The following is a 137,468-nucleotide window of genomic DNA, read 5'->3' on the forward strand; positions in this document are numbered from 1 at the left end:
CCAGTCAATTGAGTTTTATGTTTGCGGAAAACCTTAGTTTTTATTCCTTTTACGATTTCAAAAAGAACAACATATAGTTTTCTGAGTGAATTTTTGTAAAGCGCTTTTTTATTATTATAACATACTTAAATTACATGTATTACCATCGTAACGAAAATTGTATTGTGTACCTTAAGTTAAATTGGATTAAGGCTGAAGTAACTGTAGATTCAGAAATGTTTTGTATGTACAATCTTGTGGAAATGCTTAGTTTTAAGTTTAGGAGCGTTATCTTCAATAGTCATAAGGAATAGATGATGATCAAGGATCTTAGAAAGGATGGAGTAGAAGCTGTGTGTGATTCAAAAATTAACATCAATATGTAATTGCATGTGATCTACAATAAATTCAAAGGGTAAAAACGATAACAGGAATGGAAGACTCTAAAAATAGTCAAACCTTCTTATGACCAAAGTGACATATAAGTGATCATCCCAAATTATAATACTGGTGATTTATCCATCACTATTAATAGGTTTTTAGGAAAATAAAGATGACACTAAATCTGAATTAGAAAATTGAAAATTCTAGTTTCTCATTACCATTTTGTCAAACAAATTTTCAAGAATTATCATGGAAACTACTAGAGAACAAGATATATGTGATTTCTAAATATTCTTTCTGCATAGGCTAAGAATGAAGAAGAACTTTTCCTAGTAATGCCCAGATGTAAAAACTGATAACTGTGATTTAATTGTAAAAAAGTTTACCTACAGCACTTCTTTTTGTAAAAGTTTTAACTTTTTAAGGAGTTTTTTCTTGTCTGGTGCGGTTTGACTACAATGCTGTTGATTTGTCGAAATGGAATATGCAAACAAATTAGACATAATTAACATCTGCTAAGCCAAGTTTCAATTCTTGTGTTATGATTGTGTCTAACCAGTAAAACTGAGTTATTTTCATGATAAAGAAGAATCCATTTTTGGTGACAATATTCAAAAGTCATTCAACTGATAATTTACGGATTCATTTACTTCACAGATCGCAGATCTTTTGTGATGTTTGATTTGTGATGGTCTTCTAATTTAATCTTCTTTCTTCTTCACCATTTTCCTCCACTCCACTCCACACCAACCACCTTTGTTCTCTTACTTTGTTGTTGTGGTATTTGTTATTTTGTTGTCTTCAGCTTGTGCCAAAGAAATGTGTTGGATCGATTTATAAACCCAGGTTAGTCCTAAATCAAGTAGCGTGTAAATCTCTACATATAGCATAGTATTATACAGAGTTAAACTTAATGGTTTTTGGAACATCCAGATAGAGAGGAAAAGTATAAAAGCTTGAAGTATTTTTGTCTGCAATTTCCACTAGGTAATGTACTTTTCTAATATATAGTGGATTATTAAGATTGTCCGCAGACTAGTCGAGTTGCTGGTGGACGCAGTTTGTTAAAACGAAGCAAGGGGAATAAAGATAAAGAAACGAAATATCTCGGACGTGAGAAATAGCCAAAGAGACCAAACAAAACCTGAAAAATGCCACCGATTTTCTGCTAAATAAACTGAGCTGTGAAAACCGGCTTCAATTTATTTAGAAATATAAATGAAAGCAAATTTATTACGTTTACCTCAAACGAACTTCTCGGCAAAGCTGTAGTTGTGCCGCACATAAATAGTGAGCCTTCCTACTTTGAAAGTTGGTCGGTTTAAATCTCACCTATACCGTTTCCGTTACCCTCACAGTCTTATTCCTATCATTTTCTGTGGAATTCGTTCTCTCGCCAACTGTTTTACACCGTTTTAACGATATCGAACCCATTAGAATAACGCCTTTCCATTGAGTATAAATTCACTTCCGTTTAAGTATAATGCCCTCCAGGTGGCTAAACGATTTTCACTTCTTTATTTTAATGAAAATGTCCGAAAAACATTTTCTCTCCTTCATGAAACCCTAAAATCCATCAGTTCCATAGCTCAGCTAATTAAAGATTGCTCCCACATTATTGATTTTGCAATATGACCTGTAGTAAAATAAGTTCCAAAAGTCCAATGTTACTTCTAACGCATTGGATATCCCGCTCTGAATTTTTACCAATGAGAGTTAAAAGCTATTAAAATTGGAAGACTTTTTCCCTGAATAAGTAAGCAGGCTTAATTGTCTACGTCTCAGCTTTCAAAACTTTCTTTCAGTCGAAGCTGATGCAGAAGCAGTTACGCAATTTTTTCTTTATTGGTTTTTTACCTTAGAACAGTTTGCGGTTCTGCAAGATTTGGTTAATTGCATTATTTTTTGCTGCGGTAAATATATTATTTACTTAAGAAAGTCATTAAGTGTTTCCATGAGATCGTTTTTACACACCAATCATGTTTAATACATTACGAAAATGGCTTCACAATTGACAGGAGGAAAGAAAACTGGGAAATATAAGTTGTACTTATTGACTGCTTTCCAATATAACGATACATTTACGATGTTGTCGAGTGTGTTTTCTGCTTTATGACATTATCATTATATTTATTTACTCTATGGTTTCCAATTCATGTATTTGAAAGAAAACTAGATTACATGTAAATGATTATACCCAACTAAAGAAATCAGGACAATTAAAAAAAACTAAAAGAGACTTTTGCTATAAACAACAAAACGCAGGAGCAGAGAACTAGCAGCTTTGTTTATCTTCCTTTGACCACACGATTCTTATTATCTTTTTTTCATTCGAGACTTTCATTTAAAATAAATTGCCTCTTTCTGTTTCAGTTGTCTGCAAATTGACTCGAAAGATCAGAGCGTTCGTTAAAGAACATTATGTATTTATACAACCTGGAAAATTACTTCCCTTGCTATAGAATTTTCACTTAAAAACATAGATTTGGAAGTGATGGGCGTAAATTTACCGTGACCGGTTATTTACCGGTCAGGTAAAGTAAAATTCAGTGTGACCAAGTCATTTTTGGTCAGTCAGTTTTGATTTGTTATTTATTGTTTAGAGATTTTGGTTTGTCAATAATAAAATAAATACTAAGTAAAACTTGTCTGACAAAGTAATTCTGGTAACTTTTTTATTAACAAGTAGCCTTTTTTAAAAAATAGCATTATCAGCTTTTTGTCACTTTTCTTCACTATCTCATGTTTAAATTATGACAAGTAATATGTTTTTGAGACGAGAAAAATGACGCAAATCTGAATATATTATCATTTAAACAATTGGTCATTTCCTGACAACCGTCAAAATAGCTGTCATAAATCTAAAAAACCCGTATTGTTTCGAACACTGTGTTAAACTGTAATTCTTGCAAATTCTAGGCAAATTTTGTCAGTTTTGACATTAGTCACAGATATTACGTAGTTTATGGAGGATAATTTTGCTAAACAGTCACGTGATCACTGTCATAAATCTCAGAAACACGTTTTGTATCGAATACTACAAGAAAACCTTTCTAAACCTTGATTTTTGCAACTTTTGAGCACAGTTTGACAGTCAGGAACCAAATTGCTTATCAAACCCACTTGAAGTGAGAAAATGACTGTTTTAAGCACATTTTTAGAATCCTCATTAAATTTCCTATTCAATAACCTAAAAAAAAAAAATACAAAATTTGGTAATTTACCAGAAATTTACTTACAATTGTCAAAATAGCTGTCATAAATCTCAGAAACACGTATTGTTTCGAAAACTGTGTTAAACTGTAATTCTTGCAAATTATAGGCAAATTTTGTCAGTTTTGACATTAGTCACAGACATCACGTAGTTTATGGAGGATAATTTAGCTAAGCAGTCACGTGATCACTGTCAAAAATCTCAAAAACACGTGTTGTATCGAATACTACAAGAAAACTTTTGAGCACAGTTTGACATTCAGGAACAAAATTGTCAAACCCACTTGAAGTGAGAAAATGACTGTTTTAAGCACATTTTTGGAATCCTCATTAAATTTCCTATCCAGTAACCTGAAAAAACACTACAAAATTTGGTACAGTCAGAAAGAAAAGCGGTGTCAAATATTGAAATAGCAGAAACACAGTACATATTTGTAACTTACCAGTAATTTACTGGTCAAATTTTTCTTACCAGTAATTTACCTATTGGTCTGTTTCAGCTTCTATAGAAACGTTGTGATTGTTAAAATAAGTTTGTTTCTGCAGAGATTGGGGATTTGTAGCAAAAAAGATATGTATAATATATTCTTGTATTATGGATAACAAAGAATATTCTGAATTAAAACCTTGTGTGAAAAGGAATATGCTGGGTATATGTACAGGATATTTGCGTGGTAAGTAATACTTGCTCTTTAACTGCTTCCAACACCACCAATTCCACTAAACCAAAATTCCTCATACAGTGTAATTAATGTTCTCAATCTGATTTCCAAGACATCTGCAAATCTAGTATCTTAAGTCAACTCCCTGAACAAGTTGGTTTTACAGACGATATAATGAAACACACTTTGGGATCAAAGAAGGAGCAATGAAATTAGGGAAGAATGCTAGACAGAGGACGTAGTTAGACACGCGCTCTTGGAATGAGCACATTTCCAGAATAGAGAACCATAGATTGGCAAAAAACGCCAGAAATTGAAAACCAGCATCTGACTGACCTTCTGGACTACCTTTGGCAAAGAAGAAGATATAATGAAAGAATGCTGGGATTCAAATCAGATAGAAGTCTTCCAAATTGAGAATTGAATTGCTTTATCAAATATTTTCTCAGTTATCTTGTTTTGAGGTGGTGGTGGTTGATTGTTTATCAATTTTCTGATATTCCTCAGGAATTCTTCCCTTCTAGTTTCTCAATAATCAAGGTGTAAAATTCAAGCTTTCTCTTTGACACTTTGACACTGAAAGTTTGTGGCGCTTTACTCTACTCTAAATGCTCTTGATTCTCGTTTCATTCTGGATGATCACTGGTTTAACTAGGTTAGTCTATTTTGTAGGAATGTTTCAACTTGGGACAAAATTTCTTAGGATCCCCTGTAACATACAGCTGTTCCGGTTTGACGGATAATCATTCAATACATTTCATAGCTGAATCAGAAACAAACTATGATTGGAAGAGGAAATAGTTTCTTAAGAAGTCGGTTCTGAGCAATGATACTGATTCTGAGTCAAGGATCAAGGATTCTTTAGAGAAGAACTGGAAGTTTGCAACCAACACTTAAATAAAGCTGGAATGGATAAGAACGAATAGTGCTTGCGCACGGTACTGTCCATAGTTGTCTTGCACCTATATGCAATAAAGGTACCTGTCCACAAATTCTCACTGATTCTGATATTTAGCCACTGACTAAACCAATCAAGAACGGTGTTGCTATTAAGCGAGATACGTCAGCTTGGCATAATCGAGCTTAGTTACAACATACGGAGAGTACCGAAGTAACCTTCGCGTGGGTACTCGGTACTACAATTAGCGAATGCAGACCAGACAATCTCATTCCTCATTCCCACAGTTACGTGATGTACACTGTTGTTTCTGTATCCAAAGTGGCTAACGCGTAAGTCATGCGCCGAGTTAATAACACTACGAATGTTTTAGTGCTTGACTTAAATTAAATCAGGTAAGTTCGATTTTTTCAGTCGGGTTAAAACTTTCACTTAATGTGAGGTTATATTCGTTTATTGTTTGTTTTTCGTTTGGTGCGCGCGCTTTTATCACAGGGAAATTCGAAATTTCTACACCCAGGGTATTCGATGGTAGTACCTCTTCTAAAGTGTACAAAGTACATTCAAAATAATGTTTTAACCAAACCCTAACCAATTATAGTCATAAAAGACTTCCTGCAGTTTTTTAAAGTTAATACGTTTTATGCACGTAGGTGCAGAATGAGTCAGAGTGAATGCTTTTAACAGAGTAAATTAAGTTTAGAATATGAAATTTGAATGAAAGTACCAAACTTTTTAATGCATACCTACTCTAGTATAAGAGATGAGCAAATTTAAGTGAAATCCTTTTTGTTGTTCAAACATTCTAATGTCACGGATGAATTCACGTTAGCATGTACTTCCCATTGTTTATTCAAAAGTCATGAATCGCTAAACAGCACATGACCAAGTAAATTTGTCTTTTAAGCCTTTTTCAAAAATTTTTAAACTTGTTTTTAACATACTGGGTGGTGTTTGTTAGTTTTACCAAAAAAACATTACGAAAGCAACATGACCATACTTGAGTAACAGTTTGGAGTGGTTATTAGCACTTAATAGCCAATATACTTGTGCAGGTTTTTTGCACTTTGAAATTAGTTACGTAAATAAACGGCCATTTTAACAGCAAGAAAATGAAAGCTTTTAAAGCAGAGTCATGCTGTTATTTGTTCACTTGACTTGCAAAAGATCAGAAGTTGTTCAAGATTTTCTTGGTGGAAATGAGTCAGAACACTTAGATACTTATTACCACTATGTATGTAATATTAAATAATTGCTTTAAACAAGGTCTAGTTTAAAAGCTTGACGATGTTGTCTTTTAGCAACAATTAAGATTTTTACTGGACTAACTTTTTAAAGTAAAATTCGACGTGTTATTTAGCAGCAGTCGTTGACTTTCCGCTGCAATGCTAAAATATTCGTGGTCGATAAATAATGTAATGCTTTGACTTGGATAATACATCAAAGTCGGGAAAAAGCCCATTTTCCACTGTTTTTTGCCTCTAAAATGTTTTGTTTTTGATGATGCAGGATGCGATATCAAAAACGCACGCCTTTTGAAACGGAAAGGATTTTACGACGTTTTACTCAAACCGAAATGGATCTCAAAGAAGAAAATTAAAGATTTTTTTTTATAGTAAATAACTAGGAAATTTAGTCTGAACATTTGTAATTAAGTTGTTGCTAATCAAACCTACGTGCATTTAATATAAAATTCCTTGAAGATGTTATTATTACTACACAAGAAATTGTAATAATAATTCCTACAATGCCAACTGAAATGTATGTCGGTGAAGGTAAACAATACTGGTAATTGGTATATTTAATATTATAGAGGGAAAGTTATTTTTGTTACAACTTCAGGGCTAAAATTTGTTTGTTTTTAGAAACAAAGAATTGTTTTATTCATTTTGCATGCATTGGTTTGCTGGCATTTAATAAATCTAATATGCCAGCAAACCAATGCATAGAAAAGCACACTACGTCAAACCTATTAACTATAAAATGAGTTGGGACCCACAATACAAAATAAATGAATGAAGATTTCCTTTATTTATGTTATGCAACACAAAATTACCCTTTTATTGTTAACGTTTTACAATTTAAATTATAAAGAATTTTAAGTAAATAAAAGAAATAAGAAATCCAGAACATCCTGTTTATTAAAAAGTTGATAAATTTTAAATAGTCTGCTTATGTATTACAGAAAACCACGTCTTGTTTCTGAAACTGTGTTAAACTGTAATTCTTGTAAAAATAATTCTAGGCAAATTTTGACAGTTTTGAGGTTAGTGACAAATATCACGTGGTTTTTGGAGGATAATTTAGCTAGGCAGTCACATGCCCACTCTTAAAATAACTACCATAAATCATAATCTACCTACCGGCACATAATCGCCTGTAAAACCCACTTGGAGTGACAAAATGACTGTTTTAGGCACATTTTTGAAATCCCCATTAAAGTTTCTATCCAATAGCATGAAGAAACACTACAGGATTTAGTGCAGTTAGGGAGAAAAGCGGTGTCAAAGTTTGAACTGTCAGAAACACAGTTTCAAAGGACAGTCAGAGACAAAATTGCCAGTAAAACCCACTTGGTTTGAGAAAATGACTGTTTTTAGCACATTTTTGAAATCCCCATTAAATTTCCTATCCAATAACATGAAAAAACACTACAGGATTTAGTGCAGTCAGGGAGAAAATCGGAGTCAAAGTTTGAACTGCCAGAAACACAGTTTCAAAGGACAGTCAGGGACATAATCGCCTGTAAAAACCACTTGGAGTGAGAAAATTACTGTTTTTAGCACATTTTTGCATTCCCCATTAAATTTCCTATCCAATAACGTGGAAAAACACTACAGGATTTAGTGCAGTTGGGAGAGAAAAGTGGTGTCAAAATTTGAACTGCCAGAAACACAGTTTCAAAGGACAGTCAGGGACAAAATTGCCAGTAAAACCCACTTGGAGTGAGAAAATTACTGTTTTAAGCACATTTTCGGAATCCTCATTAAATTTCCTATCCAATAACGTGGAAAAACACTACAGGATTTAGTGCAGTTGAGAGAGAAAAGTGGTGTCAAAATTTGACCTGCCAGAAACACAGTTTCAAAGGACAGTAAGGGACATAATCGCCTGTAAAACCCACTTGGAGTGAGAAAATGATTGTTTTAAGCACATTTTTGAAATCCTTATTAAATTTCCTATCCAATAACATGAAAAAGCACTACAGGATTTAGTGCAGTCAGGGAGAAAGGCGGTGTCAAAGTTTGAACTGCCAGAAACACAGTTTCAAAGGACAGTAAGAGACAAAATTGCAAGTAAAACCCACTTGGAGTGAGAAAATGACTGTTTTAAGCACATTTTTGAAATCCCCATTAAAGTTTCTATCCAATAGCAGGAAGAAACACTACAGGGTTTAGTGCAGTTAGGGAGAAAAGCGGTGTCAAAGTTTGAACTGTCAGAAACACAGTTTCAAAGGACAGTCAGGGACAAAATTGCCAGTAAAACCCACTTGGAGTGAGAAAATTATTGTTTTAAACACATTTTCGGAATCCTCATTAAATCTCCTATCAAATAACGTAAAAAAGCACTACAAGATTACGTTACTTGCTTTTCTTGCTTAGTGTAACATAAAAATCAGCAATAAAAAACAATCAGCATAATTATTGTCTTGTGTGCTTGTATAACAAAGTAACAACATTTAATATACAAAAATGTGCTGAGCTAAGATATTCTAAAGCAGTAAAGAGTAAAATAATTATACGCTAGGTTCAAGAGAGGCATGAAAATATTCGGATCTCCTATAGTGCTCTTGAGTTAGTTTCATAATTGGACTAGAGATAATTATATCCATCTTGTTATACAAATGAACTAAGATCTGAGTTGCTGAAGCTTGAATGAAACTAAAACAATAATTATTTTTTAATACTAAAAATAAGCAAAATTCATTAGTGGTTGTTAAGGAAATAAACCAGCAGGAAGGTTACTATACCTGATAATATCAATTTTATACCATCTACGTATAAGCAGTACAATAGCTGTTTTCTTGGGTAGTTTTATATAAAATATTTAAATCATATGCACACTTGCCGCACAAAATATGAGTTATACGATATAGTTTCAAAGAAAATGAGTTAAACCAACTAAAAGTAAAACTACTTTTACGTTCTCGGTAAAGTTTTCGAAAACCTCCCAAGCAATACTTTCCAGGTTAAAATCAATAATATCAATCTCAACTATGGTGTGTTAAAACTTTTCTAAACTACATACAGAGTGTTTATCAAAACATATTCACTTTTTATTTTTCTCACTCAAATAAAACATAATTTTATTCGAGTTGAGTGGTGAAACCGAAAATAATGCAGCTGAGTACAAAATCAATTTAAATTTGTTGGCAAATTTTGGGTATCAAATTTTAACCGAATTTTCGCAATGTTAATAATACCAGACATTTTTGGTCAATTAAAATTTTAATTTAGCTTTCTACTAATTAAAAAGCTGCCCAGTTTGAATGAGCTGCGGCTTTTGATTGATGATTAAGACCAATGTTTTGAATTGGAAGTCGCTGTTTAATGCTAAATCTTTCTCTTTCATGGATTTGGAAAATTATTCGTTGAGGGTGTAGTATAATTAATTCAACCCTTTAAAATTGCCGGTTAGAAATGAGGGTGGTTATGTTATATTGCTCTCAAAATTATATATGAATACATTTGTTGCACTGAAATTTATATGCATATTGAGAGTAACGCATTCCTATAATAATTCAATTGGATAATGGGATTTCCGTGTACTTCTAATTATTTCAGCTCAACTGACAATAGATCTATTATAAAGTTACCGTATGTAGTAGGAAAATCTAAACATTTTTCCAGTTTTTTTGCTTTTAAAGCTGGTTAGAGTGGTCTGCAAATTAAAACGCATTTCAATTGTTTGTGAGTCGATTGTAAATGCAAAGTTTTGTAATTACTACCAGATATCGGTAATCAGAACGAGAGAAATTCAATTAAAAAGTTCCGCTAGGATCTTATTTTGGACATTTCTGTCCTTAGCGCCCCTGGAATTTCAAATATCCGATTCACCAAATTTCAGGTTGTGCGTCAGTGTCAGCGTTTAATAAAAATTTTCGTTCCAATTCCAGGTCAAATGGAAACTTATTTAATTACGACTTTCCTTGTTTAGCGATTCAAACATATTTTTAATAACGCAGCTGTTCTCGATAAGGAAATTCAATCTGGCTTATCGGCCTTAACAAGATGTTTCCAGGGTCTACGATTTCCAAGCAGAAAATTTTACGCATCCAGAGACTAATTAGTAATTTCGAAGAATTACTCTGGAGATCATTAACGCTATTGCGCTTTATTAGGGCCGAAATTGTAAAATCGATCTTATAATTGGCAATTTAAGTTAAACGCCTTCAGAGCACCATGTTTGGGCTTAATAAAGGTCCTTCTAGCCACACAACTTTATTACTATAGCCTTATTTAATTGTGCAATTTCTAAGGTGAATTCATCAAATCTATAACAAGAATATCTAATACTAAACAAAAAAAACCAGGTAAACTGTGTCAAAACTTTTTAATCAGCCTTTTCCAGAGGAAAAAGTAATTTTCGCAAAACTGTTTAAAAAGTTTGTGACCACGTTTAATCTTCCGGCCTTAAAACTTTAAAACTATTTATCTTTTTCGTTAATATTTAGTAAAGTTCATTGTAACTTGATGTTCCAGGATGTTTCTGTTGAAATATCATTGAGCTGTTTTAATATCTACAATAAATTGAATCAAAAAGTTTGCCAAACTTAACGTTTAAACTTAGTTTGAAAACAACTATTGCAGCTGTCTGACATATGAAATAAATTTGTTACAAATGTGTCAACTGTCATCCATAGAGCTATTAAATAAAAACAATCACTTGAAAAAGCCTTCATTTGGACATATTTAAATCTGTCACAATGGTGGTAACTGTCAAATACCAATCCATAAAGCTAAAAAACTACAAAACATGCTTAAAAGCACTGTTATAGTTAATACAGTTGTGAATCATATTAAATGTTTGTTTATAGGTTTATTAGTAGAAATAAACAGTCATGACGTGTAACTGTTATTTTCATCACTGTCATATACTTGGAACCAGTCAAATACCACTCCATGAAGCTATAACTGTCTATTCTGGATATATTTTGATCTATCAGAATGCTGGTGCGTCAAATACGACTCTCTTGAAGCTGTCAAACTATAAAACATTACCTAAAGGCAGTACAATCAGTACAACTAATATTTAATGCTGGTTTATAGGGTATGAATAAAATTTTGACAGTTCTGACATACGAATATATGTTTCAGACTGAATTTAATCTGTTTCAAATGTGTCAACTGTATCCACAGAGCTATTAAAGTAAAACAATCACTTGAGAAACGTGAAAATTAGTGTTAAACTACGTTATACGTACTTTCTAGCTTCAAAAGTTAAATTTTGACAGTCTATCACAATGGTAACTGTCACCTTTAAAGCTATAAAACTACAAAACCTTCTTAAAAGCACTGTTATAGTTAATACAGTTGTAAATCATATTATTATGCATTTTATAGTTTTATGAGTAATTTTTGGGCAGTTGTGATGTGTAACTGTCTATTCTGGATATATTTCGATCTGTCAGAATGGTGGTAACTGTCAAATACTACTCCTTGAAGTTATCAAAATATGAAACATTGTCTAAAGGCAGTGCAATCAGTACAAATCATATTTAATGCTTATTTATGGGTCTATGAATACAATTTTGACAGTTGTGACGCGGAACTGTCTATTGTGGATATATTTAGATCTGTCACAATGGTGGTAACTCTGAAATACAACTCCATGAAGCTATCACATTATAAAACATTGCTTGTGGTAACTGTCAAATACCAATCCATAAAGCTAAAAAACTACAAAACATGCTTAAAAGCACTTTTATAGTTAATACAGTTGTAAATCATATTATTATGCATTTTATAGTTTCATGAGTAATTTTTTGGCAGTTGTGATGTGTAACTGTATATTCTGGATATATTTAGATCTGTCACAATGGTGGTAACTGTCAAATACTACTCCATAAAGCTATCACATTATAAAACATTGCTTAAAAGCAGTGCTAGGAGCAGCAATGTAGGAAATGTTAGATTTTCTTGTCTGATATCAGAGAAAATTGGATTTTTTTTCTTTAGCACAAAAATTTGAGAGACAATTTAAGCAGCTCTTAAAAAATATTTTAAATTTCGTTAAAAATAGTGTGAAAGTTACACATTTCTAATCCGTAAACCTCACAAAAACTAGAATGATAATAATGCAATATTCAAGAGAGGCAAAGGGAGTTTTTTACTATATAATTTAAGTTATAAAGCTTAAATAATGAATGCCTTACCTGATTATTTTGTAAGTAGTTAGCCAGTTTGATCTGGTCTTAATAACGTGATTATTATTTAACAGGCTTCTATAATCTGATACGGCCTTAGCAGGCCATTGGTAGGTTATAAACTTGTTAAGCTGTCCCTGTCGAAAACAGGATCGGTGTTAATTTATAGTCACATGATGTCCTACATTGTTATTGCAAATAAGCATAATCGTGAGATTGAACTGCCAATGATGTGGTTCAACTAATAAAAACAGGACTAAAGTGAATAAACTGCGTTTTGTCGGACTAAGTTACAAAGTGCTTTCAAATGCCGAAGTGGTTAGGTTAAGTCAGGTTTAGCAGGTCGTGTGAGTGTTTCTGCAGTTTTTATGTAGCCAAAGTGAAGTGATATGTGCTCCTCCTGACTGAAACGTAAAAAAGGTGACAAACATCGTTTCAGTTTCAGAAAAATCGGCGTTTTAAAACCGGGCATTACGCTCTCAATCTTGTGAAACTTTAAAAGTACCGACCTATATTTCCAACCCTAGTGCCTTCAGTTTTTGCAAGTCATAAAGCAGGGAAAATGACCCTAACCATAGCAATTTCAAATCAATATAAAGTGCTTGTGCCATTTGTCTTTGTTTAAGGGGCCAACACTTCTGACAGTCTGGTTTTTTACGGTCTCTCTTTTATTAGGAAATTTCTGCAGGATGAGTAAAATATGAGTCAGGCTTTGTGACACGTAGTTTGTTTATGATTTTCCAGCTACCAACGTTTTTTTAAAAAATTAACACCATTTTGCGGTTCAGAGTCAATAATGAAAACCACTTGACTAAAACATGTTAACACAACTTTTTTACACTTACACCGTGAAATAATTACTTTTTAAAGTCAAGTCCTTAGAATTAGGTCACAAAAATTACTTTTCCAACTAAAAGCATTAAAAATAGTGCAAGCTGTTTTTCTTACTTCGTTTTTAATTACAGTTTTTCGCAATGAGCCAGTAAAATGGCTCCGAAACAGCGAAAAGCAATCACGACTACAGATCAGTTTCAACATAGGGAAAACGTCACCCTCCTAAAATAACGATTTATATTTCACGGATGAACTTTAAAGGAAATATCGAATTTGACTTTCACTGCTATACGGAATGATTAATGCAGTCCTTGGCGTTTACAATTATTTTAATGCTTTCATTTTGGTTCAGGTACCGAAATCAATCAACTCAATGCAATGCAACGATCATTTTCACGGTAACATTTTCACGAAACATTTTAATTACATACTTGAGTGCAATGTGAAATATTTTTCTATTGTACCTAATTAACTTGACACACTAGATATACGAATTCTCACCTCTTTATAGTGGTTTAAACAGCATAGCTATGTCACATAGATTTAATTCTGCGGTCACATTCATAGGAAACCGTTAAACCTTTAATGCCCTCAGAACCCCAAACGGACACTAATATAGGGTGTAATCCCACTGATATTTAAATGGTAATTTACCAGTTTAATTAATATTCCAATTTCTTGCACACTGGAACAAGTCAATCAACTTGAGAAATTTGAATGGTTTTTATAGACGCGGAAATAAATTGAACAAATAACTAAGCGAAACAAGCACGTATAGAGATCGAAACCAACTGAACTAATAAATGTTGAATTCGATGAAGTAACTCCGAAGAAAATCAATTGAGAAAATTAAAAAGCCGTACACGAAATGGAGAACACGAAATTGATGTTTTCACGAAGTATATGGGTCCTTAAATAAAATGTCTTGTGTTTCCGGGACTTATAAATGCAGTTGCGCTTCTTTTAAACTCCATTTTTATTTTTCCTTAGATATAAAATGAGAAGAAAATGGGGACAATTTAAAAAGCGAAAAACATTTCTCGATATGTGTTCATAATGTGTCGCAACCAAATATAGACTGTAAAAGGCTGGGCTTAATTGTTGTCCGCAAGGAAGTTAATTAGAAAAATAAAAACCCCCTGAGCAAAATAAGCCACAAGAGCGACAAAAACAATTAAACAAAAGGTCTAACGGTTATCTCGACATAGAAATAACCTAAATGTACACTTAAGTCCCTTAAAAGACATTATTTCTGGATAGAAGGCTATTGTATTTTATATTTTGCAACCATTTCAGGGTAAAATGCTTCCAACTCGGACTAATGCGACAACAGAACCCTTATAATGAAACTTATTTTACAGGCCCTTATACAGGTGTCACGACCCGTAGGAAATTATATTTTATTAAAGGCTGATACTGTTGTCGTAAGGACCTGTTTGGTATTTGAACAAAAACAGATGTTGGTCTAATTAGTAAACTTTACATCCTAATGGAAAATTTTGTCAGTAGCATTTGTTTAGTGTATGTGATGTGTTGGGAAAAAACCATTTATTTATTTGAAAAAGTTAGTCATTAATATTTCAGATGAGTATTATAAGCAAAAGCAATAGCAGTCTATGCTCTTTTATTTACTGATGGGCTCAGAAGGCTCACTGCTAAATGTAGATAACACTTTAAATTCTGCTTTAGTTTCTCTATATGTTTATTGTACTAATATTGTACACTCAATTCTATTTCTAACTAAGTTAAGGTTCAGGAACTATTACAATAAATCTTCAACTAGGTTGCATAAAATATTCAAAGCAACATATTTTATTCTGAACTTAGACTCATTAGACTAAAGCACAGTTTTCACAACCTTTTGTTGGGTGCATTTGCAATATTGAATTGATTTTTTGGTTCTTGACCACATTCAACAACATGTTTTATGTACGGCTAAATTACACATTTCCCTTATTTTAAAAAAAAGTTTTAGTAGTACTTTCAAGCTTCGGACATGTTTTTAAGAGACTTTAGAGACTCTGATATTGTCAGATAGAAAATAAAGGGCTTTGCCAACTTCAAAATGTTCTTAGAAAGTTTAGGACATCTTGTAAAGGCTTTTGGTAATGTTTGGGAGACGTTCTGTAGTGTTTGAAGGCTTCTGTCATTTCCAGAAAGACTTGGACGGCTTACCTAGATTTTTTAAGGTTTTTAGTAATATTTATAGATTTTTAAAACAATTTTAGAGCAAATTAAAAAAAATATCTTGTTAGTCTTAGGATACTGAGGTAGAGGCCTCAGACCTGTTTGGAGAACTCTTATAAACCTTCGAACACGTGTAGAGGCTTCTAATAGTTTGTAGGAGATTTCCAAATTTATTTAAAAATCTCTAGCATTTCTAAAATAATTCTAGAGGCCTCTAGCAAATTAAAAAATCAACTTGTTAGTCTTATAGGATACTGGTGAAGGCCTCATTCATGTTTGGAGAACTCTTGTAAAACTTGAAACACGTGTAGAGACTTCAAGTAATTTGTAGGAGCTTTTCAAAATAATTTAAAGACTTCTGGCATTTTCAGAATAATTCTAGAAGCCACTGACAGTTATAAAAAACTCTTGTAAAGCTTAAGACACTTGTAGAGGCCTGTGGAATTTTCAAATTGATCTAAAAGTCATTTTCTAAACCTCGAGGGAGACTTAAAACGAGTGTAGATATCTCTGAACAAATTTTGGAGCTTTGCCAGATTTAAGAAAGCTTTGAATTAATTTAAGATACTTATGGCAATAAAAAGACTTCTTTCAAGACTTACAACACTTGTTTTGGCATTTGTTATCAGCTTTCCAGTAGTATTCAGAGAGCTTTGACATTTTCAACATATTTTTAAAAGTCTCTGGCAATTTGAAAAAATGTTGTAAGACTTGTAAAGGTTTTCAATAGTATTTAGGTATCTCTGGCATTTCCATAATGATTCTAAAGACCTTTGACAGTTTTTTTCTTTTGGAATTTTTTCGGGGCACTCATAAATATTTGGTGGCCTTAGACATTTCCAGAATAATTCTAGTATTTAGGGATATCTGGCATTTCCATAACGATTCTAAAGGCCTCTGACAGTTTTTTTCTTGTAATTGTTGTAATTTTTAGGAGCTTTACAGTACCATTGAGAAGCTTCTTAATTTCAGGTGATCTTAAAGTCCTTTAGTAAATTTATTGGGAGGTTTAAAACACGTGTAGATGAAATTTATCTGGGCTCTCAAAAATATTATTTGACCAGCAATTTTAAAAAATAATCTTAGAAATCTTAGGCCACTTGTAGAAGCCTCTGGCAATTTTTAGGAAGGTTATAGTACTATTTAAAGGCATTTGGAATTTCGTGAAAGGCTTAGAACATGTGTTTTTATCACAAATGTTTTCCGGAGCTTTTCAGAATTATTCGATGCCTCAGACATAGAAACTTATGTCATTTAAAAATATCTTTGAAGACTTAGGATACTTGTGGAGACATTTGGCAATTTTTAGGAGTTTTCCTGTGATATTAAAATACCTCTAGAATTGCTAATATATTTCTACAGGTGTTTGGCAATTAAAAAAAAAAAAATAATGCTGAGGACACTTGTGAACTCTTTTAGCATTGTTTGAAAGATTTTGTAAATATCCTGAATAGTATTCAGGATATTTACAAAATCTTGAATGCTTGAATTCTTGTTTGCTATATTGAGTAGTACTTAAAAATGCTTTGATTTATATTATGGCAATATTTGCATTAAGTTTAGTTTGGCTAACACATTCTGCTTTCTTCTTAGTTAAACAATATAAAATAAACAATACAATTTTACGGTAAAACGTCCCTTGTTTACTTGTTTTATCGGTAATTTGAATACACTTTTTTATAAATATGAGGGAACAATATGATGGTTTTAATTTTTAATTCTCAATTTCCTCTTTTTAACTTAAAATTGGCGTTCGATACAAATTACCGACAGACCTCCGCAATAACTTTTATTGCCCTCGCAAAACCTAATAATAAACGAGAAAAAAACTAAGAGTAATAACGTCCTTTGTTTCAGAAAAATGGATCTTCGTTTGTACATCCTGTCGTTATCGTTATTGGAACTCTTTTCACGATGTCATTCGTTCAATGGTGAACTGGCTGAACAAGAGTGTCCGGACGAATGCGATTGTCATTATTTCCGTATCAACTGGGTTACAGACTGTTCAAACAGCAACTTAACTCAAATACCTTACGAAGAACTTAGCATGAACGTCTACGTTTTGGATTTGAACGACAATTTGATATCGGATGTTCAGCCTTTCCCTGCTGATATCAAAATGAGACGGTTACAGATGGCGGACAATCTCATGACCGAGCTAAAGAGGGAATCTTTTAAAGGTTGGCTGATATTTGATTGCTATTTTATGATCCTGGGTTACAAAAGTTGTTATGTGTTTTAGGTTTACACTATTTAATTGACGCTGACTTTTCTGGTAATAGGATTAGAAGGATCGATCCTGATCTCTTATTGTAAGTATTATTTAGTATATTGACAATCTCATTTTTCTAGTGTAGTACTTTAGTATAGTAATTTTTATCTTAAAACTGTTAAGGAATGTCAAAAAGTAAACTAACAAAATGAATACTTTTATTTTTTATGTGAAGGAAAGAAGAGAGTGTTGAGGAAGTGTCACGTATCAAATCATAAGGTTTTAATTTAGAGAAACGGTAGTAAAAATGAAGCGTACCTCATCGAGTCTCTTGACAATAAAATAGTATAAGTCCATTAATAATATAGCTGCGAAAATGTCATGATAAAATATTATTTTCAGTGACTCTGCGGGTTTTATAACTCTGGAGCTGCAGAACAATCCTCTGAATCCCGTTGAAGGACCCTTCTTAGCTATAAGCACTCTATTATACTTGGATATAAGTAATTGTAGTTTAGAGTTCCTGAATGACCACTTCTTTGAAAATATTTCGGCATTAACCACGTTGGATTTATCTGAAAATCCTCTAAATATTTTGGATACCCGGGCGTTTGAGAAATTAACTAGCCTGGAAACTTTGAAGATGAATCATTGCAATTTATCCGCTATAGGAGAGGATACGTTTGTTGCGCAGCTTAATTTGAAAATTCTAGAACTCGAGGGTAATAAGTTTGTGCCCGAGATGAACTGGGAAGGTGTGCTGGCAAAGCTGCCGTTGTTGGAAAACTTTGATTTGAGAAACTCGCACGTGAATCAATTATCCGAGACGATGCTCTCTAATAATCACTATTTGAGAGTGCTAGTGCTGGCTGAAAATAATTTGACCGGAGTGGATGTGGGTCTTCCCCTTAGGACTTTATCCAATTTGGAAAGTCTTGATTTGTCTTACTGCAATTTGACTGTACCATTATCAGAAGACACTTTCTCGAACGTGACCAAAATCCGAAGCCTTTATCTTTCAGGAAACACGTTGTTTGCTTCTGATTTACTGGTTGCCTTATCACCGTTAACAAATTTGCAAAAACTGTCTTTAAGCAATTGCGGTTTACGGCGCTTGCCTGATACGTTCCATAAATTTAAAAGTTTGCAGGAATTGGACATATCTCACAATCCGCTAAACGACGCGTTTGTTAAGTTATTATCGCCTCTCGAAACTTTGGAATATCTAAACATGGGATATAGCAATCTATCTCACATCGCTCCGCATTCGTTTTCTAAAATGACATCGATGCGCCGTCTGATTTTGTCGGGTAACGATCTTAACAATTTGGAAGCCGGTCTGTTTGGAAATTTGACCCGTTTGGAAAGTTTGGAACTAAACTTCTGCGGCTTGCGCCGTCCGCTTAATGCCACATTGTTTTTCAACAATTTCACCTATACGGACTTGACGGAACTTCAACTGGCCGGAAACCCGCTTCGTGTGTCAAAAACAGGTCCGCTCTTCCCCAAGCAACTTTCACGCTTGCAAACTTTAGACCTCAGTAATTGTAATTTGACTTTCTTGCCACCGGACGCCTTCTTTTGGACGAGGAATATAACAACTTTAATTCTGTCAGGAAACCATTTCAGTTCCCCGAACGATTTCCACTTTTTAGAACTTTTGCCTAAACTTGAAGTCCTCGACCTAACCTACAATAACTTGTCGACCTTTTCACCTCGAGAAATCGAATTCAATCCACAAGTTACAAAATTAAAATTGATCGGTAATCCATGGAGATGCGATTGTTCGGTGGCTAATTTATGGGACTGGGCCCACATGGAAAAAGGGGATTTAAGTATTTTAGAAGGGTCTACTATAGGCGCTGCAGATGTCACTGTAGGAAAATACAAACGCAAACGTTTACTTGTTTGCAACTACGATGACAAAGTTGGACTACCTTTAGTTATGAACAAAACAGCCACTGGCAGAAAACCTTTCAGATCTCAAAGAACCATTCTAGCTTCTAATAGAACTTGGGCTAAATATGTACGAGAATCTGGATGCGAACCAGCTCCTAATTTCCTTCTATCCAGATCAGCTAGATCATTAGATTCGTTAGGATATGTTAATGACGAGGGTGTTAGAATGCGGTTAGCTGAGCACAGTCCCAACACTTGGGCCACAGCCGTGATCAGCGCATGTGCTGTTTACGGTGCTGTAATGATCATTATAGGAACGCTATTCTATATTAACAAAACAAAACTACAGGTAAACCCTGTCGATAAATCTAATTAACTTTACACTTGAGGTTGTATGTTCTTCGATTTAGTTGTATAGAATAGCTGTATATAGACATGTGTTTAAGAGAACTGACGAACCTATTAACGGATCTATGATGTTTAATTATTTTTAGAGTACGTATACTTACTCATTATAGTTTTCTACTTATGGATTCCATGTTTGCTACTTCTTAAAAAAAGACCAGCTAAAGACTGTTTACATTACAAATATATTTAAAAGGCTGTAATTTGAGCGTATTATAAAATAAATTTGTTCACTTTGTTCATTGTTGTCTAAATGTTTCAATAACCCAGGTGGAGAGTGGTAATTGGCCCAGATTGGTAATAAACTCATTAAGTAGATATATAGTGTGAATTTATTATGATGTAAGCTGAAATTTGCTGTTTCAATTTTTGGAGATTTCATTTCGGGACAAAATTTTTGACAGATTTTCAAATTTGTAAAGGGTGTTCAATTACTGCAACTAAAACTATAAGTACTTGTTGTCTGACAGTTATAGCAAAAAAACATTATTGACACTTAAAACTGGACGATCCTGTATATGTTTTGACTATATTGAAAAGAACCTCAGACCATCAAAATTTTGAAAACTGAAACGAAATCTTATATATCGTAACCTTAGGTGCTTCTGCTTCTCTACTATACTGTCACAGAATCCTTTTGTGTGTGGTTTGGTTTAAATTGTTTCTATTGTAGTTGAATAATGCCATTAGGACTGGCCCTGTGAGAAATATCGTGTTTATGTAATAAACAGAAAGATAATTAATAAATCAGGCATTGACTAATGCGGGTAAATTATTGATGACAGTTGTAATTAGAGTTGCTTAAAATTATCAACTGGAATGTTTTAATGTAGTGTGGTAAAGGTTGAATGTTGTTGACATTTGTGTGCCAGCGTAATATAGAATTTAATTTCATATAAAACGGGATTTAAATGCCAAACCGCCCGACTTAAAATCCCAGAGATAGGGGTGTGTTATTGAATCAAAATTCATTGTTAAGTTCGAAATCCCTTTCGTAAACCCATGTGTGTATAGTGCGTGTGGATTTGTCAGAAACTTTGATAAACTCTGGGGTTAATTCTTGTTATAAACACCTCACCCTAGGGGTTCTGATGATATGTCAAAATAGAGGTTTTCTTTAAAGAAAATATATTAATCGGGTGTTATCTTTTTCATCCATTCGTCAATTTTTATTCAGCTACTTGGCGAGTGAACAGCGAAGCAAAGATATGAGTTATGATTTCCACTCGTACACGTACTTTATTTCCACAGATGAAAAATCGCGTCGATTTTTCATTTCTAACCATTTATACGTTCTTTTGCTATTCATTTCATTCTTAATATCTTTCATTGGTTTTCTAAGCGTACGTATATCTGGGAATCATTTATTTTATACGACTGGCGTACAGATAAGTACCTTTACATCTAACTGCGATCCATTAAAGTCTTCCTTTCATCCCAAAATCGAAAGTGCAGTTTCTTTAATAATTGCCTTACCAGTTACTTAAATCGTCGATCGTCGACTACATTATTGTCGTAATTGCCTGAAACTGAGTTTAAACTCGGAACCTCGAGCGATTTGGCTAAAGCAAATTCAAACTTTCTCGAATGTTAGTTGCCCTGGTTCATCTAAATATCGCCCTACTCAGCAAATTACGTGCAAAACCAACCAACGTGTTACTTCTATCTAACTTCCCTATTTGTGACAACCGCTTAAATCCTGTTTTATTCCTCTAACTTACACGTATGAAACACCTACAGCCATATTATATGTTTAATTTAGTTTAGGACGCATTGTCACTCTCACGTGTTTAACTTTCAGTTTTCGGAACTAGGTGGAACCTAACTTGCGTTAGAGTTCGCTTGGGAGCTTAATTACACTTCATATAGTTGCTGTTATCGTTGGCATGCTGTTTCATGTGAATCATATTATATAAATGTCTCCTAGGAAGCTTTTTATCTGAGTAATATTGTATGTATTAATTTCAGTATCAAGTTCAAAAAAAAAATCAAATTCCATATCCATACATAATTAAAAAGTGTTTTTTGCACATCATTTAGGTATTAAAAAATAATATTTCCTTCGAGACAGTAAAACTAAAATATCACTCTACTTTATATGAAAATGCTTTAAAGGTTACCTTATTCAGAATTCTGCCAGGTTTATTTAGTAACCTGCCTTGAAATAAAGTTTTAAAAGATGAAAGTTTCCAACAAAATTAAAAATTTATTTAGATTTTAAAGTTAATGGAAATCAAGTGCAGTATGTAGCAAAATAGAGCTCTTCTTAAGTTTAAATCATTGGAAGAGTTGGTTAAACGCCCATAGTTCTAAAAAAGTGTACATGAGCTGTTCGGGACACATCTGGCAAAAGCGCTTTCAGTACTCTTGAGGGTTAGATAGAGGACTGGAAGAGTTTTGATTTTAGCTAATTGGTTTTTGCAACTTTTTGGATAAATTTGGCAACTGCGTTTTGAGTATTTGGCATGGACTGCATAGAAGACTCAAAAAGCTTCCCACAGGGCTGTAGCAGCATACTGGGTGACCAAAAATAACCGAGATATAATGATTTTCCTTTCTACACCAAAGGAATCTGTAGACTCTCTTTTTTGGCACTTTCCAGAAACACGTGGCAACTGCGCTTCAATTATTTCATATGCACTGTATAGAGGACTCAGAGAGTTTTTCCTGCATACTGGGTGTCCAAAAATAACCAAGTTAACGTTATTGAGCTGTTATAACACTTTGTAAGTCCAATGTGGAATACAACTCGCAAATATAGAATTTAACTTTCATTTAAATTAACAACAATATAAATATACACATACTTTAACGAATTGAAACAACATTCAAATCCATTATTATTTAATAATATTATATTATTATTAATAATAACTATTATTAAGAAAATAGGTATTAGTCTTGACAAAAAAAGGCTGTTACAATATTTACGATTTATTTCTCAATATTTATTTAAAACATTTGTTTAACATATACGTAAAACCAAAATAGAGGTAAAATACAGAGAGAGAGAGAGTACGTATCTTAGCAGTATTTATTATAGATACAGAGTAGCATGGACATGATAATAAAGGTTAATCGTAGACAAATTATACACTAGACCATCAATAAGTGTTCAATTATTAACAGTACCATCACTTTCCTGAAATAACATTTTTAAATTGTATTGTGAGTTTTTAATTATTCATGACTATTGATTATAATAAAAAACAATGGTTTGCTATCAGGATGAAATGTTTTTTTGATGATCAAAAGGTATAATACTTATATATACATGCTTCATAGACTGGGATTAGGAGAAATTCCAACAAATATTGCTTGTTACAGTCCACAATTGCAGGACAAAACCATATAATACAAACTTTAACACAACAAAAACAGTAAACCTAATTGCTCATCTTTCTTGTAGGCCGATTTTTGCCTATCCCTAAAAAAAATGCGGAAATACATGCAAAAGCAATATAGAAAAACCTTTCAAAACTGTGTTACCCAATACTGTGTTTCATAAAAATTTAAACAACTTCGGTATACATTTTTTTTAATCGTATTTGGATTTACAAATTGGGAACCAATATACATTTAGTAAAGGGTTTTAAAATGTTAGGAGCGAAGCAAACAAAAGCTAGAGAGTGTATCTCTTCCACTAAAAAGTAAGTGAAAAGTTTAGAAACTAAAAATCGAATCAAATCGAAGATATAGAAACATCTTCACAAAAGTGAAAACATATCCGGGTGCAGGCATACAGTTAGACCACAATACACTTGTCAGACAAAACTTAAGAGCAACACAGTAAAGAACCAAATAAAGAAGTACCTTCACAACAAATGCAGACTGATAACACAGAAGAACCAATAATGATACTTTGTAGATTTGTAGCTGTCGGGGTGACAATTCACTGCGGCTTTGAGGCCTATTGTACCCCCCGTTACTAGGATCTGGGTTGATGCTAGTCTCATCTAATCTTCCTACAGCTTTAAAGCCTTAATAAAGGCCAGCAGCTGAGTCGGTTTTAGAGAAGAAATCTCCCCATCATTGATGATGCTGCTACCAAACATGTTGGTCCTTATGTAGGTGTTCAGGAGTTTCTTCCTCATCCCCACAGAGTCTGCAGTCTCCGTGATTTCCTAGGCCTCTCAAGCGACAGTGTCCTGAGAGGAAACGTAGGTTTCTCTTGCTCAATTTTACCAATTCATTACTCCTTTCCCGGTTGTAACATCCAAGAAGTTTTTTACAGTGCACCAGTCCAGTGAGTTGTTTTTAGAGCTTGGCTCTTTCGTGTTCTTCCTTCAATTTGAGTTCGTGTTTACAGGTGACATCACCCAAGCCATAGAAGGGTTCTGGTCCCGTAAAAAGACTCTCCGCCCCTTTTTTAGCCAGAATGTTGGCTTTCTCATTTTCCTCAATTCCTCTGTGTAAAGAATTGGATGAGAAATGCCAGGGAATAGAAGTTTTGCAAAGCTGATTCTATGAGGTCAATGCACATAGGAAAATGAGAGACAGAAAAGTTGAATAAGAAAAATGTATTGATAGCTGATTGTGGATGGAGACAATATTAGAGAAACTTAGAAGAAGTATATAGAACAGCTGTTTTTTTGATAAGAGAGGAAACCCACTCAGCTTTCAGGCTGGCTCCGGACCTAATATCATGACAGAGGTAGTAAAATCTGCTATTAGTTATCTAAGGGAAGGAAAGGCTTCAGGGCCGGATGGAGTAATATCGGAATTTCTCAGGCTTCTTGACGATGAGCCAATCACATTCCTGACTGGCATTTTTAATAACATGTACAATACTGGAAACATTCCAAATGAATGGCTTATCTCTGATTTTATAATGTTACCAAAAAAACCGTGTGGTGACTACAGAACAATAAATCTTATGAGTCACACCATTATAGGATTTTCGGATCTCTTCTATGACTTCCAGAAGGCGCTCAATAGAATAAAACACGAAAAGATGATAGATAGATGTCTTGATGAATACGGGAATATACAAGGATCATCCAAAAGCCTACTATTAAAATTAATATGGAAGAACTAACCAACACAGTAAACATTCTTCGAGAACTCTGGTCGGTGGAAATCTTTAAAGAGGTCTTTGAAAATACTGACAGGAATTTTGCTGAACGGATGAACCACATCCGGTACGCAGATGACACAGTGGTTTTCACTGACAAAATGAACGACTAACAAGAACTAATGAACAAATTCAGCAGTAAATATGACATTAACATTAGTAAAACCAAATACATGGTAATCAGTAGAGAAACTGGTGGATGATACGGCTTAATGATCAACAACACACCAATAGACAGAGTAGCACAGTTTACCTATCTGAGAACCACGATCAATGATAATTGGGTTCGCTCATAGGTGACCAGGTGTAGAATAAAGAAATCAAGGACCGCCTTCAACCAAATGGCTAAACTGTTTATCATAACCTCAACACGACATCAAAACCAGATTCTTCTATGGGATGGAATCATGGATATTAACCGAGCCAACACAAAGAAAAAGCTTTCGAAATGTGGATCTACAGGAGGATGATGAGAATATCATGGGTGGATATAGGGACCAACAGGGCAGTGATGGAGAGAATGAAGAACGACTTGGAAGTAATGAACATCATCAAGAGACAAAGCTTGAATACCTCGGACATATTATGAGGAACGAAAGCAAATATTACAGAAGTTTGTTCTTTAAGGGAAAGACTTTGTTCTTTAAGGGGAAACTGATTATTTCCTCATCTCAACATTGCCAGAAGTGCAAGTTGACAAGTAATGAGAATATAAACAACAAATTAAACTCCAACTGTACACAAAACCAGGATACCTTGAAAAATTTTTGGTTTTTCTACTAAAATAGCCTTTGTTTGCATGCTCCTGATTTACATGAATAATTAAAAAAATATATTTTTGCCATCTGTGGTATTACCACTAACGTACACAGGAAGAATACGAACAAGTACCTAAATATATATTTAAAAGTTACAATATTCTTGTTTAAGGAGGGCGTCTATTAATTATGTTTTTTTTGGACACTTATAGAATGGGCACATCTAAAATGTTCTTGTAGACTAAACCAACCCTTGTCAGGCTTAACGACATTTCCACCCCCTTTCACTCAGTGCTTGCGTTTTCTTCGGATTGAAATCCGGTTGGGAACATTTAGTGTCAGCCCATTTATATTTTTTAACATTAGTAATATCTTACAGTACTGGTATAAGTAAATATAAAAATACTTAAACGTAAACAATATGGGGCCTGTCACGGTTGTCATTGAGTTGTTCGTAAATGTTACTATTACCGGTACAATGTTGAGAATAAGGATCCCATACCGGCATGGCTCTATTTTGTAACACGATAGGGGGCATTATATAGCGATCTACATGGTTGTTATCGTAATTGGGTAAAGATTTTCTGGGTGGAGGGAGTGGAGGAGCATTATAGTTGGTTTTTATGATTTTGGGCAAATCTTTTTGTATCTCATTATTACGCTTTTTCCTCGGAAGGAAAAAGAACACACCTATTAAAATACCTACAATAAAAACAACCGTTATGGAAACTGACATAATTGCCAGCCAGCTCATTGAACAATCCATCTGTCTTTGACTTGCACTTACTAACTTTTTGTCTTTCAGTTCTTCGGGAGTTTCACAAATAACATCATTAACATCCAGTTTCAGTTCGGTACTTCTTTTGGCAGACAACCCAGAAGAATCAACATTCGTTTTGTTAGTATCCAAACGAACAGCTACGTTATCCTGAAGGATTTTCCACAACCATCCCATGGAGCAGTTGCACTCTAAAGGGTTGCCACCAACCCGAAGTTCTTCAAGTTGGTCCAAAGGAAAGTGAGTTGCCACAAGGAATTTGATAGCGTTGTATTTCATGGAGATGTACCTTAGTTTGTGGTTTCCATAAAATAACCGTGTGGGAAGAATACTGATTTTATAGTTATAATCCATGCTGATTTTTTCCAGGTTGATGTTGTCTACAAATGCTCGAGAGTCAATTGATTCTAAATGCTCCAAACGAGCTAGTGTTAAGTACTTTAAATGGAAAAGACCTCTTAGAGCTACAGGAGGGATGTGCTTGAAATTATTGCCACTCAGTTTGAGGTTAACTAACTTGGAAAGTTTCGAAAGTTGAGCTGTAGGTAAAGTGGATAAATTGTTGTTACTTAAGTCCAAATGGTCCAATTTAGCTAGGTTGGCAAATCCCTTAGGTTCAATTTCAGTTATCATATTTTCAACTAACACTAAGGTTTGGAGCTCACTCAGATTTGGCACTTTATCATTTTCAATGATTTCAATCAAGTTTTTTGCCAGAGACAAAACCTTCAGCTGCGTCAACACTGATAACTCTCTTGGAATATCAATAAAAGAGTTGTAATCCAGATATAACGCTTGCAGATTGGGTGTTGCTTTGAATGTTTCATCTTCAAAGTAATCCAGTTGGTTACCATTCATTTTGAGAATTGTCAAATTACTCAGGTCTCGAAAAGCCAACGGTCCTATAGACTCCAACTGGTTGTTGCTCAAATCCAGTTCAGTTAAATACGTCAACCCTTGAAACGCGTCCTTCCCAAGAACATCGATAAAGTTGTTGCTTAAATTCAGAAATTTCAAAACTTTTTGGGTCTTAAAATTTCCACTGCCAAGATTTTTAACTCGATTCCTGGACACATCCAACAGATAAAGTTTCTCATAAAATGTGAATGTGTAATGCAGCTGAGTGATCTTGTTACCAGACAGATCCATAACGTGGAGTTCTGGATTTAGCTGTATCGGCACTACTTCAATTCCTGCCCCCGAACAGTTCGCTCTCAGTATCTCATTTTCACATTTGCAGCCATTAGGACATAGCACACCATCCGCGAAACTAATTAGTGACAGAAAACATATTGTCGATAAGAAGGTTATCCACATTGGTTGGGCCTTTTCATCGTCCATTGCAAGGGGACAGCATGGTCACTTAGACCTGAAACAATAAAACACATAATTAGATTTTAATCAAAACAGAAGTGGTTTATCTGTAAAATAATTGCAAAGTTACTATCAAGTTTCTAAGACTAGTACAAAGGTTAACCAATATGAACTATACTCTAAAATTTAAAATTTTTTGAAGACTAAATTCTAGGTGTTGCTCTAAATTTCTCATCTTCTTCTTCTTCAATTGCCTTATCCCTATTGGACGTTTTTATTAGTATCTTGCCTAAACAACTGGATAGATGACGGGCCAAACCACTTTCTTAGATCTCACGGACATTAATAATATAAAATCCGCTTTGACATCTTTTAAAAAATAAACTATGACCTTCCTTCAAATTGTGACATGACTTCAGTTTGAGCAAAAATATTTTATGGAGATAACTTCACATGCAATATTTACATGAGAATTTCGGTCTAAGAGTCGCGTGACGTCACGAGGCACGTTTCAGTTCAACTGGGTTTAGGGATTGTGATGTTGTCTGTTTTAGTGTGATTATTAATCCATGGTTTGTCTATACTAAATGGTGTCAGAGTGCACAAGTTCTTCAAGTCCACACCAAATTTTAAGAAGAAATGTTTTAGGAAACATTAGTCTTTGTTTTGTTACCACAGATAGCCGTGACGTGTGTGGACAGTGATGTGGTTTTTGTTGATTTTTTTCAAAATTTTCTCTCTTACAATCGCGCAGATATTGTCACAAAATTAATGATTTTAATTTAGTGACATTTGTAGTCGTTTAGGATATTTGTAGTGGTTTCTGGCCATTTTAAAACCATTTTTTAAGGTTTTAAGACCATTGAAGAGGTCTCTAACACGTGTATAGTATTTAGAGGCCTCTGAAGATTATAAACTGGCTTTCTAAGGTTTAAGACCCTTGTATACCCCTCTGACAATTTTTGGGAAGTTTCTGATAGTATTTAAAATTCTGGCCATTTTACAATAAGAAGAAGAGCTACATGCCGGTGAAAAAGTTAGTTTAAGTTTAGTTTAAAAATTAATAAATATGTAATAAGTTAAGGATCACCAAGAACCAAAAACAAATTTTTCTGCAGAATTGTAAAAGTAGTCATTACAGTAACAATTTCATCATTTAAAAAACCAAAATATAAGATAATCATTATATGTACTAATCCAATACCTGTTTAGAGCTGATAATAAATTGTACATTGCGGTAGGGATTAAAACAAATGTTTATATATGTGTCTCATGTTTAAACAAAGTGCCGTTCCAATTTAGTGAAATAGAACCGATATTGATTTTAATAGTAATAAATTGCGTCCGAAGAGCATAGATTAATATTAAATATTGGCAGTTAAAATTTTGGCTTTCACTAAATTCCCTTATACCAATAGTTTATTGTATAATCTTAAATGTAAACTCTCACAAAATCGGTATAAAAGCTAGTTTCCACGTAGAGAAAAAGTAAACACAAAAGTTAATCCGACACGTCAGAGAGTTTAATTAAAAATCTTTAAAGCTAATTCAGCAATAAAGGTAAAACGTACTTAAATTACTGAAAGGAAGCAGCATCAAAGATGTGTACGGTTTCACAGATATTAAAAAAACTTCTATTGTTTCAGCAACTTTATAATAACACAATGTTAACAGGATTCTTATTTGTTAATAAACTGGTGCACGTTTTACGTTTCCTTTCACTCAGCGAATATTTAAACGTGAACATAAAGGGTTCGGAATAAAACGTTCGAGTATTTTTCCACTGTGAAAAGCAATCAGACATCCAAAGTAATTCTGAATATCTCTAAAAAGCCTCGAGCAGATTTCAAGTATACGAGACAATTCCAAAGAACGTCTGAGAAGCGTTATTAAACCGAAAGCTTTATTTTCAGCAGGAAGTCTGCTTTGGACATTGTCAAACAACGTTTTTGTGTAGCATTGAGTAGGTACTGTATTATGCATGAAGTTGATAACAGCAACTTTATAGTTAAAAACTCATCAACACTATCAATGTTGAAACTATGAGGATTGTCTGCTTAACCTATATTAACTAGCAAGTATATTTTCAGCATCATTCATAATTTCAGCTTGTTTTCAGGAGTTCGAAACTTTTCAGTTTTTTTGCTGCTAAGAAACTTCAGCAAATCTTCTAATCAGTGTTTCGGATAATTCGCGTTAACCATGGCGACGGCTAATAAATATCACTTATTTTCCTTTGTATCAGAAGGTTTAATTAACAAACTTATTTTAATTGAAATGGACAATCCAATAATATTAAATTGCAAGAGCAAAAGTTTGAGTGCATTTCAGCTAATCAATATTTAAACAGTATTAGAGCAAGCATTTGATTGGCGAGCTGAATGTGACATACGTGACAGGACACCCGGTATATTAACTAATTTAAACTTCAGTCAATTCCAAAACCGCTAAATTGGAATTGAAGCCGGAGATGTAAAAGCAGTTTCTGTGATGGATAAATGCCACTCTGCAGAAAAGCTAAGTCGACTAAAGCTCCAGATAAATCGCTGTTTTATAGCGAAGCTTCAACTAATTCCATTTGAGGGATGCGGCCCATAAATCGAGATAATTTTGGGAAAAAAGCATTGTTAATTTTGGAGCTGGCGCTCCCAAACATCTGTTGGTAAATGAGAATTGCTTCGGTTTACCTTTTATCCACCTTAGAGGTGTTTTTTAAAGTAAATTCAACCGGATTTAGTATAAAAACTAAATAATTTTATGAAAGGTTAGAACTAATAAAGAACCAATTTAAATCGAAGAAGTTTTGACAAAGGCGTTTACCTATAGAGAATTTCATTTCGAATTCTAATAATTTAGTCGCTCGAAAACTGGGAAAATTTGATCTATGCAAGCTCCAAAGTGGAAATGTATTTAAATTTTTCATCATAATATTTACCGTTGAGTGCAACGAAAATGAAAAGAGATAAGGCATAAACGCAAAGCAGGCGTAAATGAAAAAAATAGCCGCACTTTTTAAAGCATGTCTATGTTGTAGATTGCTGACACGTATATAGCAGATAAAATTTTGATGGGAGGTATCATTTATTAAATGTTTTACGAAGTTTGATATATCACGTTGGAAACATCAGTTAACCTATTAACGTGCGTGTATTTGTGGCAGGACTATTTTAGGATAACTCATTGTGTAGGTATGAAGATTAATAACTCCCAACAATGATGCACTATCCTGGACACATCTGCGTTTTTCATTTCCAAAATATCCTGCCGCATCTTTTTAACCTCAAATGTATATTTACTATTCTACTTGAGTGTATTTGAAAAACCTTTTATGCTTGCTAAATTACTTGATTTTGCTTTATGACAGTGGGCAAACCCTGTTTTGAAATTGATTCTATTGAAGTCATCGTTGGGAACGTTCTGAAAGGTCTTCGTTTATTAAATATTATAGGTTTTTCCTCACCTAACAAAACCACATTTACCAAAAATAAATGAAATAATTTTTTGCCGAATTGATTTCCTATTAAATGCTTTCCCTGGACAATAATGATTTTCGCTAGTTCTCTTTTACTTTCAAGATTTATAGAAGGAAACTGTCAACTGAACTGTACAAGCAAAATTCGTAAAATACAGAATTACAAACAAACCATACAGCAGAAAGCAATTTAAATCCTTAATCGCTTTTGTAGCAAAATACTGCTTTCACTTTTTCCACTTTAATATATCCTGAGAATAGCAAAGGTAAAGTATTTTCTCACTTCTACTCCAAAGCTCAATTTTATATAACATTGAGATAAATTATTTCGAAGCAGCTTTTGCTTTAGCTAACCTGAAAATAATCCCTTCCAAAGCAGAACTCCCTCTAAATACGAGTAAATCCTTTTATTAGATACTTTTTTTATTGTTAATACCTTGAAAACATTTTGCCCGTTCTGTAGCTTCTTTGAAAACCCATATTGAATTTATGTGTTCGATATATAGTCTGTTCAGTCCAAAAATGTATGTCGTTGATTAAATGTAATAATCACTGGTTGTCAAAATGTTTACAGTTTTAGGTTATAACTTAAGGCAGGGGCTACAATAAATTATATAGTATATATGACCAAGTCAATGATTATATATCAACCATTATTAAACAATTCTTACAAGGTTTAGAACACTTGTGAAGGAGTTTCACAGTTTTTAGGTTTTTAGTAGCATTTAGAGGTCCATGGAACTTTCAAAATGGTTCTAGAGGCCTCTGGCAAATTAAAGCAATTCTGGGAAGGTTTCAGACACTTGTAGAAAACTCTGGCACTGTTAAGAAGGTTTTCAGTAGCATTTAAAGGTCTATGGAAATTTCAATATGGTTCTAGAAGCCTCTGGAAAATTAAAGCAATTCTGGAAATGCTTAAGACACTTGTAGAGAACTCTGGCACTCTTAAGAAGCTTTTCAGTAGCATTTAAAGGTCCATGGAAATTTCAAATTGATCGTAGAGAGCTCTGGCAAATTAAAACAATTCTGGGAAGGTTCAGGACACTGGTAGAGGACTCTGGCACTTTTCAAAAGGTTCTCAGTAACATTTAAAGGTCTATGGAACTTTCAATATGGTTCTAGAAGCCTCTGGAAAATTAAAGCAATTCTGGAAATGCTTAAGACACTTGTAGAGAACTCTGGCACTCTTAAGAAGGTTTTCAGTAGCATTTAAAGGTCCATGGAAATTTCAAATTGATCGTAAAGAGCTGTGGCAAATTAAAACAATTCTGGGAAGGTTCAGGACACTTGTATAGGACTCTGGCACTTTTCAAAAGATTCTCAGTAACATTTAAAGGTCTATGGAACTTTCAATATGGTTCTAGAAGTCTCTAGCAAATTAAAGCAATTCTGGAAATGCTTAAGACACTTGTAGAGAACCTTGGCACTCTTAAGAAGCTTTTCAGTAGCATTTAAAGGTCCATGGAAATTTCAAATTGATTGTAGAGAGCTGTGGAAAATTAAAACAATTCTGGGAAGGTTCAGGACAGTTGTAGAAGACTCTGGCACTTTTCAGAAGGTTCTCAGTGACATTTAAAGGTCTATGGAACTTTCAATATGGTTCTAGAAGCCTCTGGCAAATTAAAGCAATTCTGTAAATGCTTAAGACACTTGTAGAAAACTCTGGCACTTTGAAGAAGCTTTTCAGTAGCATTTAAAGGTCCATGAAAATTTCAAATTGATCGTAGAGAGCTGTGGCAAATTAAAACAATTCTAGGAAGGTTCAGGACACTTGTAGAGGACTCTGGCACTTTTCGAAAGGTTCTCAGTAACATTTAGAGGTCAATGGAACTTTCAATATGGTTCTAGAAGCCTCTGGCAAATTAAAGCAATTCCGTAAATGCTTAAGACACTTGTAGAGAACTCTGGCACTCTTAAGAAGCTTTTCAGTAGCATTTAAAGGTCCATGGAAATTTCAAATTGATCGTAAAGAGCTGTGGCAAATTAAAACAATTCTGGGAAGGTTCAGGACACTTGTAGAGGACTCTGGCACTTTTCAAAAGATTCTCAGTAACATTTAGAGGTCAATGGAACTTTTAAAATGGTTCTAGAGGCCTCTTGCAAATTAAGACAAGTCTGGGTAAGTTTAAGACACTTGCATAGGACTCTGGCACTTTTTAGAAAAGTATCAATAACATTTAGAGGTCTATGGACCTTTCAAAATGATCCTAGAGGTCTTTAGGCCTTTAAATGTCAAACTGACAATAACTGGTACTATCATGTTATAAAACACATATTCTTATTTCATCTTTGTCTAATTAAATGAACAGAGCTTATAATAATGTATCCAAGATGTATCAAGTTTATTTAATATTAAGGAAAACCATGTTAAATTTAAATTATTTTTTAAGTTTTTAAGTATTATTATTAAATTTGAAATTATGACTTTCTTATTTATTTCACACTTAACAAACCATGTGCCTGTATTGTAATGTCATTTAAACACTTTTTAAAGGAATGAATTTAGCAAATCTTCTCTAATGAAACATCTCTTGTTTGCTTTCGTTGTGACTTCTCTCATTCTAGAACAAATGAAATTCCCTGTTCAAAAATTTTATATTGGAACTGCAACAAATTAAATTTTGCGGCAGTTGTTCGACTTGAAAAAGTTCCCACAGAAAAACTACCAAACCAGCAAGAATACTATATATTCAGGTTCGCCAGATTTTCATTTGAGGAACATTTTACATTATTACATTTTTTAGCGCCAGTTGGGTGTGCAAAACGTCGGAGATTTCTGCCAGGAAAATTTGTATTACTTTTTAATTCGCTTTTTTTTCGGTTACTTTCACATCCGACCGCAGAAATGACTTCTGGAGAGGCAAGTTACAGTTCTGTTTTTACTGAAAAAATTACTGAAATAGTACAGATTTTCTACGGTGATAAATCTGCAGGTAGGTTTGTTACTAAAAAAGTATTCGTTGGAATAAAGCAATTACCCAAGCTGGAAGGTACAAAACACGAAAACCGATCTGTAAAAGCAAAACCCGTAAATCATTATTATATGTGAATTGCCTAGGCTTAAAACAATATTTCTTCATTAACAGCCAACATTTTACAATACCACCTTATCTCCTACCTTCCCTTATCAGCTCTCTTGCAGGAGGGTTTTCCTGATGTCCTAAATTTGTAAATAATATTGTTACACAGTTTTTTCTTTTGAAACTCTACCTTAGACGAACTTGTCGGAATTGAAATGAACTAATCTAAGACGTAAGTGAATATTAATCTGTCACGTCACTTCCACTTCTCCTGGGACAGAGATTACTACTTTCCTCAGGATATGTAAACTATATCTTTCTCCAGGACATTTAAAAAAAGTAAGAACAAACAAGTTCTTTTTAATTTAACTCCTACAGGATTTGAATAATTAAGAATGACTGTTAGGATTAAATACTTAAAAGTAAATTGTTTCTCCAACGAAGCAAGAAAATCCCGAGGAAAATTTGATAAGTAAATTCTTGGAAAAATGAGTTTGGTACAACAATAATTGTAACATGAATATGTAATCTGTTCCTGGACCTTTTTACAATCAGCTTGCAAATGGTTTGTTCGCAAGGGAAAGGGAGTTAAAAGACAACTTTGTGAAAGAAGTTTCATACTAAGATTTTCCAAGTAACTCAATATTCAATTCCTGTAATAACTAATAAAGTGAAGAGAATAACTGATGTTTATAATTGGCAGTTTATAGTAACCTGCATTACTTGCTTGGAGTATCACTGTTTCTGGGAGAATGTAACAAACAAAATAATAAGTACACTTAACCATAACAATCCTTTCAGATTGAGGCTGTATCACATTTCTTGGATAAAACTTGTGCACTATACTAAGAAATCCAGAATGTTGAGTATAGACTTCTATTTTGTACTTAGGCTTTTCTGGAAAACTAGTAGTAAAATGATGAAACGGAAAACACATTAAAGCGATTTGCGTAGAATTTAAAAACCAAACTCTCCTCCTTTATTCCTAAATCCTTTTTCCTGAAAAAAGCTTTAAAAGGTGTACGTACAAAGCAAAGCATATAGCGTTTAATTTTCTCTTTCCTTAAAAGGGAATTTCTAGGTTAAAACATGCATTAGCGCTAATATTCGCGTGAATGGGATTGACGATCCTTAACCCTTGTACCCGGTACATTCTAATTAAACCTGAAACAGGATATAACACAAATTAGAATTATCATCAATTTTAATGAAGTTTCTGTGTCAGTATCAAATTATTAACCTGATTGGTGTAGAGAAGAGTCTTTCGTTACATCATTCATGCTGTGTAACTTTCATAGGAAATTTATTGCTCAAGCTGGAACAACTATATATTTCCTAAGATAGGAACGATATACTGGAGTTATCTGCATTGTCAGTAAATCTTTGATGTCCTTTCGTAATCCGCTAATATCTCTCAGGTCTAAGATAAACTAAGTATTTCCTTTTCGTTCATTCAAGCAGAGAAGTATCTAATGAACATTTTTGCAGAACATTACCACACTAAGGGCTGATTTTTTAGCAAATAAAACTGAATTTGAAGAAAAGTTTTCTTGTAAAAACCAGTGCGTCCAGTTAGTGAGAAGGAACAAAGCTAATCCCAGATAACGAGCAATAATGAATAGACAGAGCAGTGATAGTAAATAGAGGGCTCCAATCTATTTGGAAGCCAATGAGATGGAAACGGAAGCTCACGCAGTTTAGGGTGCTACACAGAAATTGGAAATTGCCAGAAATTGAAATGTTCAACCCTCGAAATTCAAGTTAAGAAGGTTGTCCTCTCGATTTACGTAATGCTGTTAATTTTTTTTCACAAAACTCAGCCAAGTAACTATAAAACTCTAGTCAATAAAGTGGTTACTCAATGGTTTGAACGTCGTTTTTATTCCATTTTAACACACATTCTTCTGTATGAGTGGGTAAATTTATTGGTGGGTCCTCGAAGCCAATTCCTGCAAGCGGAAAGAAGGGTGAAGTATAGTTGAGAAGAATTGCGACGACTTTTTACGTGATTGAAATAAAGGAAAAAACAATCGATTTCCTTCTAAAAGGACAGTTATTACTTTTTCAGGGATAAAGATAAACACTACAAATTTCGAATCAGAATAATACGTTGGCATTTTTTGGTCCAATACTGGCAACCCTGTAAGTGACTTTGAATTAAACTTTAACTAACCGGAAATTAAGTTCCTATCTGTATCATCTAAACGGAAGCAATCCTTTTTGTAACTTAACAGTCAATCCATTATTCCACTGACTTGAGATGTGTGTTAGATAAATTAATTCATTAAAATAAGTTTCAATTTAGTGAGGTAGTTACTAGTGCAATAATATTTGGTTTGTTCATCAAGTAGGAATAATGATGATTTGTTCATAATCATTTTCAAAATATGCAATCATAATGATAATTGCCATTCAAAAAGTTTTTAAAATAAAATCAAAGAAGCTTTAACTACATTTCTGCAAGCGTTTGCTCTTATAAAATGCTATTTTTATTGACAGCTACAACGTAGCACTTTCAGTTTAACGATATGAGATTCAAAAGGTTTGCCTCAGTAGTTCGACCGTTTTTAGAGTGAAAATTAATAAGAGATTTTATTACTCAAAGTGATAAAATACGAATCTTTATGTTTATTTTTATGATCGGCATTCGTTCCGGTAGAGCCGCCGGTCTGGCAGAAACTAAAATGATCAGTAATTCCTTTGTCTACTTTAAGTAGTACACCAATATTCCTGTAGAATACAGATTTTTCGCTCATTTGAGTGTGGTTTTCTTTATACTCCATATGGAAGATTCAAATAACCCTATAAAAAAAATCGAGTGATCTAAGATCTGGTGACAGTGATAGAAAGCTCCAGCTTGAGAAACATTGATAATTGGATGGTCGAGACAAAAACAGAAAACCCAATAAAATGTCTAGTAAGCGAAAACTTCGTGGCAGTGTTGTCACGTTGTCAGATACCTATCTGAATTCATAGACTGGATTATTTATATTCATTTTATATTTGGGACTGTTTGAACATACTATAACTCTCTAATGCCTGTAATTGTCATATGTCAAAAATCAATAAATTCTAACCTCAAAATAAAACAAAAAATGGTAAACACTTTAAAGTTTTCTGGAGTAAAGTCTCAAAGTAAATTTTTGATTGATTATATAAGTAAATTTTAATAACTCGGTTATTTGATATTTTTACTAAACACAGGATGATCAAAAGTAGGTTTCAAAGGTTACAAATTGATATATTCAATCACTCTCAAAATAGCCAAGTTATGGACTATTTTAATAAAAACTGTCAAATTCTGGACATTTCAATTCATAGCCAAGCCAGCTCTTGTTACTTTTATAAGTTTATCACTTAATTTCTGACAGTTATCACGTGTGTATTTCTAGTATGACAGTCAATATAGATGCAAATTAATTTCATAGAGATGTAAAGTCCTGTTTGGAGTGATATCTACCACTACACCTACTACCAGTTGGACAAAATTCAATTTAAGCTACTTTATTCGTGTATAATGGTATTTTTGACAGTTGTGATACGGTTGTATACTCAAAATGTAGTTTGGCAGCTGTGACATGTACTGCATCTGTTAAAACGCCGCTCATGGAGCTGTAAAGTGTACTTTGTATAAATAATTTGTTAACAATTTTTTTGCGCCAGAGATACGTAGTTTTTAGAGGTTATGGTTGAAGGTTTGACAGTTTGTAAAGTATAGTCCTATTCAAGACTTAATTAAACAAGATTCAACTCTTACTTTATACGTGTATAATTGTTGTTTTGAAATTTATTGACATTGGACTGTTAGACTTATACGTTTATTTGTCATATTCACAGAATCTGTCATTAAAATATCTCTGTGACGCTCGACCAATCCGACATGGCGCAAAAAAGATAATTCTGATAAACCTGTCAAACTATAGGTTTGAATTTGTCAAACTTTAATTACACTTGTCAAAACATTAGTTAGGTTAGGTTAGAGAACGTTCGCCATTTGTCAATTCATTTCAATCATCAATGGAAATGTTAATAACAGATTAAGCTGGGAACATCATTTTCCATCAGCTGAGAGACTTTTTTCGTCTAAATTTGTGGAATAATAATATTATAATTAATAAGTAATAGTCAATAATACAAGCAATTATTGATTCTTGTGTTGTTATTATGGACCATAGTCCAAGATCCTTACTTATTATTGTTTATTGTGTAGTTTCTTTTTGAGGTTATGTTAGGTTTTTCTATTTGATATATCAAAGTTACTGAATTAGAGACTAAAACTGCAATTCATCTGCGAAATGAAGAACAAATAATTAGGTTTTAAATCACAAAATAAATTTTGCAAACAATCTAGTTGCCGAATTTAGAGAGACGTTTGACAACATCGCAGCAAAATTTTCGACTACTTACTTTTTCTCTTTTTCTCGCGCATGCATTTATCAATGTTTCTTTGTCCGTTGCACGGATATCCCTATGGTCGGTTTGGTTTTTATCACACTTTTATTGACTTTTCGAATATATTCTGTCCTTCATGTACTAAGTGTATAGTGAAATTAATCAAATCTGTTCTGGCAGAAAGCAACTTTGAATTTTTACAAAAAAAAGTAAATTTTAAGCTTCAAGCTTCTCACATACGCTCTCGCAACATACATACTATATTAGACTGGGCGTTGACGAATAAACTACATTTTAACGCGGAAAAGTTGCCTTTTCTATTTACATAAATTCAGCTTCAAAAAAACGAGAGTTTCTGGTTCGCGTCTGGTCAACATAAGCTGGCATCAAGCGCATTTATATGCGAATTCGGTAAAACTTTCCAGACTTCGATGATGGCAGCTTCTGCCCATATAATTTTGGGGCCCATTTTAATAAAAGAAAAAAAAGCCGGGATTGGATTTGGTATCCGACTGGCACCTGAGCTTACGTTCTGTAACCGAACATCTATTGCTTTTAAAACAAACCACACCAACGAATTTTTATACATAATTATCTTGTCAATCTACATACTAACAATACTTAACGGTAAAGAATGAGGGGGTTTTAGCAAGTTTTTTATGACCCAATTTACAAAATTGCCTTTTTTTCCTGACAAAAAAAGCTTAATGACTTTTTTCTTTATTATCATCGTTTACCAATAACCGCAGGTAGTCTTTAACAAAAGAGATTTAGGATTTTTTCAGATAATTTTCCTCTCAAACTCACACCGTCAGACAAGCGTTCAAAAAGATTCTAAAGGAGGGAATTTAAAGCTATCAGAATTGATTTAACTTCCCTTATACAGACTTTAATTATGTTACCTTAATTTAATATAAATTTTGCCTTTAAGGGAGCATTATAATTCATTGTTGTTAACTAAAGAATTAACTCTATGTATACACATGTTCGAGAAGGTATTTATAGAAAACCCAGCTATCATAAATCAAGAAAAATCGGTGATAGACGCTAACCTCCCCTTAATATAGCTAGTAAATATGATGTCACTGTATCCTTCCGTATCCAATTTGTTATCCACCTACATCTTCCCATTCTGATTAGCTTACGTCGACTAGGAAATGTATATAAGTTAATCCCATCCATTGACTTGACAAAAAAGAACTAGGTTAAGACATTAGAATACTAAAAAAAACTTATGTAAGTCCTCAAATCAACAAAGTGATAAATCGCGCATCTGACATAAAACGTGGTATAGAAAAGTGCTTGACATGATTAATCGAGGAAACCTGAATGTTGAGCTTTCTATAAAGTGTTGCTTCTGAAGCTCTTATTATACCTTACAATATAATCATTAATATCAATGGTGCATTACGATTTCGTTTTTGCTCACGCATATTATATAATCCTCGTCAAACCCTAGTGATGTATCGTTCCAGACAGGTATAATTCAGGAATTCCTTATTTATTATGAAAGAACGACCTTCGGTTATTGATGAGTGGTCGTCACAAGAAAATGTGCCATTAGTTTTCGTGTTTTTGGGCCTACGCCGGCCAATTTTGTTCACGTGATATAAATAAAGCTTTTTGGAAGCTCATTAATTATCTTTTGTGAAACTTTATTGTTAACCACTCCGATTGACAGGTTAATTAGGTGCTTTCTGAAACCGCTTCATCGATATTTTTAATGGTAGTTTTTATCGAGACTTTCAACCTTACTTTTTATCTGTTTCTTTTCTGATATCGTTATTACTTAATTAATGAGATTTGCAGTCAGCTCTTAATAACAATTACCTAGCATATTTAATTTTCAATTTAATTCTCACTCATAAAAACAATCTAAGTTCTATCAACCCTTTTTGCCTTTTACTAATTATTTCAGCGCCCACTGAAAATTTGAATAAAATTAATGTTTACAAAAGTAATTAAGGCTAAATTTTGCATTGGAAAGTAAGAACAAATTTTTCGTCTTGGGTTTTATTTAAAAACGAAAAATTCGTTAACTTTAAGTGAAATTAATGACAAAAGTGATATTTATTTTTTATTTCGGCCAAGTTAAAACTAAGTTAGTTTAAATTAGCGGACGCTTCTTAGGATAATAAGACAAATCTCTGTCATTTTTATAAACCAGGAATTACTTTCGAAGCTGTATAATTTTGTGAATTTGTGCTTTACAGTATGCTTGAAAGCATACCCGGAAAGTTTGCTTGAAATTTAAATTCACGGAAAACTATAACGTCCAGCTAAATCTCAACTACGTCCGGAAATAAAAATTTCGTTTAAATTTATGTTGATCTCTGAAAGTCTTATTATGTATAATAATATAAATAGTGTATTGAATTAATATAATTAGTGTAGGAAAGTAACAGCTGTCAAACTTAATACAATTACTGGCCTACTTTAAGTTGATAGCTGTCAAAGTTTCAGCCGTCTCCATCCACCAGTTTTTAATTTAAGTTGCCAGTTACAAACCAAGGAGAATCTTTTTTTTTTGACAGACTTGTAGAAAATTGACAACTGTCAAACTTGGTTAGTTTACAGCTGTCATAAAAGTCAGAACTATCCGTCATCAACATTTAAGTTGCTTTGTTTCTTAGCATAGTGATTCTACTTTAAAAAAAGTGCTTTTTTCTGTTTGACAGACTTGTAGAAAAGTGACAGCCGTCAAACTTAATCAAGCTACTTTCTCGACAACTGTCAAAAAGTTTCTGAGATATTGCACGTTAAAGTTGCTTGTTGCTTAATATGAGAATCGACTTTAGAGACGTGCTTTTTTGACAGACTTGTAGAAAATTGACAACTGTCAATCTTAGTACAGTTTCTCTCATAGGTTAGGTTGACAGTCCACTTGTTTCTGAGATATTGCACAATTAATTGCTTGTTGCTTTAACATGGTGATTCTACTTTAAATAAGTGCTCTTCTCTGACAGACTTGAAGAAAAGTGACAGCTGTCAAAATGTCCACTGGACACTTAATTCGTCCGCGTTCGTTCTGAATGACTACTGGACATTGCAGAAAGATATCCTAGTAATACTATCCAGTGGTTAAAATGCCTCACACTTCAATGTCTCAAAATCATATAAATGTTTTAAATTTCAATTTTTCCTGTTGTGCTCATATAAAATGTTCACTGGACACTTTATTCGTCCGCGTCCGTTCTGAATAGACTACTGGACATTGCAGAGAGATATCCTAGTAATACTATCCAGTGGTTAAAATGCCTCACACTTCAATGTCTCAAAATCATATAAATGTTTTAAATTTCAATTTTTCCTGTTGTGCTCATATAAAATGTACACTGGACACTTTATTCGTCCGCGTTCGTTTTGACCCACTACTGGACATTATAAAAGGATGTTCTAGTAACACTCTCCAGTGGTCAAGTTCAATGCCTCTCCCTCCAAGTGACCCAAAATTAAAAATAAAAGTATTTATGATACTTTGACTACTGGAAAGTCCTACTAGGACACCCTTTTATAATGTCCAGTAGTCGTTTAGGCTAACTTCACACAAACTATTAACCTTCTGTCCAGTCCATTCTGTTGAAAAACTCATTTTACAAACAATTCTTACCCATGTTCAAATTTGCTAGTTAGTCTGAGAATTATTTCTTGACAAAAAAACTTTAAATTCACTGTCAACTATGGATCTTGCAAGAAAATTGTGGCTAATTGTCTAACATAAATAATGACTCTTTTTGAGTATTTATTTACTTGTTAAACTGACATCAAATACCAAAAGAATTCATAAAATACTGTAGAATAATCGCATGCATATTAATAAAATTGGCACGTGTAATTGTCTGGAATTTAAATAGGGTACAGGCAAGCCACTAATACATTTGTGCAGTCACGCACCTTATTCTCTATATGAAAGCAGTGAGGGAGAAAAAGCCGATTGCTTTGTGATAGTGTCAATCTTAAGGGGGTGGTGAACCTAAATATTATGGTGTGCTGCATGAAGGCCAGTACACTTACAAACTGAAATTCCAGGAAAATATAATTTATCCCTTGGACTTATCTAGGAAAACTGGAAGTCAGTTAACTGTTTTTTTTTTTGGTACACAATATGACAGTAATTCAGTGCATGTTTTAAGTTTAAATTATGTATGTATTCAAAAAACACAGCCCATTAATAAAGCAGCTTTTTTGATTCAGTTTTTTTTTGTTATAATACCGAGCAAAGCTGGAACGAAAATCTCGCTGCATAATTAGCAGGTGAAGCGTAATTTGTGGTATAACCGCAGTTGCCGCGCAAATGAAAATATAAAGAGATTAACTCTTGACTGAAACAAGGATTTTCCACAATAAAAAGAATAATTTGTTAGGGTTTTGCATTGCCGGATTACCGTATGAATTGCTGAGTTTCCAAAAACGTTTAAAAAATAACTGTTGCAGCAAATTTCTCATTTAATTGTACTTGATGCTGTTTTTGATACGACATAACTACATTAAGTACAAGCCAGCAATTTTGTTAAAAATACAAAACTACTAGCATTCAGTTTCATTTCCCTTGATCACCCGCTTTGTTAAATCATTTAAATCTTGTGTTCATATTCAAATCTCATTGCACCGAATTGAATATTTAAACCCAATCATGATGACAGATTGATTAAACATAAAAACAGTGTTCTAGTTCTGGTATTGCTTTCAACGCAGTTTAAAATATATATGGCAATTTGGCTTTATTAGAAAATATGTTTATGGCACGAAAATGTGACTGGATGTTAAAGTTTAAAAGCTAAAACTAAATTGGATGTTAATTTTTGTCAATAGTGTTTGAAATTATATTGTTAATTTACGTTGTGATGCTGAAACAAATTGTGCTTAAAAACATTGATGTTGCATTGTTACTGTTTTGTTATGAAAAGTGTTGACAATCAAGTTGCTGAAATATTTTGAGTTTTGAGTAATTTGACCTTTGATTCTTTTTATTTTGTCAAACAATGCATATTTATTACTATTTACTATTATTGTTTCTTAACAGCGCCGTAGCCGTCAATGTAATATAATTGTTCTCTGAATGTTTTGTAAAATAATTATATGTTAATTAAATTAAATATTTCAAGAAATCTAAGCAATTAAGTTAATGGGTTTTTGAAAAGTTTTCCCTTAAAAACTAATAAATACTTAACCCGAACAGAATGACAACATAATTTGTAATTTCGTACTAAGTAAGCTTCCTTTTGTATTTTTAGTCTAATTTTTTAACATTCAACATGTTTTTCTAGTCCCTGATGATGAGCTGCTGCTGCGCTCGAAACATGTTGGGCATTTAAAAAAAAGGGTTTGAAGACTATATATAATAATAATAATCAAAAAAAATAAAGTGATACAATCCGTTGACAAAGGCTATTCTCATTAATAGGTAAGCCAGCTTTGGCTAGTAATTTGAATTCTCTTCCGCTCTAAGTTGGGTTTCATGGGTTCCATCATTTTTCTTGTCTTTTAAACAAATTCACCTCTAAACTCGATTGTGATGCACGCATATTAGCTTTTGTTACACTAAACTGTCTGGAAAATATATTTTGGCCGAGATAAATGTGGCGTCATTAAAGAACAATCAGCAGCAACTGTAAGGTATGGTTTCTGGCTATAAACTGGCAAATAAAATGCAAAAGTGACCCATTTTTTGTTTACATGCTTAATAACGGGAACATTAACATCGGGTTAGTGTTAGTGGGTTTTGACATATATAAATTAAATTTAAGTATGCTATATGAAAAATTTTAGAAAGTATGATTTTCCATGTTATAACGTTTAATATATGGTTTTCTCAGGTCAGCACGGAAAGTTATAATTACAAGGAAACAGTTTTTCTTAAGTGGATTCCTTGTTGCTTTATGCGGAAACGGAACTCCTAAATAATTTCCTCTGAACGTCGTTAAGAGTAATACGACTTCTAAGTTGATTCTAATTATTATTTGACTTCTTGAAGGATTATTCAGGAAACAATTCGAGAAACTTCCACGATATTATTTCCAGCCAACTAACAAGTTAACAGTACGAATACGCCGCAAAACCGAAACTAAACATTCTCGAATTTACGGTTTCCAGTTAGAATTACAGCATGCCACTTTGTTTGGCTTGCGCCCTTTAAAAGGCATTGTGTGTTACATTAGAGTACACGCAAATGTGAAAACGACTACCCTACAAGAATAAATGTAATGTCTATATAACGCTCAAATTAAAAATAGAAGTTTTGTTTCCGTAGTACTGTGCTTTTACCCTCTATCTCTTTAATTTATTAGTTAGTAAACATGCTCCCTACATTAGTTTCCTGATTTATCGCCTCAAGGGTGCAAAGTTGTGTTACACTGTGAATATGTAGATAAAAGAACAAAAAGAAAATTTTCAATTCAGGTTATCACATCAGGCTGGTTATTAAATTTATTCCCCAACATAAAAATGTAGTAGAAGCGTCGTGGACTATGATTTCAAGAAAAATCAAATTTTGAACAACAAACTGAATGTTAATATGCATCATTCCTTTGTGTAGATTTCTAAAATCATTTTCAGCCGGAAACAATTCTCTGGCGGATACTTCAAATTAAGGGATGTACCCAAAATGTCACATGCACTCTGAAACTCTGTCTGATCTGTTCTACCCTTCTATTTTGTTCGGTTCTGTAATTTCGGTATGATATCATTCACACTGTTAGCCAGACAATGTCTGAAATTAATTTTCGTCAACATGCTGCGATCTGAATTACACAAACAAAAACTGATCGATGTCGGCTTACGTTTTGCTTCTCTGATCTCCTTTTCATTTCCCTTATGTTTTTGTAGTTAGTGTAGCTCTTAAAAATTAGTTAGCACCGCAGGTTTTTGGTAAATTTGGTTAGAAACTGTCCTTCCCATGAACCTGCACTTGATTTAACTTTTAACGAGTTCTAATTACAAAACGACTAGCAGATGTGATAAAGTTTTATGTTGGTTTGAAGCTGTTTTGTTAATTTTTTGATGTAGTAATATGTACAACATATGCAAGGGATTCATTAGGATTAAATATTTATAGAAATTTGAAATTTTGAAGTAAAGATAGGGGTCAACTTGCATATTTTAAATGCTGCACTCTGTATATTATTTATAGATATACCGTGTATATCTGTTTCTGAGATATGTACTATCTTGTGTAAAATCTGACATTTTCAGTCCCTAAAACAAAAAAGGTTATTTTGTACTTATCAGAAAACGTGTTTTTCTTCGTTTTTGTGTTTTTTCGTTCTCAGGAATGTAAGGTGCAAAACGTCTAAAATAATGACACAGGGTGGTCAAAAATTGGCCTAAAAAAAACTGTTCTAAAAAGGGCAGAAAGTCAAGTTATTCAAATGGAACAAACTTATTTTTCGAAATATTTCCTATTACATACCAATTTTTTAAGATTTAAACTACATTTTGAATGCCACGTGACTTGAGAGATGTCAATTGGCCTTTACAGTGTTGCAAGCTCAAAAATTAGGATATCAAAGTCACGTGACATGTCTCTTACAATTTCAATTTTTGCAACAACTGCCTAAAACTTAATTTACCAATTTTTCAACTATTAAACTACATTTCAAAAGTCACGTGACCGATTTTGACAGGTGTCAACTTGCCTTTACAGTGTTACAAGTTCAGAATTGAATTCTCAATTTCACGTGACAATTTTGAAGAGGAAATAAGATAAAACTATTAAAATAAATTGTTGTTTCATTTGAAAAAAACTTGACTTTCTGCTTTCTTATAACTTACTTTTTGAAGCCAATTTTTGATCACCTTGTATCATTATTATCGACGTCTTTTACACCTACTCAAGGAACAAACTTTGTTTAACATGATACACAAAAATTAATAAAAAAACTTTTCTCAAATGTGTAAATTAAAACGGTTTTGGGGACTGAAAATGTAGTTTCACATTAAATGATAAATAACATATTATATGAAATATGGTTAGTATTTGACGCAGAATCCAAAATGCAAAAATATACAGGACGTCTCATTTAATATAAGCAAGTTGACATCTACTTTTAGTTAAACCAGAAGTGACAGAAGAATCATCTTTTAAAAAGAAAGAAAATATTTTTAAAACATAGCACGCATCAATATTTTGAAAATTTCAAATTGGCCTTAAGTTGTAAAGTCTTTAGTTTTCGAGAAAAATCAACATGGTCAACTTTAAAGTAATTTTAAGTAACAATAAACTGTACCTCTAAAATGCACCATTTTGTTCATCGCTACCATATCCTGAAGTCCTGCGCATATATTATGGAACACCCTGTATATGATAGATATCAAAACTGGTTACTGACCAACTTCTGGAAAACTGACTGTATGGAGCTTAGCTTCACTTAAAGTCTGCTTTTACAGAAACTTTCATATACAATCAGGTCAACTGGCCCTTTATATCCTTCATAAAATGCATTCTATAGTATATATTTCAAGTACTTACTTCGATACCCTAAAGGAAATCCCAAAGATAAACATCGTTTGGGATAAACTTAAAAAAGCACGTTTTTAGTTTAAGACCATAGAAAAAAAGGGACATTTTCAGCACTAAATTCTACCCAAGTTATAATAGCTTAGCAAATACCCGGAAAACTGGAAATACCCACATAAAATTGACTTACTATTATATTAGGATACTAAACAGAAAAACTAGCCTAATACTACTACTAGAGCATCAGACTTAATATTTAAAATTAAAGCAGATGTTTTTTTTGTTAAATTATTAATATTTTGACGTTTCCTAAGGGATTTATAGTTAGAGAAAGCTGCTTCAAATTTATTCAGGTTAACAGGATAAACGTAGAGGCGAATTTAAATCAAGAAAATCTGTATTCCTTTTCACAAAGTCCCGATAAGGATAAGGGTGTCGGGCTTGAATATAAGCATATTAAAATTAAACACCTTTCGAGCTTGTGAGAAAGGAGTTAGAATTGAATTTTACGTTAGATAAGGCGAAAGGTCCCCTTCTTGTTATTTTAACTAAACTAAATTTGTCATAAGGAAGTCCTGAAATAGAATTCAAATTTAGATCGCGGATTTGGCGTGTGTGTTCATTGTTCTTGGAAGTGGGAAGATGGCATAGTGTTGTTATTGCCGATCTGTAGTTTTAATATTTTAATACTGATTGGTGAAATCCCAATTGAAAGCCTATTATGCGCTTGTGTGGTTATCGATAAATAATTGGATATGTCCTAAAGGGCAAATAGCGGTTAACAAGGCTGTAGTGCTTTGTACTGAAAAACATTTATGTACTTGTCATTTTATAGCCCATTTCAATTTATAGGGTAGCACACAGCGTACGTTTTGCATTAGGCAGTAATTTATTACATCAATAAACTTGTATTTACAGCCGATAAAGAGCAAATTTAGAGATGCAAAAAAGTTCGCTGGTTTTCTGAAGGGCTCTTCAATTACAGCGAATGTTTATAAAGAGATTTATGGTTGAATTAATTTTTAATTCGACCTAGTTCAGTTGGAAATGTGCTCCAAATCAATTTACTTTAGACTGTAATTAGGTTTGATTTTTAAAGCGGGTGCTCACTAATTTCTCTTTGTTTCATTCAGGATCCGATGAAGCTTAAAACAGCTTACGTTTTTATATTCTGTCAACTCCATGGAGTCGAATTAACTGCGATATTTTTGCATGCATTCTCTTTATTTTGTTCTACATTAAAAAAAAAACAATAATCGCACGTTTAGAGATTTATTTTTGCTCCATTAAAAATAGACTGTTAAAATAATCCCCCAGTGCTCAACTGGCTGAACACCTGCCGGAAAAATGTAGGTTTTTCCAGAGTGCAGTTTTAAATAAGTAATTTTTTGGCTTTTTTTACTCACTGGTAATAAATACTTTATTAGAAACATACCTGCAAGGAGAGTGCAAGAGGTACTGGTTAACCTTTTCTTCTTTTTAAATATTTTCCTATTTATTTTTAAGTCTTTTTTCCCTTGCAGTAGTAAAACGAAATTAGAGATCACTTATTTCCTGCATGCCACTCAAAGAAAAAAAGTAAATATCTAAAAAACTGAAAAAACCCCAATTTAGACTTAGTATAACTAGTTAAAATAGCTAAAATATTTTTCATATAATTTGCTACATTCGTGGATTTTTTGGCAATTCCTTGTTTCAAAGCCAAGACAGGAATCAAAGCAGACAAAAATAACAGAGTTGAAAACTAAACGTATATAGGGTGATTTACTATTTACGTGTAGGTATAGTTGTATTAGCTCTTTAAAAACCGTCACGACCAGCTTAAGAAGGTTTTAGAAACTTCTGGCAACGAAAAATGACTTGTAGAGGCTTGTGGCAGTACAAAGTGGCTTCTGGCACTTCAAAAAGAGCTTAAGTTAGTTTCAGAAATTTCTTCTTTAGATGCTTCTGGCACATTTAAAAGTCTATTGGAAGGCTGAAAATGGCTTCTAGAGGCTATCATGACAAGCCTAAGATGGTTTTAGAGGCTTCTGGCAGGACAAAATGGTTTCTAAACGCTTCTGGCACTTTAAAAACAGTCTTGACAAGCTTAAGAAGGTTTTAGAGGCTTCTGGGAACTAAAAATGACTTGTAGAGGCTTCTGGCAGGACAAAATAGCTTCTAAACGCTTATGGCACTTTAAAAACCGTCACGACAAGCTTAAGAAGGTTTTAGAGGTTTCTGACAACTAAAAATGACTTTAGAGGCTTCTGTCATAATTAAAACTCTATTAGAAGGTTGAAAATGGCCTGTAGAGGCTGTCATGACAAGCCTAAGATGGTTTTAGAGGCTTCTGGCAGGACAAAATGGCTTCTAAATGCTTCTGGCACTTTAAAAACAGTCTTGACAAGCTTAAGAAGGTTTTAGAGGCTTCTGGCAACGAAAAATGTCTTGTAGAGGCTTGTGGTAGTACAAAGTGGCTTCTAGAGGCTTCTGGCACTTCAAAAAGAGTCATGACAAGCTTAAGTTAGTTTCAGAAATTTCTGATAACTAAAAATTACTTTAGAGGCTTCTGGCACATTTAAAAGTCTATTGGAAGGCTGAAAATGGCTTCTAGAGGCTATCATGACAAGCCTAAGATGGTTTTAGAGGCTTGTGGCAGGACAAAGTGGCTTTTAAACGCTTCTGGCACTTTAAAAACAGTCTTGACAAGCTTAAGAAGGTTTTAGAGGCTTCTGACAACTAAAAATGACTTTAGAGGCTTCTGTCATAATTAAAAGTCTATTAGAAGGTTGAAAATGGCCTGTAGAGGCTGTCATGACAAGCCTAAGATGGTTTTAGAGGCTTCTGGCAGGACAAAATGGCTTCTAAATGCTTCTGGCACTTTAAAAACAGTCTTGACAAGCTTAAGAAGGTTTTAGAGGCTTCTGGCACTTCAAAAAGAGTCATGACAAGCTTAAGTTGGTTTCAGAGAACTAGTTAAAATAGCTAAAATATTTTCCATATAATTTGCTACATTCGTGGATTTTTTGGCAATTCCTTGTTTCAAAGCCAAGACAGGAATCAAAGCAGACAAAAATAACAGAGTTGAAAACTAAACGTATATAGGGCGATTTACTATTTACGTGTATAGTTGTATTAGGGCTAATACTCGTTTATTCGTAATTTTATCCGACGCAAATTCCAAATTCTAGAGCTGTGGGAATAATAAAGGAACCTGCAGTAGAACATGGTCTCGTTTTACCTGAAACAAACTCGTAAAGGAAATAAGATTATTCTGCATTCTTATCGCAGTCATTGCGCATCTCTTTTTAACTTTAAGGGCTCTGTTTTGCGTAGAGATGGAGCTCGGTCCTAATACCAGTATCTAATAATTTAAATTACCTGTAGTTGGTTTAATGCCTGAGCAAGACCATAAAATGTGTACTTTAACTTGACAAAATGTTGTTCAAATAAATAGAGATTACTTACTACTCAGTCAATGTTTTGTAATAATCCTAAATCACAAAGTTTTCAAAGGAATGAACATTCTCATTTTATAACCTAACCTGACAATTAACTCAACTAAACATATTTAATTATTAATAATACTTAGTTTTGACATTAAGTAAACGTAATCCTTGAAAGAAACACGAAACTTCTGGCAAGTTGTTTTTAAAAGTAAAGTTAAAAACCAATAATGCGTAATAATGAACTGACCTTCCATTTAAATAATAAGTATCCTGAAAAGTGTTTTAATTAATTATAACTTTACATATGCTCCGGTTCCATTAAATAAATTGGTTTAATAGGTTAATGTTATTAAATTAGTTAATTAACTAATACCCTACATTTCTGCGTGACATTTTAATGGAATCTTTTAGAAAACTGTTTCAATTATTAGCGATATAACAAAATTGGCACTTTTTGATCATTCCTTCCTATTATGATAGATACACGCATTTCGTGGAATTTTCAGCAGAAGCTTCGACAGTGCAATCATCTCCATTATGCTGATGCGGAATTTTCAATATCAATAAAGGCTTTGGTAAGTATGTAAATTACAGTTCAATAGCCCACACTCAACATATGAAATTTTTTTTATGATTTTTTTTGTTGACAAAGAACGTGTGGAAGAAATTTCAATTCTCCTCATGTGTGGATCGTTTTTCTTTGAGGCCAAATATCACTATATCCCCGATATTATAAAATCAATAAAAAAGTTATTAAGGGAACGAAAGAGTCCATGATTTTTGGAGTATGGGATCGTTAGAAAAATACAAAAGAGGTTGCTTTTCAACATTTAAAAACTGGAAGGGAACTTGAATAAGTGAGAGTTGGATGTTTATACAGGTTTTGTGAGTATTTTTACGCTTCACAAAATTGTCTATAAGGATATGTTGACTGTAACTTTTTGTTTGAGACTTGTTTAGCTATTTTCTTTGTTTAACGGACCTAAACAAACAAGACAACTTTTTCATTAACCAACTGAATATTTTTACCATAGTGTAAATTACTTTATTAAGTTGTATATAGGGGTTCTACGACAAATTGTCCTGTCCTAAGATCGATTAGGATACGGGATTAAAGTAGGGTGTGATCGGCTTAGTCCTTTGTGAAATATTTTAGGGCCATTATAAATAGCAGCCAAGCGTGAGTTGTTAACTTTATCAAATGGAGTTGGGCATCACGTGCGTGTAGACTTTTTTAATTACGGTAATTTCTCTGGCCATATTTTCCAACCAATAATTAAGAAAATCAACACACGAAATCTGAAAGGACGTAATAATATAAATTACAATATTATGTTTTAACGGAAGAAAAATGTATGTTACTAATTTTATGTGACTTTTACTTTATTGTGTACAATATTGATTATTAAAGCAAATCCAGGACATTAGCTACGGTAGCTCTTCACACTTTATTCTGGCATTGCCAGATGCCAGAAAATATTTTTATTTTTCTGTGACTTTTGGTTTAACCGGAAGTAGGTGTCTAGTAGGTAGTTCTGACACCAAAAACAGTTTTGACAATTTGAATGAAATGTCAAAACTGACAAACTTTGCCCAGTTTGAGGATAAACTTCTAAAAATCACAGTTTGGAACAGTATTCTTGAAGGATAATTTTTTTTCTATAACAGAATGACTTCTAGAGTCTTCTGGCATTTCAAGAACAGTCATGACAAAGCTTTCGAAGGTTCCAGAGGTTTCTGGTAAATAAAAATGACTTTAGAGGCTTCTGGCACATTTACAATTCTATTGGAAGACTGAAAATGACTTTTAGAGGCTGTCTTGACAAGCTTAAGAAGGTCTGGCAATTAAAAAATGACTTGTAGAGGCTTCTGGTAGGACAAAATCTCTTCTAAACGCTTCTGGTACTTTAAAAACAGTTTTGACCAGCTTAAGAAGGTTTTAGAGGCTTCTGACAACTAAAAATGACTTTAGAGGCTTCTGGCACAATTAAAAGTCGATTGGAAGTCTCAAAATGGCTTCTAGAGGCTTCTGGCACTTCAAAAACAGTCATGAAAAGATTAAGTTGGTTTCACAGGCTTTTGGCAACTTAAAATGGCTTTAGAGGCTTCTGGCACAATTAAAAGTCTATTGGAAGTCTCAAAATGGCTTCTAGAGGCTATCATGACAAGCCTAAGATGGTTTTAGAGGCTTCTGGCAGGACAAAATGGCTTTTAAATACTTCTGGCACTTTAAAAACAATCTTGACAAGCTCAAGATTTTAGAGGCTTCTGGAAGTACAAAATGGCTTCTAGAGGCTTCTGGCTGGACAAAATGGCTTTTAAATGCTTCTGGCACTTTAAAAACAATCTTGACAAGCTCAAGATTTTAGAGGCTTCTGGAAGTACAAAATGGCTTCTAGAGGCTTCTGGCACTTCAAAAACAGTCATGACAAGCTTAAGTTGGTTTCAGAGGTTTCTGACAACTAAAAATGACTTTAGAGGCTTCTGGCACAATTAAAAGTCGATTGGAAGTCTCAAAATGGCTTCTAGAGGCTATCATGACAAGCCTAAGATGGTTTTAGAGGCTTCTGGCAGGACAAAATGGCTTTTAAATGTTTTGGCATTTTAAAAACAATCTTGACAAGCTTAAGAAAATTTTAGAGGCTTCTGGCAACTAAAAATGACTTGTAGAGGCATCTGGCAGGACAAAATAGCTTCTAAACGCTTCTGGCACTTTAAAAACCGTCACGCCAAGCTTAAGAAGGTTTTAGACATTTCTTGCGACGAAAAATGACTTTTAGAGGCTTGTGGCAGAACAAAGTGGCTTCTGGCACTTCAAATAGAGTCATGACAAGCTTAAGTTGGTTTCACAGGCTTCTGGCAACTTAAAATGACTTTAGAGGCTTCTGGCACAATTAAAAGTCTATTGGAAGTCTCAAAATGGCTTCTAGAGGCTATCATGACAAGCCTAAGATGGTTTTACAGGCTTCTGGCAGGACAAAATGGCTTTTAAATGCTTCTGGCCCTTTACAAACAATCTTGACAAGCTTAAGAAAATTTTAGAGGCTTCTGGCAACTAAAAATGATTTGTAGAGGCTTCTGGCAGGACAAAATGGCTTCTAAACGCTTCTGGCACTTTAAAAACCGTCACGACAAGCTTAAGAAGGTTTTAGAAACTTCTGGCAACGAAAAATGACTTGTAGAGGCTTGGGGCAGTACACAGTGGCTTCTAGAGGCTTCTGGCCCTTCAAAAAGAGTCATGACAAGCTTAAGTTGGTTTCAAAGTTTCTGATAAGTAAAAATTACTTTAGAAGCTTCTGGCACATTTAAAAGTCTATTGGAAGGCTGAAAATGGCTTCTAGAGGCTGTCATGACAAGCCTAAGATGGTTTTAGAGGCTTCTGCCAAAACAGAATGGCTTCTAAATGCTTCTGGCACTTTAAAAACAGTCTTGACAAGCTTAAGATTTTAGAGGCTTCTGGCAACTAAAAATGACTTGTACAGGCTTCTGGAAGTACAAAATGACTTCTAGAGGCTTCTGGCACTTCAAAAACATTCATGACAAGCTTAAGTTGGTTTCAGAGGTTTCTGACAACTAAAAATGACTTTAGAGGCTTCTGTCATAATTAAAAGTCTATTAGAAGGTTGAAAATGGCCTGTAGAGGCTGTCATAACAAGCTTAAGATGCTTTTAGAGACTTCTGACAACTAAATAGGTTCTAGAGGCTTCTGGTACTTTAAAAATAGTCTTGACAAGCTTAAGAAGATGTTAAAGGCTTCTGGCACTTCAAAAACAGTCAGGACAAGCTTAAGTTGGTTTCAGAAGCTTCTAGTTACTTAAAATGACTTTAGAGGCCTCTGACACATTTAAAAACAATCTTGACATTTTTTCAAATCATTTTTACTTTCTATTGACAGTTATTGATAATTGCTAGAAGCTATCTGTCAATGCCAGAAACTATGTGACAATTGTCAGAAACTATCTAGCTTTTCCAGAAATTATCTGGCATTCCTCTAATAACAGATCTGATATTTTGATGCAACATTCATGTTTCCCTACAAAAATCTCTACCATCAAAACAAAACAAATAACTTGAAATTATGTCTCTAAAACGAAAAAACGAACTTGAATATCCACTAGATATTTTGCCAATTTTCTTGAATAGTTATTTTCTCTTTCAACACACTTTCCTCTCGGAAACTTGGCACTGTCACTATTAGTTTAAGCTGGGATTTTAAGCTCCTCTAATATGTAGAAACCATTAAATATACAGGACCCTGAAAGCTACATGAGTACGTTTGCAGACAACAGTTAACCGCATACTCGGATGTATAAATTACATATTACATAATGTTAAGGCAATAAGTCACGAATAGTGAATTGAACAAAGCAAATTCGACACCTTCTGAAATCGTAATTCATGTGTTTGTCTTCTAAGTAGATATTAGAGAAAATTACTCTTTTTAGTTAATGCAATTGTATTTCAACCTTCGCTCTAAAAACTAGTAATCATCAAACTTTTTAAAGTAGCATTTCAGGGGGGTGTTGTTTTGATATAAAATCCGCAAATTTCGATTAATATTTTTTTAGGGTTGGGGGCATCTGATATATTTGCCACATATTTATGGGCAATTTCTTTAAATCCATGTTGGGGTTGCCGAAGCAGTAAATCGAAGCCAGAAGCCAAGAACAACGACAGAGTTTTCTCTATTCTTTCATTTCTGGAAAGATATGGATGTATATTTTCCCACTAGTTCGAGGATCCGCAAAAGCGAATTCGGAGCCCTCGCCCTTTGTTCCCTTTAAGGGTGGTATGACGACTGATAAAATCTCAACTCGATATATATTTGCAGATTGAGACTTGATAAAAGAAATTGAAGCTGGTTGATTTATACGTCTCGTTAAGGAATATGGTTAACAAAGGGTATTTCAGTTCAAAATAAATAAAGCTTTTAGGGAGTTGGGGAAATGAAATTTTTCCCTGCATTACAATTATTTAACCATGATGCAGCTAAATTTATTCCTTTGGTGGCACACCCACAGTCGTCCCCACAAGTTTGCATTAATGGAAAATAGCAGGCAGTTTTCTGGAGGGTTGTTTGCAGAATTAACGACTCTCCCTCTTAATAGTGCCTAAACCGGATGTGGATTTGCCGATGTTATAGAGGAGAATTCCGTTCCCAAAGCGCTCTTACTGCCACTGCTATATAGTCAATAGGCGAATGGAGGAGTGGTGAATTAAAGTGATTTTAGAATTGTTTTGTTAGTCGATGTTGGCGACAATGGCAAATCTTATTTGCTTTTGTACAGTAAAACACCCGTGTAGTTCATCATGTAAATCTATCGATTGCAGTTTCACGGTTCTGCTAAGACTAAACGAGCTTTATTATTTAATATCTCCAGCCGTTTAAATGTCGTTTGCGGTTATTAATAATCAAATAGTCCAGGTTCTGAATAATTTTAAAGCGATTCAGGGAAGAAATGGTTGCTCACAAATATAATTTGGAAATGTCAATATTGTAAGCTTTATCCTAAAACTTTTTGAATCAATCACTCTCGCCGTATGAAACGCTGTTTTGGGGATATATCCATCCAACAGCGGTGATATGTATTAAAAATATATTCGAGTTTAATTCCTATTGAAAGTTTAATGCTTATTTTGTTTGGAAAACGTGTTATTTTATCCGAACTCACATTTGAGTCACAATAAGAGGCTTAGTTTTTTTTAAAAATACAACTTTAATATTCATAGCAATAATTACTCACAAATCCAATTAAAACTAAATCAGACAAGCATTGAAACGTCTTGCTATTTTCTTTTGTCACTGTACGATTTATATTTTTTTAAACAAAACTCCCTCCATCTTCCAATAAATAAAAATGGACACATTCACATGCTAACTACATCTGCTGCAAAAATGCAACAGTCTGCATAAACGAAACAATTTGAAAGGCATATGTTGAAATATTGTGTAGACTTCCTTATTTTGCATCTGTTCAGTACTATCAATTTAACTCGCTAAAAAATGCGAATTACTTTATTTTCTTTCTATATATCCTTGTTATAATAATAACCGCTAACATAAGCCAGATAACCGATTAGTTGCAACCATAATTCAAGCAAATCTTACGATGGTAAGACACTTCTTATTAAAGGAAAAATGGCAAAGCATTTGCAGATAGCGTTCTCCATTAAGGTTTTGATCGTGCGTAATAGACTAAAGGAGGTGATTATTTAAAAGATTATCTATTGTAATTTAAAGTAGCATTTGATTTAGTACTTAATTAATTTTTATCGCCGCACCAAATATTAAATCCCAATTTTCTTAAACGGTTTTGTTCTGAGATTTTATAGGAATTATTCTTAACCTTGATCCTTAAAATAATAGAAAGCACACATTTATAATCCGTTGAATATTGGTTGATTTACACAGGTAAAATTATTATTTAGTCAATGCTGTTAGATATTAATTATTTTGTTTCTTATAAAGGAAGGTTTTTAGCAAAGTTTTGTGATTTCTATGCTTTTCACTTACTTTGAAACAAATGTTCTGACATGCATTTTCAACGTAGATTAAAAGTTTCCTGACAATGAAAATGTAACAATTGTATATTTAATTGAAATGTTGACTAAACATTTTACTTAGTTGATTTTGGTAAAGTTTTTACCAATTATTTCTGACAAGTTCAAAAAGTGATACTAACCTAACCTACGTAAACCAAAAGCTTTCTAATTTCTCTCAGCAGCACAAAAAAAATATCACAAAATGTATGAATACATATTTGACTTGAGAAGTACAATAACAAACTTACTAATAATACATAATTTAAACGGAAATAAACTATATTTACTTCCATTTGATTTTATTTGATCTAATTTGCAACACTTCTTGCTTATATTTGACTATTGACCATTGAATGTTCTCTGGAATGTCTTAATTATCATTTTGACAATCTGATTAATTTGACAGACATTCAACACTCGTTTTCAGGTTGCAATATGACAACTTTGATACACAATCTCAATTTGACAGCTTATTCTGTTACCTTCGAGTGATATTCGAATACTTTCACATTTTTAAAGTAAAGTGGCAAATTAAAGTTTTTGATGACGTATAAACAGCTGGTTTTGACACTTTTGAATTTTTGTAGTGTCAATTTGACACATGATTTCTTTGTCAGATATAACTGTGTAAAGTTTGACAGCTGTCACTTTGCCACAACCAGCATTTTTGACGTTTTAAGAGAAATATCAACAATTTACAGACTAACCTAGATTCCATGTGCAATATCTCAAAAACTGAACGAGTTGAGATGAAATTTTCACCAGTGGTAATAAACACTACATTCAAACCACTCTTATTGCACCCCTGTATACATAACAGTACATACATTAGTATATAACCCCTTATTGTATAGTAATAAGTATAATAATAAGACATAGTTCGTGAAAAAGTGAAAATAGATTGATTTAGCCTATAGACAAATTAAGTTAGTGTTATTAATTATTAGAAATTATTTTTAAAAAATCGAATTTTTCTAGACGTTTTCATAGTCTATTTTGCTGGTTTTTGGCCCTTTTACCATCAAATCCAACACAAACAATAACTAATTCTGCAGAGAAACATATTTTTTTATCTATCAATCATTAATACTGAATAATACTTATAATTGACGATAACTATAGAAAACCCTGGACTGTCAGCATTTTCTACCGTTTTTTAAATTCAGTAAATTATTGCGGAAATAAAATCAGTCAATTTGTCCTGCGTTTTATTTAGTTATTATACAGGGTGTCCTGTTTGAAATAATGCATTGATTGGAATTAGTTTCCATTGAAAATTTTACCCTATATATCTCAAGAACTGTACGCTTTTTGTACAGCACATAGTGGGTGGTAAAGTAAGCCATGACAAGCTGAATCAAGTGACGTAATAATATACAGGGTGTCCTATTTGAAATAGTGCACTTTGTGGCCTTTGGACACACCAACAACCGGTTGAACTGTACACTTTTTAAACAGCAGTAGTTAGTGTGTCGAAATACGTCAAATGGTTTAATTTAAACACACTTACATAGACATAGACATAGTCTATAAAGTATGGAATAAATTCGATTAAAATTTAGGGAGTTATCTTTTATTTATTAATAATTTATTTATTTACCTTTTATTTTTTTTTGGGGGTTTAAGCACCCCCACATTATGCAATACAAGTTAAACAATATCTTAACGAAGTAGCATTTCCCAACAGATCCCAACAGAAGGCGTGGATCCATTGGCCTCCAAGATCTCCTGATCTCAATCCTTGGGATTTTTTTTGTGTAGCCAACTCAAACATTTTGACTCATCAATTGACGACTTAAAAATTAAAGTTAAAAGTATGCTAACATTAGTCAAGAAACCATAAATAAGGTCTAACGTGAATTTATCGATCGTTTGGGATAATGCCAGGCAGAAGAAGGGTTTCAGTTTGAACATTTAATTAACTAAATAATTATTGTTTTTTGTTATTAAACACTATTTTCAATAAAACATGTTATATTTTTCAACTGTTATTATCTCAAAAACAGCTGAATATCGACATAGGATATGCTACATGAAAAATTTCCAGAACTTTACGTATAATCCATAATTGCAATAAAAAATGGGGGTTCTCATCTGAAATTGTCAGCTCGAAGGTCATCTCAATTTTGGGACACCCTGTATATTTATTTATAACATACGTGTCACTATGGACACACAGTACATAGTAAACAGGATGCATGGATTTTATATTTATTACATGAAAAATTATATTTTTTTAATTCTATTTTGTTTGCTTATTATTACTGCTTTTCTCTCATTCTTTCTTCTTTATTGTTGTCGTTATCTAACAAATTATTGTTATGATTACAATAAAAAAAAGATTTGATCGATAACCGTATAATAGCCAAATATAAAAAAGTTTAGAGTGGTTCATGCCGGAAATTGACCAAAAAGGTTCAATAAAGCCAAAAGCAGTTCCTATAAAGTAGCTGTCAAAAATCGGTTTTCCACCTCAGCGATATAAATCAAACTAATGCGATATAGAGGAAAAGATATCTGTAAATGTGTGAATTGCCGATTCGATCGTTTGCCGCATGACGAATTGAGAAAAACAAAGCATGCCGGTCCCATGCATTGGAAGCAAAACACACATTCATATTTTGGAACCGAATCGAGGATCGAGGGTGAACGCCATTTTTCTTATTGCTTTCGATTTACTACGTCGACAACCCCAGTTATTGAAAATGTCGTAAGTCAAAAAGCATGGTTTAGAGAAATTGCTACTAAATCAGTTCTTTTATGCCACGCAAATTACTTACACGCTTTTTGTGCGCTGTTATAGAAGATTGAAAAATGCCCGGCCACATAGAAAACTGCTTATTCGCGAGTGTTTATCAAGCCGACACTTTGTTGGACGTATGTATCTTTTTATCTAAGCTGCTCATCAAAAAGAATGGGAAAGCGGAATTTTTGGTCATTTTTGAGCGCACGTTTCTTCAAATTTTAATAATTTTTTTTGAGGACTAAAAGGTATTTTCTTCCTCTCTCTGATGACCTAAATAATCTTTTTCAAAGTTTTTACAGATCCGAGTATACAGGATGTGGCTGAGGTGCAGTCAAAAAATGAAAAATTTGGTCTAACGCCATTTCTCGCACAAAATTTGTTCAAAATAACTTTAATCGAGTCTTGTGGTTAATATGTTTAGATTTTTTCGACAGTTTGGTGATTAAGGGCAGTTTACAAATTTTATTGCAATATTTCAAAAAATTAGGGCTATTTTTACATTTTAACAATTTTTTTTACTACACAAATTAATTGAAAAGAAGTACTTCATATTCCCACAGTGAGTGTAAATATTAAAGTAAAACACGTCAATCTATACAAAATTTATTAAATAGCTGTAATCTACTATCTGGTGATAACGTCTAGATATATAAATTGAATCATTAAACAAATAGTGTGCTTCTGTATCCAATATCATTATTTTCCATTAAAATCACTGAACCTGCCAAGATTTATGATTAAAATATGATTTTGTTTTCAAAGTTTTATTTGGGTCACCCTGTATAAAGCAGATTTAGCTTTTTACTTAAATTGGGTAGTTAACCTTGCTAATCCTTTTCTTTTCACAAAAGATTTAAAAAAATGGTTAAATTAAAAGCAAGAAAAGTAAAAATAACCCCATTTTTGAAATTTTGCAATAAAATTTGTACACTGGCGAAAACGTCTAGACCGCAGATTACACCCTGTATACTCGGATCCGTAAAAACTTTCAAAAAGATTATTTACATCATCAGAAAGAGGAAGAAAATACCTTTTAATCCTCAAAAAAAATTTTTAAATCGAATGAATCAATTTAAAGAAACAGCCGCTCAAAAATGACCAAAAATTTTGCTGTCCCATTCTTTTTGACGAGCAGTTTATTACATGGCTCGCCAAATTTGCATGTTCAAGCTAATGGATTCTTACACGTAAGCGTTCAGGTCCTGTTAAATTTCCCGTTAAACTATTTAGTCATCGTAGTCCCTCAACGCAAAAACAACTTGTAGATAGGCAGACCATATTGTTTTTCTTTAAGCACTCTACGAGAAAAAAATAGCTATACAGGGTATCACAAATTCTATCTCAGAAACTATAGTTGATAAAGCTTTAGTTATATGGAGGAAAATTTTATTGCTAAATAATTTGGAAAAAAAAATTCAGAAACATTTTCATTACATCCGGAGATATTTTACACAAACCGAAAAAATCAAATTCCTATTTTATTTTTTTACCACTTTATTATTGATTGTTTTGGAAACTCAATGGCACCTTCTGGAAGCACTTATTCAAGAAAATAGTTTTAGTTTTCAGTCCCGACGTTTCGTTTTTTAGTTACCATAATCAACTTCAAATTTTCAAATACGGACTTGGACTTTTTATTTCGTTTTTTAGTAGCTACAGACCTCCCGAAACTAATAATAACAATAATTGAAAGAAGAATTGAAATTGATATGTTGTCATAATGAGTAGATAATTTAGTTTGATATAATTCAATAATTAGGTTCCTTCGAAAAAGAGAGAGAGTTTCTTATGGTACTTTTAATTCATTTAAAAAAATTGTTTTGTTAATTATTTATTTTTCAAACACTCTCATATGTGTTAAAAAGAACAAAACCTTATTATCAAATCATATAAAACTAAATTATCTACTCATTATGACAACATATGAATTCCAAAAGCATATTAAAAAAACAAGTTTCTAAGTACACTAGGTATAATTTTTGTGATCATATAGATTTGATGATGAATTGATGTCTGTAGCTAGTAAAAAACAAAATAATGAATTTTCTGAGATAGCAATACCCAGTATATACGATTTGCGACCTAAAACGAGAAAAGCTTCAGGAGGCAGTTTCCTAAATCCGAGGCAAATTTCCTTTTTATGCCGGTCCCCTGATTCATATCTTCCCAACGCCACTATGACAACCGATAAAAATCGCAAATCTAGATGTATTTGAAGGCCGCTTTTACGAAAACACAATGCAACGACCGTTATAAACAATTTTTCCATATTCGCGCACACAGATGACTATAAATCTTTCATAATTACCTTTTGTTTTATGTTTCGCGACTCTATATAAGAAGCCATCGTTAATCCTTTAATTCCAGTTTTATAGCGCCCGGAAATATAAAACCCTATTTTTGCACTGTCACTATCTACCCAAAGCTGCCGCCATAGATGTAATAAAAAAGCGATTTTACACCAAACCCCAGTTTCTTACGCGTCATAAATTAATCCGGCCTTTTAATACCCTTGTTACAATTAGGGGAGTCTTCTAGGGAGTTTCACAGCAGCAATACTATGAAAGTTTTTGAATTCCTCGCAAAATTCTAAACATATTTTATAAAACATTGCATATGTCAAAAAGCAAAGGTTTTCGAGATATTGATATTTTAATTTTTAAAAAAGTGGAGTGGAAAAAATTTTAAAAATTTTAAAAAATTTTTTCCACTTTTTTACTTATGAAATGACCTAACCCCATTGGATTTTTTTCTTTGGGGGTAGTTAAAATCAATGAGAATTGAGAATGCAATTCTGAGCTTCCAAAACTGTGAAGACTAGTCAGAATTAGTGACGTGACTTTCGAAATGTAGTTTGAAGGTTGAAAATTTGGTCAATTAAATTTAAACTGTTGCAAAAGGTGAAAATGTATGAGACATATCACGTGACTAATTTTTGAGCTTGCAACACTGTAAAAGCCAGTTGAAATCTGTCAAAAACAGTCACGTGACCTTTAAAATGTAGTTTAAAAAATATATACTTAACAATTCCGTTCTTAGACAAACTCAAGTGAAAAAAAGAATTTTTAACACATTAAAAAGATAATACAAATCAAACCAAATAAATACAAGACACTCTTGTTTGGCTACCAACATACTATAATACGTACGTTTAAGAACCTCCATAAAAAACAGTAATCCATAAAAAACCGGGAAGTGTACTGTCTAGGGAATTTATTGCAAACAAGGGACTAAGACTGGAACATTGCATATTCTTTACAGTTTTCCCGTTTTAATGGAATGGAAAAGGGTGTTATATTTTCCCCTCCTTGACAAGGGGCTTCCAAAAACAAAAAAAAAGTATTAAAGTTTTATTAAACTAAGCATTCGTACTCGGAAAAATAAAATCTAGCGCTTTAAAACGCGATTAAATTCACAACTAGCTTAATTTTGACTCGAATATTTAGTGCGCTAATTTACGGGCCACAAAATCGTTTTGATGTCCAAAAGCACATTTTAAAGCCAAGTTTCATTGCAAACTGCTGTTTAATCTCTAAACTAAATCCAACTTTAATGTTGCAAAATTCTCTCAGGATGTATCATATGGTGCTAGTGTACGAAGTATGTTTGTCGTCAATAGAAATTTGTCATAAAATCAAATTCAAAAAGTGAAGAGAGTAAGAGTTCCCTTAATGAGAAATTTGAGGGTATTTCAAATATGTAAGTAATTTTACTCCCCTGTAAATGGACAAACTAATATGTATAAATCATACTATGGTATTTTACATAATGTACATGTATAAAATTATGTGTAATACATAAGACTGTACATTTTGACCTGCATTTTTCGTAAAAAAAGACCTTCAGACTTAACTACTAAAATAATTTTGTTTGATCGATAGACAAAAAAGATATGGAATTTCGGTTGAACTCTGGTTGGACAAAATATTTTTTCAAGTCCATATAAATGGAATTAGATTTGTTGTATATACATTTAAGAAACTTGGAAAAATGATGCTCGTGATTTTTCTTCTAAAAGAAATCTAAAAACAATTCAAATCATTTGCGGATACACAAATCATATTTTGTTTGTGAGTCTACTCTACAAATCAAAAATGTTTTTGAAATTGCTTGATTTTTGGAAACCAGTCTACATCCAAAGCATATTCTGCACTAGTGACGTATTTTATTTTATTGTAATTTAATGAAAGTATTGTAAATACAGTAGAAAAGCAATTAAAATCGCTTTCGTATGGTTTCGTGATTATTTTATGGAAATATCCTTTATGCTAATAAAGATCTCAAATAAAAGACTAATCTCAGATATTTCTGAGTGAGGAAAATTATCAATTCTGTCAGACACAGACGCTTATTTGAGGTAAATTATTAAACCGGCAGTCTCTTTTATATTAAAGCCAGCGAAAATTTATGCACATATATTACTGGTTTGAAAAGACGAAAAACTCTCTATATTGACTTTAACCGAGTTGTTATTTGCGCTGCGATTTTCGTTCTTGTTCTGAAAATAGGAGTCTTAAGGAGTTTTATCTTTACATTTAAGTGACATTCACAAGCAATATAATTGAGACAAAGGTTTTTATGAAATCTAATTTAAATATAAAGCGCAGACGTGTCACAAAAGCACCGCACAGTTTCGGGACAAACAGTAACCAATTATAGCAAATTAAGCTTTGGTGCGCCAAAGTGCTTAAACAGAGCAGATCTTGCTTTAAAGTGTTTTATGATGGTAATTTATCTTCTTTCTCTATTCTGACAATCGCAAGAACTTAAAGCTGATTATCCCTTAAAGCGCGAAATTTAGAGTAAAAAAAATTAAACCCAGCTTGGACTGCTGTAAATAAATTAGTAGGCTAATGATTATAATCAAGCAGTAGAAACACGTACTATATTAGGGAATGCCGGAATATTTTAGCAAGTAAAGAACTTTCCTGTAGTACCCTTAACCCCTTCAAACACCGAGTTTGGCAAATTAAAGACACAATTAGTTTCCGAGGGGCCTTGACTGATAACGAACCGTGGCCTCGTCTCTAAAAGGGCCACTAATTAATGAACTCGAGTATTTATTTTATTGTCAATTTAAGCAAAAACGATTAGTTCACTTACTTCAAAGGGATGCCGGGCGTATTTAAATTGCTTTTTTATTTTTCCGCTTGGCTTTTTGATGCATCTGTTGTAAACAATAAAAAATAAAAAACTGTGATGCTTGTCAGACAGGTGTTTGTTTTTCATTCTATTAAAATTGTAAAGAGTTAACCAAATTCTGTAATACTGACGCAAAAATATGCACAATTTTTATGAATATGAGACGCATTTAATAGAATAATTACAAAACTAGTGGATTGAGGTAATTAATTATAGCTCTGATAAGAACAGGGAGAATAGGCATTATCCGTTCGGAAACTAATATTTCACGACTTTTTTGAGACGCAAACAGACAGAGAGAATTGAAATATCCGCCTTAATGAAGCAATCACTCAAAAGACCTACACAAAAACCAGTCCGGAAGGAATCATTTCCAGAACATGTTAAAGCAAGTGCTTTTAATTACTTTATTGGATCGTTCTCTAAAAATATGTACCCTAAATCGAGGCACCGAGAGCGGCATGAAATCTTTTAAACATGCAGACTTTAACCCTAGTCTAAATTTTTCCCAAGCTCTAAAAATCAATAAAGCCGGCCTTTGCACGTTGTGATAATGTTACAAAACATTCGGTTTCATTTTTTTCCCTGAAACAAAAGGTTCTATTGATTAAATATTAATTGACCGGATGCGGTGTTGTTCTTTTAGTCTGATTGCGGGAAAAACGTTCGATTTGTTTAATCGCGTGCCTTGTTACAACCATTTTTTTCCGTCCGTTCTATGCAAATATCTGAAAATGTGTGGGAAAAACGTAACTGGTCCAAAACGTTCAATGTAGCCAAAATAGACTTGCTAATCAGTTTCAATATTGGTGTTTTTGAATCAAGAATACTTGCACAATTCACATCAAATGTGGAAGAACCCACTATAAAAATCTTCTCAATATAGGGGTTGCTGTATTATTGCCACATTCAGTATGTAATAGAGTAAGGTTTTGCCATTTGTCTGATACTTACATGTTAACTTATAAGCTGTAGTTTCTCCCTTCCATGGTCACTTTTGTCCGGACCCAGGCTCAAAATAGATGTAGATTTTCTTGATGGCAGCATCTTTTTAAAACTGAAAATTTTAGTCATGTTTTACAACAAATTCCAGTATTAATTTTATTAGTTTATATAATTAATATTTAGTCACTATAAAAGGACTAACCTAACCTAGTTTTGTTTCCAAGATCTGTAAAAGCATCACCAGGGAAAGCTATATTTTTGTGATATTTTCTAGAATAATTTGAATCAAATGCAGTTTCAAAAGCTCAACGTCTACTCCACAGTGGTGGGCGTTTATACGTAGATAATGATTACCTATGACATTACGAGTATGTGTATAATATGTAAACAATGTAGATAATGTAAATTTGAGGACTTGATTGGTTAGATTTACATTGCAGATATGTTATCAATAGTCCGTTCCATTCGGAAAACTTCAAATGTATAAAACTCAATACTGGAGATGAACCAACGGTAAAGAAAACAAAATGTTACCTGCAAAACTCTTCAAAAAAAGTTTGAATACAGTACTAACAAATCTGTAATAAAAAATATTTTAGAGAGTTGCAAAAGTTTGAAGTAGATAGAGACAAGTCACGTGACTTTGATAACTCAATTTGCTGAGCTTGCAACACTGTAAAGGCCAGTTGACATCTGTCACCACAGACAGGTGACCATAAAAAACAGTTTAAACTCTAAAAATTTGCTAAATTAAGTTTAGACAGTAGTAAAAGCTGAAATTGTAATCTACACGTCACGTGACGTTGAGAATGCAATTTTGAGCTTGCAACTTTGTAAAGGCTAGTTTACACCTGTCAAAATCAGTCACGTGACTTCTGAAATGTAGTTTAATCGTTGTGATCAATTAAATTAGACAGTTACAAAAGATGAAATTGTAAGAGGGATGTCACGTGAATTTGATAATAAAATTTTAGAGCTTTGCAGGTGTCAACTGGCTTTTAAGATCAGTTGACATTTGTCAGAACAGTCACGTGACCATAAAAAATAGTTTAAACTCTGAAAATTTGCTAAATCAAGTTTAGACAGTAGTAAAAGCTGAAATTGTAATCTACACGTCACGTGACGTTGAGAATGCAATTTTGAGCTTGCAACTTTATAAAGGTTAATTTACACCTGTCAAAATCAATCACGTGACTTCTGAAATGTACTTTAATCGTTGAAAATTTAGTCAATTAAATTTAGACAGTTGCAAAAGGTAAAATTGTAAGAGAGATGTCAAGTGAGTTTGATAATCCAATTTTTAAGCTTGCAACAATGTAAAGGCTAGTTGATACCTCAGTCACGTGACTGATTTTGACAAGTTGATTTGAAGTTAAATTTAGACATTTAAGTTTAGACTAAAGTGTAAAAAAGATTTTCAAGACAATTCAACTGAATTGATTTTTAACACACCAAAATCTCATGCAATTTTGTGTGTGTCATATAGATAGCTTGATCATAGATTTTGATCATTTTCGGTCAATGTTCAACCTGAAAGTTAAGTTTGAAACTTCATATTTGCTGATATTAATACCCAGGCTCCATATGGATCAAAATCCTTTTAGGTTTGTTGTACATTACGACTTCTTCCAGGAAATAGAGACATATGTAAACTCTAAAGTGTTATGTGAACAGAATCATGCATCAGAAGTTATATAGTATGGAAAGTTTATATAAAATAAATAGAAATTATAATCATGTGATAGTATAATTTCCAGGCAAAAAGTTTTCATATTATGGAACACATTATTAAAATATTATAATTTGGCATAATTCAAAACTATAAAATGTGTAGATACTTAGTTAACTATACCTTAGTTATTCTGATAACCAGATAACACATCAACTAATTATGTAGAATGTATTTTCTGCTCCTTGAATACTGTTATTCAAAATCAAATTGTAAACCACATTACCAAAGCACTTGTTTTGACATTTGATTCCTATTAACCTTTAAACACAAACTGGAGTCCTAGAAACCATAGCAAACATTTGGAAGCACTCCAAACCTCGATCTTTACAGTATACATTGTTGCAATTCCAGGTAAATTCACCTTAACCTACTAGCCTTACCACATATTGTCAATATTTTGATTTATTTGCTTTTAAAGTGTTTTGCGTTACTTGTTTGTTCAATAACAAATATACTTTTTTTAGGTTTAAGTAAATTAATTAAACTTTTTTCTATCAACCTAACCATTGTAGTGTAGATATGTTTTCCATAGGAAAACGTTTTAGGAAAGTTTTTCAAAGCGATTATTCAATTAAAAGAAAACCAATACTGTACTGCAATGCAATTACAAATTGGTTAATTAATGCTTTTCCAACTTTTGCTTTGGAAAATGTGTCCTAAAAACCTAAAATATTAATTCAACTTCCAAATTACGTCCATGTAAAACTATCTGTTTGTCAATAGCATCCACGTCCATGGTACATAAATAATGTATAAGAATGGTGTTTGACTCGAACAGTTTTCGAATTTACATCTGGTTTTTATTTTACTGGAACGTGTGTGCAATAGACAATGTATGATAAAAATCTTCAATAATGTACAAAAAAAAAATACTACGACTGACCTAAATTGGCAATTTAAAGAATTAATTGGGAAAAAGTTGGATACAATTCCGGAAAATTGCAGTTGACGATAACTCTTAACTCGTTGATAACAAGTCTCTTGCGAATCGAGGGCGAGATCTAAAGGAAAACAAGCCCTAGGGGTTATCAAGTTTCTTTATATACGTCATATCCAGACTTTTAGGAATTTGACGTTAGTTGTTATCTTATTGAGCCACAAATACTTTTTAAACTAATCATAATATAAAATGAAAATAAAGTAAGTAAACTCATTGTATCCAGTGCATAGCTTCGTATTTTTACGACAACACCCCCAGACAACGTAATAATAGAGGGAGCGCTATCGTTAGAAATGAGCCTATAAAATCAAGAAGAAAGAAGGGAAACAGGGAAAGCAAATTAAAAGAAAACCACTAAAAACGCAATTTTATTACCGAATAAGATAGAGAATGCAAACAGAGAAACACCCGTTTATTCATGGTTTTTAGGGGAGAAAAGATGCATCAACGAACAGGAAGGGATGCGTCTTTCTCTAGGGGTTGGTAATCAATTCTAAGCCTTATTTATATGATTTGTCCACCCCTCTTGATACTTCTACACACTCACAAGTATCTGAGGATTATGCGGAAACATGTAGGAGCTAAATATTTGTTTTCTAGCCTCAGATGTTTATAAACCTTTAGCATTGTGGTTTTTATGTCACGCTATGAATTAATGCGAGTGTCTTGACTGTCTGGCTTGTTGTGAGTACGAGGGTGAAATTTACCAGGCAAAATCTCCCGGATTTGTTTGAGGCGATTAAAACACACGTGCGCCTCAATTTCGCCTGTCCGTTCAAAGGATAAGAGATTTATTACTATTAATAGCAAAGTTTTGAGGGAAATTTATGAGGGAGATATAATCTAATAAACGTGGAATCGGAGCCCGGAGAAAAGTTTGCTGCGCAAAATTCAAATAACTTTACCAGAAAGTCACGAATTTTGTTTTATTCTGCTTTCATGTAAACACAACTAAAAAATGTCTAATCATTGAAGTAACTGTGATTTTCCTACAACAATCATTCTAGTCAGTGTATCAAGTCTTTGGGGTAAAGTATGAATTTTTCAAATAAAACACAATAGAAGGACAAGTTTTTCCTTTTACTAAGGCTTTTCAGTCAACTTTTGATTGTTGTCTTGTTGAAGTGATTTCCTACAGGATTAGGACAAAATGTTCTATCATAGTTACTGTACTTTTAAGAGTAATAGCAAAGGCATCCTTGTTTCTCGCTTGCAAAAATGTACAATCTGTCTCATTTATCTTACGGATTTTATTAGACATGGTGTGATTAAATGCCTTGAACAGCGAAGTTTTCCGTAGATGAATCGTCGGATCCGCCAGTTAAGAGTAATTTAGACTATAGGTAATAAAGCTTGTGAATTAACTAATACATAACAAGCTGTCAGAAAAGCTTTTCTTTCGGATATCCGGCTTGGCTTTCTTGATGGCTTGTTGTGGAGTTTTTGCTCAAATGGTTTTCAAAGCGCAGAGTAATTTGTCACATGGGAAAATAACGAAACACCGCTTACTAAATTTTTAGTCGAAAATGAATTACAGTCTAGTTGTTACTGTAAAGTAAAGTGTGACAAGAAAATTTACCAATTTTACCAGTAAATTCCAATTTGACCAGTACATTTATGAGCTTAATTGAAATTTTAGTCATAAATCTGAATCACTACACTTTTCATGGACCCCCTGTATAGTAGTGAAACTTCCAGGGATTAGTTAAGCAGTTCTTTGCAAACATTTTTGTTCTCTTTGAAATGTTTCGTAACTTTCACCGTTTTCGCGTTATTTAGGAAAAACTGGGTTGGCAACAAATTTTCAAATCAGTTGAAGAACTCGGTTATTTTTGTGAGTTCAGAGATGTTGAGCCATTCAAATTAACTATCTTGAACTCCTCTTTCCAATGGTGTTGTGCAAAAAATTATATCTGAAAAACTTCGTGCAGGTTGACCATACACAGTCTATCACCATAATTTTCATGCCCACCCTGTATACTGGAAGCATAATCGGTACTACCAACTTACGGTGTTGCGTTAAGGAGTTGATTAGGAACATTTTTAGTCTCTTGAAAATTTTTTGCTACATTCACCGTTTTCGAGTTGTTTAGGAAAAACTGGGTTAATGCATTTCATACATCAGTGAAATTGTATCCGAAATAAGCACGATTTTAAGGACAGTCAGGGACAAAATCGTCCGTAAAACCCACTTGGGGTGACCGAATCATGTTTTTAAGCACATTTTTTAAATCCTCATTAAATTTTTTATCTAATGGCATAAAAAACACTACAAAATCAGGTAAAGTCAGGGAGAAAAGTGGTGTCTAATTAGAAACTGTCAGAAATTTCAAAGGATAGTTAGTGACAAAAACGTCTGTAAAACCGACTTAGAGTGAGAAAATGACTATTTTAACCACATTTTTGGAATCCTCATTAAATTTCCTATCCAATAACATGAAAAAGCATTACAAATTGTGGTACAGTCAGGGAAAAAGGCGGTGTCAAAATTTGAACTGCCAGAAACATAGTTGGAAAGGACAGTCAGGAACAAAATCGTCTGTAAAACCTACGTCAAGAGAGAAAATGACTGTTTTAAGTGCATTTTTGGAATGCTAATTAAATTTCCTATCCAATAAACTGAAAAAATCATTACAAAATTTGGTACAGTCAAAAAACAGAGACAAAATCTCCTGTAAAATTAGCTTGGAGTGAGAAAATGACAGATTTAAGCACATTTTTGGAATCCTCATTAAATTTCCTATCCAAAAACTTAAAAAATCACTACAAAACTTGGTACAGTCAGTGAGAAAAGCGGTGTCAAAGTTTTACCTGCCAGAATCATAGTTTGAAAGAACAGTCAGGGATAAAATCGCCTGTAAAATCTGCTTGGAGTGAGAAAATGGCTGTTTTAGGCACATATTTGGAATCCTCATTAAATTTCCTGTCCAATAACATGAAAAATACTACAAAATGTTTGTAGTTAGTGTGAAAAGCGATGTCAAAGTCTGAACACAGTTTGAAAAGACAGTCAGGGACAAAATTGGCTGTAAAACCCACTTAGAGTGAGAAAATGGCTGTTTTAAGCACATTTTTGGAATCCTCATTAAATTTCCTATCCAACAACTTAAAAAATAACTACAAAATTTGGTACAGTCAGTGAGAAAAGCAGTGTCAAAATTTGACCTGCCAGAAACACTGTTTGAAAGGTAAGTCAGGGACAAAATCACCTGTAAAACCCACTTGTAGTGAGAAAATTACTTTTTTAAGCACATTTTTGGAATCCTCATTCAATTTCCTATCCAACAACTTAAAAAATCACTACAAAATTTGGTACAGTCAGTGAGAAAAGCGGTGTCAAAATTTGGCCTGCCAGAATCACAGTTTGAAAGAACAGTCAGGGACAAAATTGCCTGTAAAACCTGCTTGTAGTGAGAAAATGACTGTTTTAAGTACATTTTTGGAATCCTCATTAAATTTCCTATCTAGTAAATTGAAAAATCACTACAAAATTTGGTACAGTTAGTAAGAAAAGCGATGTCAAAATTTGGCCTGCCAGAATCACAGTTTGAAAGAACAGCCAGGGACAAAATTGCCTGTAAATCCTGCTTGTAGTGAGAAAATGACTGTTTTAAGTACATTTTTGGAATCCTCATTAAATTTCCTATCTAGCAACCTGAAAAAATATTACAAAATTTGGTACAGTTTCACTCACAGGAAATAGTCAGAGGTTACAGAATACGTATTTTTAATGCAAAAATAGTACTTTTTATGAAGGAAAAAATGCGTAGCAACATTAAATGTGTTACAGTTACAGTGTTTGTAAAAGGTTATGAACGATTTAATGACAATTACTTTTAATCGCTAACTTTCTTAAAGCTTCCTTATTTTTTAAGTAATTTGCAATTATTGTGAAAGAACTGCACAGGGTGTCCCTCAAAAATAGTGCGATTTTGTATCATTCATAAATGCTAGAAGGTTTTGCGTCCTATAAAGGGTTCAAAATTAGAGAAAAAATGTTGCTTATCAAAATACAATTTTACAAATGATTTAACATCCTGTAGAAAACCAAAAATGTTTCGTTTTAAGATCTTCCGCAAATTTCTGCTCGAAAACCCTAAAAAGAAAAATAAATTGCTTATGGACGCTTGACCTAATATAACCCTAGAAACATTATATAAATTTTGGATATCCAGGCAATAAATAACTTGGAAAATAAAAACGTGGAAGACTAACATAATAGAGAGGCCGGTATCCAGGTCCCATCTGCATTCGACCCTCATTATTTAAAATTCAAATGTAATCCCCTCTTGTCCTCCTCACTGCTATGCTTACTGGAAATATACTGGGCGAACGTCACGAGAGGATAGTATTAAACCACTAATTAGTACTTGACAAGCACGAATTTATTGGTAACAGGTTTAACATTGTCCTCGGAACGCCGCAAAGTTTTGGGAGATATATTAGCAATTAAAGCTGCTGCCATCGTTCGTCTTTCCAGTTACAAATTGTGTTAATATATGTGGGTTGCTTACACAAACTCCTTAATAGTAGCTTTATTTTGCGTTATGAGGAAATTTTGACAATACCCTGCTTATTGATAGCTTGCGTTGTATATGACTTTAATTAGGCACTGTATATCTCTCAGTTGGGAATTGTGGAAAACCGGAAAATCCGGAAATGCTTGGATAAAGGTTAATTTTGATAATCGCCGTTTAACAAAAGCTATGCTGCAACATGCAAAACCAAAAATGAGAATTATTCCTAGTAGCTCGAGGCACTAATGATATGTCGTTCTGTTGGGTATGTGTATCAAGTAAAAATTTTAACAAAACTGTTTGACCAAGCTAGCTACGATAAATTAACTCCTCCTCCTCCAAGTAATATTGCTGCATATTATAGTTCACTTAAGTTTGAGTTTGAATGTGACAGTTCAGGTAAAAAATGTCACAGCCAAAACTCTCAAAGGTCTTACTTATTTCAAGTAAATTTCAATACTCCATAAATACTTCCAAAAAACTCGAAACTTGCTTAACAAACATTTTGGATATAATGTGAACACAAAGCAGAAAGTTTTTTTTTAAGGATGCTCCACTTTCCAATTGTCCAAAAGTAAGATTCATCTCATAACTCACTTTAAGTTAAAACTTGGTAAAGATAAGTAGGATACCTTGAGACCTCCAAGAGGCTGTTGAAGTTTCGTCAATAAAAAACTTGGCTTGATAACAATCGGAGCCAAGGCGGAAGAAAAATGGCAGCAAATTTAATTGCTAATATATCTCTCCGAAGTTTGCGGCGGTGGCTCGAAGACAAGTTAACAAAATGCTACAGATTTTTTTCTTCTTGTGCCAGGACTGTTAAAAGTTCAGTTATTGCCGGTGATTTACGAGAACAGTTAGTTTTAGTATTCTAAACTAACCGGACGGGAAGCTATGAAATTGCTTACAGTGCAGCAAATTTTCGAGCCATTTATTTGCTGAGACGAAAATAATTATATCCTATGATTAGAATGCCTCGAATGCCTTTCGTGATGATAGTATTACAGTGTTTGCCATTAAACTAAAGCGTAAAGTGCTTTAAGCTTTTTAAAGCTTATTTATTAAGGAAAAGTTTTAAAGATTACTAAAGAGTGTCAAGGCGTTTCATTCTTTGATTATTGTTTCGATTTGTAGGTTATACCACAGCAATTTCCCCCATACCTATAAGATATATTAAGTTAAGTAGTTTTCTAAAAAAAAACATTTTCAGCTTCTTGTCAATTTTCTTTATTACCTTATGTTTACATTATGACAAATAATATATTTTTGAGATGAGAAAATCGACACGAATCTGAAGATATTATTATTTAAACAAATTGTAATTTACATTTCCAAACTGACAATTGTCAAAATAACTGTCATAAATCTCAGAAACACGCGTTGTTTTGAAAACTGTAAGAAAAATGTGTTAAAAATGTGAACTGTAACTCTTGCAAATTCTAGAAAATTTTGACAATTTTGACGTTAGTGACAGATATCACGTGGGTTTTGCAGGATAATTTAGCTAGGCAGTCTTGTGATCACTGTGAAAATAACTGTCATAAATCTTAGAAACACGTTTTGTACAGAATAATGCAAGAAACCTTTTAAACCCTGATGGTTGCAACTTTTGAGCACAGTTTGACAGTCAAGGACAAAATAGCTTGTTAAACCCACTTGGAGTGAGATAATGACAGATTTAAGCACATTTTTGGAATCCTCATTAAATTTCCTACCCAATAACCTGAAAAAACACTACGAGATTAGGTACAGTCAGGGAGAAAAGCGTTGACAAAGTTTGAACTGACAGAAACACAGTTTGAAAGGACAGTCAGGGACAAAATTGACTGTAAAACTCATTTCGAGTAAGAAAATGTCTGTTTTAAGCACATTTTTGGAATCTTCATTAAATTTCCTATCCAATTCCCAAAAAAATTCACTACGAGATTAGGTACAGTCAGGTAGAAAAGCGTTGTCAAAGTTTGAACTGACAGAAACACAGTTTGAAAGGACAGTCAGGGACAAAATCGACTGTAAAACTCACTTCGAGTAAGGAAATGTCTGTTTTAAGCACATTTTTGGAATCCTCATTAAATTTCCTATCCAATAACCTGAAAAAACACTAGAGATTAGGTACAGTCAGGGAGAAAAGCGTTGTCAAAGTTTGAACTGACAGAAACACAGTTTGAAAGGACAGTCAGGGACAAAATCGACTGTAAAACTCACTTCGAGTAAGAAAATGTCTGTTTTGCACATTTTTGGAATCCTCATTAAATTTACTATCCAATAACCTTAAAAAAACACTACGAGATTAGGTACAGTCAGGGAGAAAAGCGTTGTCAAAGTTTGAACTGACAGAAACACAGTTTGAAAGGACAGTCAGAGACAAAATCGCCTATAAAACGCACTTCGAGTAAGAAAATGGTTGTTTTAAGCACATTTTTGAAATCGTCATTAAATTTCCTATCCAATAATCTGAAAAAACATCACAAAATTTGGTACAGCCAGGGAGGAAAAGGGTGTCAAAATTTAAACTGCCAAAAAACACAGTATTTGTAATTTACTAATACAATTTAATTACCGGTAATTTGCACATTACTAGAGTCTTGCTTTAAACCACTCCACCTTTCCTATTTTATTCTTATGAAGTTTCAATGAAAATGTCAAGACATCACCAATGAATTTGTGTGACAAAAGGTTATAAAAGCATTAAGAAGCATTAAAGCTAAGACATAGTAGACGTTGTAATTGAAGATCAGACTAAATTCAAACCTAACCACAGTTAAGGACAATACCGTTGTTGACATTAAAGAACCTTGTATTTATGACGTTTGTGAAGAATGTTTTTTTTTCTAAACATTCAAACCCAGAAACAAAAAAAGAGAATTAAGACAAAACAGGATCTGTTTCCAAAAACAACTGATCGATTTGACAGAAAGAAATATCTTAATAGAGAATCAAGTAGACAAGGAATAAACATTCAACAATCGTCAGGAAGGACAAAGTCAAACTTAGATGAAGCAAGACTGAGGAGTCGTGAAGACGCACAAACTGGCATGAAATTTCCAGATCTTCAGAAGATGATGACAGAGTTATCAATGATGACGACAAGGACAGAACTTTTAACTCCAACCAAAGAACTTTGCAACTAAAAAATTTTTTGACATAAATGATTACAGGTTCTTCGATTGGTTCTTCCACATTCAAGTCGAATCACAATCCAATTATTGGCTTTAGTCTTTCTTCTTGTACTGCAAACAGTTGGGAATAATGCTTACAATTTCTTAATAATTCCGATTCGAATACTATTCTTATACTTTCCAGTTTTAATACTATACAATTAAATGGTGACATCCAGAAGTAATGAATATTCTAATATAATAAGTAAATGTAATATAACCACTAGACAAAGTTATATTTTATTGATAAGAAAATTGTTATAGAAATATTTTATAATAGCCTCATGTATACTTAATTGAACGTAACGTAAAATTTTCTACTAATTGTAACTACCACTTTTCAGTCAGTTCTGAGGATTAAAACGTTGAAAACAGGAGGATTATTAATGATGCTAACCGAGAGCCAGATAAATAATTCCACTGATTAAATATAATATACAGCACGATATCCTAAAGAAAATCTAAACACGAACTATACCTATTATGCCTTAATAATATTTTAGTTTTAATAATTTTAACAAAATTAGGTCAAACTTTACATACTCTACTTCCTGTACAAATTTCTTGCATCTAAAAGGTTAAAGGTTTTTATAACATTAATTGTAGTATGTAGCAAGTATCCAAAAATATTACCCCAAAATAGAGTGTAAAAAAAATATTTATTCAATTCGTTATAATGTAAATTACCTCTTATTTAATGAAAATGTTACTTCCTTTGTTTCAGTAGAGCTTTTAAATTAAATATGCACAATAATTATGTATTGGAATCACACAATTATAATGTATTCCCAAAAATAACACGCAACCGTTTTCTGTAATTCAATGGAGTAAATTAATTTTAATGCTTTACATCTATGCTATTAACATTTCATTGATCAGAGGTTTAATTTCTAATTAATGCAAATTGATTGAAAGTCTATTTACAACTAAACTTAATAAGTTAACTGAGTCAATATAGTTTCACAAAGGAGTTTCGTGATGGAGACAGTTTGGAAGTTTTAACATATACTCAAGAATTTAATCCAACAAACAATTAGGTGGGAGTCAAGACTTGAAAATAAACTAATTATAAATTCCAGAGTATATTCTCAACTATTCAAGACTTCAAACTCAGGAGGATGTCAGTGACAGTTGCTTTGTAATCTGGTAAAGCAAGAGTACTAAGTCTGGTTTATGTAGACTTTGATGTAAATGAAGCAGATGAAGGTTGTTTTATTAGTTCTACCGAAATTCCTTTAATTTAAACTTACATCGGGGAATCGAAATTAAAGGGCCTTGCGGGAGATTTAATAGGACTTAACCTATTGTGGGAAAATCCCTATTTTTTTAAGCAAGGGTACGATGTAATCCCACGAACACGGTGAGAGAACGCCAGATATCGAACAGCAACGTTGGCGCAATCTCACTCTAATGATTAAATAAACAAGGGTAACATTACACCTAACGACCACTGCAACTAACTGAAAAACCATTTCAAAAGCACCTTACCATAATTTAATATCAAATTTACCCTGATTTATTAAGACTAGAATTAACTCCTGAACGTTTAGTGGGATTATATCCCCGGCTCATATATTCATTTCTAACTTTTTTAGATTTAGTGTCAGTTAATATAATCACAGACCACATACAGATACCTGAGATTTTCTCTTGGTCGAAATAATTTAATTAAATGTACAATGAAACCGGAACATTGCTTTCAAATTTTGGCTTAAACATTGAAATTCTTGAAGGTTGCCAGTTCGTAATACCGGGAATGAGGCCTGGAATTTTAATGTTTTCAAATGTTGCTCCACTTCAGTCGGCTTGGTTGTTGTAAATTAATTTTGAGTTGGAAAGGTAATTTTGATGTAAAATATTCCAGTGGAATCTTTTTTGTTTTTCTGTATTGTAAGTGTAATATTTTTACTAAATATTTAGATTTTGTAGTAACATTCTATGTACTTATCTTTGTTGTTGTGTTGCTACTACTGACATGCAAATGATTTGAGATTTTTATTGTACAGGGTGCTGCATTTTCGATGGTTTTACGGGGTACAGAGAAAACGGTAATAGATGAACAAAAAAAGTAACATACGTGTTCTGATCTCTTTTTCTGAGCTGAGATGACTGGCGAAAAGTGGGCGGCGCAAACTTCTTTGGTTTCAAAGATACGGGGGTTTTCGAAAATTGGTAATTTTTGAACCTCTTCAGTATTTCAGTTGCTCTTAAAGTTATCAAAAAAGGAAGAACGGTTCCCGGTAGAAGTTTTCATGTAGAATCCAATGGCGTAGTCAGTTTTTTTCTATTCCCTTTAGTTTCTGATATATGACAGTAAGTTACATTTTTTTAAATGGAACATCCTATATATTTTTACGTCATTTAATTCTGTTGATTTTTACCTTTTCAATGGTGTATTACAACATATAAGTTTTTAGAGGTTAATCCTGCTTTTTTAAAAAAAGACCTTTGCTAAGCTAAAAAAAACCAATATCTAAAATACAAAACAAAATGGGAAATCATATAAACTAACACATCAGAAAATTAAATATTTTAAATAAATCTTATTAAAAATCTAAGTTACAAACAGTTCTACCGTCACTTTAATAAGAAAAGTGGCTATTTCTATTTTCTACTATTTTTAAGGTGGAAGTTGAAAAAACTGTTTATAAACGACATGTAACATGTTAATATGAACATAGCCAAATGTTGTTTCGACTGTGGGTGTTTTTATACATATTATTTAGCACATTTTTGTTAAGGAAACGCTTTTTTTCTAATTACCAAGATTAACGTTTACAAACTTATATGTTTTAATACACCGGTGAAAAAAGAAAAGTCAATAAAATTTAATGAACTAAAAATATATAGGGTGTTTAAAAAAATATAACTTAGTGTCATATGTCAGAAACTAAACGTAATAGAAAAAAACTGACTACGCCATTGGATTCTACGTCAAAACTTCTCCAGAAACCGTTTTTCCTTTTTTGATAACTTTAATAGCAAATGAAATACAGAGGAGGTTCCAAAATAACCAATTTTCAAAAGCCCACTCTTCGCCAGTCATCTCAGCTCAGAAAAAGAGGTTAGAACACGTATACTACTTTTTTTCTATCTATTACCGTTTTCTCTGTACCCCGTAAAACCATCGAAAATGCAGCACCCTGTACAGGGTGGCCAACTAAGAATGCGAGGTACTGTATCTCGGAAACCAAAAATGTTTGAAACAAAAATTTTATTAAGTAATTCCAGCGTTGCCGCATCTACATGAAATCAGTGTCAACCCTACTGATGATATTTCTTGATTTTGTTGCTTAATCTAGACAGTGGCTGTTCTAATCATTTTCTCTCTAAATGTTGTGGTTTTCGAGATATTAAACATGGAAATTTTCACTATTTGGAAGATTGTAGCAGGCGAACAGTTGAAGATAGAGCAAAACGGTTTACATGTTCCTATCTTACTTTTTTACATCTATCTTATGATGGTAATTTGAAATTTTTTTAGTTTAGGGTTGTATGACACAAATATTTAAATAATATTGCTATGTCCAAATTTCCTAAAACTATTTGTTATGACTGTCGTGATAGTTGCTAGATTAGAAACAAATTTTAATCAAGCAATGATATTAGACTACTTGAAACTTAATTTTAAGTTCAGTTTCAGGTTGTAAGTAAATTGAAGTTTTCTTAATTAATGTGAACAACTGCTTAGTCAATTTGTTTAGTGCAACACGTTAAACCAGAAAAAGCGTTCCATGGCAATTATACGCTTTTTAGAAAAGCGACGCGGTAAATTTTCTATTCCAGCATCAACTTTACAATTTAAAATTTTTAGGTAAAATGAAAAATTCACAGTGTATCTTACCTGAAATTCTAAACTGTTTACATTGTCACTTGTTCCATGTTGCAATGAAAGTCAATTACATCACGTCACATAACCACGTTGAAAATAGACGCGATATCTTCCAGGCGCACTGGAACAGTCCGTAGGGTAGCGAAGCCAAATCGCGAATGACAGAACAGGAGTTGGGAACAACAGGAATAAGCGACGCAAAGTTGGCCGGAGTCGCGGGAGTAGTGAAGTTTTATCGGAAAACGCCAGCAGCAGAAGAACCAATGCACTTACCCCCGGAAAGCAAACTTTAGAGGCAGCAGACGTCACAAGAATAGAGGAGGAGGGTGCGCGCCCTCACGCATCTGTCTACTGATTAATTACAGCTAGAACGAGCGGACCTATAAGCGGCAAACCTCAATTACACCATTCCTGCAATTCCTCTTGAGACCGGTCTCATTCCTCATTATTGTATTACTTACTCAAGATCGTCCTTTGTTTTCCCTTAGAGAACTTACTCCATGACCCTACTGACCCTCTTAACTTCTAGCGGCTTTCTCAACCCTAACAACTTTTCTTAAGTGTGAATGAGAACAGAACTTTACAACAATGTACCCTTAACTTTCAAAACGTATTCTTACTACTAAAATCACTGACATGTGAACAAAAATATATTTTCTAAACCTTCCTGTAAGAGAGTTAAATTTTATTAGGTTAAGACGTATCTTTTTAATTAACAATGCATTCTTATCCTGAAGCAACCGCAATTTTTCCGTGTGAATTATTCATGTGAGACCTAACTTATTCAGTATTTTTGCTATTCAGTAATCAGACAAATTGACTTTCATCTTGGTTTTGTAAAGTGACCCTTTTCCGTGTTGTGCTGTTACGGAAAATGATTTTCTAATAAAAGACAAGACCTGAAGGTATTTCGGATTTCTTGGTCCACTGCTCACAAGTAAACATTAATATTCAAGGAACAAAAGGGTGGTTTATTACAAAGGGTCGATTCTTGATGGATAGGGCATTACAAGCGGAATAAAATATTTGCCAGGATAGGCAATTACCGTAAGACAAAGATGTAAGGAAGACCCTCAGGATTGCGTCACTCATTCTCTTTTGATGCAGAAAATTTAATATTTACTAATTTAATGCAGAAGTTGACGGTATTATTACTAACGACAACTAGTAGAATAATTCATATTATGAAATATTCCTTGGGCATAAAGTCTATAAACTGTAATTGCTTGTGGAAATTGATTATGATAACCTACGCACTGCATAATTTACAAAGGGAAATGTCTCTCTATTCTTCCTTTGATAAAATGGTTTCTATAATTCTTAGAAGACTTTAAAGTGGGTTTCAGCTAAAGAATTGACTTCATATGGGTGTAAGTAGTTATTAGAATTGTTATATATAGAAATTTGGTTTTCAAGTTTGAGTTAAAACTCAATTTCGCTACGAATTACAGTTTCCAAATCCTTTCGGTTTGAATAAAGCCTATCTCTTGCTTCTTGCATATTAATTTTATAGTTACGTAAACGCCATTGTTGCCGAAAAATCCCAAATTTGCAAAACAAAATTTATTAACATTGTTAGGCAGCGAGAGAGATTTTTATTAAATATTTTTCCAGAAATATTAATTTTTAACTTCAAAGAGAAGAAATTATTTGACCAGCTCTATGGTGCTGGTTTGTGAAGAAAAAGCTATTTGATCAAGAAATATTAACAAGCAATTTAAATCCCTTTGTAAGCATTTCCACGAGTAGTTGGTAAACAGTTATTGCACTTGGGTTACAAGCATTAGCTAATAATTAGAAGTTTCCGCTTTAGCCTCTACAATAAGGATTAATTCTAATTTCACGTCTGTGAGTAGTGGACTGGAATAATTACTATTCAGACGTTAAATTCTGGCATTTATTAATGTTATCTCTGCTGAGAGGGTCAGTAAGGTGAAGCCATACGACTCTTAGGAGAGAACAATTCAGTAGAAACTAAATTTGGTTAATTTGAGCTTATATTACAATTAATTTTACTCATATAGTGCCTTTAATAACAAGCTATATATAAATATATTTTTGAAAGGATCTTCACTTGGTTTAAGTACCTGAAAAAGTCATCTTCAACTTTTTGTTTTTTGTTGGTTCAAAATCTTTGGATACTAAAAGAGATCATTTGCATTAACCAAAGTTTCAACGATCAAACTGCATTTCAAAAGTCACGTGACTGATTTGGACAGGTGTCAATTAGCCTTTACAGTCAGTATAGTTACTCAATGTCACGTAATGTGTAGTTTACCATTTCAGCTTCTACTACTGTCTAAATTTGATTTAGCAAATTTTTACAGTTCAAAGAATTTGTTATGGTCACGTGACTGTTCTTTAGAGTGTTGGAAGCTCAACTATTGGATGATCAAAGCCACGTGATTTGTCTGAATTTAATTGACCAAGTCACGTGACTGATTTTGACCGTTTTCAACTAGGCTTTGCAGTGCTGCAAGCTCATAATTGCATTTTGATGTCATGATTTTATGATTTGTTCTGTATTTAATTATAACAAAAGTAACATTGGAAGAGAAAAAGAACATTGGAAATGGACAGAACCAGAGAGTATTTAAAACATGAATCCACATCATATCACTTTCTTTAAAAACAAAAAGACTTTTAATTGAAGCAAGAGATGCAGGATCCAAAATAAACGGGATTGAAAAAGTGGATTAATTGGCAAATTTAGGGAGAAACCTCAATGTTCCTAAGCAACTAGACCTGCACATAAGACATATCTTGCCTTACACAAGGCAAGAATTGATGGATAGAAAAAGAAATGAGATGCAGAGTGGCTTTAAAATAAAAGGGATATATTATGTGGAAAAGAAGGATGCCTTAAACCGAGTGCCTTGGTTCAAAAAATAAAACGTAAGACAGAAAAATTATCACAACCATTATGAGGATGCGAACAGGACTAAGGAACATGGGGTGGCAGATTCCCCATTTTGTGAATGCGGAGCAATCGAGGACTTGAATCACATATTTTTCCAATGACCTATGTTGATGATGATAAAGCAGGATTGGGTGCCTCCGACGCTTCTGTCCAGCGGACCTCTAAAGTTTGTAGTACCCGAGTGGGAGGACTGGGAATTCTCTCGAAACTCTATCCTCACGTCGCATGGAGACGTCTGGTTTACAGATGGTTCCAAAACCGTGACGGGGGCAGGGGCAGGTGTGTATGGCTTAGCTTCCCTCTAGGCTGCCACTCTATCATCTTCCAATCCGAGATCTTCGCGATCATACGATGCGGGGAGTTCATTTTAAACTCACCGCTACGCCGGAAGGATATATTCTTCCGGCGTCTCTCTAGTCTGCGCCAGCGCTGGAGTGTAAGAAGACACTCCTGTCGCTCACGCGTCACAAGGTACGTCTAACTTGAGTTCCAGGGCACTCCGGTGTTAGAGGAAATGAGGAGGCGGACAGGTTGGCCCTTCGTGGCTCCAAAGAGAGACCCGTAATACCCGAACCTATTGTAACCTATTGGACCGTATCTTCTGGCAAAGATCCGATATTGCTTGGGAGGAGGCCGGAGGCATACGACAGTCGAGATGTGTCATGGGCTACTTTCCAAGAAAGAAGTCGAAGTCCCTGATGGAATCATCCAGAAAGTACCTCAGATGTGTGACAGGACTTCTCATGGGTCACTGTCAGATGAGAAGACACATGCACATTCTGGGTCTGTCACAGTATACGGAATGTTGCTTGTGTCTGGAAAACGAGAAAACTCCGATACAGGTTCTCACACAGTGCCCGGCACTTGCGACGATCAGAAAAGAGCTTTAGGGTAAGAGTGTAATCAACCCCTTAGATATTCAAGGAGCCCATCTAACAATATCATCATGGAATATCCATTTGATGTGGAATAAGAATGATAATAATGGTGCAAAATGATAATAATAAACTAATAGTTTTAATAAAAAAAACACATATTTGTACATAAACTGATTTGATTTTAGGAATTAAGATAGTATGATTGTAGACAACTGATCTTACATGCCTTTCCTATATTGTTTGTAGATAAGGTTCCTGTACCAATTTTGCTCTCAGCCAGTAGTTGTGTTGTCTTTCTAATGCAAAGCACCGTACGCAGCGTCCATATCAAGAAGGAAGCAAAGCTCAGAAACCGCACAAGACAACCAATTGATTTGTATACCGAGGCAGCAAGAGGCCTGCCTGGGGATGGCCTAGAGTCAGACAAATCCTGGACAGAAAGAAAACCCCAGGCAAATTGCCCCATAAAGGGAGCAGAAACCATATTCCCTTAGTTAGATAGGGGATTCAGAAAGGAATCCTCTTAACTTATGACAAAATACACCTTTCTTAGGGCAACACGTGATAAAGTCTTTGAATGACAACAATAATGCAATTTCAGTCATCTTATAGTCTAAATGCAGTTGATTTTTAACAGAATTTTCTAAACCACTTCAAACCACACTACACCCAGTACATTGAATTAGGATATCACAGCTTTTTATTTAAGTCATGCAGACTCGTATGTTATAAAGTTCACTAAAAAATCTAAGAACAAGAAAAATCTGTGCAAAACAACGTAGCAGCAAATTTACCCGTTGTATATTTTTACCCTGAATTTCCAAATATCGATGCAAGCCTTCGTAATCGACCTTGTCTTACAAAGACAGGCGGCTGGCTTAAATATTCAGCAGCATCACCGGATGCATAGTTTAGATAAAAGAGTATTGAATAATAGTTTATTTCACCTTCCCCGGCGCTTGACAAAATGTTATCAATGTTGTACAAAAACGTGTTTGGAATTCTTAAACGAATATCGAACTGAAACTTTGTCTTAAGATAAATTGCGTCAGTAATAAGAATGAATAAGTCGGAATAAATTTTTTCCATTATATGTAGGGCTCAGAGAGATTTAATAAAGTAAGTCACATCTGAAAAGGTCAAAAATCCCATACATCCCGGGAATTCGGAAATGGAATTCGATCATAAGATGCTTAGTTCTGAAAACGTTTCTTCACACTATTAAAACTTTTAAATAGTTTCTAAAAGTTTCAAATGCGACCGAAAGTTTGCCGCCAGATGTAAAGTGACACAGTAAAGTTTGGGGACTTCATATCCATTTGTCATTTTATTGTATGGTTTATCAACTGCAATAAGAATGCCGTTTCGTATTGAATTTTTTGTATGGGAAAAGTTTGCTTCTCTTTAAGAATAACTTATAAACTCTCAAGTTTTTTTTATCCCAGTTAGAACTTAGGAATGAGTTAATTAACTGAATAAACAGTACTCCACATTGTGTTCTCCTGGTCTATGATCTGTCTTAATCCATATTGGATTTTCTCCTGTTAGGAACGACATGTGTAAAATTGCTCTCAAAGTTGATTTTTCGTTTCTAAAAATATTCTTAAGTCTGCTTTATTTTCTTCTCATATCTTATGATTTTGAATTCACCAGAAGACACTACAGTACTTACATATAACAATTTTGGCATTATAGAAATTTACTACCGAATTTAAAGTGATAAAAACTACGGCTTTAGAAATCGATTTTGGCTAGTAACTGTCAGTAAAAAATGTAAATGTCTGCAGAACTAAACTGGGATACAAAGCGCTCAATCAATCGGTGAAATTGCAAAACAAAAATTCGATGCCGGTGTATGGCATGCTTTACAAGGGTTTTAACGAAATGAATTGGAACACAAATTAATCGACGATAAGGAGTAAATGGCGCAGGAAATTTTAGAGCAATTTTGAAAAGTTGAAAACAAGTCCAGTTTGATTTATTAATTAATCTACCTCCGGAAGTTTTATTTCTGTCTAGGATAAAAAAATATCACAGTCCACTGGATATGTTCCCTTTCAGTTTTAATCTCCAATTAAAATTCAATTATAACAGCTATAAAATCTGTTCAGTGAAATAAAAAATTGGGTTGAAATACACGTTTCTCTGTTTAATTTTATAAGTCAAATAATTTTATTTAGTGTTAAAAAGGCAATTTTACGGGATGTCTGCTAATCCTTCTTCTCTCTTTCTTAAACGCTATTTATAACATTGCACTTGACATCCAAATTAAGGTAACCTTCCGTAAAATTTATAAAAAAATTAAGAAAGACACGGGTCGTAAAGCAAAGTTGGGATAAGAAATTAAAAAGCGTTTGCTATAATTCTTCTCAATGGGGAGACGATTTTTTATTTGGGCTTAACGCCATTTGTATTCAACATCCGTTGCTTTTGAAATTGTATTGTTAACAGGAAACTGACTATTTGGTGACAGATTCGAATATTGCAATATAATTCAGTTCGAATCAAATTGACGACTGTAAATTTGCGGACGCACGTAAACAAATTTGTAACAATGTTGCTTCGTTATTCTAATTACTATTCCGGATTAGCAATTTAAACATTTGTTATCTATTTCCGTCCAAATATTGTATTATTATATTATAAATATATATCAAATTTCAGAATGTAGGTTGTATTATATGAGTGGTTTTCTAGTGCATTATACTATTTCCAATGTAAAACAAGAGAGTTTTGAGAGCCAACTCTATCATTTACTAGCCTTTAACTAAAAAGCAATAGGATGTTTATGCCGTATAGTTTTGCTGTTAAGGGTATAAGAATTTGCTGTCAAATTGCATACTTTAACTTATTTTAAAAAACTACTTATTACGCCAATGTTTTAAAGCTAATTTTTGACGGTAAAAATTCCAGTGGCGAAAGAAGGTTTATTATCAAAGAATAATCTTTCTTAACCTTTAACCGAAAAATTATGTTTATTCAGTTTATTAAGGTGTTTGCCAAGTACTCCCCTGGTTTCTAGCTAAAATAGTGAAATTCTGGTGTAACCATACAAACAATACATACAATTCCAGTGGCTTGAGTTTTAACCCAAAAATCACAATTTTTTCCTTAAACACAGTTTTTGGACAAAAAATCTCATTTTTCATATTTCTTTAAATGTTTGCCAAGTACGTTACTGGTTTATCGTCAATTTCTAGTCTAACGAAATTAGGTCCCTGGAATTTTGAATGGTTACCATAACTTCACTATTTTAGCTATAAACAAGGCAAACATTACGAGAAATAGGAAAAATGAGGATTTTCCCCATAAGAGTGTTTAAGGCAACAATTGTGGTTGTCAGAAATTCAGTATTCTAGCTACAAATCAGTGGCGTACAAGGCAAACTTTACTAGAAACAGACAAAATGAAAATGATTTTCCAAAAACTATATTTAAGTCAACAATTGTGGTTTTTGGGTGGAAAACTCACCTACGCCACTGCCAGTGACGTACCTACTTGGCAAACTTTACTAGAAATAGGCAAATTGTAATTTTTTGCCAAAACTGTTTTTAAGGCAGGAATTGTGGTTTTTGGGTTAAAACTCATCTACACCACTGGGATTTTGTGGGGTTAAGCCATAAATTCACTATTCTAGCTATAAACCAATGGCGTACGAGGCACACGTTGACAGACAGAATTGTGCCAAGACTAAATATAAGGATCCCCTTCAAAAGGTTGAAATCAAAACAAGATTCCAAAAACAGAGCACCATTTCAGAGAACACATAGTACATACACGAACCTCATGGCAGTACCAGAGACAAATTGGGTTTAAACCTGGTCTGATAATCAAAGAATAGACAAACCTAGCCTAAGCTATAGAAAAATTAAAAAGTAGTAGTACTCTTCTGTAAGTAGGGAACGACCCAGAACTAGCAAAGGGTTATCGACCGATACCTATTTTGTGCCATCTCTTCATACTCTTCTTCTTGTTCTATGTCAGCTGTTATTCATCCTTCCACTCTCTTGAAATGAGAGTCTTCCAACTGCGATCTGGTCTTCTTTGACCAGTTTTATATTGTGACCCAGGTAAACATACTTTTTGACATTTCCCACAATCTGATGTTCTATAATAATATCTGTTGTATTGCTTATTATCTTGGTTTTGTTTAAGTTCATTCTTAATCCCACCTTCTTTGCTGCATTGTTAAGCTGTTCCAACATTGACATCACTCGAAATTAAGATGATATCGTCTGCAAAGTGCAGGTTGTTTAGATAGGATTCGTCCGTTTCTCCCATGAGTTTTTTAAAGACATCTTCCAATGCTAGAGTAAACTAAATGTCGTCAATTTTAACATGTGGCGTTATGGTATTTTTAATTATGTTAGTGTATCTTGAGTCTATCCTTGCTCGGCCCATACCTTTTAGAAATAATGTGTGTATTTCTATGGGACATGTTTTCGACAATTTTCAGTATATATTCTTAATCAGAAACAATAATTCTTTATTTAACAAACTCAGCAAAACTTTAATTCATCAACTTTTGCCATTTCTGTGGTTAATTTGTTATAACAGTGTATACACTGTTTTATTAGGTTGGTCTTACAAGCTCTTATATCCTTTCGAGAATTTTTTTATATTTACAGAGACTGCAGCTTCTTGGTCAAGTATTTGTTCTGCTCCCAGACTTTCTCAGATTTGTTCTTAATTTGCATATGCTCTGCCAAATTAAACCCTTCTTCACAATAAATTCCTTTGACACAGTCCAAGTATCATATCTGTGTCATCTGCATTATTATAACACTTAAATATCACTAATCAAAATTAAATTTTCTTTGGCCACTAAACTTGAAACATTTAACTAGTTTGGTTCAGTCGAATAAATAAATTAGCTGTGACTTAGCACTTAGTACTCATAAATCTTTTGTAGTGTTTTGCTATTTGAGTTAAGGACTGTTTTATTGTACAAAAATAACTGTGAAAACGATATAATGTTTAAAAAAAGCTTCTAGAAGAGATATAAATCAAGGGAATTCGAGCGTTTAAATGGCTTCTGCGAAAAGTCACATCCCTCTTACAACTGGCGCCAGCAATAAAATAAACAAGTGAATGGGGATAGGTTATTATACAATTTTTTGTCCCCTTATATAGAAATTTTGCTGGAGGAATTGTACAATTTATGCAAAATCTTGGCAAAGCTCGTTTCTGTTTTCAAATGAGGAATCTCCCTTAGTCACTGAGCAGAAAGCTAAAAATTAAGAGATTTATCAGTCTGAAATCTGGTCCTATATCATTAGCTGTAAATTCACTAGCATCCAAAAATAATAAGTGGTTAATTACTTTAATAAAACACAAACATACAAAGGTAATTGGTTATCAAATCAAAAACAATAATTCAAAGCAGCGAAGTGATGCAATTGTTTACGTTAATAAAGGACGCAACTCCCGAGCAAATAAGTCCGGTGATTTCGAACTTGCTATAATGCACGTTTAGTTTGTCTTGTTGTTAAGGGTCGATGGAAATTTTATTTACCGTTACACCCCTGGGTTAATTATGAGTGGCAGCATAGATGCGGCGCTCGGATTAAAGTGTTTGAATTACGTTTATTGAATGATAACCACTTGATCGAATGGGCTTTATAGTTTATTACATTTTGAGCCGATCGATCAAAAACAAGGACGATGCCAAGTTAAATAACGCACCAATAAACCGCAAAAGTGATTTGTTTTTTCTATGGAAGAGGTCAAGTAGCAGTTGTGTGTAAACAACCACAGGAATGTCCTATTAAGTAATATTATGTCGTACTAACAATGAAAGTAGGAAATTTGAGGTTACAACCATTTACAATTGAATTTTATGCAAATTTTTAATTGTTCCTTAATATTTTCTCTTCAGTTGTAGTTGCAGAACACTCTCGAAATTCATTTATCAAGTTCAGTAGACGTTCTACTTCCACCTCGTTTACTACCAAATATCATCAAGTGTGGAAAGACTCCGCACTTACTAAGAACACAAAACTAAAACTCATCCAGAGCCTCATATCTCCCATTGCAACCATGTCCCACAGAAGAAAGATTGACTGACGGAACACCGCACCAACGCATCTATACTCGATGAATTGAAAATCCAAACCCGCCTTACAACCAAAATCAGCAAATCATCTCTGTCACGAAGAACTGATGATTTAGAGAGCCTTATTGTGTTGGGGAAAGTGGAGGGAAATCGACCGAGGGGAAGATCACCAACAAGATGGATGGAAACCTTTAGTTGGACTGGGAATACAGGAGTCCCTTCAGGCCACTCAGGACAGAGAAGGTTGGAGAACAACAGTGGATGCCTCTACATCATAGTGTCACCAAACCCTCTTAAGTTTCCATCTGCTTCTCAGTTTCAGTTTGGTGGGAAGTTCTCTAATCAACTTTTTCTTTCGGGCTAAATCGCTATCTTTAATTACACATACAACATTATTGTATGATATCAGCAGATTCTGCATTAGAAATGATTCTCCTATCAGCTTGTTTACTTCTCCACACATTTACTTTATCATTGCTATTAGCAAATACTGTTGCTGGATATAAAATGTATTGTTATTGTTGGGTTTGTTTACTTTACGATATTGATTTTGTTAGGAATGGTATAACGTTCAACCTTCTTTGGTACACCAGATGAAGACCAGATTTGAAGATGCTGGCAAGATCTTTATTCCAACTACTTCAATTACAAAAGTATCTTCTGTTATAAATTGTATCTCCTAATGGTACAGCCAATGATATGGTCTATCAAGAAGACATATTTATGATCGTCCTAATGACAATTCTTGTAGTAATGAAACCACCAAATCATTAATAAAGTTTCGTACATAATGAATATAGGTGGAGTACATCCTAAGTTAATTAAATAATCACATCTAGTAAAAAAGCAAAGGTTAGACAGCGGCATACAATATTAAATTTGATGTCGTGACCAGCGGCCTTCCTTCTGGAAACAACGGCACGAGTATCATTTGTCAAGCCTAGGGTCGTTTATCATCAGATCATTCCTATATGATATCCATGATGAATAGGTTTCAGGAAACAAATTATTATTTATCTAACATAACTAATAACCTGAATTAACAGGTGTTTTATTAGTGGATCGGCAGATCGTGTTTATTGACCAGAAAATAGATTATATAGACCAGTAAAAATTTGCTGTATGGACATTATTGTGGTCGTAAAAGTGCCTAACAATATTTATGGTAGAAACGAATGTGGTGAGTTAATCATACAGGAAGGAAGGCACGTATTATTTACAGTGAGCTACTAGAACCTTTATGAATTTTTTCCGGTAGTAAAATTTTACTGCAAGACATTATCATCATTATGCGAGACAATATTTTTCTTGTGTAGGTCTAGGATTAGAATTAATAATTTGTATACTATAAAATTGTTTTAAATTAACAGATAATCTGTTTTAACAGGACAATTTTGTAAAATCAGAGCATACATCTAAATTAGGTAAAAAATTAATTCTGCAATCCAGTTTAATAGATCACTTTGTTTTCCAGATTGATTACAGTAACTCGAGCTAATTAAGTCCCTTTTGTGCATTATCCTTCCATTTAATGATTTTGCAGTTCTCTTTAATTCGTTTCACTCAGAAACATGCATTAACGGATTATTAACACATTTCTGCATGAAAAACTGTTTAGTACAATTCGTTACACCTCGTTGCAAACTAAAGCAAAATGGAGGCTAATATGCAGCAAAATGCCACTCTTTGTTTAACTGCGCTTTGGTAAAAAAATGCATTTTTAATTTTCAAAGTATTTAATAACAAGTAAAGTTTTATTTATGGGAAAGATAGTACTGTTGATGTCCAAGAAAGTTGTCATTTATTGACACAAAACCACTTCAGGGAAACCATTAAATTCAAAAGACAAAACGCTCAAATTGTAGATTTATTAAATTTCAGAGAATTAAATTAAGAAATATTTGTAACAAAATTCCATGTTGTAATCATTAAAAATTCAAATTTTTGGCATAAAAAAACAAAACTGTTACTTTTTCTGTCTCAAAGTGTAAACATTGCACTAAAAATCTCAGTTTTCTCTTAAATCTCAATTAAAATTCTTTGACTGAAAAATCTCAGTACTAGTCCATCTTTAATTTTCAAATTGTGACAATTGCCCCTAAAATCATAGTTTTTTAAATTGACTGTTGTCAAAACCGTCATAATGTAACCTGCCAAAATCCTGAAAATAGTAATAGTAACTCATCTTTTAGTCGTCAAAAATCAAATTATGGATGTAAGAAACCAAAATCCGCAGTTTTCAGTATTGCTGTACTGTCAAATAACAAAATTTCTTCTTGTAGTCATTCAAATTAAAAGTTTTGGCAGGAGAACCCAAAAAACTTTTCAGTTTTAGTGTCGAAATTGCACTGAAAAATCTTAGTTTTTCGAAGTTAAATTGGCTATTTGGTACTAAAATCTTTCTTTTTCTAATACCAAATATTCACGTTTTTACCTGTTAATCTTAATAATAGTACATCTTTAATTTTCAAGGTGTGACAATTGCCCTGAAAGTCATAATTTTTTAAATTGGCTGTGCGTTGTCAAAACTGTCAGAATGTAAGCTGCCAAAAGACTCAAAATAATGATAGTAACCCATATTTTAGTTGTCAAAAGTAAAATTTTGGATACAAGAAACAAAAATTTCCAATTTTTACATTTGCTGTACAAAATTCCACCATTGTAGTCATTCGAATTGAAATTTTTGGCATGACTGAAAATCTTAGTTTTTTGAAGTTGAATTGGCTATTTGGTACTAAAATTTTCTTAACTGCTACAGAAATGCTGTCAAAAGGTTGCTGCCCTAGTATGCCATAATAACTTATGTGGAAGCTGCATTTTTAATGACCTTTTGTACATTTGACAACTCTGCTTTTCGTGTTTGGTAGGGCTGGAAAGACGGTAGAGAAAGGAACATTTTGAGTTTTTTCCAGTCACTGTATATCCGAGTTATGACCATATTCCTCTTAGTATGCCAAAACAGCATATGTGGACATTTTTAAGGACATTTTGCATATTTGGCAACTATGCTTTTCGTAGTTGCAGAGTTGGAAAGAGACAATTGCTACTGAAAGTCATAGTTTTCTAAATTGGTTGTTTGTTGTTAAAACTGTCATAATATAACAAAACAGCAGTCAAAATCCCCAGTTTTCTGTTTTGTTGTACTGTCGTAAGCTTGGAAATAATACAATTCCATATTGCAATCATCAAAAATTTAAGTATTAGACATGAGACACCAAAATTGTTATTACAGTTTTAACTTAAATTGTCTGTTGTGCTGTCAAAATTGTCAAAATATTGCCCTTAAAGCAATAAGTTAATCATCAAAACCCAAAATGAACGAAATTTCAAAAATTGTCAGTAATAGTGACTTTAGGCTCAGAAAATAGTGTTGAGTCTCATTGTGCCAAAAATCAATAATAATAAAAACGAATAACATTTTGAATTATCAATTTGAATAATTCTTAAACATTTTGAAAACTAGGTAAAAAACTTTGCTGATAATTTTACCTGAAAAATTTCTGTTTAAAGTAAAATCATCAAATTTAAAAAATACTCTCAAACTGATTTCAACAGATGATAAATCTTTCAACCGAAAAAGTGTTGATGAAAACTACTGATAAACTAGAATGTGAGGATTTCGATCACTTTGGCTTTACCGTTGGGAATACAACTGCCAGAAAGTTTTCAACGAGAACATCCGCTAAAGAGGCAACTGATTAAATATTGTAAGCAACTGTCGTTTATGGCAGACCGAATTCTACTACCCTATTAAACCAAAGATAAATAAAGACTGAAACTACAATTATGTGAAATTATCAACAATATGCTTAATACTCTAAAATGATAAGGGCTTTACAACAGCAAATATGTGGAGATTTACGCGGTATTACGAGGGTAATGATGTTTACATTTTGGTAACATTTTAGGATTAAAAAAAGTACGGAATTTCCGTGTCGTCGCATTTCTTCCTTGTCGATGCTTGAAAATTTCGTGTAAAACTGTTTTAAATTAATTTCGCTCGAACCTCAAAGCCAAACTGGCGATAAGAGATTAATTTGCTAATTACACTGTCTTGTCCTTTACTTATTGGATCTTAATTTGAAATTAATTATTAACGAGAATTTTAATTGAAAGAGTTTAATGAGATTCTACTCTAGGAATTTTAAAAACTACTTTTTCTTCAATTAACAAGAAACACAGCAGCAACCATAAGACTTTGATTTTCCATTAAACTGAGCAATAAATCTCAAATAATATCCTACGTTCAATATATCCTTGAAGCTTATATCTTGTCACTAGTAATTTTTATCAAAAAGAATTACTTTGCCACTTTGTCCGCAAGACTGGAACTCTGATAAAATGAAATATTTTTATAAGAAATTTTGTCGTACAAACGGGTTCAACAAACTTGACCCAACTAGGTTTAATTAATATAAATGTGTCCTGTTTTTGCAACTCAGTCACCAGTTCACTAATTTGCAATATAGCAATTTTGATACAGTGTACATAGGAACTAGCATATGTTACGTTAACTCTATTTTAATTAAAAGATGTTCAAGCAGCTGCAACGCCCATCTCCGGGTTAGTTTCTGCAAGTTGCTGCATGACGCAAAAAAAATATTTTATTTTCGTTTATTCTCTTGAACAATGGGTGTTATTAAAACTAGGTTAAAATAATATACAAAAGTTTCTTGGGACATAAGTGTGTCATGAAAACAGATAAAACGACCCTCAGTAAAAGTTTTAACATCACTTACGGAATTCATCACCATAAACAAAAAAACAGATTATATCAGAACATTTTTAGTAGGGGTTGTTTTCAGGGCTTTCTTCGTAGCTTACACATTAACTTGTCGTTTTTATCAGGAGCAAAATATGCTTGTGTTGTGCGTGAGAATACATCATAAAAATTACGTGAAGACTAGAAAGAACCTTAGCGAAAAGCGTTACAAGGGGAGAATAATTACACATTTTGTTAGAAAGTGGTAATAAGGATTGTTAATCAAATTTTTATTAGAAATTCCAATAAAACCGTTGTCTGTTAGAGAAATTTCAAGTGTCGTAACTTATTTCATTAACTCTACCAAATTATTCAGCTGGAAAAGGGATCAGAAAGGTAATTAGTTGGTCTAAGACAATTCCAGGCTTACCTAGAAAATTTTGTTTTCTGTTGAGGCTTTAGAGAATGTGCAGTTCACTTTGTCGAGTGTTATTAAATATTTCATGTAGCCCAAGAATTCTTGTTACCTACACCTACTATAATCAAACTATAAACAGAAGATGCACAAATATAATTCCTATTTTAGTAGTAATACCTCAAACGTAACGAGTCCACAGCAAAGTAATGAAGAAAAATCTTTAAAATTCCGAGTCTGAAAATCCGAAACACCTTGGGCACTTTAATTTTCATTAATTGCAATAAATATTAAATTAGAGCGCTGCAAGTTTTCGTTTCCTTTGAGCCGAGAACAAAATGGAACTCAACTCGGATTGGTTTTGATAATAAGAGCTTTCGCAGAACTTAAATACTTGCTATAGAGGTATTGCTAAATTTTGTCAGCATTTTCTAATTGGAAAATAAAGTTGTCTCACCCGCCAAGGAATGCAATATATCTAGAAAATATGACAATTTTCTAATCACACAAAACTGTGCTTCGAACAAATTGCGAGAATAATTATTCACATTCTTCTAGTGTAGTTCAGTTTAGAGCAAACTTATGTATTTTACTGCTTACGAAAGGTTTGTGACTACTTAAATACAGCAGGTCTTCTGTAAAACGTGACTTACCTACCTACAGGCTTCTTAATTAAACTTTCCGAACATTCCAAGATGATGCTTCGGATTTTGTTGATTTTAAATTAGTTCCAGTTGAAAATATTACTATAGCTACAGCGAGCATATAAAGCATAAAACATATAAAGCCTTTTGCTAACTCGACTTTTCCCAACCACATTTAAAATATCGTTCTGCATTACAAGAGACGTGTTTAGCCGTAAAATTTCACAAACTGTGTTTTGAGTTTCGGTTCCATAAACATGTCTCGTTTGTACAAGACGTGCGAAACATCTGGGAGGTATGAAATAGCTCGTTGACAGCATAATTTGTTACACGTAAATTAGAAAATCAAGCTTTCTAATCAAACCTTCAGAAATTTGACTTGAGACTAGTAAACTTTTTTCAAAACAACCTTCCTATATTATCATTAATTTGTAGACTAGAAAGAGCGAGATGAAACCTACGTGCATAAGACTTGAGAATTTATAACTTCATATTTATCTTGCTATTTAAGTTGTGCAAAGTAAAGTTTCTTTAGAGACTTCATATATTAACTTATATTTAACTTGTAATGAAGTATTTATAGAGAAAATTGTTTGAAACTTTGAGTAACTGTTAATGGAAACGTTTGGATCAAATGAAATGCGCAAATTATTTTTATTTACTATGGTAAAACTTATTAAAAAAGTTTAAAAAGCGCAAAAATAATAAAATCATTTAAGTTTTACGGCTTTAAGTTTGTTACGACTAGGAAAATGGTCTGTCAGTACAGTCAGTAAAATTGAAAACTGGAAAAAATATGTTATGTAAGTGATTTGATTTCAAATTCTCCAATTTAAAATCAAAGTGCGTTCAGGTAATTTCATTAACAATTTCAAGTTCGTAATATTCAATTATTAATATTGAGTTGCCTTTGTCGATTGCTCAATTTCCATAAAGCCAAACTGGGTTAGCAATGGAAATCTTCATTAAATTATGACCGTTAACATTGCCTCAATAATAACAGTGTAGGTTTCTAGTAATTCTCTTTTTTTTTTTTGTTTTTTAAGATCACATTCATGAAAATGACAATTATTGAATGGACTGTTCTGTTATATTTCTGAAAATGTTTAAAATTTGGATAACTTGGATAAGATTGTTGTTAAATATCTAAACTATGTTGGAAAAGTGCCTACAAAAATCTAGATATTTTGAGGCATCTGAAAACATTGACAGCAATCTAAAATTAGTTGAACATGTTGGCTAAACTAGAGCATCCTGGAAAGCTTCTAAAAATGTTCAAAATTATCTAAATTAGCCTAAAAATGTTAAAAATTATCTAAACAGTTGATTAAACAAGTTGCTAAGTGTCTATACTTGGATGAGATTGTTGTCAAATGTCTGAACTATGTTGGAAAGTGTCTACAAATGTTTAGACAACTTTTTAAGCCATATAAAAATATTGACAACAGTCTAAATTTGGGATAACATGTTGGCAAAAAACTAAATCATCCTCGAATGCTTCTAAAAATGTTTAAAATTATCTAGACTTGCCTAAAAATGTTTAAAATTGTCTAAACAGTTGGCTAAACAAGTTGCTAAGTGTCTATACTTGGATGAGATTGTTGTGCAATGTCTCAACATATGTTGAAAAGTTCCTATAAATGTCTAGACAACTTTTTCAATCATCTAAAAATATTGACAACAGTCTAATATTAGGCTAACATGGTGGCAAAAGTCTAGATCATCCTGGAATGCTTCTAAAAATGTTCAAAATCATCTAGACTTGCCTAAAAATGTTTAAAATTGGTTAAACACGTTGCTAACTGTCTAAACTTGGATAAAATTGTTGTGCAATGTCTGAACTATGTTGGAAAGTGCCTACAAACGTTGAGACAACTTTTTAAGCCATCTAAAAATATTGACAACAGTCTAAATTTGGGCTGACATGTTGGTAAAAGTCTAATCATCCTGGAAAGCTTCTAAACATGTTTAAAACTATCTAAACTTGTCTAAAAATTTTTAAAATTGGTTAAACACGTTGCTAACTGTCTAAACTTGGATAAGATTGTAGTCAAATGTCTGCACTATGTTGGAAAGTGCCTACAAATGTTTAGGCAACTTTTTAAGCCAACTAGAAATATTAACAGTCTAAATTTGGGATAACATGTTGGCAAAAGTCTAGATCATCCTGGAATGCTTCTAAGAATGTTCAAAATCATCTAGACTTGTCTAAAAATGTTTAAAATTGTCTAAACCGTTGGTTAAACAAGTTGCTAAGTGTCTATACTTGGATGAGATTGTCGTCAAATGTCTGAACTATGTTGGAAAGTGCCTACAAATTTTTAGGCAACTTTTTAAGCCATCTAAAAATATTGACAATTAACTTTGGGATAACATGTTGGCAAAAGTCTAGATCATCCTGGAAAGCTTCTACGGTTAGTAAATTAGTGTTATTTGGAAGTACAAAATATCAACATTTTGTGTGCATTTCATATTGTATTTTAAGTAGTCGAGTAATTGAAGAACGGTTGCTGTTAAGTTTCTTTAATTTAAATATACTTTAGGGACATTTTAACACTACCAGAGTAGTCTAATTTGGAATTTTCCAGGCGGCATTTGAGTGAGATCCTTTAACAAGTTCCTCGGCATTACGAAACTTGTCGATACAGCTTACATCGCAAAATCCTGAATGGAGTGCTTACCTTTTTAAGAGAGCTTTATTTTTCTTTGAGGTGGAAAATGTTAACCGTGCCTGTTTCTGTATGAATTGGTCCATTTTCTGTGGTTGTCCTAGTTTAGAAACTGTGTAGCAATCTTGCATGTTGGCGATTAACATGGTGAAAAAGTCAAGATAACAAACATCCATTAAAAGGTTGAGTTTTTACTTTACCAAAGTTTAATAGAGACATCCAGGGTACTAGAACAGGATAGTAAACCAATATGTTTTTTCTGCTTTTAAAATTAAAAGTTTTCGAAATAAATTACCTGTATATAATTAGATATACGGGCTGATAAGTTGATTAACATGTCCACCTGATATATAACGTAAGCACTATAAATAATGCAAAAACTTTCTTAAGTGTGGGGGGTCAGTGTTGGAAATTTTGCAGATAGTATCGTAATAAATTGCCCCAATATTAAATAATCCCCATGTGTTTTCAGTGTGATCGAATGAATGTAATGAGTTTTCGTTAAAGTGTAATTTGCAAAGAGCTTCATTAATCAAATGCTTTTTAATCGCATTGTCCAACAGTAAATGTTCCGGTAGTTTATTATATTTGAATTTTTGCCAAAAAATCTTCCAGCCACAATAAAAAATGTTATTATTTTGCTACATATTGGAAGTATTGTGAATTTGATTAACTTCTGCGCGTTTTATTCAACGTCAGGGCTAAATATGAGGTAATTTTTAAAGGGTATTAATTTCAAAAGTGATAAACGGATTGCACTAGTGGTTTCTGGCTAAAATGCAAAAAATATTAGTATTTCATATTTGAAATAAATTTGATACGAATAGTCCTAATTACGTTACTGCCACTTGACCATTTTGTGGGAAAGTATTAAAATATGATGATTGTGTGATTGATGTTACTTGATTAAATAGAATTAACCTAACCTAAAACTTATTCAGTGAAATTTGTCTTGTCTAAGCCTCTGGTATGAGAGAGTAATGCTCTTTTTGACAGATTCCACAATTCCATTCATTAGATCACGTGACAGTCTAATATAATTTATTGATTAACTTCTTCTAAAATTATTATAAAATGAAACAAAAAACGTTTTTTCAGTGCGTTTTAAATTGGAATATCTCAGAAACGATAAGAGCTCAAGAGACAATTTCTGGACCATTTTGTATTATTTTTCATACTTTGAAATATTCTAATAAGAACGCTGAAACCATTTGTAAACATTGGCCAAAATTAGTCAAAAATCACATTTTAAAATTGGGCAACAAACAGTGACAGGGTGCATTAAATATGGTAACTTTTATCTATTGGAACAATCATTTCGAGTGTGACATCCGCAATTTCAGTATCAAACCATAAAAAAAACCTCAGCGGTTTCCAAATGAATAAACAATACAAGTACGTGATCATCAATAAAATAAAAAGCTTGGAAACAGAAAAATTTATCAGTCCGACATAGGGGAAGTGCTACAAATGATAAGAAACGGAACAAGTTTCGAAAACCTAACAATCGAATAATGGGAAGTCGAAGCGTGCATTTATAACTGACAGTAGTAAACAATGGCCACACATAAAAATCTCCATTCTTTTTCTATTCTGCGTGGGGAACAATATTTTTGTAGTTCAACACTAAACCAGATTGAAGAGCACCGGAAAATAAACCAGAGGCGGAGTCAATGTTTTTTTAACACAGAGCACTACAGATATAAACAAAATTTAAAGGGGTTTTCAAGTCCATTCCTGATCCAAACTACTAAGATTAATATTCCTGTTTAGGTTAGGTTAAGAGAAACATGTCAACTCATTTTTCACTTCCACGAAGGATTTGGTTTATATTAGTATCATAGACACCTCTCAAACATTTTACACAATTATAAGTAAGACAATAATACATGTCTCACGAATTTATGAAATTCTTGTGTCACCCTTACATCTTGTGGTGAGTAAGCCCTTAATGTCCTTTGTCATACTCTAATCCATTCATACATATTCATTCATTTATAAAAGGGGTCGTGTAATCTGGGATTTGCACGAAAAATAAATATTACACCAATGTAACTGGAAATTATGATCGATGAGCCACTTTTTAGTCACAAAACACTTCAGACTTAATTTAGTGTAATTTAGATTTTTTTCTTAGAGTATTAATCTTTCCACGACATAATAATTACGTCGTTGTTTTTAATGAAGATCGTTGCACTTTATTAAGTTTAGTTAGGTTTGTTGACAAATTTCTACAACAATAAGATCTTTAAGGAAAAGCATCTTAGACAGTAATAAAATTTTGAATTATTTCAATTAAGATCATCCATCTTTGCAGGTTTAAAAACTGCTATCTGGTAGACAACATCCTATTAAAGTATGCTTTCAAGTTAAAGAGAGGATTTAATTCAATTTGTTTGAGATTTATTAGGAAGAATTTACGGTGACTTTACTCCATCAATTACTGATCTAAGGGCAACCCTATCTGCATGTTTAGGGGCGTTACATTAATCAAAAACCTGAGATTTCAAATTAAATCACTATACTGCTTTTACTACTTAAGTATGTTGATCTTTTAAATATACAAAATTTTTGATAACAAATGGTAGAAGTTAAAATAATCTGAAATATCAATATCCCCAAACAGTGTAACCGATTAGTCACAACAAGTCTGAAAAACAGTAACAAGGGTTTAATCCATAAAATACGGGACCAAATTAAACGCGCACGAAGAGATTCCGAAAAGGGAATTTTTACGGCTGGTTTAAATTACGTCTGAAAATAGGTGATATTAATCAAAATTGAGGTTTTCCCATTAAGAATTTTGCTTAATGTAGAGTGCTTTTGAATGGAAAGTGTTCACAATTCTCTTCCTCTGTAATAAGCAGTAAATTTTAATGAAGAAATTAAAATAATTACTAAAAGTGAGTCATTTTATGAAAGCTAACAATTGACAAACTAATATATCAATATTGCTATTCTTTTGTCTTCTTTATCTTCTACTTATTTATAATGTAGTTTATTAAACAGAACTTAAATAATTTAATGAAAGCTTCACATTTCTTTAGATCATTTGAAAACTCCTGTCCCACGTCGCTTTATTACATTATGTTAAGATTTTAATCTTAAATGAGCCTGTCCAAATTGATCTGTTGATTTGATGAGTGTGAAAAAAAATAGTAGAAACCAGAACATCCTATAATAATTATCTTGAATTTTTATATCAAGATTTCCAACTTATCAATACTTCTTATATGTTTTCAACCAATTATCAGAAATATAACATGTAGCTGCATTGCAGGTCGGTACATATTTTGCCAGTTTGCTTCAAAGCTTTGCGCAACCTGAGGCCATTTACATTACATTTTCAATTCCATATTTGTACATTTATTTCTCGTGATAGTTTTTCTATTGTTTCAAATATAGAGCAGCATATTTCATATTTTATTAAATTTCTAAATTGTGACTTTTTGCCAGATTTAGAATCAGTTAAATCGGGTTTTGTAGAATAGTTTTCCAGGAAAAGATTTTTCAAATAAGTAGATAAGCTCAACGGAAGACAAAATTCAAATTGTTTGGATTCAATTATTTCTTCCATCTTACATACTTAACTATTACATAAGAGACCAGTTTTGATTGATTCAATTGAATCAGTTTTAGTTTAATGGATATTTGCAATTCTAGCCCAGTTTGGCTTTATCTAAGCTAAGTAATCGAGAGAGAGGTAGCTCAACAATCATAATTGAATATTACTTACTGGAAATTGCTAGTGCTCGATGAAATTGCCTTAATGCACTTTAACTTCACTTAGGGCAAGCTATAATTTATGGCTATTCTTAGCAGCTCAAACTTTGACTATAATCCTCTAATCCGTAGGGTTTAATACTAGTTTCAAATCCTGAATAAATAGAGAGAAATTGAGTCTCGATTCTTGTTTAACGTCCAACTCCAGATTCAATGCAAAAATAATGGAAGCTTTTAATTTGGATTTTCCCCTTTCGTGTGTCGGATCGGAACTAAAAGGAACAGCCATTTTGATCCGTATTTCCCTGAGAATTATCCTGCTCTCATTTCGCCAGTTTGTACGGACCGGTTACCTAAAGATAACAGGGTTTTTTATTGCATTTTAAATTTTATAAACCCCGGCCGGGTCTAGAAGGAGTCTCAAATAATCATATAATATAAATTAAGTTACGAAAATAGTTCTAGAAGTTTCGGATTAAACTAAAACTAGGGACAGCCAAAAATAAAAATAGTCTTATTGAAATATGAATATGTTATGAATTATTAATTGGCATGTACTAAATGACTGTACCTAATGACTGTACCAAATTTTGTAGTGTTTTTTTAGGTCATTGAATAGGTTATTTAATGAGGATTTCAAAAATGTGCTTTAAACAGTCATTTTCCCATTACAAGTAGGTTTTACAGGCGATTTGGTCCCTGACTGTCCTTTCAAATTGTGTTTTTGACAGTTCAAATTTTGACACCGCTTTTCTCCCTGACTGTACCAAATTTTGAAGTGTTTTTTCAGGTTATTGTATAGGAAATTTAATGAGGATTCCAAAAATGTGCTTAAAACAATCATTTTCATACTCCAAGTGAGTTTTACAGGCGTTTTTGTCCCTAATTGTTCTTTGAAACTGTGTTTCTGGCAGTCCAAACTTTAACACCGCTTTTTTCCCTGACTGTACCAAATTTTGAAGTGTTTTTTCAGGTTTTTGTATAGGAAATTTAATGAGGATTCCAAAAATGTGCTTAAAACTATTATTTTCATACTCCAAGTGGGTTTTACAGGCGTTTTTTTCCCTGATTGTTCTTACAAACTGTGCTTCTGGCAGTTCAAATTTTAGCACACTTTTCTTTCTGACTTTACCAAATTTTGTAGTGTTTTTTCAGGATATTAATAGGAAATTTAATGAGGATTCCGAAAACGTGCTTAAAACATCATTTTCTTACTGCAAATGTATTTTACAGGCGATTTTGTCCTTTAAACCGTGCTTAAATTTCAACTAATTTGAAAATTTGTTGCATCAAACTAGTTTTTACTAAATAACTCGAAAACCGTGAAAGTTACAAAAAAAATCGCAAGAGACCAAAAATGTTCTTAATCAATTCCTTAACCCAACACCGCACGTTTGCAGAACCGTTTTAGCTTCCAGTATACAGGGCGTGCAGGAAACTTATGGTGGTTCACTATTTTTGTCACCCTGTACGCAATTTTTAAAATACAATTTTTTACTCTACCCCACTGGAAAGAAAAGGTCAGAACGGTTCTTTTAAGTGGTTGAACCACCTTGAACTCCCAAAAATAACTGGGTTACAGGGTGTTCAAATTGCAAACCACAATTTCAAATGATTTGAAAATTTGTGCAACGGATTTATGACTTTCCAAATTAATGACAGCCATGACAGGAAAATAATACCCTTCAAGCAAATTTTAACTATACCCATAAATTTACTGGTAAAATCGGTAAATTTTCCTGTCACACTGAATTTTACTTACTTTACCTTACCGGTAATAACCGTTCAAGGTAAATTTACGCCCATTAGTATTTTATTCTAATTTGGAGGGTCCAAAACCTGTAAAAATTGGGAAGGAAGTAGAGATTTTCACAGGGGTTTTGTAGCAGATAAATAAATATTACTTCTGTGAGGTTTCTGACATAAAGTGTTATAATAGCAAAAGTTAGAGAAATTGTAGATCAAAAATAGGAAAAACGAACAACAGAAAAATTAAACTAAGAATTTATAACACTATTAATGCTTTTAAAAAAAGGTAATTACAAAGTTAAAAAAAATAACATCAAGTCTAAAATCAACTATAAGGTTCCCCGCCTAATTGACTGTTGATCTCTTTTAAATTAAAATTAATTTACACATGCTCATGCATTTTAGTTACTTCTAACCTGAATTTTCTATATTATTCTTGATATTTATTGTTTTTATTTATAACTTCAATATTTTAATCTTTCATTTTACCTAAATTGTGATCTTTTTTTCTGTATGTTTTGTTAATTCAGTACATTTAAATTGTCAGTAATTTATACTTTAAATCTTTTTTTTAAGGTATTCTGAAATTACTGCTTGCTTTGCTACAAGCTATATTCAAATTATAGCTGTTAACACTTGAATTTTAAAAGCTTGCATTAAAAATCTCGCTTTTCGAGTTTACATTAGTCTCGACAAACGCTATTTCATAGTGCCAGATGTTTCGCACGTCTTGTAGAAACCAGACATGTTTATGGAAGTAAAACTCAGGAAATAGTTTGTGAAATTTTGCGGTTACACACGTCTCTTGAAATGCAGAACAATATTTTAAACGTGCTTGGGAAAAGACAACACGTTAGCAAAAAGCTTTGTATGTGTTATGCTTTATATGTTCCATGCAGCAATGTTAATATTTGTTAGGGAAACTAATTTAAAAACAGGAAATTTGCGAAATCCAAAGCATCATCTTGAAATTGTCTGAGAGTTTAATTAAGAAGTTGCTAAGTACGTAGGTCACGTTTCACAGAATGTCTTGTGTATTTAAGCAGTCACAAACACTTAGTATAATACTCAATTCTCACTTTAGGAATGTGAAATGTTCCCTGCATTTCTATGGGACAAAAATATTTTATTGAAGTTTGAAAGTATTATAATTCAAAGCGACGAAACAATTTAGGCCAAAACGTTCTTACTTAATTGAGGAACGAGCTTGTTATAAAGCTGAAAAGCAGCGCACTTCCATAACTCTAATACGATTTATTTTTATTCACGTGTATGAATAAAATATGCACAAATTTGCTTCTATTCTCTTCTCATATTTTTACGGCCTAATTCACCCGTTTCTACACGAAAGCACGTTTTATTGCTTTGTAACACTTGACTCTACAATAAAATCTGTATAAATCAGATAAGCACAGTGTTCGTCTGACAACAACAAAATACTACATTACCGAATATAAAAATTGGAGGAGATTTCGTAAAAAATCAATTAATAACCATTTATCCAGAGAATATTAATATATCGGCTTTCAACATATTCCACAAACTACTGATTTATTGAAAAGTAGCTTTTAAAGATCATAAAATAGTTTTAACGCTCAAGTTATCAAAATAGACGATGGAAAACTGGAGAGGAAGATTTATGGATAGAAAAAGTTTAATGCCAGGTATTATTTTATAATTTATAGCGGATTTAAATTCTCTTTAAATTAAAAGCGCCTTTGGTCGTTATGATTTTAATTGCATTTAACGTTCTGGTTATTAAAACCGATTGGGAAATCTTTCAGGTTCTAGTATAAGTGTGTTCTTTATTAGCTGCAAAAAAAAGAAAAACCATCATTTTGTCCGAAAAACTTTAATTAACTATTCAGCTCTTGGAATCTTGGAAAAATGAGTAGCAATTAATTTGTGTGTATTTATGTTTTTAACACGAACGGCTCTAAGTTTATTGGTACTTCATTTTAAATTTTATCGACAATAAACTTTGAGACGAGAAATAAATTTTTTATTACACCTTGTTGCCGATATTTTAAAGTTAACTCTAAAAGTGTGAACTTTACATATATTACAACTTAATACGTTATTGCTAACATGTTTTTTTATGACTTGTTGGCCCCTTTCGCTGACGTGAAGTTTATCTCAGCATGAAAGATTGATTAATGTTTTTTTTCAGGAATCCGCAAAGAAAAAAGTCGTTTTGCATTCTAAGCTCCCTGAAGAGTATCGTGAAGATTTAAGACACATTTCCTTATCGAAGGGATGGTAAACGTATCCCACAATCTATTAAAAGTATATTAAAGCCAGTAAAAAGCGCAATTACGTTGAATGGTTTAGTGACACTGTTTTAAAGCTAATGTGAGGGAAATTTGCTTTTATATTTTCTTTTTATTCGGGTTAATATACAAAATCAAGTAAGAAAGTCTTCAATTATTACCACGAGAAAATTAATATTGACTATTATACTTTATTAAATTACAGTTTCTTTAAAAACATTAAAGAGTTTACTCTGGAATTTGCATTTTAATTACTTAACCAATACACACTTTTAGGTGAGTAATCAAATTCGTTCCCTTAGATGGCTAGAAATTGCAAAACTTTGCTTTAAGTTTTCGCTAAAGCCGTGAATTGAACAGTTCAAGTAACAATTAAAAAAATTTAAAGAATAGGGGGGTACTTAGGTACTTTTTGAAATTCAATATCTCGGTAACATGAGCAGCTACAGAGGCCATTTTTAACCTATTTTGTAGTATTTTTTATGCTTTTTCGAATGGCGTAGGAACGAATTTTCTGCGAATTTAAATAAAAGAGCTACGATTTTTCAAAAACTCAAAAAATTCAATTTTTGTCAAAAGTGCACTTTTGGCAAATTTTTATTTTGCTCTATAAGGGTTCCAATGCACAGCAAAGGGCATATTTATACAAAAGAACCTCAAATTAGGTGAAATAAGCACAAAAAAAGCACTTTAAAATTTTTCACTTTTCTAAAAATTTAAAGAATGGGGGGGTACTAGAGAGGTTTTTTAGGTACTTTTTGAAATTCAATATCTCGGTAACATGAGGAGCTAGAGAGGCCATTTTTAACCTATTTTGTAGTATTTTTTATGCTTTTTTGAATGGCGTAGGAACGAAAAATAATTTTTTCAGCTTTTCCAAATGTCCCAGGTTTCAAAAAAATAAACGCCACTTTGCTTATTGCCGGATTTAACTCATTCACTACTTAATACATTATGAATTCCATTTTTAATATTGACTTGCACCTCATTTTAAATGAAATTTAACGTAGTTTCAATAAATGACAGACAAAATGGCGTTCCAGGCCGCCATTTTGAATTTTTTGTCAAAATATTGACTTCCACCTCATTTTAAAGAAAATTTCACGTAGTTTCTAGAAATTATCATACCACCTTTAGGATTCGTTTTGACGTTAACAACAGGGTCACGTGACTTGATCCGGTGTATTAGTTTTAAACTAAAAAACGGTCGTAAGTACCTACAAAAAAGTCTAAATAAGGAAAGTTGTATGAAATTTCATTTTCTACAAGATTGTATTAAGTTGTTCTGCCCTTAAGGGCCTCCCTAACGAGTTACAAAGCAAAAAGTGACAGGGTGTGCCAAACTGCTTTTTTTAAACTAACTCGGTTTCGGCTGGAAAACAGGCTCTTGTTATCACTTTCAATGTAATATAGTTACACTACTTCAATATTTCTACATTCTCAAGAGTCCTAATGAGAATCTTATTTATAATGCATTTTCGTATGCCTGTTTCCTAATTATTTATAGTATATTTGTGTTTTTTCCACTTTAAACCAGCACTGCTCTAAATCCGGCACTGACTTCGCTATTTTCCCGAATATATATTCTGCCATTTTAAATTTAAACGATAACATATTTTGATTCCATTTTGCATTTACTGCTTTATCGATTTCATTGCTTAGCAGCAGACTTCTTTCAAATATACTTTCAGTTCCGCAATGCATTTTACTTAAAGAAATTGGGAATTTTCGTTTTGGTTCATTGCAATGTGGAAAAGTTCTGACTTCAAAGGAAACGTATATTTTTAAAAAAATTTGCCTGCAAAGTTGTATTACTAATAATAAGGCAACATAAACAGTTTGGATTGGAGTTAAAGAACACACTGTAAAAATGTTGGGAAAAGTGTGATTCATCCCAAGACGATGAAGGCAAATTCCGTAAAATCTATCAGGATATGGAAATAAGTATTTGAGACTTTGATAGCTGGAAGCGACGCGGTCGATAAAACGATGAAGGCAAGATGACGACAGAATATTTTTCATGTCACGTCAGGACAGCGAAAATGTCTATCTTTTGACTCAATATGTAAATTGAACTTACCTTAATTCAGACAGTGTAAAAGTTTGTCACTTTTGAATTATTTAAAAGTATTATCCTAATTATTTACCATTTGTTAATGTAGTAGAAAGTATTTTCTGCTGTAGTACAAAAGGCGATTTTTAACATTTTGTTTGGTTAACGACTTTGAGTTTTTTCTCTACGTTTAAGTACGATTTGAGTTCCTTCGTGTTTGCTAAAGAACGTCTTTGTAAATAAAGTTTCGAACAAGAGGGTGCATAATGTTAACGTTGATATCATTTTGCCCAGGTCTTTGCGGGGATCGTCAAAGAATTTTAAACTGCGCAAATATATCAAAGATGATTCCGCATATAGCGGGAGAACAATACTGGAGATGAAATACATGTTTAACAAAGGAAATAAATCGGATGGGTGAATTTAGGTACACATATCTCTTGAATAGAGCTCGGAAATAATGACGTTAAGGTGCACTATACCTCAATTTAGACTGACAATAGCGCTACAAATTTCTTCAACCTAAAAAATAAAATCCCATTTACACAACAACAAACCAAATAATTTCTCGATATAATTAAACAAAGCCGGTGGAAATTCCAACGTTTCGAAAATAAATTTCCGGCAATTATTTACGCACGGAATATTTAAAAGTAGGAACGTTTCAAAATAAAATTTGTAATTATTTAATTTTAACGTTTGAAATGAGCCATTATGAAACTGACTTTTGTGTTTACGCAACAATGCGAATTTGCTTAAAAAACCGTGCTAAACGATATGGATAAAACTATTAGCCGAGGCATTTGAAAATGAATGAAACGAACTGAATAAACATTAGAGTTTATTATTTCATAAACGTTTTCAAAGTTATACGATTCCCTTTGACAATTTCGATTTTATGTAAATTGTTTCAATTTTTTACATGAAAACAATTGAATCAAAGATGCTGATGATTCTAGCTCTATGAAAAACCAGAAAGTAAAGACAAGACCAACTGTAAAGACAACCAGAAAGCTTTAAAAGAGTAATGAAGCTTAAGCAGTCACTTTTGGACAATTTAAAGAGAATAAGACTTTGTCAAGACAATAACAGAACTTACGAAGTTAATTTTACCAATTAAAGTTAATAACAAAGCTTACAAAGTAAATTTTCACACTGTGAAGACCTCCAGAAAGCTTTAAAGTAGTAATAAAGCTGACGAAGTCACTTTTTGGCAATTTGAAGAGAATAAGAAAGTTTGAAGACAATAAAAGAGCTTATGAAGACAATTTTACCAATTTGAAGACAATATTGCAAATTACAAGGTTTATTTTGACAATCAAAAGACAATAAAAAAGCTTCAATACATTAAGCAAGCTTAGAACAGTAGGACAGCTTCATAAGGCTTAAAACGTAAAAATTTAGTAAATTAACGTTTCAAACATTAATTTTGATAGTCTTAAGGCAATAAGACAGCTTCAAAACAATTATTAAACTTACCAGGACAATTTGGAGACAATAAAAAGTGCTTCAAGGCAATACTAAAGGTTTTAGCATTATTTGAAGGCATTTTGAAGACTTCAATATAGTAAGAAACATTATAAATTGAAATTTAAAAATCTCAAGACACTTAAAACATTAAATGTACCAAATTAACGAGAGTAAAACGTTCTGAACATCAATTTTCACAATTTTAAGACAATAAGACAACTTCAAGACAATAAGAGAGCTCACGAAGTCAATTTTGTTAATTTGAAGACAATAAGACAACTTCAAAACAATAACGAAACTTACAAAGTTAATTTTTTAAATCTGAAGACAATAAAAAACCTTACAAAGTCAATTTTGACGATATGAAGACAATAAGAAAGACATCAAATATCAAATTTTGACAACTACTAGAGTATGACGTTTTTGACCAAATTTTGACAACCTGAAGGCAACAAGACAACTTTAAGACAATAATAATGTTTAAGATATAAATTTTGACCATATGATCCACTCAGACAGCTTTAAGACACTAATGAAGCTTAGTAAGTCAATTTTGACTGTCCTAAGGCAATAAGACACTTTCAAGACAGTAAAGAAGGCTTTCAATGTCACATTTTTACAACATAAACACAACAAACCGGTTCAAGACAGTAACAGGGCTTACTAAATGAATTTTGACTATTTTAAACAATAAGAAAGCTTCAAGACAGTAAAGAAGGATTTCAATGTCACATTTTAACAATCTAAAGATAGCACAAAGGTTTACTAAGTGAATTTTGACTAAGTGAGCTTCAAGACAGTAAAGAAAGCTTTCAATACCAAATTTGACAATGCGAAGACAATGCTAAAAGGTTTCAAGACAGTAACAAGGCTTACAAAGTCAATTATGTCAAATTCAAGCCAATCAGTTTAACTGAAAAACATTGTTTTAATGCTTTACCCAGAAAACTTCGTAAAATACAAGTTGTGAAGAAATCCTCTTTTTAATATTACCTTACAACTTTGAAGAATGCTTCCAGAAAGTACAGAACAGTCGTAAATTCAATATATGTATTTATTTATTATTTGACGTGTTTAAACATAATTATTTTATGAGTATTTATTTTAAATAAAAGCTGTTATCTATCTTAATTATGTATAACCAATGTATACAATTATTGCTTTAGACCTGACAGCCACCAGAATATTCTGTTTTGTTTGACCCACTGATCTATTTTAAAAGCGTTAGCACGTCTACTGAAATATTCCATAAATACGTAATGTATGCGAAAAACTACAAGACCGTATTGTGAATAAATTTGAGGCAGTCCTCGATGCTATTTGAGATGATGTTTAAATTCAGAATACAAATACGGCGTGTGAAAGGTAAAAGAATCACGTCAACAACCTTTTATAAGACTCTCTGTCTGCCTGGAAATATTGTTGATTTTACAAGCGTACTTCATATCATAATTACAAGTTTTGAGTTAATCGATGTGGATTAAGCACAAAGTGGACGTTTGTGAGTATTTGCCAATTCTTTTTGTTAGAAGCTGTCCTAGTTGTCTCTCATACAGTTCCAGTAAACGAATGGAAAATAAAATAATAAAAGAACTCCGCCAGATATTGATCATGTTCGAAGCATCAGTGCGTTGCTCTTTTTTGTAACTGAGATATTATTACATTCCTTTTTTTGAAATGGTCCATCAATCACTCACTGGACACTTAAGCGTGTAGAGAAACATTGCTAACAAACTATTTACGTCCAGCTTAATTTCGTTCTGTTATATGCTTCATTCGAAAAACTAATAGGTTTCAGTCTTGTTATTTTTAAATGAGTTATTTCTGTTGGAACGGTTATGTCTTTCCATGGTTTTCACTTGATTAATTTCAAGAGCGATCTAAATCCTATTCTTCTCATATTTTTTGGTCGATGGTTTGAAGTGGAAAATTTGTATTTTGTCAAATATGTCAAGTGGAACATTAGGCCACAAAAATATAAGTGGCAAATTTATTATTTTGTTGAATACATTTGCACTCAAGTGACTTTTTCCCATAAAGTATTCTTTGAAATGGAAATGTGCAAAAAAAGATGACCTACTTCATCTCCATTTCTATAGTAGTTTTATTAGAATTATTCTAACGTTTTATAGTCGAAAGGCCAATGCCCCATAGATGGATTTTATATTGTTCTCTTTTGGCACTGCCCCCAACTCAGCTTTCACCAACTGGTTTTCTTCCTCTATGTCTTGTTATTAAATTTATTTAATTAAGATTTGGCTAAATATTTACGCTGATACAGACCACAGTTGAGTCATTTTATTTGGCATTCACTCCCCCAGTCACATTTAGCAATCCTGAAATAACATCATGAACGTAAAAAGATGTCATTTATTAACCAGTAAATTAAGCTAAACAAGTGACTTGCAGTCGAAACCCATCTAGATGAAAAAGGAAAAATCGAAAATAAATTACCAAAGAGTGGCGCTTGGCAACGATACATTTTCGCGTTCCAAATGAAAAGAAAAACGATCAGGAGCTGCAAGACTTCTTTCAGGATAAGGAGAGCCGTATTGGGTTAACATATCTGGCAACTTCTCAACTTCTAAATTAGGTAATAGACTTAAAAGCGTATTATATGTTTATTGCTCTCAAGTCTCTCTTTTTAGAACTGCAAAAGCACCTTAAATATTCATATCTCAATTTGCACAATTCCCTGGTCTCTTGTCAAATTATGTTCAACTTTCATACATTTCCAATATATAGTTACGGTTTTATAAAACTTTGAATTAATCATAAATATCTAAACAAGTTATTCTGGAGAAAAGTTTTTAATTGAAAAGTTATGATTTCTGCATTTGCCTGACATAAAGTCTAATATAAATTCTAGAAGATCATATTCTTCGTTCGGACAAAATATTGTTGTTACTTTTGTGGTTAATAATAATTATACTTCACATTTTTACAGAATATAGCTTATAGTGTCTAGAATATTGTGTAAAATTTTTATAAAGAATCACCATCCTATACATATTTGTCGACAATGGCTTCGGTTCTGAGCTACAGTGTGTTGAAATTGGACTATGTGCTATAAGCAAGTAAGTAAAAATTTTTTCAGTCTACAAAAATAGAGTAAAATACATTGTAAATTGTATACGTTTTACTGATGATAATGTAAATAAGGCACAATTTTGCTTGGAATATAATTTATTTTAGTATACTCTATAAGTTTACACGTGCAACATTTGCGTTAGCACAGTGAGTCGTTTGTGATTGGTCAAAAAAAAAGCAGCAAGCTGTAAATTGCTTTTTTCTTGACCAATCACAAACTACAAACATTTAGGCAACTACTGCACATGTAACTTTTATTAAACTTTGAGAGTCTTGCTTTATTTCATATTCGTTATTTACAAACAACTAACAAAAAGAACACAAACCTAACCTAAATGTATCAATGTACAATTTGGTAATTATGGTTTAATTAACGGATTCCGTTACATTTTCATCATCTACATTATATAATTACTTATTAATAATGTTTACAAACTAATAATATTCGTTTCCAACTTTTTTCTTATTTTTGAATAACAATTTTCATTCAAATAATCATCCAGATGGTGAGGTTCCAATTAAACTAAATTTTTTTTTCTTATAGTGAGGACAGGAAGCACGTATAGTAAAGTGAGAACATTATGCACTCGTAAATATACAGGATGTTTCACTATAAATGTCATATTTTAAGGTTTGATTAAACGTCAAAAAAATCTCCCTAGTGTGCTATATAAACCATTTTCCAAAGATGTTTCGCTGGATGGAGATACAGGATGTTAATAATAATTATATTTTCGTACGCTTTTTAGTTTTCGAGTAAAATATAAAAAATCATGCAAACATACAAACACAATTAATACTAAATCCTCGGCTTTCATCACTATTCAATTTTTAAATTGTTATTTATTTAGTTCTTGTGTTAAAAAATATTCCTATCGAATGAAAAATATCGATTTTGGAAACTAAATAAATAAAAATTTGGGAATTTGATAGTATACAGATATCAACGATTTAGTATTGTGTTTATGGGCACATTCATTTTGACAATCTTAACGTAATAAGACAGCTTCAAAACAGTTATTAAACTTACCAAGACAATGGAATAGACTTTAAAATTGTTTCAAGACAGGACAATTAAAGCAATTTGAATACATTTTGACGACTAAGATAGTTTCAAGACAGTAAGAAAGCTTAGAATTTTAAATTTAACAATCTCAAGACAGTAAAACGTTTGAATATTGATTTTGACAATTTTAAGGCAATAAGAAGTGCTTAAAGACACTAGTAAAGCTTCTAACATCATAAAGAAGACAGTAAAATAGTTTTAAGACAGTAAAAAACTTGGATTTTGAAGTTCGTCTATCTAATAAATACACTCCTCCTATTGAATAATCCTGACAATCTAAAGACAATAAGACAACTTCAAGACAATAATGAAGTTTACAAAGTTAATTTTGCAAATCTGAAGAAAATAAGACAATAAGAAAGATATCAAATATCAAATTTTGACAACTCAAACAGAGTATGACGGTTGTTATACAAATCTTACTTTTTTCATATTCGTTATTTACAAACAACTAACAAATTGAAACATCGTCAAAGGGAACACAAATCTAACCTAAATGTATCATAAACTAAGTGAATAAAAATTTAGGAATTTAATCAGAATACAATGATTTAGTATTGTGTTTATGGGTACATTTTCATGATTTATAATTTTTACTCAAAAACAGAATGATGTACCAAAGTGTCATATTCCTGTCTAATATTAATAATGTAAATCTTATTGAAATTTTACCGTTTTGTTCTGAAGAGACTCAGTTTAAAATTATCATTAAAGCATGTTGCAACTTTGGTTGTTAAATACTGACTGTTAGTAACCAGTTGTAAACTGTATTTGCTACAATTAAGTTGGTATCGTCAGCATAGTTTATGATAGTTTGCCAGTAACGGAATAAAATTGGCCCCAGTATACTATCTTGCGCTATCCCATATGGATTTAAAAGGGTTGTGGATTTACTAAATTGTCCATTTTTGTGTTATTAACTCTTAAGTTAGGTTAAATTATAAACTTATCGTCAGTAAGTAAACACTTTTTGCAAAAACGATTTTTTCAAGATCGCAAATAAGAATTAAAAACACCTTCGCTCTAAAATGAATGTCCTACACTGAAAGATGAAACTTCTGGATTAAGTTTCTATTTCACTTTCACCTTCAATTGGCTAATTTCCGCTGCGGACTCTTGAGCCCATTATTTAGGAAGGTCCCGTGGATCGAAGGTAGATAGGGTGGGAGCAATCATCCAAAAACGGATGCCACAACGTTTCTTTTTGATAAATGTCAGGGGAAAACAGCGACCCCAGACAAATTTATGGAATAAGTAGCATTTCATAAATTTTGTTTATGTTTTTAGTTCAGGTAAAACCTGAACAGGGTGTTCCAAAGAAAAATAAAAGTTTGTAGAGAATGTATAGTTGGTATATTAATATATTGCGTTGTTTTTAGACCATTTGTTAAATGGAAGGAAGGATTTAAGTGCAGAGATTACTTTTTTACATTTATACAGTTATTCATCAACTTTGTTGGGTGAAGAAGTGATCTTTCATACAGGATAAATAAAAACTTTGTGATATTTATCAGTCATTACATAAGTCTGTTCAGCAGACTGATCTTAAGTATACAAAATGTGGGCAAATATGTATTAGTAAACGAATAGGAAAACGTGTAATGCTTATTAGTGAGATTGTAATTAATGCAGTGCGTTTGGTGTTAGAGCTTTCTATTATGAGCTTTGTTTCAAAATTAGGGAATTATTTAATAATTAGGGGAGACGCCTGCTGCTAATACCTACCAATAATTAAACGACAGACTGGATGAATGCCGCCGTTATGCACTTGTACAATAACGAACTACCGAAAATGGTAAAGCTGACTACGCTACAACATCTTGCTTCCGATAAACTTTATTAGAATCGTTCGTCACTTTCTCCCCATTTTTTCCCTTAAACGAAGGGCAACTTTCCTGGTTAGCACATTGTATTCACAATATACTTGTACAGATCCTTTAATATCGATTGATTCTTTAGATAAATTGTCATTAGGGATTTCCTTTCAACCTTTAGTAGCCCAGGTTTTTGTGCTTATATTCCCTGATGTTTGTATACGGAAAAAGCAGGTCCCGTTAGTCTGTCATTAACCCTCCACTCCCCCAAACAAGGTACAGCACTATGTGAGTTGAAGAGTCCTTGAGAAAATTTACTGCTAAAAGATGCAGAAAACCGTGTACCATCCTGCTTTTCCTGTAAATTTTTAATTGGAGGGCTGTTTTTTATTGTGGCTATGTTTTATGATATGGTTAACGCATTCGCACAAGACAGATGTGTTCAGCAGCTTTAATTATCGGTACATACCGATTCCTGATGCTTTGACATGAAACATCTAGTTTCCTATAGAAACTTGAAACTCCAATTATAAATTCTAGGAATCGCCGAACAATAATAATTTTAGTTTTAGACGGCTGACGAAGAACATTGGGATTTCCTTTAATACACAGACAATAGCAAACGAGACAGGTTGGTTGCTCGAGTTATTGTTTCTAAAGCAACTTTAATTATTACTTTAGAAGTTACTACAAGCCGTCTTAGAAGTTTTTATTTCCTTACTTCAAGAAAGTCATTAAAGCTTTCGGAAAATTGTGAATATGATGCTTAAAACACTTTAAACTTCAGTTCGGATTGCTCATAAAGTAATAGTCGTTTTTAAGTTAATAAAATTAAATAATTAACTACTTACTAGGGTGATCAATTAAGTCTTTGGTTCCGGAAAGCTTAGGTGACAATCCCTGTCACTAAATTATGAATTTAAATTATAAAACTTCAATCCGGATGGAAAATGGTAATTTTTAACGCAAAAAATTATAACTTGCCAATTAAATGAATTCGCTGAATTCTCGCATGACTGATTGATTTTTATTCTGACTTTCAAGTACTTTTTTATAACCTAAAGAAGGGACTCGAACGTTTCATTAGGATAAAATGATTCAATTTTACCCCGGTTATTTGAGTTAGTAAGCTTTGAAAAGGATTGGTTTTAATCTGCATATATTACTATGAATAATTCCTTCAGATTTTCTTTGATTGGTTTGCTTTACTAAGAAAAATTCTAACATCCCAACTGATTAGAAAAAAAAACACAGAAATATAAAGGTGTTTTTAATATGGTGGAAATATAGATCAAGTTTTTTTTTGCTTGACATTTATTTTTGAAGAAAATGCCAAGAGAATTTAAGGAATTTTAGGATAATTCAAGAGAATAATCAAGTACAGGCTAATAAGTGCACATCAAAAGCAACCATTGAGGAGAAACCACACTGTAAGTAGTCTTTACAGCTGTCATCTCTATCAAAACCCGTTCACCAATGGCCTAATGAATGACCCTGCTAATTTGAGGATTTACACTGGAAGTTGTGTTTAAAACTCCATGGAGCCAAACAGTTGGGACTCCATGAAGCCAAATTTGACAGTCCCTGACGTTAAGAAACACTTTTATACTTTTGTTAACGTGACAGCTGTCATAACTGTCAAAACTCACTCACCAGTGACCTAAAAGTATAAAATGCCAAATAGCTGTGTTTTGTTGAGAAAATGCTTTGTAAGTTGTGTTTACCATTCTCTGAAGCCAAATTTGAGAGTTCTGTCATTAGGAAACACTTTTATACTTTTTTGTCACATGACAGCTGTCATAACTGTCAAAACTCGCTCACCAGTGACCTGAAGGTATAAAATGCCAAACAGATGTGTCTCTTTGAGGAATTGCACTGTACGTTGTGTTTACAACTCCATGAAGCCAAATTTGACAGTCCCTGACGTTAAGAAACACTTTTATACTTTTGTTAACGTGACAGCTGTCATAACTGTCAAAACTCACTCACCAATCACCTGAAAGTATAAAATATATGTGTTTCTTTGAAGAATTGCACTTAGTACTTAGCAGCTAACCTTACGGCTAACTTTAATTCTAATTTGTCAGTTCTGACGTTAAAGAACACTTTAATACCTTGCTTGCGTCACGTGACAGCTGTCATAACTGTCAAAACTCACTTACCAGTGACCTAAAAGTATAAAATGCCAAATAGCTCTGATTCGTTGAGAAAATGCTTTGTAAGTTGTGTTTACCATTCCCTGAAGCCAAATTTGAGAGTTCTGTCGTTTTTTATACTTTTTTGTCACGTGACAGCTGTCATACCTGTTGATAGTTGCTAACTTGAGGGATTATACTGAAAGTTGTGTTTAAAAAAAAACTTTTTAAATTTGAAATTTTTTAAAATTGAAAAATTTAAATTTGACAGTTAAAACGTTAATTTGACGTTATTTTTCACAGCTGTCAGGTGACGGAAAATATATCAGCGTCTGTTAATGTCACAACTGTTAAATTTAACGCTATGAAGCTATAAATACAACTTGCAATGCGATTTATCAAAAAAATACAACTATTTGGGACTTTATTGAGGTAACTGTTTTGCATTTGAGTGCTAGTGTTAGTTTCATCTCCCTGCTGAATGAGTTTTAATAGTTATAACAAGTGTCACTTGATTCTTCACGCTGTGAAGTGCTATAACTTTCAAATTTAACGTCTTAATCTGTCATTTAATTTGACATTTTACAATTTCACGGCACTGTTTAAAGAGTTTAGACAGCTGTCAGGTGAGTATAACCCTGTCATTAAACATCATAGCTAGTTCAGATCGTCAAAGTGGCCCACGTTTTTAGCTTGTCAGAATTCCTGAATCTATGAATATAAGCAAAACGTAATAAATAATTGAATCATCAATAATTCTGCGATTTTAGACTTATCCCCTAGCACTAAGCGTCAGTGATTTTACTGTAACTTTATCAGGAAACCATTATTTCTAGTTACTGATATTACGTGTATAAAATAGCAGGGCACAGCAAGTTGTAATCCATCAAAGTCAAGAGAAATCGTAGTATTAAAATAAAATAGTTTCGCTAAGTTTCTCTACATTAGCGGGTATTTGCAATATCAATTAAGATGACAGAATTTCCAGCTGACTGGCATAATTCAATTTATACTTACTTTAACACACCCAAATCGGGGAGTTGAGCTTCATACGATTAGAGAAGTTCAACAGAATGTAATTTATTTGTTAAAACTCTTAACACTAGTCAACAGTATGGAAAATTTAGTTGACGACATCCATTAATAACAGTGTCCTTTGTGAAACGATTACAAGAACAAAAGTTAGTTTAATAGCCAACGATAGTTCTATAGTAAAGGTTTAAAGGTTAAGGGTGCGGTCCCCATAATTAAATTATGATTAATGATTCTCTGGTCAATTTTCATAATAACGCTCTTTAATAAACGGGATTTTCCCCTAATTTGCATCGCCTGTTCGGCAGTGGAAGTTTCGGATTTAGTTTAGTCATCGTGCTTTTAATTTAATTTACTTGTAGTCCCATGAAATTTGAGTTGGCAGTAACTAATTTACCAAACTTGGCCGAGATAGGTACACGTTGCCTAATTACCATGAATACTTCACTGTCCAGTTCACCGTAAATTATAAATTGCTCAAAACTACTTAGCTACATCATCGTCTTTTTAACTTTCTCCCACATCAATTTCCAGCTTTCCTGATTTAAGATTTGCTACTTATACTACAACTAAAATTCAAATTATAACTCAAAAGATAGTGTGAAGAGGAAATTCTAACCAGTTTCACCTTAAGGAATTTTTATCATTCCAAAAAATCGTTATAGAGATCAAATGACTAGTACGAAGCACATTCTTTATTTCTGCATTAAAAATCAAATTAAGTTTTGACAGTCTAAAAATTTTTACATTAAATTACTTTCATGCGGACGTGAAAAATTTAACAGCAGATACAGCTTTCTATAGCAAAATGCAAATTATGAATTATTACATTTATTTAGATTAAAAAGCCGAGGGATTTTTTGGTTTAAAATCTGTGTATCTGAAAGCAATTTCCGTCGTTCTGGAGAATAAAAGCAAATGTCAACATTTCATCTGAAATTTACCTTTTAGATATTCTTCACTTTGAAGATCAACTGGGAACGAGCTTATATCAACGTTACTTAAATCATTCAGTATTTTTCTAAAATGGATACGAGTAAGGTATATGGTTTTAAAAAGCTTATATATAATTCATTCCGAATCTATATTATTTACTACCATACTCATGCGAATGTGAATTAAACAAATCCAGGTAGATAAAAATAGTCGTTCTCTAGTTCTGGAGTAGCGGTAAGCGTTTAATTCGTTTTTTTAGGATTTACAATCAGCAACAGTGCCCTAGAATATGCTAAAAAATATTTGCATTTTGTCGGAAACAGAGTTAAAACCAGATTTTTTTTCCTGTTTCAAATACGATGGCTTTATGGCCGCAATGCATAAATAACCAACACGGTTAACAACGTCCCTTCTAAAGTCAATTTAGTCAAGTGTCGACTGCGGTATTTTCTGTTTCCGCCGGGGACTAGATAAATCAATTGCAACTCCACCATTAGTAATCAGAACTAAGTCTTCTAGCTATAGCCGTATCTAAAAAAATAATCAAACTGTTTTTCCTTCATAGAAAATAAATACATTCGAGCAGAGAATAAACTCGAAATCTCCAATCAAAGCGATATAGACAAGATATTGATTATACGCCTCTCGCAGCAATAATTAATTATTTTTCTTCCAGTTTTTTTCTTTAATCGCTTTCTACAACTTTGTTATTTTTTGCACGATCCAACGATTATGATTCCATTCCTTTTCCGACTTTTTTTTTTAATTTGACTAATCAATTGGAGTTGTTTATTTTGTCACGTGCAAGACTGATCAATCAATGATATCAAATAATTTCCGTGCGAAGAAATGCAGAAATAAATTTAAAAATTTACTTGAATTATTATACATTGAAGTTTCTGGCAAATGTTAACTGAAAAAGTTTTACTATTTTTTAGGATTTCTTTGAGAGTAAGAATTTGACAGTTTTAAATTTTTAAGGTCACGTGGTTGAAAATTTGTATTCAGAGACTTAAAATGGTTTAAGAAAGTCGCTTGACTAAAGTCATTTTCGATAAATATTATCAAAATAAAATCCTGAAAATAAAATGCTGTTTTGATTTGTTATGTAAAAAAAAGTTGTATCGAATGCTGCAAGAAAACTTTTATAAATCCTGATTTTGCAACTTTTGAGCACAGTTTGACTGTCAGGGACAAAACCGCCTGTAAAACCCACTTGGAGTAACAAAATGACCGTTTTAAGCACTTATTTGAAATCCTCATTAAATTTCCTATCCAATAATCTGAAAAAACGCAACAAGATTTGGTATGGTCAAGGAGAAAAGCGGTATCCAAAATTGAACTGCCAGAAACAGAGTTTGAAGAGACAGTCATGGACAAAATCGACTGTAAAACCCACTTGGAGTCACAAAACGACAGTTTTAAGAACATTTTTGGAATCCTCATTAAATATACTATCCAATAACCTAAAAAAACACTAAAAGATTTGGTACAGTCAAGGAGAAAAGCGGTGTGAAAATTTGCTGCCAGAAACAGAGTTTGAAGAGACAGTCATGGACAAAATCGACTGTAAAACCCACTTGGAGTCACTAAACGACAGTTTTAAGAACATTTTTGGAATCCTCATTAAATTTCCTATCCAATTACCTGAAAAAACACTAGAAGATTTGATACAGTCAAGGAGAAAAGCGGTATCCAAATTTGAACTACCAGAAATAGAGTTTGAAGGGGCAGTCATGGACAAAATCGACTGTAAAACCCACATGGTGTCACAAAATGACCGTTTTAAGCACATTTTTGGAATCCTCATTAAATTTCCTATCCAATGACCTGAAAAAACACTACAAGATTTGGTACAGTCAAGGAGCAAAGCGGTGTGAAAATTTGCTGCCAGAAACAGAGTTTGAAGAGACAGTCATGGACAAAATCGACTGTAAAACCCACTTGGAGTCACAAAAGGACAGTTTTAAGAACATTTTTGGAATCCTCTTTAAATTTCCTATCCAATAACCTGAAAAAACACTAAAAGATTTGGTACAGTCAAGGAGAAAAGCGGTATCCAAATTGGAACTGCCAGAAATAGAGTTTGAAGGGACAGTCATGGACAAAATCGACTGTAAAACCCACTTGGAGTAACAAAATGACCGTTTTAAGTACATTTTTGAAATCCTCATTAAATTTACTATCCAATAACCTGAAAAAACACTAAAAGATTTGATACAGTCAAGGAGAAAAGCGGTATCCAAATTTGAACTGCCAGAAATAGAGTTTGAAGGGACAGTCATGGACAAAATCTATTGTAAAACCCACTTGGAGTCACAAAACGACAGTTTTAAGAACTTTTTTGAAATCCTCATTAAATTTACTATCCAATAACCTGAAAAAACACTAAAAATAAGGACAGTCAGGGACAAAATCGACTATAAAACTCACTTGGAGTAACAAAATGACCGTTTTAAGCACATTTTTGGAATCCTCATTAAATTTAGGACAGGGGACTTTGTGGCTATTTCAAAATTTTTCTCACACTTTTGAATAAAATTTCTTTTCAGAAACAAGTATTGTGTGTGTGTGTATATTCTATAATTTTTGTAAGCTTTTTTCATCTTATTCACTTTACCAATGTTACTACGCTGGTTTTCCAACCAACAACACAGAATATTTCCCGAAAACCAAACAGAAATTTGTACAAAATTCATTCTTCCTTTCCAATTTAGAAGTTTCATTTGTTCTAAAATATTTGACCTTAAATATTATTTTCCACACTATTTAACAGTTACAAAAGATGGAAAAATGTCTAAATTGATAAAGGCCTAGAGTTCTGAAAAATGAACAGTCAGTGGCGTGGAAAAAAAAGTTTTGAACGATAAGAAAGGTTTCAGTACACGGTAAATTTAACAATATGAAAGTTACATTCTGAACAGTTGTGGATGTACAAAGCATGATATCTCCAAAACTGAACGAACCTACTTTATAATAATACTACTTTACTTACACTCAGAACAATAAATCAAGCAGATTGAACAAGAGAACTTTCAAGTTAAAGGTTTTAACAATGTGTTTTTGCATGGAGAACAAAAGGCCTTTCTAGGCCATTAATAGGTGATAAAGGATTGTAATTATGGGAAAAATTTTGCTAGTAACTGGACTAAAATTGATTCTAAGGTAATCGCATGTTAGAAACTTGAAGAGGGATGTTAATTACCGGCTTCTTATATATGTGAAATTAACTTTCGAAGTTGAATAGTCTCATACTAATTCAGAATTAATTTACTAGCACGTTCGGTGGATATCGAATGCCAGGCCTTAGTTCAAGAAATTCGAACATTGATTTAGTTCTAAAACTAATTTTATGACGGGGTTTGGGAGCTGAGATTAATAGCTCATTAGATATTTGATGTCTTTTATAGTGATTTGGCTGCTTTTATAATGAAGCTATACTTTGTTTTCATTGTAAAGTTATGTTGCTGGACAATAAACCTACAAGAAGTATCAGTCAAATTAAAAAGCAGTAATGCAAAAAAAAATGTTTTAATAACGTTTACACAGAAGAGTAATCAATTAGACTTGTAAGTGAAGCAGATTATGAAATTGATTAGCAACAATCCGGTCAATCAATTCTGTTGTGTGCTTAACACTGATCCTGTTTGGTGTGGTAGATTGTTCATGGTTGAATAGATGGTAAACAGTTAGTACACGCCTTATTACTACAATATGTAATCAATTAATATTAATTTGCGTGCATGGATTGATCCGAATTAAATTCCATGTTCACTGAAAGCATTAGGTTTTGATAGTTAAACTAATTTGGCTAACATTTTCATATTATTCCACTGTATTCAATTGATATTATTCATTTACGACAAAATATTTAATACACCTAAAAAGCAGAAGACCAAGAAATTAAATCCCATTCGTGTGTATGTTGTAGTTTCTCTAAATGCATTCGGCTATTCTTAAGCAGTGGCATTGGCTAGGAAATACAAAAAGGTGGAAGACAATTTTAAATCGTTTTCCACAGTCGATATCATAAATATTTATGACAATTGGGTTATAAGCTTTGTCTATAAGAATGAACTGTTTGAACAAAATAAAATGCAGGTATCGATTTACGAAAGAGCTTCGAGGTTAAATTTAAAATTTAATTCAATTTACTTTCTGAAATTTTTTATGTTCTGTATATATTTATTCTTTTAGAGCAATAGTAAAGTGTTAAAGTGCCTATAAAATACTAATCCACAGCTTTAGTATAGAAAGCTTCTAAATTGCCTTATTATTTATTGTAAACTGTTACTTTTACAACAAAAATACGGTTTAGGATTTTTATAGGATTAAAATGGTTGATTTCTGCTGCTCCTGTATGTATGTAGTACTCGTGTAGTATGGCAATATTTGTCAGGGTCATCAAATACATTAGACTAATATACCGTTAGTTTTGTTCGAAAAAGGTAGCCGATAAAAAATCTTGGTCGAAAAGTTGTGTGTGCGCATGCGCCGCGACAATGTTGTCGCATCTTTAAAATTTTCCTGATTTTGTTTGCCATCTTGAAGGCGGCTATAAGAATTTACAAAGTTATCATCCATATCTCGGAAACCAATGAAGATAGATTTTTTCTAATTACGTCATCGTGTTCTACGTAAAAAGTGCCTTAATAATGTCTTAGTTTCAAAACTTTCTTTGGCTTTGTTAAAGAGTGTTTAAAATGCAACCTCTGACGTTTTCCAAATTTTCCGGAAAACGGAGTAAGATAATTTAATTTGGAAATCGGAAATAAGTTTTACATAAAATTCTCTAAAACTTTCCATAATCTCAATAAAATGAGATTTCTCAATGTTTCATTTAAAATAATCGAAACGAACGATCACAATTTTGACTGTTGTTGTCTGACAGTCAAATTTTTGACACACGTTGAGTTAAACATAGACAATCACCCTGTACAAGACACAAGTACTGTTTTGCATGTAGAAGTCGTTAAAAAAACGGAATCTGCCAATTGGAGTCTAAAACAATATTATAAAACCTCAAAAAACCCAAAAACATTGTTTAAAAAGTTGGCACCCTGATCTGTATTAATTATAGTGTTTGTAGTTATTTTAAAAATATTATACATACATATAAGTATCTTCAGTTGAATTTAATCGTTTTACTCTACACTGAAAAATTTACTCAATACAGAGTGACACTAGAAACTGGTAATAAGCCTGAAAATCTTAGAAGTTATTATCATATCTGACTTGATAATGTATCATGTGGGCAAACTAACACTAAACATTTAAAAACGAAATCTAGCTGCATTTTAGATGCTTACAAAGGGTGAAATCAAATTATGCTTTTACAATTTTACAGTTCAGAATTTTGCGGATATTCTTTGCCCGACGAAACTTTTCGAGAATTTAATATGGCCAGTGAAAAAGTCAGCGGAACGTAATAAGAGCCAATTTATAATAAAGAGATTAGATCTCCGTAAATCTAATGATTAAAAAACGGAACAGAAATCCTTTTTTAATGCCGGGAATATTTCATACCTCTGAATGCGAAAATGTGAAGTAGGTCAACTGCGCTCTAAAAATTTCAAGAATTTATCTTCCTACTGATTCGAGCCACTCTAATTTAACACTAAATTCTTTTATACCGAGTATTGGAAAACAATTTTTTCTTAATTCTACATTATCCTGAATGTTTCTCAATATTTGTAGACCAAATTTAGAATATTACCGACGTAAATCTGGGATTGTGAGAATGTACAATTTATTTTATTAGAAACGAAACAGAAAATGTTTTTGATCAAAGAGAGAATACAAATCAAACCAATAATATAGGCACAAAAAATACAGAAATACTTAAAATGTCTATAAGCACAACAGTGTTAATGTGAAACAACAATTTATCAAACTTCGTTATGTTAATATTCGCCAAAGAGCAACTTAAGCTTACTATGTTGAACAATAATGTACTCTCGGGCCTTGGATAATATGTATATCCCTGCATTAATTAACGAGTTCTGAGGAACAAAGTCAGTTTACTGTGTCTGAATGCTGAATAGGAGGACGGATGACCCAGTTATGTGACCAGTTTGGCATGTAATTGAGTTACCGGCTGATTATAACGCCAGTAAATAAATATCCTCGTATTCAACAGTCTCAGGTTGCTAATAACTCCTTTAATAAAGTCAATGTTAATTAATTTATTTAAATTTCCAGTATACAGACACAATGTATTTCGTAATAGAAGTTCTAAAACAAAAACTTTCTTAAATAATAATGTGACAAAATCTGTAGGGTTTGGTGATTTTAAAAACAACTCCAATATGGGAGTAGATAAATCAAAACGTAGAAATGAAATTTGACGAAGGATATTGGCGTTTTCAAGCACAATACAAGAAATAGTTTCAGAATCTTTATCTGGAAATCCTAGAGGAGCCCTTAGACATGATAGAAATATTTGTTGAAGCCGAGGGACGAAAAGCGTTCTCCCCTTCCCTGAAAATCCACTGTAACGGATTTCTGAGTTTAGGCCGCCATTAACGCAATTGCATGGCACTGTAATTAAAATGCTTCAATATTCTCCGTAAATTTGCCTCTTGAAAGTATTGTTAAGTCCTGTTTAAACCTTCTAATTGGACGTGGGCGCTTTCTATATGCTAGGAATTTTTCAACTTCAAAAAACGTTTGGGGAAATCTTTCAGCTTTATTAAGTGGCAATTTCTTTAAGTGCAATATATTAGAAGCGAAAGCTGACTGCAGTCGTATATTTAAACAAGAATATTGCCCTCCTGTCTACAAACCAAAGATATACGTGAGAAATTACAATGTGGAGAAAAACGTAAACATTCGGTTCACTGCTGCCCAAAAAAAATATACATTTTTGTATTATCGTACTTGTATCCGCAACGTTGAATTCATAATGTCGTATAAATAACGGTTTAAATGTATAAAGTTGCAACTCCTATAGATTTTCTACGTAGTTTGGTTTTGCTTTCAAATTTGGTTAGCACCGTTTGAGGAACAATTTATTCCATTTAATCAAAGGTAAATGGATACAAATGAAAGCAAATGCAGTATCGTACTTAACTCCATTATTGATTACTCTCATTGTTTGAATTCAAATTGGATCTTCAACCATAGAGATGGAAATTTGTCAGAAATTTAGAAAATTCCAAAAAGAATTTAAGAAATTTTAGGAGAATAATAAAAAAAAACTAATAAATATACATCAAAAGCAACAATTCAGGCATTTGGACTATTTGGGAATTATGAAATTTAGGAAATGTAGATGTGTTTATTGGATGAACCACACTGTAAGTAGCCTTTACAGCTCCATGGATCCGAATTTGATAGTTCTGACGTTAAGGAGCATTTTTATTACGTCACATGACGGCTGTCATAACTGTCGAAGCCAGTTCACCAGTTACCTGAAACTGTAAAATTACAAATAGTTTCTTATTTAAAGAATTACACTTGAAGTTGTGTTAAAAACAGTTGTGCTAAGTTTGACAGATTTTACTTTCGTCACGTGACAGCTATTATAACTGTCAAAACTCATTCACCAGTGACCTGAAAGTATAAAATAGATGTGTTTATTTGCGGAATTGTACTGTACGTTGTGTTTACAGCTCCATGGAACAAATTTTTCCAGTTAGAACGTTAAAGAACACTTTATTACATTGCTTGCATCACGTGACAACTGTCATAACTGTCTAACCTCACTCACGAGTGACCAGTTGAGGAATTACACTGGAAGTTTTGTTTATTTTGTGTCTCCATGGAACCAAATTTGTCAATTCTGACGTTAAGGAACTCTTTAATACTTAAGTCACTTAACGTCACAACTGTCAAATTTGGAGTTTTATTGAGGTAAATACAAGGTTCAACTGTTTTGCATTTGACACATTCATCCCACTGCTGAATGAGTTTTAATAGTTATAAAGTGTCATCAAAGTATAAACCACTCTGTAAAATATCATTAAGTGTCATAACTGTCAAATTGAACCTCTTTAACTGTCATTTAACGTCACAATTGCCAAATTTACCAACACAGAGTTATAAATAACAGTTTAATGGGTATTGACACCTGTCAAGTGAGTATAAGAATGTCATAAGAAACGTCATAGCTAGTTCAGTTTGTCAAAGTAGCCCACGTTTTCCCAACTACACGAATTAAAAGAGTTTTTCAAAATTGTCAAAATGACTGAATCGAGAGTTTTGGTTTTGGCAACGTCGATTTGAATGTAACTAGCTTTTCCATGTGGAAAAGTTGTTTTTGAGTTAAATTACTGAGAATTTAACAAAGAAGAAATTCAAAATTCTGAGACTATATCTAACATAAAATTCTCGATATGTTACCTTTTTCCGTAGATTCTTTAAAAAGGTTTTCTTGGGCCATCTCTATTCAAACATATTCTTGTCTTTGATTTTTGCACTTTTTTCATTAATTTCCCAAGAACTTGCTTGATCCAAACATATCAGAGTTTAAAGTTTAATACTAATAATCGACCACAACTTAAACATTTAAAAGCTGTATTGCTGATGACATTGTAAAGACAATTTAAAATAAATTTGTTTCCTGGAGAAAACCTCCAACGTTTTTCGATATAAGTGTGTTATTTTAATCTCTTTTAACCTCTTTAGGTACTAGTAGATTATAATTGGGGCAAAAATATGGTAATTCTGGTGAAATTTTTGAATGATCCATTTTAAAACTCTATTTAATCATTGGCGTACACTTTTGAATTTTTTACACCAGTATACATGGTGGTCCAAATTGATTGTAGGATCATTCAAGAGTGGAAAGTACATAAAAACTAAACTCCAAAGTGTCATATAAACTATAGTCGAAAAGTGCCCTCTAGCGGAGCTAGCGAACTGTAAAGGTGAGGCACCAAGACAATTTTTTAAATTTTAATTTCTAAACGAAAAAAGTTACTCAAATGAAATTTTAAATGCATGTTTCCTATGTTGTGTATGTTTATTTGGAAACTTTTTCAAATTTTGAAAATAATCCGGACAGCTACGGAAGCCGTTCAAAAAGTTTGACAGCTTCAAATTTCTATAAGCTATAATTTTAGGACATTCTGATGTGGCACATGTGATAGCCCATACTTTTTCCCAAGAAAAGTTTGTCTTGACATTTCTTTTCATTTTGCATAGTTTTTCAGATAGTCATTTTTATAAACTTGTGCGTAAATAAAAAAATTTGCTTCTGTTCGGAATATTGAAGAAAAAATAAAAATTTCCAAATTGTTACTTCAAAATGATGACAAATCTGCCAAATTTCATTTGAGTTTTTATTGATTAGGAATTAAAATTTAAAAAAAACTGTTTTTTGGGGTACATATTTTAGGGTTTGCTAGCTCTGCTAGGGGGCGCTTTTCGACCATAGTTTATATGACACTTTCGAGTTTATTTTTTATGTACTTTCCACCCTTTAAATATGTTACAATCAATTTGGACCACCCTGTATAGAAAAACATAAAGAAGAAAAGAAAAAAGGATTTATTCATTAAAGGGTTAAAGCTTATACGTACAAGCAGCTATATAAATAAACGTTGGGGGAGCTCGCACATCTGTCAACATCACTCTTGAAAAGGTCTAATTGTCCCTGTGGATGTCTTTTCGCACAAGTGCACAGCTTTTGCAGTGTTGACTTATAATTTTAATTATACTCTTAATCATATTACCTCTTTGCTATGTTGTTAAAACGTTAGTGCAAGTTGACTGTTCCTTTAAAGATGCTAGGAAAGCACTTAAAAATTTAATAAAAGCACTATTGAATCATCTCAAATCATGCGATTACTAAGAAAAAAAGCCCGGAGGGGGATTAAAAAGCCTTGTCACTACAAGTATCCCTCAAACCTCAATTCTTTGCACCTGATGTCCGTTGGCTAACAATGTTAAGCCAATTCTAGGGAGGAGAAAAGCTGAAGCAATGTGACAGTGACAACCCGCTTCGAAAAAGAAATTTGTCCTCTGAGAAAAATTGGAAATATCTTTCACTGACATTGGATTGTAGCTTTTGCTCTGCTTAAGGGTTGCTCCTTTTATACTATTAAATCTAAAAACGTCTTTAACGAATATGGTAATTAGGAAAGGGGTAACATCCCTTTAAGTTTGGATAATAATTCTACCTATTAAATATTGATGTGGGAATAAAGCAGGCTTACTAATAAATAGAGGTGTACAATTTCCATTTTCAAGCTTTTTTAATAACTCTCGTACTTCTAAATACAATTTTTAAATAGTAAATCACAGTTTGATTAGTGCGATAGTACAATATCCTGGTTAATGCATCCAAAAACTCCAGACAGGTCATATCCCTTCATCTGGATTAGACACCTTGCTTAATAAGGGTCCTTACATGTCTATTTACTCAAAATTTGCCTCTCAGCTATGTTGAAGAAACTTCAGGATATCGGAAAGCTAACAAGAACTTTCTGAAAGAGGATCAAACACATTTCTAAAGAAATTCCATACATGAATAAATTATAAATTCATAATATGTAAATGAGTGCTATTATTAATCTGACTGAGTTAGACAAGAATCAATTAAGATAAATCCATCATAACTTCCTTTAATGGAAATTATCATGACTACATTATTTATTCAGAACCCATTCTAAATCCTTCAGGTTCAGGCAAATTATATTGAGACTATCAGCCGTTTTAGAAATTTAATTCTGCTGAAATTCCACTCAAATAAAGATTGTATTGCGGAGGTCATTTTTGGTATTTCGTAATTAATCGAATTAATTAGAAAGGGAAAGTTTACCCCATTAACCGACTTCACTTAAACTAGGCAATGTTAAATGGGGCGTTATAAATTTTGCCGTTTACCTACCAAATATGTTTGGAATTTTAATGGGATTATTTCACCCTAGAATCCAAAGACCCCAGGGGACTGTCTGTGTGTCCGACTGGCGCATGTTTGATAATTACGAAATATGACTATACACTTTACCATAATCTGAAGTCAATTGCTAAATGCAGGGGTGCAATGAACTTTGCTGTATTTTCGACCCAATTTGTTATCAACCCATTGTTCTCCCAATTCAAGTTGCCAAAATATCTAGGTTGTTTCATTTACACGTCCACATAGTTGCCAGCGCTAGTACTGTATCTTTATTTATGGCAATGGTAAATTTTTTAAAGTTAAACAGCTAAATTAACTGAAATTTGGCAGTGAAAACAGGCGGTCTAAAGTGCCTTTTTGCAGAACTTTGTATCAGACAGTTTTATTCTAAAAAATAACTTACAGACTTTAATGACGTTATATATTCTGGTTAATGACTCTCTCCAGATTGAAAATCAGTCAGAATTAATGTACGCTGGTAATGGTAAGTGTATATTAAGCCAACTTTATGTTACGGGCACAATAATTCAAACTTGGTGGTAATAAGTCACTCTTCCAATATCTGTGGTCAGCATCTAAACAGTTTTTCATCGCCAACGAGAGTAATTGAAGATCATAAGTACGTATCTGATATGCTATTTTTTACCCAGTTATCCATATGCGTAATCGGGTTTGCATATATGTACGTCCTATTTCGAACTGTCACTGTTAGGGACAAGGGTATGATTAATTTTGCAATAGCTTCCGGTAGTCATGTCTACATGAAACGTACGTTTATATATACATACGTATAAGTTCATCATATATGCTAATATTATGTACTATCTGAAATCGAAACATGCAGTTAGTTTACTTTTTAATGGAAAACTTGGCATACTTATTTTATCGATTTGTATTATTTTATGCACGTCATTTTTAAATCAAATTATTTGTTGACAAATATGGTATGAAGAACTTTCATACTGACTAAACCTAATAATTTCAATTACGTTAAAGAAAGATGATTTTAGAAGTTTAGACAACGAAGAAATTTTGATTTGCAAATTGCATATGTAATTGAACTATTGCATTTATTTTTGAATTAAGTTTCCAATTCTTCAAACTTGAGAATTGTCTTTAAAACCGTAAAAATTGATTAAGAAAATTAAAGTTTCCTATTCATGTTAGTTTAAAGCTATATACATATAATAATATATTAATATATAAATAATAAAAATACTCTTGAAATCGTGTAATTTGCTTCAGAACACTCAAAATGGGTTTCAATTCATAAAATTTACTTAGCAGTTTTTTCAATTAAATTCCTAATCCTTGACACATCATATTGGTCTTCAAAACTGTGAAAATTAACTTAGAAAGTTGAAGTTTTCTATTCATGTTAGTGTAAAGCTATAGAAATACTCTTCAAATCGTGTAATTTGCTTTAAAACACTCGAAATAGGCTTGAATTCATAAAACTCAATTTGCAGCATTTGAATTAATATCGTAATACTTGAATAGTGTCTTCAAAACTGTAAAAATTGACTTCGAACAAAGTTTCCTATTCCTGTTAGTTCAAAACGGTAAAATTACACTTAAAATCGTAAAATTTGCTTCAGAACACTCGAATTCATAAAATTTACTTTGCAGTTTTTTCAATTAAATTCCTAATCTTTAAAACTTGAAAATTGACTAAGAAAGTTGAAGTTTTCTATTCATGTTAATGTCAGCTATAGAAATACTCATCAAATCGTGTAATTTGCTTCAAAACACTCGAAATGTACTTCAATTCATAAAATTCACTTTGCTGCTTTTTAAATTAAGTTTCCAATCTTCGTATTTTGAGAATTTACTACAAAACTATAAAAATTTACTTGAAAAATTAAAGTTTCCTATTCATGTTAATAGAAAACTTTGAAAATACACCTGATGAAGTACAACTTGAAATTGGGGAAAACAAGCAAAAACCTGTCAAAATACAGGACCAAAAAATGCATTTAAACCTGTCACTTTTTGACAGACCGTAACTTGGTTAGTTTGACAGGTAGAGGGACGGGGTTTTCACTAGTCGATAGCCCGTCAAATTAGCTTTAAAACCATATTAAACAACCCTAAAAAAGTTTCAGGAAAACTGGGGAAAACAAGCAAAAACCTGTCAAAATACAGGAACAAAAAATGCATTTAAACCTGTCACTTTTTGACAGACCGTAACTTGGTTAGTTTGACAGGTAGAGGGACGGGGTTGTCACTAGTCGATAGCCCGTCAAATTAGCTTTAAAACCATATTAAACAACCCTAAAAAAGTTTCAGGGAAACTGGGGAAAACAAGCAAAAACCTGTCAAAATACAGGAACAAAAAATGCATTTAAACCTGTCACTTTTGACAGACCGTAACTTGGTTAGTTTGACAGTTAGTGGAATGGGGTTTTCACCAGTCGATAGCTCGTCAAATTAGCTTTAAAACCATATCAAACAACCCTAAAAGAGTTTTAGGGAAACTGACACTTAACCACACTTTTGTAATTTTATAGTGAAGGAACTTTGACGCCCTCTAGCGGCCAAACGATATAACCAATCAACTCATGGGTGGATATTTTTGGAAAGCTTGAAATCTGCTCTTTCATTTGTTTTCTATGACATTTTGACGTCAGTTGTCAAATGAGGGAGTAATTTAGAGTCAAAGCAACGAGTGTCAAAAAACTGTAATTTTTTGGTGAAGTAACTTTAACGACCTCTAGCGGCCAAACGGTGTGATCAATCAACTCATGTGGGGATATTTTTGGAAAGCTTGAAATCTCCTCTATCTTTTGTTTTCTATGACATTTTGACGTCAGTTGTCAAACCCCTAATCAAGTCAAAGCCCAACAAAATCTAATTTAAAAAATTACTAAAAACCCCGATATTTGATCAGAAATAAAGCAGTGCAACTCAACAAGCTTTTTAAAGAAGTCACAATTTGACAGATCCTATCTTGGGGTCTGTGACAGTTAGGAGGTTTGTTCCACCGTCGAAATGTAGCCCAGAACTTTTGCTTTATTTACTCAAGACAGAATTTTTATGAAAAACACAACACTGTTCTGCACGCCAAAGTGAAATAAAAAACTTTAGTACTGTCTTTTCTATAGAGAGAACTCAAACTATCCTCAAACGGTGTTTTTCTTTTAATTTAAAAAAAACTACAACTCAATCTGTGATTTAAAGAAACCTGTCAACAAAATGATAACGTGTAACGTTAATTCAACCTTAATTGAGAAACGTTGCATTCACGTACAACTTCGGCATACAAATCAACATTAACATTATAATTTTCATAGTGACAATTACAAAAATATAGCTGGCCTATTGTTGTACCAACTTTGATTAAACTACGTTACATTCAAGTTTAAAAGTAACACCCAAATCAACGTTGAATATAAACGTTTTATGAAAATGGCTTTTGTGTAACGTTGATTCAACTTTGATTAATAAACGTTGCAGCGTTGTACATGTCATGTCAAATATCATTGCAACATGTTATTTATATTGTCTTATGTCCTTCATCATGGAAAAGGTGTCTGAACTTTGTGCTAAATGTTGTAATGTCTTTAGTATGAGATTAAAAAAAAATGAATATTCAAAGAGTAAACAAAGACGTGTTTTAGTTAACTGAGATTTTATCGAAACTGAATAACGTAATAATACGTATAATTTTCTAGTTTCAAGAACATGTCAGAAACTGTTCTACTCAACTCTACACGAAAACGTCTGGACTGAAGCATTTTCTAAATTAGCAGCCATACACTGAATTTAATTAACACGTCTCTTTGGCTCTAATTTTTGCTAAAATAGCGCTATAATTAAAAAAAAAACTTTTACGAGACTGTGCTCCATTTTTTAAACAGAAAATATATTGCCTGCGAAAGTTGATTCAAAAGTGCTTTAAGCTTCAGGCTAATGGGACCTATAGCAAGGAGTTAAATATTTCACTTTTCTAAAAAAACCAGGAGTGAACACAGGTTTTGTTTTAGCAGTAATTTCAAATCTGTGTCCCGGTGCTACATTTTTTATTTTATACTGGACCGTTAATGGGTTCCAGTTTCAAAATTAACGCTCATTAAGCTGTACACATTTGGATTTAATTATTTGTGGGTCAGAATAGAACAAGATAATTTGACTCCGTGAAAGTTTTTGCCTAAGAAGGCACATTAAACTTGTTTCATTAGAAGCAAAACTTCTCGCTAGCACTAGATAATGTGGTAAATGTAGCTTATCAGCCCTTCAAAATGTTCTTATTATTTACAGTAGAGTTGGCACGAAATTATAACTTGCCTAAATAAATATTAAGGACTAAACTGATATCCCTAAAAGGGCCTAAATTAAATTCTAGTTTTCAACGTCTGCGTTTTATGCAGACCCAACTTTGCTAGTTTACAGTTAATAAAGTTGTGTAAAAGTTTAAATAAAGTTTCTAAAGATTTCAAATTGTTAAGTTTCTCTTACTTCCACTTAACTAATCCAAACAAACTTGTAGCAAACAACCTGTTATTAAAATACTTAGATAAAATTATGCTTGTTTATAACATGACTGCGATATATTTATAGAGTTTATAAGCAAGCAAAAATAATTTTGCGCAAATGGCTTTTAACATGCAAATGCGTGAAGTGACGTTTGTAGGCATAATCAATATTCTTGTACTTACAGGTTTGTTACCTACACCTCTCAAGATAAGAAAGAAATATAGCTAGCTGCACAATATCGTTTACTCCCTTGGGAAAAAAAATTCAAGGAAAGCATATAATTAAGAATATCCGACATGGTTTATTACAAACTTTGATCAAATTAAGGTTGATAATTGGTCTTAAGACTGTAAGTAAATCAGAAAGTTTTAGAACTCACATACATTGTAATTCAAATCAAGGAACGTTATACAGAACTTTTTCAGATTCTTGTCACAAACCTCGACAAAACACTTGCCAAAATTCACTAGTTGGTCAAACATTACATGGTACAGAAATGTACTGTAGGGAAAGATTGCCATAACTCAAATTGTAAGCCGTCACGTGCCCATTTAGGGCAAAAGATGTAACGGAGACGCCCTTTGACGAAAAAGGGAAGAAGTCGAGAAGGAGATATTAACGCTCTGATTAAGCTCATAAATATCGTATGCCTATTAGGCAACACTTTTTTAGTCATACTGAAATTTGAGTGTTAAGCAAAAAAATTGTTTATAGATCCATGAGCAGAAATTTGACAAACGTGACGTGTATCTGATTAATCATATTTCAATCTGTCATAAACTTGAAAACTGTCAAATACGATCCCATGAATCTATACAATTACAAAACGTGTTATTATTATGCGTTTTATGAGTTGTTTTTTGGCAGTTGTGACGTGCAACTGTCAAATACAAATCAATAAAGCTATAAAACTACAAAACCTGTTTAAAAGCACTGTTATTGTGAATACAATTGTAAATCATTTTTTTATAGGTTTATGAGTAAAAATTAGACAATCGTGACGTGTATCTGATTATTTTAGTCATATTTCAATATGTCATAAATTAATTAAACTATTAATACTACAGTTAAAAAAGTCACGTGACCATGAAAAGGAAGTCTAAATTATAAAAAGGTGCAAAACCAGATTTAAACAATTTTGAAGGCAAAAATTGTAAAATACAATTTACTTGAGCAGAAAATGGTTATTTTTGAGCTGGCAAGACTGTACAGACAAAGTGTCCCTACAGTTAAAAAAAGTCACGTGATCATAAAAATGTAGAAACTCATATCAGATAAACTTAACTGAACTGTATATGACACACATTTCTATAATATTAACTTTCCAGAGAAAAATTACATCTAAATTGACTTTGCATCAGCAAAGTTTTTCATCAGTAAGAGTGACTAATTAAACCAAAGGAGGCTAACTAACAGCATAATCTTTGAAGGAAGTCATTCCTGTAAAAACAATTTAAAATTCAAACAAAAATTTCCTTGTCGTAACAATTTTCCCCAGAGAAAATGGATAGAATTTCATTAGAATCTTTAATGAAAACATTCCCTGTGGGATCATTTGACAACAAGTTTTTCTCAGACAAACTGGGGGCTAATTTTGGTGCCGATAACGCCAAACTTCATCAATGAATGCTAGAGGCCTTTGAACTTACAAAATAGCGATTGTAGCCCATTAGCATTTTACTTACCTTTTGACTTCAGTTCCGGGTTTTATTTATGCCAAATCAATACTAACTTACATCTTCCTCTGTAGATTAAACGACTTTTTAATGTAAATATTATCAGTTTGAATTGCCTCTGCTATCTTTAATGTGTTTTTAGACGGAAAATGGCTTCCTTCAGTTATTTTAAAAAATATATGGACATTTCATAATGTGGAGGGTAAATTTTTCGTATCATCGTCGTTACGTCATGTCGACTTCGCTTTTGAATAAATATAAAGCCTGATACGCGTTTTAACGTCTAAAATCCATCAATCACATAATCAAAATGCAAAAGGGAGCATCCGCAACGATTTTCAAAAAATTAAATGCAGATTTTAATTGAGATTTGACAGTTTATTTTGGTATCAGCTCAATCATCTTCGATGAATTAATGATTAGAATTGAGAGGTCTGAAAAGGTCACTTTTTACATTATTCATCACATTTTACCTTGTGACTAAAATAGCTAAATTTATATTTAATAATTAAATAAATTTATATTAATGGCGGTAGAATAATTGGTCAAAACTTAATTTTA

At 32.7% G+C, this 137,468-nt stretch overlaps 2 protein-coding genes across 5 annotated transcripts; one reads left to right on the plus strand and one right to left on the minus strand.

Annotated features, from left to right (window-relative positions):
* The first annotated feature begins 5,369 nt into the window (after window positions 1–5,369).
* On the plus strand, window positions 5,370–20,279 carry LOC145738955 (uncharacterized). 2 transcript variants are annotated; one of them, XM_081994162.1, is made up of 4 exons: window positions 5,370–5,531; window positions 17,381–17,703; window positions 17,766–17,835; window positions 18,138–20,279. In XM_081994162.1, exons 2-4 carry the CDS (start codon window positions 17,385–17,387, stop codon window positions 20,008–20,010), a joined length of 2,262 nt encoding a protein of 753 aa, XP_081850288.1. In that variant the 5' UTR covers window positions 5,370–5,531; window positions 17,381–17,384; the 3' UTR covers window positions 20,011–20,279. The 2 variants fall into 2 exon arrangements, with proteins under 2 accessions (XP_081850288.1, XP_081850289.1); XM_081994163.1 differs by lacking the exon at window positions 5,370–5,531 and adding an exon at window positions 12,767–12,922.
* A 2,678-nt stretch (window positions 20,280–22,957) lies between these two features.
* LOC145738956 (uncharacterized) lies at window positions 22,958–80,522 on the minus strand. Of its 3 annotated transcripts, XM_081994164.1 has the most exons (3): window positions 80,301–80,522; window positions 66,119–66,221; window positions 22,958–28,018 (listed from the first exon to the last, which is right to left on the minus strand). In XM_081994164.1, the coding sequence occupies exon 3, from the start codon at window positions 27,988–27,990 to the stop codon at window positions 26,278–26,280; it is 1,713 nt and encodes a 570-aa protein (XP_081850290.1). In that variant the 5' UTR covers window positions 27,991–28,018; window positions 66,119–66,221; window positions 80,301–80,522; the 3' UTR covers window positions 22,958–26,277. The 3 variants fall into 3 exon arrangements, with proteins under 3 accessions (XP_081850290.1, XP_081850292.1, XP_081850293.1); XM_081994166.1 differs by lacking the exon at window positions 66,119–66,221; XM_081994167.1 differs by lacking the exons at window positions 66,119–66,221; window positions 80,301–80,522 and adding an exon at window positions 60,057–60,114.
* Between the last annotated feature and the right edge of the window lie 56,946 nt (window positions 80,523–137,468).

Source organism: Ips typographus, linkage group LG16 (assembly GCF_016097725.1).
Source record: "Ips typographus isolate SLU linkage group LG16, UJ_Ityp_2.0, whole genome shotgun sequence".
In the NCBI taxonomy this organism is placed as follows: domain Eukaryota; kingdom Metazoa; phylum Arthropoda; class Insecta; order Coleoptera; family Curculionidae; genus Ips; species Ips typographus.

Excerpts from the sequence above, each read along its gene's own strand:
- LOC145738955 (XM_081994162.1), top strand. The coding sequence starts at position 17,385 with ATGGATCTTCGTTTGTACATCCTGTCGTTATCGTTATTGGAACTCTTT. Across the intron at positions 17,704-17,765 it reads AAAGAGGGAATCTTTTAAAG|GTTTACACTATTTAATTGAC; the intron begins GTTGGCTGATAT and ends TATGTGTTTTAG. Across the intron at positions 17,836-18,137 it reads ATCGATCCTGATCTCTTATT|TGACTCTGCGGGTTTTATAA; the intron begins GTAAGTATTATT and ends TATTATTTTCAG.
- LOC145738956 (XM_081994166.1), bottom strand. The coding sequence starts at position 27,990 with ATGGACGATGAAAAGGCCCAACCAATGTGGATAACCTTCTTATCGACA.